The sequence below is a fragment of the Rhinolophus sinicus genome, chromosome 4, assembly GCF_057876585.1.
Source record: "Rhinolophus sinicus isolate RSI-liver-muscle chromosome 4, RSI-T2T, whole genome shotgun sequence".
In the NCBI taxonomy this organism is placed as follows: Eukaryota; Metazoa; Chordata; class Mammalia; order Chiroptera; family Rhinolophidae; genus Rhinolophus; species Rhinolophus sinicus.
In genome coordinates, this window is record NC_142504.1 from 803,782 (window position 1) to 939,422 (window position 135,641).

General features: G+C 58.3%; 5 protein-coding genes, 3 long non-coding RNA genes and 3 other non-coding genes across 20 annotated transcripts in view; 4 read left to right on the forward strand and 7 right to left on the reverse strand.

Moving 5' to 3' along the window:
- Positions 1–525: 525 nt before the first annotated feature.
- On the reverse strand, positions 526–13,612 carry MYO1G (myosin IG). 2 transcript variants are annotated; one of them, XM_019731627.3, is made up of 22 exons: positions 13,424–13,612; positions 11,997–12,205; positions 11,772–11,865; positions 10,899–11,064; positions 10,627–10,680; positions 10,021–10,116; positions 9,699–9,818; positions 8,709–8,918; positions 8,465–8,610; positions 7,969–8,083; positions 7,686–7,856; positions 7,415–7,485; positions 6,541–6,615; positions 6,263–6,395; positions 5,425–5,591; positions 4,920–5,127; positions 3,086–3,309; positions 2,402–2,546; positions 1,798–1,902; positions 1,528–1,641; positions 880–1,034; positions 526–791 (listed from the first exon to the last, which is right to left on the reverse strand). In XM_019731627.3, exons 1-22 carry the CDS (start codon positions 13,516–13,518, stop codon positions 635–637), a joined length of 3,030 nt encoding a protein of 1,009 aa, XP_019587186.1. In that variant the 5' UTR covers positions 13,519–13,612; the 3' UTR covers positions 526–634. The 2 variants fall into 2 exon arrangements, with proteins under 2 accessions (XP_019587186.1, XP_074197188.1); XM_074341087.2 differs by lacking the exons at positions 10,627–10,680; positions 10,899–11,064; positions 11,772–11,865; positions 11,997–12,205; positions 13,424–13,612 and adding an exon at positions 10,341–10,455 and having other exon boundaries at positions 10,021–10,226.
- A 2,312-nt stretch (positions 13,613–15,924) lies between these two features.
- Positions 15,925–19,554, reverse strand: LOC109447337 (uncharacterized). The gene is made up of 6 exons (XR_002137348.2): positions 19,399–19,554; positions 19,003–19,086; positions 17,206–17,270; positions 16,720–16,814; positions 16,150–16,274; positions 15,925–16,031 (listed from the first exon to the last, which is right to left on the reverse strand). It is a non-coding gene; the product is annotated as an uncharacterized LOC109447337 (long non-coding RNA).
- Positions 18,642–18,773, reverse strand: LOC141567018 (small nucleolar RNA SNORA9). Its single transcript, XR_012489418.1, has one exon. It is a non-coding gene; the product is annotated as a small nucleolar RNA SNORA9 (small nucleolar RNA).
- Positions 19,555–21,676: 2,122 nt separating the features above from the next.
- CCM2 (CCM2 scaffold protein) lies at positions 21,677–42,807 on the forward strand. 2 transcript variants are annotated; one of them, XM_074341089.2, is made up of 10 exons: positions 21,677–21,853; positions 30,865–31,038; positions 35,658–35,741; positions 36,142–36,325; positions 36,864–37,000; positions 38,704–38,839; positions 40,889–40,946; positions 41,161–41,356; positions 41,484–41,622; positions 42,296–42,807. In XM_074341089.2, exons 1-10 carry the CDS (start codon positions 21,824–21,826, stop codon positions 42,568–42,570), a joined length of 1,413 nt encoding a protein of 470 aa, XP_074197190.1. In that variant the 5' UTR covers positions 21,677–21,823; the 3' UTR covers positions 42,571–42,807. The 2 variants fall into 2 exon arrangements, with proteins under 2 accessions (XP_074197190.1, XP_074197192.1); XM_074341091.2 differs by having other exon boundaries at positions 21,679–21,853; positions 41,218–41,356.
- On the reverse strand, positions 42,771–50,880 carry NACAD (NAC alpha domain containing). Of its 4 annotated transcripts, none has more exons than XM_074341085.2 (9): positions 50,622–50,880; positions 50,097–50,222; positions 45,307–48,648; positions 45,103–45,215; positions 44,962–45,033; positions 44,531–44,677; positions 44,305–44,448; positions 44,105–44,227; positions 42,771–44,018 (listed from the first exon to the last, which is right to left on the reverse strand). In XM_074341085.2, exons 2-9 carry the CDS (start codon positions 50,161–50,163, stop codon positions 44,004–44,006), a joined length of 4,023 nt encoding a protein of 1,340 aa, XP_074197186.2. In that variant the 5' UTR covers positions 50,164–50,222; positions 50,622–50,880; the 3' UTR covers positions 42,771–44,003. The 4 variants fall into 4 exon arrangements, with proteins under 4 accessions (XP_074197186.2, XP_074197185.2, XP_019587178.3 ...); XM_074341084.2 differs by having other exon boundaries at positions 50,461–50,880; XM_019731619.3 differs by lacking the exon at positions 50,622–50,880 and having other exon boundaries at positions 45,307–46,233; positions 46,855–48,648; positions 50,097–50,413.
- A 4,633-nt stretch (positions 50,881–55,513) lies between these two features.
- Positions 55,514–63,365, reverse strand: FASTKD4 (FASTK mitochondrial RNA regulator 4). 3 transcript variants are annotated; one of them, XM_019731621.3, is made up of 11 exons: positions 63,229–63,365; positions 61,186–61,650; positions 59,200–59,523; positions 58,604–58,775; positions 58,203–58,360; positions 57,723–57,833; positions 57,005–57,149; positions 56,573–56,815; positions 56,326–56,437; positions 56,110–56,224; positions 55,514–55,748 (listed from the first exon to the last, which is right to left on the reverse strand). In XM_019731621.3, the coding sequence occupies exons 2-11, from the start codon at positions 61,597–61,599 to the stop codon at positions 55,647–55,649; spliced, it is 1,896 nt and encodes a 631-aa protein (XP_019587180.2). In that variant the 5' UTR covers positions 61,600–61,650; positions 63,229–63,365; the 3' UTR covers positions 55,514–55,646. The 3 variants fall into 3 exon arrangements, with proteins under 3 accessions (XP_019587180.2, XP_019587179.2, XP_074197189.2); XM_019731620.3 differs by having other exon boundaries at positions 63,199–63,344; XM_074341088.2 differs by lacking the exon at positions 63,229–63,365 and adding an exon at positions 62,132–62,909.
- On the reverse strand, positions 58,435–58,566 carry LOC141567017 (small nucleolar RNA SNORA5). Its single transcript, XR_012489417.2, has one exon. It is a non-coding gene; the product is annotated as a small nucleolar RNA SNORA5 (small nucleolar RNA).
- On the reverse strand, positions 58,907–59,043 carry LOC141567016 (small nucleolar RNA SNORA5). The gene has a single exon (XR_012489416.1). It is a non-coding gene; the product is annotated as a small nucleolar RNA SNORA5 (small nucleolar RNA).
- LOC148758313 (uncharacterized) lies at positions 63,323–75,107 on the forward strand. The gene is made up of 2 exons (XR_016021002.1): positions 63,323–63,407; positions 72,011–75,107. It is a non-coding gene; the product is annotated as an uncharacterized LOC148758313 (long non-coding RNA).
- Positions 75,108–86,377: 11,270 nt separating this feature from the next.
- The window catches only part of ADCY1 (adenylate cyclase 1), a 54,920-nt gene continuing 5,656 nt past the window's right edge, over positions 86,378–135,641 (forward strand). Inside the window, exons 1-19 of one of the 3 annotated variants that reach the window (XR_016021003.1) lie at positions 86,378–87,128; positions 93,960–94,109; positions 96,985–97,103; positions 99,630–99,741; positions 106,329–106,456; positions 110,893–111,051; positions 112,204–112,345; positions 113,518–113,673; positions 117,598–117,792; positions 117,972–118,069; positions 118,799–118,883; positions 120,092–120,181; positions 121,907–122,163; positions 122,412–122,538; positions 127,898–128,014; positions 128,667–128,813; positions 129,418–129,535; positions 134,455–134,569; positions 135,413–135,437. Coding sequence is in view for 2 of the 3 variants with exons in the window: in XM_088797629.1 (XP_088653755.1) it covers positions 86,496–87,128; positions 93,960–94,109; positions 96,985–97,103; positions 99,630–99,741; positions 106,329–106,456; positions 110,893–111,051; positions 112,204–112,345; positions 113,518–113,673; positions 117,598–117,792; positions 117,972–118,069; positions 118,799–118,883; positions 120,092–120,181; positions 121,907–122,163; positions 122,412–122,538; positions 127,898–128,014; positions 128,667–128,813; positions 129,437–129,535; positions 134,455–134,569; positions 135,413–135,537 (3,054 nt within the window). In the remaining variant the exon portion in view is untranslated. Of the gene's footprint in view, positions 87,129–93,959; positions 94,110–96,984; positions 97,104–99,629; positions 99,742–106,328; positions 106,457–110,892; positions 111,052–112,203; positions 112,346–113,517; positions 113,674–117,597; positions 117,793–117,971; positions 118,070–118,798; positions 118,884–120,091; positions 120,182–121,906; positions 122,164–122,411; positions 122,539–127,897; positions 128,015–128,666; positions 128,814–129,417; positions 129,536–134,454; positions 134,570–135,412; positions 135,538–135,641 lie in introns of those variants that run through there. The other 2 variants (XM_088797630.1, XM_088797629.1) reach the window with 2 other exon arrangements.
- LOC148758314 (uncharacterized) lies at positions 122,545–125,945 on the forward strand. Its single transcript, XR_016021004.1, has 2 exons — positions 122,545–124,296; positions 125,248–125,945. It is a non-coding gene; the product is annotated as an uncharacterized LOC148758314 (long non-coding RNA).

Below are 135,641 nucleotides of genomic sequence, written 5' to 3' on the forward strand. Positions count from 1 at the left end.
ACAATGGGATCTGCCATCCTTGGGACTGGTGGGGCAGGTGTCCCCCATGCACCCTCACAGCACTCTGGGAGGCCCTGGCTGCTCCCCCCTAGAGGTGGGGTTTCCAGGGCCTGGAATGCCCACACCCAGCACCGACAGGCAGTAGCCAGGGCAGCGTGGACCCCCCAGTCAGCTGGCGGAGACTGCTCGATGCCCCCAGTGTGCACTGGGACCCCTGGCCTCCCCAGTGGCCTAGTAAGAACAAGGACAGGAGTCCTATGGGAGGGAGAGAGGGAAACGGCCCATGCTGTGGGGACAGTCTGAAACCTGTGGGAAGGGGTGGCAACCTGGGGCCTAAAGGGCATCTTTCCTCTCAGACCAGGGCTCCATGTCCAGCTGGTCCCTAGGCTGAGGCCCCACCAGACTGGGCCCCCAGGCCTCCTCCTCCAGTTCAGGTGACCCCCCCAGGAGTCAGCAGAGGACACTGGGGTGACACTTGCCAAGTTGGCACAGCCCATGCACGTCCACCCTCAGACACGAGCCTCCTCAGCATGCACGCAGCGTCCTTTATTGCCCCGCGCTGCGGGGTGGGGCCTACGGGGCGGGCGGGGTGGGGCCTACGGGGCGGGCGGGGTGGACAGGCGGTCAGGCCGGCTCAGCTGCTGGGCCACAGGAGGGTGAAGGCGCCGCGGCTGCAGCGGAAATCTGGCTCCGGCTGTTCGGGCCTGGGCTCCACTGACACCAGGCGCCTCGAGCCGCGCTGGTTCAGGGGGATGCAGTCGGAGACACGGACCTCCAGGGCACGGCCCTGCCTGCAGCGCGGGAGAGAGGGAGGGAGGTCAGGCTCCGGCGGGCCGCGGCCGTTGCTCCCCCGGAACCCCAGCCGCCAGTCCTGCTCACCCCTGGCAGTGGGCGGCCAGCACGCCCACCAGCTCCCCGACGCGGTTGTCCAGCGGTGGCCGTGAGCGGTGCAGACACACCACCAGGTCGTCCAGGCCCCGCGCGTGCAGCACCACCAGCTGGTCCCGCCCGCTCGTCACGCTCAGCCCGGTCACCTGAGGGGCTCAGGGTCAGGGGGCAAGAGGCCCTCCTCCCGACCCTGTGCCCGCGCCCCACTGTCTGTCCCCCCAGCTCCTCTTCCTCCCCCTGCCACGGAATGCTCCCGAGCTCCAGCCTGTGGGTGTGGAACACCTGAACAGCGCCGTGGGACTGCAGAGCTGACCTTTGTTTCACACAAGTAGCCACAGGGGTCTTGGGTACGGGCCAGATGCCCCTCCCCCCTTGGAAAGCCATAGGACCTGGGCCTGGACCCCTGCCCCAGGGTGCTTTTTGCCCTTTGGGAACAGGATCTGCGGTTCCAGGCAAGTGTGTGGATGGGGAGACCTCCCGGGCGGAACAGGTGTGGGGAGAGGGCCCACTTGGCAGGTCAGAGAATAGAGCAGGAAGGGGCAAGGGACGGTGGGGGGGGGCAGCCAGCCGGAGCAGAGGCTGTTCTAGAAAGTTCCAGACATCCCGGGTAGGCAGGAGGGCAGGGGCACACAGGCTCACCGCATCCAGGGGCACGGCCCGCATCACCCGGTACTGCCGGCTGGGCTCCAGCTTGTACAGGTGCTGGTCAGTGAGCAGGAGGGCCCGGTCCCGTCTCTTGTTGAAGCGGTTCACCTGTGGGACAGGTGCCCTTAGGGATACCTGCCACCCAGCGCACCCTCCCTGGCCTGTTTTCTCCCTGCTGGGTTGGAGCTATTTCCCAAGTCCCAGGAGCAGACGTGAGACCTTTAGGCTGAGCTGAGGCCACCGTGCCCTCTGCCCACTCCTCACCTTTCGGACGTGGCTGGAGAAGAGCACGACCTTGAAGCCGTCTTTGTCCCGAAGTGTCTTCAGACGCTGAGCGAACATGCTGGAGGCGGTGGGGTTGTCGGTGGCCTGAGCACAGATGGGGGCAGCTTGGGACAGGGTCTTGGGACCACGCTCAAATAACAGCGACTCTCGGTGAATGGCACAGCTACCCTACACCTCAGGAAACCAAGTCAGGCTGTGCACCCGCCTCTGCTGGGTTCCCTGCAGGCCCCGTGCAGACTCCACAGCCTGAGGTTCCAGGCATCACGTCTGTGCCCTCCGGCCCTGCTCGTCAGGCCTGGACCGATGCTGAGCACGCAGGGGCCCGATGTGCCTGGCTCCTCCACACGACGGCCACCTGGGCCGACCCTGAGCCCCTGAGCCTCTCTATCTCCTGCAGACCTGGGCCAGGGGCATGCTGACAGCGCCCGCCCACGGGAGGGCCAAGGAGTCACAGGTGGGGTGCGGTGCCTGAGGTCAGGGGAAGGGGAGTGGGAGCAGGGTGGATGATGAGGTTCTCAGTAAAGTCCCGGACTCAGCCTTGAGCCCCTGTGTGGCGCCCAGTCCCCAGCAGCCCAGCACTCACGGAGGACAGGTAGTCTTGGGACCAGGCGCGCCGGCAGCCCCAGTCCTGCCGTAGCTCTTGCAGAGCCCCCATGGCGGCCACCTTGGCCTTGATCTGGGCCATGTCTGAAGGGGGGATGTTCTTTACCAGCTGCTGGGCCCGCCACCTGGAGATGGACAAGCGCTCAGATGGGCCCCTGTGCAGCCCTCATCCTTCCCCATCCCTGGTCCTGCCCCCCAGAACATACTTGAATGCCCTTTCATGCCCCTTCACCCACTGGAGGCCAAGCCTCTCAGTCTGGCACTGGCTGCCTTATGTGTCCCCGCCACCCCTTCCATTCTGAGCACGCTGGTTGCTATGTGCTGCTCTCCCTGAAGAACTCCCACTCAGCCTTTGAAGCCCAGCTCAGAAGCAGTTTCTCCCTCTCCCTACACCTGGCCCCCTACCGTCCCCGGCAGATTCCCCTCAGGAGACTGAGGCCTGTGTCCCCTTGGAATGACCAGCGGCGTGCTGGGGATGGCAGAGCTATGCCACCGACTGTGGGGCATGGGCAGCTGGCTCATGTGCTCAGCCCCTGCTTTGCCGATTACCAAATGGGGCTCATGTGTTTCTAGGCAGCTCCGAGGGGTTCCGACGACCAGGTCCAGGTGTTCAGTGGGTGCTAGCTGAGTGGTAAAGAGCGAGGGGATGACCCAGGGAGCATACCTGCAGAAGAGCGCGTGGCAGGTGTCCTGGAAAGGCTGTAGCACAGCAGGTGGCAGTGGCCAGACAAGGTCGCGGCCATAGAGTGGGGGCTGCCGTGCTGCCTGGAACTGTCGATGTAGTTCTGCCAGGTGAGCGCGCACCTTGTGCCTCCGGTACCAGCGCATGATGGTGTAGACAGCTCGCAGTCGGCGGCAGCGCCACCGTGCCAGCGTGCCCCGCCATGCCTTGGGGGGCCAGGTGGACACTGGGTCAGCCCCAACCAGGCCTTGCCTCACTCACCCCATCCCCACGGCCCCCACCCCCGCCTGCTCTCCTGTCTTTCCTAAAAACACCCTGCCGGTCGTTGGGAAACCCATCTGCCCCACACACTGGCAATGGGTGCTGGGTGGGGTGGACCTGCCCCCTGGCACCTGGGAGCTGCTTCCACCTGGCTGGAGGTTGGTTCCATGGGAGTGCCCTGCTCAACTCTTGGAAAAGAGCTTCTCTGTTGATCCAAGCCTTTTAAGCTGAGACCTTGAACAGCTGGGGACTCCCAGGTGCCCCCAGGGAGAAAGTATGTAACAAGAGGGGTGGGAGCAGATGCAGCCCCTTTCCTGCCTAGGAAGGGCAACTGCCAACTGTCCCCTTGGAATCCTGACCTGGTCAAGATATAACCAACCTCCCACTAAGAGACCCTGAGATGGAGGGGCACCCCAAGAGTGCAACCATCAAAACCCAGATCAGAAACCCTACAAGGCAGGCAGCCCAGCCAACCAACAGATTAAAACAGACTTAAGCAATGTCACATGGGCTGCAGTGTGACCCCGACTCAGACAGGAGACAATGGGAGAAGCGTGGGTGTCAATGGGGACGGCATGACAGCAACAAATCATCAGGAACTTTCTAAACCCCGTTTCTGTGATGACAGTGTCGTGTCTTGTTCTCACAAACAATCTCTGTATGTTAGAGGAGGTAACAGAGATACAACTGTGTGCCACTACTGATGGGGTTCTGGGTTTTAAAGATGCAACGGCTGACAGTGGGACACTTGTAGAAATTCGAATGCTGCCCACATGTTGGATACTGAGATGTGCAGATTATATTTCAGTGTCAGGTTTCCTGAGTGGCTCGCATCAGTCAGCCAGCAAGTGGACGTCCTTATTCAAGGATGGGCCTGCTGAAGTATTTAGGGCTGTCATTACTTTATGTGGGTCAGGAAATATAGAAACATATACATACAGGAGTACCTGTATGTGTGTGCGGAGAGAGTCAGAGACAGGGAGACAGAGACCAGGTGGGGAGCACACAGCTGTTGCAATCCAGGTGAACAGTGATCAGTGTATGAATCCTTCAGCTTTTCCGTAAGTGTGCAATGTTAAAAATAAAAAGCTACGGGGAGAGCGGAACAGCCCTTGTCCTCTGGAAAAACACACTGAAAATATAAGTGCAACGATTTGCTTCAAAATAACTGGGATAGAGGTGCAGGCATCTATGCCAAACCATACTGGTCACCGGGTGACAGGTGGAGCTGGGCAGGAGGAGCGTGGGGATTTAGTTCACCATTCTGCATACTTTTCTCTAGGTCTGAAATCTTTCAGAATCAATAAAGAAAAGAAGAAAAAAAGGATGGAAGGAAGCTAGATGCCTGAAAATCTTGTTTGAGCACCTGAGTCCCCCTGGGCCTGAAGCTGTGGCCACAGGACTGAAGTGACCTAAACCAAATCCACTTTTTGCTTAAGTCCGTTTCAATCGTGGTGTGTCTCCTGTTAGCCACTCGGGAAGTGTGCCCGTGGGCCTGTCAGCTCCCCTCCGGACGGCGGACGCCCCCCGCCCCCGCCATGGGGCCGCGGCGCACCTTCTGCAGCAGCAGCACGATGATGGGGATGAGACGCGCGCGGCTCTGCTCCAGCGTGACCAGCGTCCGGGGCGAGCGGATGAAGAGCTTGCTGTGGCCGAAGGCTACGTCCCCCTGCAGTCCGTGCTGCTCCAGGAGGGCACTCACGGCTGCCCGGTCAGAGCCCAGCAGGTGGTTGGGCCACGTGTATTCACAGGTCATCTTGTACCTGTCACCGCAGGATAGGGCAGTGGGCTCCAGGCCCTGGGGAGTGGGAGCGTGTGGAGCCACGCCATCTGCCCCGCCCACACATGCCACTCAAACCTTGACCCCGCCCACAACACCCAGACCACGCCCCCTCGCGTGTCACGGAGGGTCCGCGCTGACTGTCCTGCAGCGATCACAGAGCCGGCCTCCACTTGCGTCGATGTCTGAGAAGCTGCTTTCCCTTTCCGCCCCCTGCCGTCCCCTCACCCCTTGGATTCCACACGGGGACACGGCCCACGGGGACGGAAGTCTGGCTTACCTGAGCAGAAATCGGGGGTAAGGTTGGCGGGAGGCGAAACCGGCCCTGCGGACCCTTACGTTCTCCAGCAGCCCCAGGTACGCGACCTGGTGGCGACAGTGGCCCTCGTCCAGCCTCGCAGCCACCTTGTCTTCATTGGGCTTGATGCAGCGCACGTAAAAGGGCTCCTGGGGCAGAGAGGACGCTTGGGAGTCCAGTGTCCACCCCACAGCGACGGGGTAGGGGCGGCAGGTGAGCTCGGGTGTGCCGCCTCTATGCCTCCCCCGCTGCCATGGACTTGAGGAAGAGGCTCTTGTGGTGGGAAGGGGAGGCCCAGGGGCCAATGGTGGGTCAGGAGTAGACTGAGGGGTGGGGGTGGCGGCCAGACCTGGCGGAGCAGGAGGCTGCCGGCCCCAAGCAGCAGGGAGCCGGCTGAGCAGTCTCTGGACGGTCTACTCTTAGGCTGGTCCTGGCATGCCCGCCAGCCCCCTCTGACTTTGGGCTCCAAGCTCCACGAGAACCTAGTGTGTCTCTGCTATTGCTGTGGCCGCAGCTTCCAGAGGGTAATGCCAGCTGCTGGCAGAGCCTAGGCTGGGCCAACCAAGTTCCAAGCAGAGTCTCCCCAGGCCTGTCCCCACCCAATAGGCAATGGGCCAGGGGGAGCTGGCTCCAGACCTATGTTAACTTGAGCCTCCTGTGCACTGGTGGGTCCCTCCCCGCTGGAGTGGGGGCTCACAACAGACAGGAAGCAAACACCTCCTCCCCATGATGTGCAGAGGCAGTTGAGGGCCCGACTTGACACCCAGGCACAGATAGAAGGATCTGGAAGGATCCAGGGTGGGCTGGGGCTGGGGGGTACCTTGGAGGCCAGGTTTCCCACCAGGGCCACCATGGAGTTCTTGAAAAGCGTGCCGGCTGTCAGGGGGCGCTTGGTCACCTCTGTGATGTCTTGCTGCCCGTCTGGCCACATAGCCCGCAGGGTGGGGTCCATGCTGTGGACACAGGCTGCATGCCCAGCTGCCCTCAAGGAGGGCGGCCCCCACCCCAGCTCAGCCATTTGTAAGCTTCCTGGCCATCAGGCGGGGGTCAGAGCTGAGCGTCTGGGGGCCCTGCCAGCCCGAGCCCTGGGCCACTCACCTGCTGTACAGCAGCCGTTTGAAGTCCTGGAAGAGGGCGTCCCTGTTCTTGTCGATGAAGCCCTGCGCTGAGTACCTGGGGGCCAGGACGGCGTGAGGGCCACGGCGACTCCTCCACCCGCCTCTGTCCTCACAGGTCACTTCTCTCCCTTCCCTCTCACTCCTGAAGGTGACTGCAGTGGTTGTGCCCACTGAATCCTGCTCTAGTGCATACATGCTGCGTGACCTGGGACGAGTTACTAACCTCGCCGTGCCTCAGTGTACATCACACGCCCAGAACATTGCCTGTATATCAAGGATTGAAGTAACAAACAGAACCCCGGGGTCATTGGCCTGTTTTGATCCTGTGTCACTGAGATCCCTTGTCGTGTCCCTTGACTGCTAGAAAGCTCAGGGCCAGTCTTGGCCCACGTGCAGCTCTGCATAGGCTCAGGGTACAGGAGGGGACAGCCAGTTCTCCTGTGAGGGACACACATGTCACCTCACACCCTCTTTGGGATGAGCCACATGACAGGTTAATTAGTACCAATCATGCAATTTCTGAAGGACACCGGACCTGTGTGCTCTGTGTGTGGCCTGAGGACCAAGGGGCTTGTTAGAAATGCAGACTCTGGCCCGTCTGTCCTTGGTGCTGACTGGCACCTTAGGAGGACGCCTTGCTCAGAATGTGAAAGGACTAAGCCTGGGCTCAGGATACAGGCCCCTCATGGCTGCACCTGGGGTGGGGCCCAGATGTGGGCGTTTTTCTAAAGCTCTTTGGAAGATTCTATGCTGCGGCAGGGCTGAGAACTGCTATCTTAAGAGCCCTGTGGTGAAGGGCATGTTTTCAGTGTCTTCAGACTGATGGAGGACCCGGGGTGTGGTGGGGGCCTTACGTGACGTCCCCTGCATAGTGCTTGATCCGGAAGTCTCGGCCAAACTCCATGGTCTTGTCCGTGGGGCAGAGCTGGTGGGGGGAGGGGACAGGCCAAGGTCAAGGTACAGAAGGGGGGGTGTCTGCAGGAAGGAGGTAAACAGTCCTGCAGAGGAGGCCGGGCCACCACTAAGGCCCCACTGAGACAGGCAGTGTGGTGCTTGTGGGGCACGTGACAGCACCAGGGCAAGCTGGGGCTATGGGAATGGGGGAGACCGCAGGGGGCGGGGCACCTGGCGGCTGGTGTAGTGCGGGTGGTGGCGGTGGTGCGTGTCCAGGGTCTGCAGGAAGATCCGGTCGGTGATGGTGCCCGCAGTGCTGCAGGCCTCGTCCAGCACGGCGAGGATGCCCCGGTGGGGCCGCTCCACCAGGTCCACGATGGTGGCGTTGTTGAAGTACTCCACCTGGGGCGGAGCGAGCAGGGTGGCTCCTGAGCCCCACTGGTGGGCCTGTCCCCCAGTGGTCTGCTCCCCGCCTCTCCCACCAGGCCCGTGGCACAGGGGGCCCAGCACTCACGGTCTGCCAGGCGATGCCCTCCCGCTCGTACTCCTCCTGCTCCTGCTTCAGGATGAGCTGGATAAAGAGCTGCTGCAGCTTCTCGTTGCAGTAGTTGATGCAGAACTGCTCGAAGCTGGGGGTGGGAGCCAGTGAGTGTGCAGCCTCCACCCGCCGTGGGCGTTCACTCCGTGTGCAGTGAGGGCAGTGTGGCAGCCTCGCCCAGCAGCTCCCCTGAGGCTCCCCCGCAGGGTCCAACGCCAGGCCCCCAGTGGCCTCACTGTGGGGTGCCTCTCTGCACTGGGCCTCACCTTTACCCCCCAGACCCCACTTGTGGCACGCACGCTCATGGCGAGGGGAAACAAGCCAGTGATTTTGCCCACTGGACGGGTGGCACTGCTGAGGCAGGCTTAGGGCATGAGCCTGGGGTCAGGGACCAGCCAGGACAGACACCAGACACTTGCTCCCCGGGACTGAGGTTGGGGGACAGCGTGGGATACGGTGGCCGGCCACCCACCTGTTGACAGGGAACACTTCAAAGCCGTAGATGTCCAGCACACCAATGACTGTGTCCTTGCCATCCCTGCGTGGGTCCCGACCCCGTGCTTCCATGACACTGTTGATCCGGTTCACCACCCACTCAAAGAGCCGCTGGTACACTGCCTGGGGAGAGGCCAGGCTGCTTCTGGCTGCCTCTGGCCCTGCCTCCTCCAGGAAGACCTACTGACTGGACCCCCCCACATGGCCTGTCTCTGGAGTACCTTGGCACAGGCGTCCCGGGCGTAGCTGGCCTCAGCTGCAGTGTGGCCCTTCTGAATGACTTCCCTGCCTCCTGAGGCCACAGTGCGAGCCAGCAGGCAACGCAGCACCAGCTCCCGGGATGTGGCTGTCAACTCAGCCACGTGGTCCACCAGCCTGTCCTCAGCCACGGACAGGTGCCCCTCCTCTGTCTCTACAAACTCGATGTTTCCCTGGTGATGGGAGAACCAGGAAGATTCAGGCTCCACGTCCCCGGAGAGCCTGCATGCTTTTCCCCAGGGGACGAGGGAGGGAAGGGAGACATAGTGGGAGTGGCACCGAGCAGCCCAAGGCCTCCTGCCAAGATCATCACCTGAATGACCCCATAGTATCCTCTGGAAGCCGGCTGTGTGCCGCCTGCTCCCCATGCCGCCTGCTCCCTGTGCCACGTGGTCCCCATGCCGCCTGCTCCCCGTGCCACGTGGTCCCCATGCCGCCTGCTCCCCGTGCCACGTGGTCCCCATGCCGCCTGCTCCCCGTGCCACGTGGTCCCCATGCCGCCTGCTCCCCGTGCCACGTGGTCCCCATGCCGCCTGCTCCCCGTGCCACGTGGTCCCCATGCCGCCTGCTCCCCGTGCCACGTGGTCCCCATGCCGCCTGCTCCATGTGCTACCCAGGAGAGATCGGAGGCTCAGAGGAGCTGAGTAACCTGCCCACAGACACACAGCTCCTAAGTGACAGAGCACGATGCTCAGCTTACTGTAGCCTGGACTGCCCTTGCCTGGGCTCATCTACCAGACATGGACCTCGCAGCCTGACCAGCCACGTTCTGGACACACGGAGCCCATGGCTCAGGGTCTGGTCTCGAGGAAACCCACAGCTGAAGCAACTTGGCTTCAGCAGAGGGAGGAATGGGCCAGCTATGGCTGGGTTGTCAGGGGACAGTCTCCTCCAACAGGGGCGGCTGGGCGACAGCATGTGGGCGGTGTAGCAGCCCTCGCAGCCAGGCTCACCAGGTGCAGTATGGCGGCCAGGATCCGGTGCACGGAGCCCACCTCCTCAGCACTGAAGCCAATCACCTGCATGGCCTCCACCACCGCCTGGTGGTGGCTCCTCTCCTCGCTGTCTGAGGCCTGGGGAGAGGGGGGTCAGCGCCCAGTGAACCCCGTTTCCTCAGCACAGTGCACATGCTCACCCACTGCAGCCCATCCCCGCATCGCGCCCTATTCCCTTAACTGAATGCCTGCTGACTCAGGGCCACAGCAGTCCCGCCACCCTGGGTCCTGCTGACGCTGTGACCACCAGCACCCGGCCCCGCAGCCCTGCCCCACTCACACTGAGCCCAGCGCCCTGGCGCGTAAAGTTGTACAGGGCGGGGTTTCTCTGCAGGTGCAGCTCTCGCAGCTCCGAGTCCTCACAGCCCCGCAGTACCTGGAGGACACACCTGTCAGGCCCTCCCACACATGCCGGACAACACGGAGGACGCGTCCTTCCGTCGTCCTTGACGCAGCAAACCATGGAGCTCAGTGATGGTGTGGATCCTGCCCGAGGACAGGGAGAACCCACTTCAGGGCCAGACATGGTTATACACCTATGTTTAGGCAGGACTCAACTTGGTGGGTACGTAGACACCAGTGTGTCCAGAGTGAGCTCACCTCAGTGGGTTAGACATGGTATAGATGTGCCTGTGTCCCAGAAGAGCCCACCTCAGTGGGTCTTGCCCAGTGTAGACACCACTAATGTCCAGGTAGAAATTACTTCAGTGTCAGACAGGGGACACCACCCGTGTCCAGACAGAGTCCACCTCAGGGTCAGCTAAGGTGAAGACAGGGCTGTGTCCAGGGAAATCCCACCCCAGGGAGGACGGTGCAGAGAGGGAGCAGGGGATGGACTGCGGGCAGGTGACCAGAAGGGCTGCCCCACCTGGCTGCCTTGGCTCACCTGATAGAACGCATGGAAGTTCCTCTCGCCCACGTGCTGCTTGAGGACCCGAGACTGAGGAGAGAGGACAGTTGGACCCACGCGTGGGTAGCGGGGACTCCCAGGGGACCTGCCCCAGAGCCCCAGGGCAGTGCTGGCAGGGGGGTGCTGGGCCTGGCCACAGAGGGAGCCCCGCCCGGGGAACCTGGCACGGCAGAGAAGGTCTGCTCCCTTCCAGGGCCCCACGTCTCAGAGGCCAGCATGCCGGCACCCTGGCGGCCGGCGCAGCCCACCTTCTCCAGCAGGTAGCTGTGGATGTGCCCGCCCACGGGGTCTCCTTTGAAGTCAAAGTTGATGTCCATGTACTTTCCAAAGCGGCTGGAGTTGTGGTTGCGGTTGGTGCGAGCGTTCCCAAAGGCCTCCAGCACGCAGGTGGACTTGAGCAGCACATCCTTGACCCTGCACGGGCAAGGGAGGGCTACAGTGCACAGACCTCCCATGGGAGTTGTGCCCCGTCCAGCGTCCCTGCCTGAGGCCTCACCCCACACTGCCCCTTGCAGGCTGTGGAGTGGCCCGTCCCCCTGAGATGCTGGGAAACGTGCCTGCCAGGGGCCTGTGCTGGATGGGCATGGTCACCGCACCGCCTTCCTAGACCTGCAGTGAGGACCTGGGTCTGGCTCTGCCATTGACTTCCAGGTGCAGGTGGAGCAGCTGCTGGCCACATGTGCTTGGCAACTTCTGTCCCCCCGAACCCCACCTCACCCCATGTCGACAAAAAGAGCGGGTTCCCACACAGGAAGCTGTGAGCAGCTGGTAAGCAGCCAGATGGCACCGATTTCCGGGTTCCTAGCCTAAACCCCGACACCTGGCAGGACATCCACAGCCCTCCTGGCAGCCGGCCAAGTTCTCCACTCTGTCTGGTGCCCCCTGAGCAGCCCAGCACCCATCTGTCAGCCCTCCGTCCCTCATCATCTTCCCGTCCCTAGTGGCAGGGCGCCTGGCACTCGTCTTGCCTCTCCTCGGTTGAGGTCCTGGGTGGGGCCACCTGGAGTCTTCCTGACAGCTGAGCCCCGGAACTTGGCCCGAGCTGGCTCAGTCGTGTCTCCTGCTTCCCCAGCAGGCGTGAGGTCCAGGGCCACCCCTGCCCCAGCCCCACCTGCCCTCACCTCTCCACCTCGGCCCTCTGGCTCGGATTGGTGACGGCTGCGATATACTGCATGATGTGCTTGCTGGCTTCTGTCTTCCCTGCCCCACTCTCCCCTGCCGGACAGACGCAGTCAGCATTAGCAGCCATTCCCCCTTGACCAGTCCCCTGCATACCCCACCCTGGGTGCTCCGGTCACCTCCCATCTCTGACCAATGAAGACGGTGGGTCCCAGGCAGGGAGGTACCTGAGATAACAATGCAGGTGTCCCTGGACCTGCGTTTCATGGCCCTGTAGGCAGCATTGGCCACGGCGTACAGGTGGGGCGGCCGCTCATAGAGCTCTCGGCCCTGGTACCTGGCGATGGCCTCGGGCCCGTAGAGGGGCAGCTGCTGGTAGGGGTTCACGGACACCAGCACCTCGCCAATGTAGGTGTAGATGCGGCCCTTCTCGAATCTGGTTTGGGAAGGCGGGTCCTCAGCACGATAGGCCATTCGGAGCCTCAGGAGGCCCTAGCCCACCCCCAGGGCTGAGCACTGAGAGCGGGGGTGGGGGTGGATCTGAGTGCTCCCAGGGCCCCCCACTGCAGTGTAGTGTTGGGGTCAACACTGCTCTCCATGGGGGTCCTGATGTCACAGGAATCGTGACCCGCCCCCCCCCCCCCCATTTTATGAAGGGATGAACTTGCCCAAGGCCACACTTGGCAACAGAGCCAGTAGGTAGGGAGACAGGCTACACAGGGAGAAAGGGCCTGGGAGGCAGAGGGAGGGGCCTGGGTTGCTTCCTGTCTCAAGGCCTGGGCGGGGACCCAGAAGCAGAAGGGGACCCCGCCCAGCCCCACCCAGATGGCAGGTCTGGAAAGGGTACCGGGGCGCTGCCCTCCCCCAGCACATCCGGACTTCTCAACCCTGTCCCCGTCCCCGCGGGGGCGCCTGTGACGTCCCTCTCTCTTGACCTTTCTGCCTGCTCCCCGGCAGTGTCTGGGACCTTCCCTTCCCTTCCCTCCCGACCATCCGGGTTCCTCTTCCTGGCTGTGTCTGATGTGGGAGTTCCCTGGCAGCCGCTCTACACCCTCTTAACTGCCACCTGGGCCCAGCTCAGAGACACTCTCCCGTCTACAAGCTGCATGGCCCAGGGCTCAGTGTCCCACGTCAGAATGGAGGTGGTGATGCCTGCGGCAGGCTGGTTTGTAAGAGCGAGGTGGTCCCATTTAGCTCACACCCCAAACGAGAGCTCACTTCTGTCCTCTGACTCCAACAGTCTGTGTTCCAGAGGTGAAGCCAGGTCCTGGCAGCCACCCCATGTCACCCCGAGTCCCTGGTCCTTCCGCCCTCCACCAGCTGCCACAGAAAGTCAGGCCCCAGGCCACTTTCCCAGCTGCGCCCCCAACACCCCACGTGCCCGACACACAGCTCAGCTTCCCTCAGAGGCCCTAGGGCTCAGCAGGGTCCCACGAGGGTGACGGGCATCTGCCCAGTCTGAGTGCCAGAAGGCACCCGTTGCGTGGGAGACGGGGGTCCAGGAGTACATTCCAGCACGGACCAGCCACCCTGGCCCTGAGGGGACAGTCCTGTCTGCCCCAGGACCCTGCGTTCACTGACTGTGGCCAGTGGCAGAATATGCAGCCCCTGGCCCCCTGGAGACCAGGGTGAAGGGCCAGGGCCCTGGGCCCACCTGAGCTTCAGGTTCTCCATGAAGTCCTCCATGGTCACTTGGTCCAAAAGCACAAAGTCCGGTTTACCGCACTGGGGGTCTTCCTCGTCCTCCATCCTGCCGCGGGGAGTGCCCAGTGCAGGTCCCCCACCGACAGATGACTTTCTGTGCAGAGGGCGGAGGGAGCAGGCCCGCCCACTGCCACAACCTCCCGCCACCTCCCCTGGGGGAACAGGAAGTGGGTTCCGGCCTGAACGGCTGCCCTCCCTACTTGCCACTCCCTCCAGAGGGGCTCTGACCCGCTTCCTGGTCCCCAGCCTAACAGATGCTCTGGAGGGTTCTTGCTGGGCCCTTAAGGAAGTCCACTCCTCACCCCCAGCCGTGGACATGGTCCCTAGATTTCCCAACTGGACTGGTCGCAGACTTCAGCGCTAGGTGGATTCTAGGGTAGGTGCCTTGTACCTTCACAAAAAGTGAGAAGAGCCCCCTCTGGAGCAGGGCCTAGGCTGCAGCAGTCCTTAGGGGTGGACACCAGGCCAGGATGTCACAGGGCCAGTATCTGAACTCATCCTGCCAATGGCAGCCATGGACCGGGCCCCGCCCTCTGGATGTTTCCCAGGAGGTTCCTGTAGGTGCTTGGGGCCCACCCACCTGTCCCACCAGGAAGCCTCCCTTCTCCTTGCTCTTGGACCAGGCGGCGCCTGTAGAAGAGGCTCAGGTCTGTCTCCAGACAGCATTCCTGAGCAGTGTCCTCCACACGGGCAATTCCCTCCCATTCAGCTTCCAACGGGCCAGAGGCTTCCTCAGATTTGAATCACCCACCTGTGCCTTTGGGACTCTGCGCTCAAAAAGCTAACTTATTTAAAAATTGTCTTTCAATCAACTTACTTTTTAAGCTTTGAAGTAATTGCTAGATATGTAAGTTAAGGGATTTTCCCCTCAAACAGCTCGTAACCAATACGGAACGAAGCTGGAAAGGGCTTATTCAGGTGAGCACTGTGCAGCCCAGGCCAGAGCCTCTCGAGGACGGCGCATTGGGGCTCCTCTGGGAAAACGGGGGTTGTTTCACCGTCACAGCTCCGTCCCCCCCAACCCCCCGCGGAGGGTGCTTTTGCAGGGCTTTCCAAACCTGAGAAGCTGGGGTTTCACTTCCCTAAACCTCCGGGGTGGCCATTCGGCTTAGTTAACGGTGAAAGGAGCGGGCCGTTCCAGGGAAACCTCAGGGACTGAGACCTGAACTTGGTGCCATTTACAGGAGTCACAAAGTGGTTCTTTGGGGTTTTTTACTATGTAAAAATGTCAAGACCATTCTTAGGTTGGGGACTGGTCCATGGGTGGAGTTTGGTCCTGGCTGTGGAGCTGTTGCTGTGTGACCTTGAGTGACCTTGTCCCCACCCACCACCTCACTTATCTCTAGACTGGGATTTCCCTTCCTGGGTGTGGCTGCACCTCTGGGCGGCCTCAACCTTGTCTCAGGCAGGACAAACGGGCAGAAGTGGGCAGAAGTGATGGTGGGCCAAAAGGAGGATGCGGGAGGCTGGGGCCGCCCAGGGCTGAGGGCAGTAGCATCTCTACCCATCTCATCCAGATCAGGTCCAAGGGGCCTCTGCAGCAGACCCCGGTCCCCTTGTTTCTTGGCTCCCCTACACAATGCACACATTTAGGGTTTGCACCCCATCTCAAGGCACGCTGTAGGCTTAGCTGCAGGGAAGGGCCCACCAAGGTACTCTGAAGGTGCTTGGAGGCCACTTCCTGCTCTCCCTGGCTGTTGGGAGGGGTCAGGAGGGCTCCCCGAGTGTCTCGGTTCTGATCAGAGATGAGCCTTGTGCCCGAGCCTCAGGGTGTGGCTGCTGTGACTCAAGACGCAGGTACCTTGGGGCACGCTGTCACTTGTCACTAAAAACTGAATGTGAAAGTGGCCCGGTAAGTTCTGGCCTGCTGACACTCCTGACGACACTGAAGTACTGTGTCTCCCCGAAAATAAGACCGGGTCTTATATTAATTTTGGCTCCAAAAGACACATTAGGGCGTATTTTCAGGGAATGTCTTATTTTTTTCATATACAACAATCTATATCTGTTCAAATACAGTTATGTCATCTTCTGGAACATCGTCATAATGACTAACTAAATGCGCCCATCTGGCTGACGATCTTAACTGGGGCTTATTTTCAGGGAAACACAGTAAGGGGGTTAACCTGTGGGTGCACACATCAGTGGGTTGTGACCAGGTACTTCTCAAATGAGATTACGTGAGTGCATCTCTTCAGAGGCCGCCCAGGTCTGAGGATGAGCCACAGGCCCAATCGGACCCCCACCGGTGAGGACAGCAGGCAGTGAATCCATCCGGGTGTCAAGGCAAAGCTCCTGACGGGCCGCTCTGCACCCCCGCCCCCAGTTTACAAAGGCTCGAGTAGGAGCGTGAGGTCACTAGGGCCCCCTCCAACTGGGCTCAAACTACCTCTGAGCAGGCCCTCCCCAATTTGTATCCAGTGTACAGAAAGGAGAAAAGCAGAGGCTGGATGGAAGCACACATTTCAAATCCCGTTTATTAAATGTCCCTTGTTTCTCATTCAGATATCAGAGGGGCTGGATCCTCGTTCGGGAAGCAGATGACACAGCATTCAAACCTGTGGTCAGAATGTCAGTCAGACATGCCCTCCCGGCCCCGAGCCACTCACAACCCAGCCAAGACCCAGGAGTTTCTGACTCCTCCTGGAAGGGGAGCGTGGGAGGCCAGGGACCCACCTGCTCAGGGAGGTGAGGTTCCAAGGCCTGGCTTCAGATCCTGCCGCACCCTCACTGGGTGTATCACAGGGATGGGTCCCCAACTCTCAGCACCCACTTTCCCATCTGGAAAACCTCGGAGGCCTCTGTGAAAATCAAGTGACATAAGCGTGTGGCCAGGGACTATTATATTATAAATGCCAACTGCCACGAGTGACAATAACAGAACTAAAGCGGGGCCCACTCCCGAGGGAGACTCCGTGGCAGGCAGCCTGCCCTTTGCAGGATGACACACGACCCACTTAGGAGATTCCGGGGGAAAGGCTGCACGTCGGATCCAACACCACAAAGGAAATCAAACCCCTGACAAAGAACCAGGGCCCATGAGCCCTGGTACCAGACAACGGTCTGTCCACAAGTGGTCTTGTGAGTTTGAAGTCAATCAGCCTTTCTGCAACTCAATCACCTGACTTACCACAGGGACAGTCAGAACAAGTGGATGCTTTTGAAGGTGGGTTGGGGGCACTCATGAAAAACTAACACAGAAAACAAGTGAAGTGACCTGCTAGGCCAGACCCCACCTGCACTTACCACTGCAGACCCTGGAACAGCCTGACAGCCACCCAATGGAGTACTTTTCAGGGGCCTTCCAGCTCTGACACGATGGGGTTTCTGGGGCTGAAATACTGAGGGAGGGACACACACACACACCAAGTGTCATGTGCTGGGCAGGGACACAGAACAGTCTGCTGGGGGTGGTGGTGTCGGAAACTGTAAAGGGTTTGCCCCCCTCCCTGCTGCTGATGAGGTCGCCCCGCCTAGTTCACGGAGGCTGACGCTGGCAGGAGGCTCCAGACTCGACAGAGGCGCAGGCAGCCGACGACTGATCAGCAGGAGTCAGAGCACCAGCCCCAGTTCCTACAGGGTGACACCAGGGGACCCAGAAGGTACCCGCCCATGCCTGCTCTCTGCCCTGGGCCACCCTGTTCAGACACCCCAAGGCTGTCTGTCACTTGAACAACATTGAGAAGGCCGCCAGTGCCAAAGGGCAGTCAGCGCCTTGCTCCCAAGACTCACAGAGAAAGAAGCATCTCTTGACGGCAGCCCCGCGGAGGCCGGTGTGTTCAGCATCTGCACCTGGACTGGAGAGAGATCTGAGTCTGCTGGAAGCCTCGACCTTCACGGGGAAGGTGTGGTGTGACTCCACCACCCAGAGAGGCACAGCGGTGCTGCCCCGCCGGGAGCACGTGGCCACTTTTTCCATCCTGGCCCACCGCTGACTGCACCCAACAGCCCTTACACCAAGGCAAGGACAAAGGCCATCCCTCCAACGCCAACCTCCTCCCACTTATAGATTCCACACCCCCCTCTGGCATCCTTGGAAAGAGCAGACCAAAGGGTTAGAGAAGCCTCGCATGCACTCCTAACCTGCCAGTTTCTGGCCGGGCAGCCCTGGACATGCAATTCTGATGGTGGGCCTCCCACCTCTAGTGGACCTAAGCCCACCTCATGGTGGTCCTCAAAGATTTAAACTCTTATAGATGATGTATTACAGAATTGTACACCTGAAATCTATGTAACTTTACTAACAATTGTCACTCCAATAAACTTTAATTAAAAAAAGAAATTTAAATTGGGTGAAGAATTAAGAAGTTTGGCACAGGGCCAGTCTGGTGCCTCAGGTGGTTGGAGTGCCAAGGTCGCCAGTTTGATTCCCACACGGGCCAGTAAGCTGTGCCCTCTACAGCTAAGATTGTGAACAACGGCTCTCCCTGGAGCTGGGCTGCCATGAGCAGACGTGAGCAGCCGGTCAGCGTGAGCTGCCGTGGGCTGCTGAGTGCTACTGTGTGTAGCCATGAGCAGCCAACCGATGACCAGAGACCAAGCAGCCGACCGATGACCAGCGACCGCAAGGCTCATAACATCAGCACGGGCCAGGGAGCTGTGTCCTACACAACTACACTGAGAAACAACCGCTTGAACTGGAGTGGGTGGGGGAAGTAAGAAAGGGGGGAGAAGTTTGGCACAAAACAGGAGTCCAGTAAACATTAGCGCTCTCCCCTTGCACAAGGTTTTCAGGTCAGCGCTCACCCGAGGACCATCAGCCACTGGTCCCGCTGCAGGATCTCACCTTTGGCTCTCTGGTTACCGTGCTAACTGTAACCATTCTGCCCCGCAGTCCCTGGGTCAGGGCTCAGCCCCTCCCTGCAGGGGCCCACTTCTACCCCTCCCGCCCTCCCAGAGCTTCATTTTCAGCTTGTTTTCAGGATACAGTAACATAAAACCTGCAACAAGCCTACAATGTAGCAAACACCCAAGTCCAAAACAACTCCTACGAAAACGTGGCTGTTTTATGACTCCAGTCTCATCGCCACTTGCCAACTGTGGCTACTGAGCACCCGAAATGTGGGTGCTATGAAGGAAAACCTGGATTTTAACATTTACGTCCGTTTAACCGCACATGGCAAGTGGTGTTACCATGTCAGGCCGTGCAAATGCCAAAGGGAGCAAACAACTGTCCGAAATTTCTATAACCTTGCTCTGGATGCAGCAGGGCAAGGCCTCAAACCATTTCGAAATGTTCTCGCAAGCACTGTAGGAATGCACAGGATCACCACAGACCCACGCACGCTGGAGGCTTGCAGCCTACACTCCCTCACGCCCTTAAGCCCTGGGCAGAGGGCTGCACTGTGCTCCCTGAAGCCAGGGCACAGGTGACAGATGGCAGGAAGGAATGCACTCCAGACACATCCTTTCTGGCTAAGGGGGTGGGGGACGAGCCTTGGGACAGGCAGCTTCATCAAGCGGAGACGACATCAGCTGACTGCACTCCCGGGGACCCTGCAATCCCACAGCAGAGCTTCCAAAACTTACCAGACCCCAGGAATATCGGTATCATCGTCTTACTGCATAAAAGAGCGTTTTCTTCCATGTTCTTCTACAGCGCAGAAACTACACCTGGGGACCACAGACAAGACACAGAAGCAGGTGCATTAAGCCCCGCGAAGCAGGGCGGAGCGTGCCGTCCTGGACGGCGGCTCACAGAGCAGCTCCCCGCAGACCTGCTGCGGAGGGGGGCACCCAGCACTGCAGAGGGCGTGCGCTCAGCTGCGGCCCGCCTCGCGGCGCCCCTGCTTCTTGTCACATGGGGAAGCCAGTCCCGCGCCCCCATCCCCCAGCGCTGCCCGTACCCCGCAGGCCGCAGGTGTCCTCCGAATCGGGCCCTCAGAGCCGGGCTGGAGACCCCTCCCGCGGGCCCACGACCCTCACCTGGTCTCAGCAGACGGCAGGACCCGCCTGGGACCCTCGATGGCCTCGGATGAAGCGAACACGCGGGAGCATCCTGCGGAAACACGGCCACGCCGAAGCCTCCAGTCATGGCTGCCGCCATACACGCTGCGCACGCCACACACGCTACGCACTTGCGTCATCACGCAACACGCCGGAAGCCGCGCGCCGCCACACGGGGCGCCGAGCGAGCCCTGGAGCGTGCTTGTTGAGCATCTCTGTTGCCCCGGGCGGGACTGGCGCGCAAGTGCAGTGCTCGGGTGGGGTCGGGCGCGCCGCGGGCCTGCCACCTGGGCGGGGACGGGGACGGGGACCCCGGAGGGCGAGGAAGCGGGCCTTGAAGCAACGGGGTCCGGGCGCGGCTCGGCAGCAGTCTCGCAAATGCAAGGGGACGCTGGGTCTCCGTGTTCAAAGGGGAGGGACCCCACCCCTTTGCTTTCAGAATTTCATTGTCTGCCCTTTTCAAGTGAACGCAAATCCCTCATCTCACAACCCAGAAATGTTTCCCAAGGACCCTCACTTTGACCGTATCCTGGTGTCCGGAGAGGTTAAGGACCGCCCTTGTCACGTGACTCCAGATTGCACACGCTACCTGGGGTAATGGGTTGTGTCCACTTAGCTTTATTTCCGTTTGGCGTCCTTTTAGCGCGTTGTCTGTGCCGTGCATCACATTAATGCTTAAGAACGGGGTCTCAGTCATTTCTGTTCACTAGGTGGGGCCACCAGGCAGTTAGGGAGGTTGTTGGTAAGAAAGCGACGCAGTGACCACGCAAAAGAAGGCTTTTGGAAGGAGGCTGTTAGGTACCTTCTCCCGCCGAGGTGTAACCTTGAGGGAAATGCTGTTTTTGTTGACCTTGCCAGCGGGTATCATTGGTGTGTCAGTGAGACCAGCGGGTCTCATTGGTGTCTGTCATGAGAGACTGAATATACAAACAGACAATGGCCAGACCATTAATAAAACTAGAACTCTGACCCACAACCTGCAGCAGCCAGCCCTGGCAGACAGCTTCTGTAAGTGACACTTGGGGGATACAGGCTGCTCTCCGTAGTGACAACACAGGAAGCCACACAACAACTGTTACAATGCAAACAAGCCAAATGGCTAGGACTTGGTCAATACCCGACAGCTTCCTTAATTTTTGTTCCCACTTCCAGCTTAGGACCAACCAGAGAAAGCCAGACACGCTCCCCTAACCAATCACTGGGATGCCCAATTGTGCTTAGCCCCCCAGCTCCCCGGGCGCACAGCCCCCATCAGGGCACCTGAGCCCCCTTTTTCCATCAGGGAGCGCTCCCCCTCCTCTCTCTGCCTTTGCATCTCGCCAAGTGCAAGTGCTGGGGGCCGGCTCCCTCACTTAGCACTTTCTGTACAAATAGCTTTTTTTCCTTCTTGTCTGGTTGGTCCTCATTTATTTCCATAATCATCACCTTGTGATCATTGCAGCAGGACCTCACCTGTGCGTGTGGGCTTGTGCATGCAGGAGCAGCCTGGGGGAGTCAGCCTCAGGTCGGGCTGCGAGAACAGAAAGCACATACGTGGGTCTCTGCCCCCGGTGCCCGGCACAGAGCTCCCACGTCCCTTGGAATTTCCTGAGTGAAAAGAGTGTGTTTTGTTCTAATGAGGGAACTCCGGTGGCCCCTGGATAGGGGCTGGTCACCAGAAAGGCCCAGCTATGGTTAGAAGCTTGGATCTTTCAGTCCTGCCCCCATCCCCCAACCTCCAGATAGGGGAGGGGGCTGTAAATGGAGTTAATAATTGATCATGCCTACGTGGTGATGGAACCGCCATGAAAATCTCAATAGTGAGGTTCGGAGAGCTTCCGGATTGGTGTTCACATGGAGGAGCGCGGAGTGGGCCCTTAGGAGAGGGTGACAGGCTTCCTTCTCCTTCCCACGTACCTTGGCCTAGGCATTTCTTCCATCTGGATGTTTATCTGTGTGCTTTTATCATATTCTTTTACAACAAACTGGTAAACAGTGAGTAAACTTTTCCTGAGTTCTCTGAGCCCTCTAGCAAATTAATGAAGCCGGGCTGGGGGCGGGGGCAGGCGCGCTCCCGCGCCCCCCACGGAGTGGGGCAGGATCGGGGCCGACAGGCGCGCTCCCGAGACCGTTGAAGGGCGGGGCAGGGCAGGCGCGTTGTCACCGCCCCTAAAGGTTGGGGGCGGGGTCGCGGGGCGGGGCCGCTCGCAGGGGGCGGGATCGCGCCGTCGGCCCGGAAGTGCGGGGTGCGGGGCACGGGGCGCTAACGGCCCCTGCCGGCCGCGGGTGGAGACGACGGCCGGGCGGCGGGCGGGCGGCGCAGGAACGCGGCTCCAGCGGCCGCGGGGCCAGGGCGAGCATGTAGCGGCGCGGGGGGCGCGGGGCTCCCGGGGCGGGCCGGGCCGCGGGGACCGCTCGCGGCGACATGGAGGAGGAGGGCAAGAAGGGCAAGAAGGTGCGTCCTCCGAGGGCTGGGCGGGGGGCGGGCTGGAGCCCGGGGCGCAGGGCGGAGGGGCCGGGGCTCGGGGGCGCTGGGAGGCTCCGTCCCGCAGCCCGTCGGTCTGCCGGCGCGGGGCGCGGGGCGGCCCGGGAAGGGAGGTGCGGGCGCACGCACGGGGTGAGCGTGGCGGGCGGGCCGGGCCGGGTGGGCGGCGCACGGTCAGGCCGGGTGGGCGGCGGGAGCGGGTCTCGCGGACGGGTAGGAGGCGCGGCCCGGGACAATGCGGTTAGGTGGTCCTCTGCCGGCCGGCCGGGCGGGGGAGGAAGGAGCCACGCCTTTCCGCCCCTTCCGGCCAGTAAGGCCCCCCAGGCCAGGCTCTCCGCTTGGCCTGCCCCGGGGGCAGTGGCCAGGGCCGCGGAGGAGCTGGCCCTGCTTAGGGGCGGAAGAGCCCTCCAGGTTGGAACCTTAGACACAATGGGTGCAAGCTTAATGTAGGAACGTTTGCTGCTTAGTGACTTCAGATTTTTGATAGGAAGTGAAAGCTGAGGCTGCCCGCGGTCCAGCCGTGCACAGCCTGTTCCCGGGTTGGGTTTTGGTCTCCCTAATGACATCCAAGTGATCTCAGTGACGTTACATTTGGCAATTGGATTTCGGACATAGTTCAAGGGGCTCCTTAGTTTATGTAGTTTTTAAAATATGGCTTTAATTATGGGCCAGAGTAGTTGATACAGAAGCTCAACATGTTGAGACTGAAATACCACGTGGGCTAAGTTACCATTAAAACGGAAAATGGGTTTCAAGAAATGTTTGTTTTTCAAATACAGGCTTTATGACCTGCATAAGTGTCTTACCTATCATTTTCTTTTTCTTTTCCTATCATTTTCATTTTAATAAACGTGTGTGTCTGCACTTGCATGTTTAAGTTTAAAACAGACTTTGATGAGTCCTGTGACCTTCCCACCCCCTGCTCCTCAGAGCCAGCTGTGCTCTTCGTGGGAGTTACTTCCTCATCGCCCTGTTTTACAAGGCACCCCACTTTACAGAGCTGCATACCATCCAGTGCTGTTCAGGGTGGTGCACGGTGCTGCTTCTCTCACTGTCTTCACTCCTTGTTCTAGGTTATGAACACACGTATCTAACTTGAGTGCAGTGGCTGTTGCAGATACCTACGTTAAAAGATGGTTTATGTTTGGAAAACAGCCCAAGGAAGTGATTCAGCCTCAAGCGTCAGTCCCCAGAGGGATGCTGCCCCCTGTAAAGGGGGAGAGCTGCGTTTAAGGTTTGTACCAAAGCTGGTAGAAGGCTCCAGAAGAAATTCAGTCAATTCCCTCCTTCCCTGTCTCAGACAGGTAGGCCAGGGCCCGTACATGGCGTGTCACCAGCACTCCTGGCCACCAGCCTTCTTCTGTAACAGTGAGCTCAGTGCCAGCACAGGAGCAGTCCTGGCCACACAGCATCTTGCACACTTAGGCCAAACTCTCTTCCTACCTGCTAAGGAGAGTCACTGACAGGTTAGCACCTACCCTTTCAAGTGGGTGCTAACCTGTCAGTGACAGGGAAGGATGGGGTAGACTGAATTTCTTCCAGAACCTTCTACCAGCTTTGGTAGAAACATTACAACATTCAGCAACGTTGAGAGACAGACAGAGGCAGTAAGACATTCCTGAGCTTGTGGAATAGAAGTGAAAAGCTAGTAAAACTCAAGAATTTTGGAGTTGGGGACAGTGGAAAGATTTCCTCATAGAGAGGGTTACTGAAGAATTTCATTGTCTCTATCAGAAGAGATTCATTGTTTCTACTAGAGGATACATAGTTGCTTAAGCCAGGAGTTTTCTGTTTTCTCTGTATTCTGCCACTGCCCTAGCTCATTTTCCCACAGGGCCCACCGCTCGCCCTGGGGACCGCACGCCCTGGGGCATGGAGTCCTACCCAGTCCACAACTTAGCACACTTGACCCACTGCTCTGCCAGCCCCAAGCTGGTGGGCCCTTCCTGCTCTGCTCCCCCATTCGGTGTGAGGTCAACTCCAGCTCATGAAATTTGGTGTTTAAGTTGTTCACATTGTGGTGGACTAACCAGAGACACCTATTTTAAACCGTATACACAAGTTCAAGCTAAAACAGCAGGAGTAAGGACTTAACAGTTTTATGGAAGTCCAGGCTGGACATTTAAGTGACCTTCCCAAAACGCAGTGTTAAACCTTTAAAACGTGGATGGGTGGCCTCTTCGGGTCTTCAGACATTTGTCTGGGTGGTCGTCAAACAGTTACTCAGGCTGGTTCTAACGTGGCCTAATTCTTCAGGACAGGAAACTGCGAGCTGCCAGACACCAGCAGGTCGGAGCGGTTTTCGTGTCCAGTGGCCCCAAGTATGATCCTGTGCTTGCTCAGGCTACCTTGGCACACAGAATGGGGGTGACTTGAGCCTATCATGCCCCGTGGAAGGAGCTGGGAGATGGCATGCGGGAGGAGCTGGCGGGAGGTGGGTAGGTGCTGGCGTGTCTGGGGGTGAGCGTGTGGACAGAGAAGTCTGCTGGATGCTAGAGGCATGGGCCTGCTGGGGGCCCCTCTCCCGCACGGGTGTCCCTGGAGCCACTGACTGGTACCTTTCAGACCACAAGTCCTGATTTGCGGTTTGGAGAATAAGGTTGCCTCCTTACCAACGGACCGAGTGCCACGTGTTTTGACACCAACAGGATGTAACTCCTTTTGTAAGAAACTGGTGTACACTTTCGTTGGATATGTAACGTTTTATAGAAACATTTGACTCAGATGAGCAGCCCATGGGAAGTGCTGTCAGGCTGTAGGTCGCATTGCTGGTGGCCGTGATTTCAGCCTAAACGAATTTAGTATTTTTATATTGATCTACTTTATTTATATTGTTCAACTAAAAAAGGGGCGATAAGCTACCCTGGAAATGTAGGATTGGATACTACATATAAGGAATTATTACTAATTTCATTCAGTTTAATATTTGTGCTATGTTTTGTCAAGTTTTATCTGATAGACACACATGCTGAGATTTCTGTAGGCAAAATTACGTGATTTCTGAGATTGGTGTTACTTAAACTAGAAAAAGAAAGAGGGGATAGCTGAATGTTTTTGCAGTGGGTATTCATTATTCATCATTCTGTCTACTTTTATGAATTTTTGAGTTTCCATATAAAAGGTGGGGAGAAAAGATCCCAGAGGTTATGTATGGGCCTGGCTTCTCAGCTCCTGTAACTAACAAATCATCCCTCAGCCAGTGTCCAAAGGGCTGGAAGCTTGAGCTCGACCAGCATCTTTTAAAAGTCTATAACTCCAGCCATCAGGCAGGCATGCTTTCTCCTTGGTGTGTACACGCATGTGTGTGTAAACATTTGCATAGCTGAAATGAAAGTGTAAAGAGATAGTACTTCCTACACGTAATGTGCTCCAATTTTTAAAAATTCTGTTTTGTTTCCGTTTTTTCATTAGAGAGTAGGTCATGACCTACTAAGTTGCTTTTATAATTAAATTGGCCCTATAGCCGGCATAGCCGTAACGTGGGTTACCAAAGTGAATTTGAGCCTCTACCTCGTTTTATCTTTGCTCTCGGATAGTTGGTACAGTGATTCTTGGGTGGTAGTGTGGAGCCCCAGGGCGAGGCGGCCAGAAGACCAGGCAGGAGGTACCAGGTGGAGACCGTAGGTCAGGTGGCCTGTGGACGGTGCAGACAGACTAGCAAATGTCACACTTGTCCCTGTGGTCGGGGAGTTACCATTTACATAGTGCTGTGTGTTCATTAATTGTCAACATCAGGAACTGTCTGGTCCCTCTCAGTCAGATCCTGTGACCCAGGGACCGTCTCAGTGGAGATTTAGAAAGCACATCGGGACCTCGCAATGCTTCTCTTACTGCTCGGAGCATCATTTGAGGGGAGGGTGGTGTGGAGAGCGCCACTCAGCACTCTGCCCTGTGAGCTCAGGGACAAGTGGCTTCGTAGCCAGCAGGTTTGGTCCCCTTGTCATTTCTGTCAGCAATGGCGCTCATCCACACCGCAGTGAGCCAGGAGTCAGCAGTAAGTGTTGTCACTTTCCCGACCAGCGTGGAATCATCCTGTTACTAGCTGAGTGCCGGTGACATGCTGAGAACAGCGAGAAGGTGGCTGAGGGCTGCATTTCGTTGGAGTGTGAGCTGCTTGCGTGGCGTTAGACTGAGGGCCAGTGCTAGTGTTTCAGAGATGGGGGCACCTGCCATTTCCACATGAGACGTGGTGTGACCTTCAGGAGCAGGGGAGGTCGGGTGAGACGAGTGCTTGGAGGGCTGCGGTGCAGTCTGGTTTGGGCCCTGCCTGCAGCTGGAGCTGCTAGGGGTTTTCATTTCTCCTGAGGATGGCTCATTGGCAGTGTGCCGGCACACATGCTGGGGACACAGTGAGCTCGGGGGCCACAGGGCCTGCAGCGGAGCCCAGAGGACAGGTGAGGGGGACCGTTAGGAAGCGTGCTATGATAAGAGCGCGTAAGGAACCTTTCTGTTGTGAAGAATTCAAGCCCAAGTGTAGAGAAAATCATGAGATGTCACTGGGCTCCAATGTCAGGCACAGTCGTGCCCCCCCCCCCCCCCCCCGCTCCCGGTGCTGTGCGCCAAGCAGCGTCCCCCCAGTTCTGGTGTGGAAGCCCTACCCCTGGCACCGGCACCACAGAGTGGGTCTGTGTGGAGATGGGGCTTGAACGAGGTGATTGAGGTTAAATGAGGTCACCAGGGCGGCTCCCGTCCCATATGACTGACATCCTCGTAAGAAGAGGAAACTTGGACAAAGGGACCCCAGGGGTGTGCAGGCAGAGGGATAAGCTTGTTGAGGACACAGGGAGAAGATGCCGGCTCCAGCCCAGGAGAGAGACCTGCACTGACCGAGCAGCTTCCAGCCCTAGGAGGGGAGGAGTGTGTGCTGCTTGAGCTGTGGTCTGTTATCTTCTGTCCCTGGACAAGGACAGCAGGTTACTCTGAAGCAAGCCCAGGCCGGCAGGCTACTGTGACAGGGTCTAACGTGGTAGTCCTGGGCTGGGACTGCACACGTGCTGCGACCTGACCTCCATCTGGCCTAGAGCTGAAGACCTGGGCTCCACCGTGGCCCCAGACGCGGGCGGACAGGTGACTCAGAGTGGCGGGTCACCTGCCCTTTGCTCTGTGCATGTCCAGAGCGCACTCCCTGTGGGCCTTTCGTGTGGCCCGGGCCGGCCCTGCCGGAGCACAGTGGTTCCTTCACTGGGCTCTCAGGGTCATCCCTCCCTCTGACCCACCATGGGGACAGCTGCTGTTCCTCAAGTGCGCTGCTCAGGTTTCACAGGCCGCAGAGTGAGGAAGGTGAGATGTGGATGTGTCAGTTTAGTAGAAATAAAAAGATTTTTCCCTTAGCTCTGTGCCAGTGCCAAAAATGTGACAGTTCTCCCCTAAGTGCGTCTGAGCGCAGTGGTTTGTGGGACTGTCTTAAGAACTAGGGCATTTGATCGCAGGTATTGGATGTGTGCGGTGAAAACAATCCTCTCTAATAAGTGGGAAGTTGGGATTTGGGCTTTTGTTCGCAGCTCAGGGTGGTGAACTGTGGTATCTCGTAACCCCGGGGGCGGGAAGAACAGGTGACTCCTGCAAGTGTGTGGGAACCAGCAGTGTGATCCGCTGCATTACTGGTCTTCAGGGAAACCCGGCGTGGGTGTCACTCCCTCGTGCTGGGAGGTGCTGTGTCACCTATGTTGTTACTTGTGAAGAAAAGAGAAATTTATTTATTTGACTCTTTATTACCCATTCCGTAGTTGAAAATTCCGTGCTAGTGTTTTCCAAAAATCTAGTATGTCCTGTGTGCCATGACCATTAACTCTGCAGTCGGGTCTGGTTTACAATGTTACAAACAAGCAAGAACGGCCAGAAAATGTCTGAAAAAGAAGAGTAGGAGGGAGCGACACAGACCGGGTCAGGCTGTCATGCCCAGTGAAGCTGTGGGTTGTCCTGGGAGCAGGAACAGGAGAAAATGCAGGCACAGCACTGCTTAGGGAGACCGAGGGGCAGGGAAGTGGCACCCTGCCACAGGGGGCATCTGATTAATGGCGGCCGTGGGCACCCGGGCAGGCATGTGGAAAGGAACACAGTAGGTCCACCCTTCCTATTGCACCCCAGGACACAGAACAGACGGTTCAGAGACTTAGATAAAAGCAAACCAGCCATAGAAGTACCGGGTAGAAAGGTGGGTGATTCTTCAGTGACCTGGAAGATGAGGACGCTTTCTTACCTATTCCTCAAACTCCAGAAGCAGTGAGTGCAGTGACCCAAGACCTGAGAACATCAGCACAAGCAAAGTGAAAGGACAACAGATCCAGAAAAATATTTGCAGCTTGTCACACAAAAGGTAAACGTCCCATTTATAAGGTTCTTCTAAAAATAGAATGAGGGAACGACAGGCAGGAGACGGGAACAGTTCTCAGGAGAAGACACACAGGTGGCTCTGGAAGGCGACGCTGGCCCTGGGACGAGGGGACACGCTGGCTCCCTTACCGGCTGTGGGTGCTGCCGCCTTGTCAGCTCTTCTTGGGACTCCAGTGAGCGGCTTGGGTGGGGTGGGGGCGGAAGCTGTGGTTTCTGTTCTTCCGGTTCCCTCACTGCTCTCTTCAGAGGGAGGCTCACATCTGACCATATTTTTCAACAAGATCAGAGCGAGCAGGCGAATGCACGGTGCCTGTTGGCAGAGGAGGGGAGGAGCCAGAATTCTTCCACAGAAATCCCTCCCCTGATAGCCTTCCCAAAGGGGCAGTCCATGGAGGACGAGGTGGGTGCAAGCTGGTGTGTGGAGAACTGTCTAAAATGATCATTTGGTTCCCCAGGGGCATCGTGAGCCCAGACGACCCGGCCCCGTGGCCCCCGGTTTGGGAAAATGGGGGTGTTCCGCTGGCTTCCGGGTCTGAGAACTGGGCTCGGGGCGGACGGTGGCGAGGTGCGCAGCTGTTTGTGGGTGGGATAAGAGGCAGCAGGTGTCAGCGCTGCTGGGAAAGAGAAGCCTGCATGTGGACTTGTGCTCAGGCCCAAGATCTGAGTCCCAGCATGAGTTGGGAAAAGGCCAGGAGAAACCGCGTCCACAGCCCAGGAGGAGCACGTGGCCCAGGGCAGTGTCTGTGGTGGGACTCGGATCAGTGGAAGGGCTGGGGGCTCTGAGTCCTGCGCGTTGTGGGGCCTGTGCAGCTCCTGAGGAAGGCCTCTCTTGGTTGGCCGGGCTCCATCGCGAAGCGTCGTGCTCCTTCTTGGGCGGAGCTGGTGCTTCTGTCTTTCAGGGTCAAAGACCCAAAGATCATTATGGTGATGATGCACCTGGGGACTCAGGAAATGTCTTGCTCAGTGACGGGTGAATGACTGTGTCAGGCGGGGTCCCAGCTTCTGCTCCCCACACAAGAACGCAGGACATGGTGAGGCCAAAAAGGAACACCCACGGAGCCAGGGATAGGGGAGTCATACCATTATGTTCTCGCTGGCGGCTGGGTTGGAGACAAAAAAGCAAACATCCGCCAGCACCCCAACGAGGGGTCTTCCTGCACCCCAGTCTCGCTGGTGGCCAGGCGAGACACAGGAAGTGGGATCATCGCGATCCGCAATCCACTTGCTCACCACGCTCGCTAACCGTGTCATCCGCAACCCGCCGTCCGCTTCTCTGCCAACCAACCTCCTAGCATAGCCACGGCAGTTATATTTGTGGCTAATGGCTAACTGGTGACAGCTGATGGCCATCTACTACCCGAGCCAGCACCCCTCTACGTGAGGCCGAGAGCCGGGAAACTGCTCTCTGGGACTCTGTCCCCACAGACTGCAAGCCTAACAGTGCCCTCAGAAGCTGTGATCGGGAGACCTCCGGCGGGTTAAGCCAGCCACTGTCAGTCACTGCAGCCCTGGTTCTGTGTCAGAATGTCCTTGATGGTTCCTGTTTCATTGTTCAGCCAGAACTTCCCTTTACATTTCATGTGCAAAAGTAACACCAGCCCCAAACCCTGAGGTGCCCTTTTGCTCATTGTTTCTGGAAAAGCTGAGTCCATGCTCAGCTGGGGTCGTGTGTGGCCGGTTGTAGGGGCAGCTCCCCGCGCCCCACACGCCTGCGGCAGCCGATTCCTCACCGTCGGCCTGGTCGCCCAGGCGGCACCTTTACAAACAGGTCACTTTGGGTGAAGCTCACCGTGGAGGCTCTGGGCCAGTGATTTCACTGTGGATGTAGTTCCTGTCCATCTGCTTTGGGCGTATGTCTCCTGTGTGACTGAGACTGCGAGGGTGGGGACTGCACCTCATGTACCTGCAGGGCCTTCCTGATGTCTGGCCTGCCCAGGCCCCAGACAAATGTTCATTAAGTGGTTTTTGCTTCTGCCCTGGCGGGGATACTGTGGGGCAAGGAGGCGGTACTTCAGGGCTTCTTGCTGTTACAGGGGAGACGGGCAGGCCTCCTGGCCTCACAGGCAGGCTTCACCCTATTCTCCCACCCCCAACTCTTGCTCTGACATTTACTTTGCTTATAGCATTAGCCCCCAGGGCCATCTAGACACTGACCAGGGTGTGAGGTCGCCCACACTGGTCCCTGAGCCCGGAGCCCCTGAGGGCCTGGCAGAGGGAGCTCATGCTGTGTTCCTACATGAGGAAAGGCAGGGGACTTCTGCTAATGGCTGCTGTCACCACCGTCCTGGCCACACCTGCCCCACCCTCTCAGATCCTGGGGCGAAGTGACCAGTGGAGCAGGAGGTCGGATGATGCTGTACTTTGTTGTCTGGGGCAGTCTTCCACTTTCTGCCCTCTTCCCCCTCACTGAGAATTGGCCCTTGACCTTCCAGGGGAACAGGTAAAGGCTCAGGCCCCCCGCTGGTTGTGAGCTGGCCCAGGGAACCCAGCCACCAGCCTGGGCGTCCAGTGCTGTCCTCCGCAGCGTGGCACGGCTAGCACCCATTTGCAGGGGACAGGCTGCTTGTGGCCACTTCTGCGTGTTAGCCACGGGCAGACGCGAAGCCTACGTGAGTAATCGCTGCATCCATTGCCGTTTCTCCCTGCAGCCTGGAATCGTGTCGCCTTTTAAACGAGTGTTCCTGAAAGGTGAGAAGAGCAGAGACAAGAAAGCCCAGGAGAAGGTGACTGAGCGGCGCCCGCTGCACACGGTGGTGCTGTCGGTGCCTGAGCGTGTGGAGCCCGACAGACTGCTGAGCGACTACATCGAGAAGGAGGTGAAGGTACGGGCCTGCTGCCTTTGGCGTCCTTGGCTAGGCGGAGAGCTGCGCTGTGCGTGTGGCTTTCCCGCATGCCGTCCAGCCTGTGCCAGGACTCTTGTGGATAGTCCCTCCCCCAAACTCATGACAGCCAATAAGTGAATACAAAGGTGCAGAGCCATGAGGTCAGAACAGAAAGGGGGCCCTGCGCAGAGTAGCAGTGCAGGCCTGATGAGCAGGCGGAGCCGGCTCGGTGCGCGGGGAACTTTGTGTCCTGGCGGGGGCCACTCTCACCTGGCCGGCATAAGGGGAGCTGGGAGGTGTCCTGGAGCAGACGTGGGGACACCTGGCACCGAGGATGATGGGGAGACCCAGAGCAAAGACCAGAAAATTGAGTGAAAGACTGTGGATGAGGATGGTGAGAACCAGGCCTCTCCTGCAAGACGGTCCTGGGGGTGCTTTTTCTGGGGGAGCTGAGCTGCTGTAGAGGTGCTGCCTCCGTACTGAGAACAGCCGATAGTCGGTGGCCTGTGCGCATGGCCGTGTCGCCGGCAGCCCGGGGCCTGTGTGCATTTGGGGAAAACATTTAACTTGATGGTAGAGCCCAAGACAATCTCAGGAGGTATATGCGAATGAAACAGCAACAATGTGGAAAATAGGGGGGAAATAAAAACATATATTCTCAGAAAGATAAGAGGAAACATTGTGAATGATGAAATAAAATCTCCTTTAACATGAAGAAAAGGTGGAGACAACAGCCTTTGGAATTACAAGTATCTTTTTTTTTTTTTTTTAAGATTTTATTGGGGGAGGGGAACAGGACTTTATTGGGGAACAGTGTGTACTTCCAGGACTTTTTTCCAAGTCAAGTTGTTGTCCTTTCAGTCTTAGTTGTGGAGGGCGCAGCTCAGCTCCAGGTCCAGTTGCCGTTGCTAGTTGCAGGGGGCGCAGCCCACCATCCCTTACGGGAGTCCAACCGGCAACCTTGTGGCTGAGAGGACGCACTCCAGCCAACTGAGCTATCTGGGAGGCAGCTCAGCTCAAGGTGCCGTGTTCAATCTTAGTTGCAGGGAGCAGAGCCCACCCTCCCCTGCAGGACTCGAGGAATTGAACCGGCAACCTTGTGGTTGAGAGCCCACTAGCCCATGTGGGAATCGAACCGGCAGCCTTCGGAGTTAGGAGCACGGATCTCTAACCGCCTGAGCCACCGGGCCGGCCCCGGGATTACAAGTATCTTAATTGTACATCTTAAAAGTTCATTACAGGGAGGACGAAGAGGCTAAATACATGGTGATGGAAGGAGGCTAGCCTGCACTGTGAGCACACAGTGCCGTACACAGATGACGTGTTGTAAATTGTACACCTGAAACTTACAGTGTTATTAACCAATGTCACCCCAATGCATTTAATTTAAAAATTCATTAGCGGACCGAAAGGTGAAGTCAAGAAAATCATCCAGAAAGACTAACCAAAAGACAAAGAGATAGAAAATTAGTAAAGAAAAGATGCAAGAGAGAAACAAAGAAGTTATCGGATCAGCCCAGGAGCAGAAAGAATGGGGAGGGGGGTGGGAGGAGCTCACGAGGCAGGAACGCGAGCCTCGCGGAACCCGCCGAGGGTCTTGGCTCAGACCAGGATCACGCACAGTGACCCGGAAGTCAGTCCCGGAGCTGCGAGCCCAGAGCGCCTCCTGAGGAAGCTGGAGGGCACTGCGAGAGTGGAGGACGCAGATCGAAGCCGGGCTCCGCCCAGAAAGGAACCAGCGAGGCATCCGGGAGGCATCCTGTCTCTGACCCTCAGCTGGGCCACTGCTGCAGGCCAGGCCATGGACAAGGCCGTGACAAGGGCACGCCCCACTGTGCCCTGCCCAGCAGGGCGCAGGCTCTGCCTGCGGACACTTGTCCCACAAGGGCAAAGCAGACGTTGCAGGGTGGCTGACCTGGGCTCACTGAACACAATGGCAGTTTTCTCTGGAAGCATTTTACGCTGCTTAAGCTGAAGTGGTGAGCTCACCGACACTGGCTGCTGTGTTGTCTTCACTGGTACCTGGGCTGACCGAGCTGATGTGACCGGCAGTCAGATGTCCCCTTGGTTTCTCACATCCATCACAGCCATCCCTCGGAGGCTGTGCCCTCCATTGTACAGCGCCCTGTGCCATCTCCCGCAGAGGGTGTGGCCTGCCCCCCACCCCACAGCACCGCGGGAGGCCCTGGGTGCGGTCAGGACTGAGAACTGTCTGCAGGTTGTCCCTCCTGGAGTTATGACGGGTGAGACCTGCTGTTTCCTTTATTGATAAAGGTTGTTTTATGATAAATATTTTACAGCGAAAAAAATCTCAGATGAGAGAGGACTCGCCTCTGTGAAGGAGGAGGCCTCGTTGGAGGTCTGTCGGCTGAGTTTGGAGCATGGTGGCTCGGTGAGGAAGAGGACCAGAGCTGACTTGTGTCCTCAACCCTGGGAGCCGGGCAGACCCAGCGCTGTCCTGCTGACACAGCCCCAGGGCACTTTCATTTCGGCAAAGCACTAGGCATATTATTGCCATTTGAAGGAAAATACAAAATTAATCATTTTGGATGAAAGAAAGCTAAGAGTGATAGCTAATATACAGTATAATCATGATTTAAAAGGTTTTAGCAAATGAAGTTATTAAGTAAAGCTAACAAGATAAAATTATTTTTATTGTGGTAAAATACACTTAACATAAAATTTACCATCTTTACCATGTTTAGGGGTACATGTCAGTGGCATTGGTGCAAGCATATAGTTCTGCAGCCATCTTCTCCAGAACTTTCTCATTGTCCCTGGCCCCTGGCACCACATCTACTGTCTGTCTCTGAACTGTACAAGGATGCACAGGATTTGTCGGTCTGTGACGGGCTTATGTCACTCAGCACACTGTCCCGCGGCCCGTGCTTGCGTAGCCTGGGTCAGAGTCTCCTTCCTTTCTAAGGCGGAATAATATTTGTGTATATAAATATACACACCACGTTTTGTTTGTCCGTCATCTGCCGATGCTCCCTTGTGTTGCTTCTGTGTTTTAGCCACTGTGAGTCGTGCGCTGTGAACCCTGCTTTCATTTCTAAGGGGTAAATACCCGGAAGTGGGATTGCTCCAGTTTTCATTTTCCTTTTTTAAAGAAAGCTTGGGGGGTTTTTGTTTGTTTTCTTTTTAAATTTTTTTATTGGGGAATATTAATATTGGGGGACAGTGTGTTTCTCCAGGGCCCATCAGCTCCAAGTCGTTGTCCTTCAATCTAGTTGCGGAGGGCGCAGCTCAGCTCCAAGTCCAGTAGCCGTTTTCAATCTTTAGTTGCAGGGGGTGCAGCCCACCATCCCATGGTGGGAATTGAACTGGCAACCCTGTTGTTCAGAGCTCGCACTCTAACCAACTGAGCCATCCTGCTGCCCTAGCTTTAATTTTTCTGAGGAACCTCCATACCATTTCCCACAGCGGCTGCCCCATTTTACATTCCCACCAACAGGGCATGAGGTCCCCATTTCTCCACGTCCTGTCCAACACATAGTACTTTCTGTTGGTTTTCTTTTATGATGACAGCCATCCTATTAGTGTGAGGTGGTATCTGACTGGTTTTGATCTGTGTTTCCCTGGCGATCAGTGATGCCGAGCACCTCTCCTGTGCTTGTTGGCCATTTATGTGCGCGTCTTCTTTGAAGAAATGTTTATTCAAGTCCTTTGCCCGTTTTGGAATCAGATTTTGTTGTTAACTTCTAGTTCTCTATACGTTTGGGGTACTATACTAACTCCTGATCAGACATGACTTTCAAATGTTTTCTGCCATTCTGTAGGTTGCTTTTTTACTGTATGGATAGTGTCTCGATGTACAAACTTTTTAGATTTTCATGAAGGTCAGTTGTCTGTTTCTTTGTTGCCCATGCGACTGGTCCCACAGTTGTTGCCTAATAGCCGTGGATGCCCCGTTCCAGCACTTGGCGCCCGGTCGCTCTCCTCAGTCTCTAGGGCAGCGTTCACCTTACTGTCTCGCTGTCCGATGGGTCGAAGAAGAGCTCTTCAGCTTTTTTCTTGTGCTCACGGGGTGATGGCGACTTCCAAGCTCTTCACATGTCGCGCTGCGGTCAGAAGCCCAGTGTCACCCCTCTGTAGCAGTGACCCTAAGTATGCGAGTTGGTGAAAGACTGGGGAGTGTTGTGTGCAGGAGGCCTGTTCTGGGAAGGAATCAGTAACCACTACAAACTCATGACAACCCGTGTCAGTCAGTGGTACAGGCATGGCGTGAGCACTAGTGACACTTGCCGTGTCCGCTTTCAGACCTCCCACATGCTGAAGGAAGACCTGGCTGAGCCAGGTGCTCGTGGCCACGTGTCACTTCACCTCTGTTGTCAGTCCTCACCCCGCCGCCTGCACTGTGCATCTAGTGCATGCGATCAAGTTAATGACCTTGCAGGACTCCTGACAGCGCCGATGCAGCGTGGCCGCAAGTGTGGCCTGCCCGCCCCCCCCCCGCCACCCGCCAGCACCGCCTACTCAGCACTCAGAGCCCTTCCTAGGGGCCTCGCTTCACGGCAGCGGGCTGGTGGCAGGAGTGAGGCTGGCAGTGCTCCTGTGGATCCAGCAGGGCTGGCTGTGCCCCTCCTCACAGACTTTGTCTCTTTTCTCTCTCTCAGTACTTAGGTCAGTTAACATCCATACCCGGATACCTGAACCCTTCCAGTAGGACCGAGATCCTGCATTTCATAGATAGTGCGAAGGTAACCTGCCGCTGACCCTGACCGCTGACCCTCAGCCTTCTCACTGCTGACCCTACCTCTGACTCTCGGCCTCCACCTCCCAACCCTGACCTCTGATCCTTGCCTTCCCCACCCCCAACCCCACTTTCTGACCTGGGCCCTCATGGTTGTGTGGGCTGACAGAGTACCTCAGACTGTGGGTGCCCTTGAACATAAAGTCAGTTCCTCGGTCTGAGCATGAGCTTTATTCCCCAGACGTGCTCCTCATGGTTTGGGGTTGTTTTCAGACTTCACGTTTTCAATCAGGCAAACCCTGCACCACAGGTCTGAAAGTGAATGTGGAGTAGGCCACGTGGTGACCACGGTCAGGCCCTGGGCCCAGGTGGGCTCCGCGTGTCTGACGCCCTGTGGTCCCTTCCAGAGAGCGCACCAGCTCCCCGGACACTTGACCCAGGAGCACGATGCGGTGATCAGCCTGTCTGCCTACAATGTCAAGCTGGCCTGGAGGGACGGGGAGGACACCATCCTCAGGGTCCCCATCCATGACATCGCTGCCGTGTCCTACGTGCGGGACGACGCCTCGCATCTGGTGGTGCTGAAGACAGGTGCGGACTTGGGGTAGGGGCGGGGCCTTGGCAGGAGCCACGCGCTCCCCGCTGAGGGGACTCAGGGTCTGCAGTCCTGGGTCAGCCGCTGCTGCCCACTGTGCCCACCGGATAGCCCTTCTGTCCCCAAGTCCCCAGGCACAGTGCTGAGTCCAGCCACTGTCACTTCGAGCCTCGCAGGCCTGGGCTCTGTCCCGCACTGCCCCCTGCAGGACACTGGGGTGTCGTCCTGGTCAAGGCAGCAGGACTCTGTGGTTAGGCCTCAGCCCAACCAGTGTTTGGAGGTGCAGGGACGGGCGAAGGTCACCCAGTTGGCAGATGGTGGGGCCAGCCTGCTGCCGGGTGTGTCTGAGCTGATGCTCCTGCAGAAGCGTTCCAGGCCGAGGGACCCAGCGGGGCTCTCACCTGTTCCTGCCCTGGTTTAGAGAAGGCCGTGGAGGGTGTGTGGCCTGACCTCACCTGAGCCAGGCAGGGGCAGCCCAGAGCCTGCTGTCAGTCTCCCCACCTGCCCTAACCTGCTGTGGTATTGGCTTCTCAGCCCAGGACCCCGGCATCTCCCCCAGCCAGAGTCTATGTGCGGAAAGTTCCAGAGGCCTCACCGCAGGCTCACTGTCAGAGAGTGGAGTGGGGCCTGTGGAGGCGTGCTGCCTGGTGATCCTGGCCACAGACAGCAAGGTGAGCAGGGCTGGGAACTGGGACCAGCCTCCCCCCACACACCTGGCCGAGGCCCCCCGGGCCCCCCACACACACCTGACCGAGGCCCCCAGGCCCCCACACACACACACACCTGGCCGAGGCCCCCAGGGCCCCCCCACACACACCTGACCGAGGCCCCCAGGCCCCCCCACACACACACACCTGGCCAAGGTCCCCAGGCCCCCACCACACACACCTGGCCGAGGCCCCCAGGCCCCCCCACACACACCTGGCCGAGGCCCCCAGGCCCCCCCACACACACCTGACCAAGGCCCCCAGGCCCCCCCTCCCACCTGACCGAGGCCCCCAGGCCCCCCCCCCCACACACACACACCTGGCCGAGGCCCCCAGGGCCCCCCCACACACACCTGGCCAAGGCCCCCAGGCCCCCCACACACACCTGGCTGAGGCCCCCAGGCCCCCACACACACACACCTGACTGAGGCCCCCAGGCCCCCCCTCCCACCTGACCGAGGCCCCCAGGCCCCCCCACACACACACCTGGCCGAGGCCCCCAGGGCCCCCCCACACACACCTGGCCGAGGCCCCCAGGCCCCCCCCACACACACCTGGCCGAGGCCCCCAGGCCCCCCCACACACACCTGACCGAGGCCCCCAGGCCCCCCCACACACACCTGGCCGAGGCCCCCAGGCCCCCCCACACACCTGGCTGAGGCCCCCAGGCCCCCACACACACACACCTGACTGAGGCCCCCAGGCCCCCCCTCCCACCTGACCGAGGCCCCCAGGCCCCCCCACACACACCTGGCCGAGGCCCCCAGGCCCCCCCACACACACCTGGCCGAGGCCCCCAGGCCCCCCCACACACACCTGGCCGAGGCCCCCAGGCCCCCCCACACACACCTGACCGAGGCCCCCAGGCCCCCCCACACACACCTGGCCGAGGCCCCCAGGCCCCCCCACACACACCTAGCCGAGGCCCCCAGGCCCCCCCACACACACCTGACCGAGGCCCCCAGGCCCCCCCTCCCACCTGACCGAGGCCCCCAGGCCCCCACACACACACACACCTGGCCGAGGCCCCCAGGGCCCCCCCACACACACCTGACCGAGGCCCCCAGGCCCCCCCACACACACACACCTGGCCGAGGCCCCCAGGCCCCCCCACACACACCTGGCTGAGGCCCCCAGGCCTCGCCCCTCTCTCCCCTGCTGATGGGGGTGGCTTCTCCTGCACCCCAAGCTGTGCCCTGTGGGGAGATTCCTGGGATTGGCAAGGTAAAGACTGAGGCCCATTAGTTACGTGAGGACCACCAGCCTTGGGGAGCATCTTGGTGCCCTTCTGTTTAGTTTCCACGTCTGTGAGACGATAACAGCTGTGCCCCACCTTAGGTGGCCTCTGATCAGCATCCTTCCTCGGCTGGGCCCACCTTCCAGCCAGGCATTTCCTCCTTGAGGGTCACCGCCCTGGCCTGTCCCCACCAGCAGCCCCTCCAGATAGTGCCCGGTGTCCCAGGGGCCCTGCTTCAGCGGCTCGAGTGTGAGGCGTGGCGTGGGGGATGCTCAGCCGCTCCCGAGGCTGGGCTGGGCGAGGGAGTTGGCCAGCCAGGGCACTGGGGGGCGCTGCAGCCAGCATCCTAGTGTGGGCTGGTCACCATGCGGCACCTGAGGGGCTGGGCCTGGGAGCCGCCCAGCGAGGTGCAGCCCTGTCCCCACGGCAGGTGGCCGCGGAGGAGCTGTGCTCCCTGCTTGGGCAGGTCTTCCAGATTGTGTACACGGAGTCCACCATCGACTTCCTGGACAGAGCCATATTTGACGGGGCCTCGACACCCACCCACCACCTGTCCCTCCACAGTGGTGAGTGCGGGCTGTGGGGCTGCTGCCACGTGGGAGCCAGGTCCCCCGAGATGCCGCCTGGGCAGCGTCCTTGTGCAGGGATGTTGCCACCGCCCTGGGGTCCTGGGGGTTGGAGTCACCACCTTGGTTCCAGACGCACTGTTCACGTGCACTGCAGGTTTGGTGACGGCCAGCCTGGGCGCTTCCTGCATAACGGGGCCGGAGCACTTTTTCTGGAACTGCCTGTGGCTGACTCACCTCCCTCAGAATGGGGGCCAGGAGGTGCTCCCAGCGCTGGGGCCGCGAGTGGCTGTGAGAACCCTGCTTTCAGACCACCCAGGCTCGTGGTCAGTGGGGGGCCCTCCCAGGACAAAGGCTGCTGGGGTGGGGGGCATGGAGGCCTGAAGGCAGCGCTCCCTCCACGTGCCGCTGCACATGGGCTGCGTGCACACAGCCCACTCCAGCCAAACCTTCTGCTTTTCAAGTCTGTGTTTCATGGAGGTTTCATGGCTGCTGTAAGTTAGATGCACAGAAGGGAAATGGGAGACCATGCAGCTGCAGCCCAGGGTCAGTGTCACCTTTCTGTGCAGGGACGTCCTGCCCTGCCCCCTCCGCAGGGCTCATGTGTCAGCCAGTAGCACGAAGCCTGCAGAGTCCCCCTTTGTGTGTTGGGGGCTCTTTGAGGGGACCTGTCCCAGAGCTGGCTCCCCTGCTGCCTCCCGGCACATGTCCCCAGAAATGCTGGCGAGGCAGGCAGTCTGTCCTCTTGTGTCTGGGGAGGTTGAGGCCCAGTGGCCAACAGCTGCCCCAGTGAGTAGCCTGTGGTTTATTGAGCCGTAAACATTCAATTTCAGTGTGATTGGTTTGGCCTTATGCGTTAAAATTTCTAATAGGGTCTTTTTTTAAATAAGATTTTTTTTTTTACTAAAATGTACACAGAGAGGAACGTTCATGAAGCAAACACACAATGTACGCAGCTAGGGCCGCGTCAGGCCCTTTGCGCACGCAGACCCGTCGCACACACTGCACACGCTTACGCTCGCATCCTCTGCTGGCTTCTTCCATGTCAGTTGTCCTGTATCACTGTCACAGGTCACCCAAATCTCATAGCTCAGACAGATTGGGGCTTAGAGTCTAGAGGGTCTTCCTGGCCAGGGTCAGGTGCTGCCAGGCTTGTCCCTCCGGCTCCTGCGTTTTCCAGCTTCTGGGGTTTCCTCTGTCTTTACAGCGGCAGGGTTGTGGGTATGACCTTGTGTCCCTGTTCTGTCTGCTCCTTTGCCCCTTCTCCACAGTGGAGAGCCCACCGGACAGCCCAGGACAGTCTCCCTGTTAGGTCAGCTTTGGAGCGACCTCCTTCCCCACTGCATGTCACCTAACGGTCTCAGGTCCCGGGTGTGGGCGTGGGTGCTCTTGGGGGCTGCTGCTCTGCCCGCCACACTTACTTTGCTCCCACTGCCAGCAGCATCTCTTCCTCCCTCGCACATTCCCGCAGTGTCACCCGCCTCTCTTAGCTCACTTGCATGTAACGGTGCTTCCGTGTCCCTCACGATTTGTGCCACACAGTCCTGAGCTCACTGCCCAGTGTTTCCTGAGGAGTGGCTGTGTACCAGGCCCTTTGCTGTTCTGAGGGTGTCTGTTCTCGGGGAGCAGCCGTCCACGCATGGAGCTGGGCTGGGTCCAGGCTGGGGGTCAGCTGGCAATTCCGACTGTGGCGTGTACCCTTGCCTGCCGTGTGACATGGGCAGGCACATGAGCAGTGATTCAGTTCTTCATCTGGAAGTGGGCCGTGGTGATCCTGGGGAGTGCAGCGAAGACCAAGTATTACAGGCCCTAGGAGCCTGCTAGTGGGGCCGCCACCTACAAACGGGCCTTTTCTTGTCCTTGGCCACTGGGGAGCCCTCCCTGCCCCTCGGCCCAGGCCATCAGGTGTGTGTCTCACAAGCCCCAGGAGGAGTTCCCTAAGGCCCACACTCTGCCTTGAAGGCCTGCCGGTGCCCCCCGCCTGCTGAGAGCCCGGCCCTGCACCGCCACCCGCCCCGACTAACCGCAGGTCGCTCTGCATTTCCATAGATGACTCTTCCACCAAGGTGGACCTGAAGGAACCCTACGAGACGGACGCCAGCACCTTGTGAGCACCTGGCCCACACCTCCTCTCCCCGTGGGGTCCCCAAGGTCACACTGGTGATGTCATTGCTCCTGTGAGACCCTGCTAGGCCCTGTCACCTTCCAGGTCCCTGTCTGCGTGGTTGTGTGGTCCTCTGTCCCCCCCACTGGGCCCCCCTTCTACAGCAGGCCCCTTCCTGTCACCCACCCAGACCCCCAGTGCCAGCTGTGTCTTGCAGGGTGTCACAGGGACGGGCAGGGCTGGAGCCGCACACCCACGGCTCGTGTCCCTGCAGCTCCTTCCCCGAGTGCGTGCACACAGGAGGTGTGTTGCCCTTGAATTTCTGTGTGCCCACGGTGCCCCACGCCAAGGCCGCCAGTGAGAGCGAGCTGAGCACCACGGCCGCGGAGCTGCTGCAAGACTACATGCTCACGGTAGGCCGTGCCACAGCGCCACCTGCTGTCAGGCCTGCGTGGGGCCCCCAGGCTCGGAGGACCCAGGCGGCGTGGGCGGAGGGCACAGCGTGGCTCTCCCGTCACCTCCGCCTGCCTGTCCCCGCAGCTGCGCACCAAGCTGTCGTCTCAGGAGATCCAACAGTTCGCCGCCTTGCTGCATGAGTACCGTGACGGGGCCTCGGTGCACGAGTTCTGTATCAGCCTGCGGCAACTCTACGGGGACAGCCGCAAGTTCCTGCTGCTGGGTGCGCCTGCGGGTGGGAGGGCTCTGCAGGGGGGGAGTGGAGTGTGCTGGGGGAGGGGCACCACTGCCAGCTGGGGGGCCAGCCCTTGCCAGGTTCCCAGCTGGTGGGGCGGACCCTGGATGCGGCTGTGCCTCCCCGCACTGACCCTAGAGAACAGGCTGCTTGACGGGCATCTTGGGCTCCGCCCCCAACAGTGTGAGGACGCCGGTTGTGCCCTCATCCGCTGCTGCCCGAGGTCTGAGGCCCCTAACCCCAGGTCAGAGGGTCCTCTCCATCTTGTTCTCACATGGGAGGCGCCTCTTGTCTGGAAGTGGGTGGTCCCCCCAGAGATGGGGACGCTTCACTTGAGGCCTCCATCAGCTTCCCATTGTCCCTCCTATCTCCTCCACCTGGAAACCTGCCCCCACAGGGCGACCACGGCACAGTGTCCCAGGGCTCCGGCAGCCCCACCCAGGGGCTGAGGGCAGGGGGCTTTTCTACAACAGGACTTTTTGAGAAGCACCCCTTCAGTTGGGGGCATCCGTGCCCTCCCGGGGTGGGTGGCGGCCTTTTGAGCTGACCAGGGCATAAGGACAGCTCTGGGCCTGAGCTCCCAGCTGTGCGTGGATGCCTGCCTGCCAGGACGACAGGGTGTCATGGCTGGCGCAGGGTCACGCATGCGCTGTATCCTTAGGTTTACGGCCCTTCATCCCTGAGAAGGACAGCCAGCACTTCGAGAACTTCCTGGAGACCATTGGCGTGAAGGACGGCCGTGGCATCATCACCGACAGCTTCGGACGCTGCCGGCGGGCCCTGAGCTCCACCTCCACCTCCAATGGGAATAGGACGGCAGGCAGCTGCGACGACCAGTCGGCCCCCTCCGAGGGGGACGAGTGGGATCGCATGATCTCGGACATCAGCAATGACATCGAGGCCCTGGGCTGCAGCATGGACCAGGACTCGGCCTGACAGTGCCGGGAGGGTCAGTGCCCGCCAGTCCGCCCTCCCCATGTGAGTGGTGCAGCTGGCCCTCTGCTGTGACGGCGACGCTGGTGCATGGACGGGGGCTGCCTTGAGCCGCCTGCACACGGCCTGCACCGGCGGGTCCTGTGGGCCAGACCCTGGACAGCTATCGCTTTTGCACATGACAACCCATTGAAACTCTCAGAGACTTTAAAAGAAGTTTACTGCAATGTGAATAATTTATCTCTGGCTGCCAGCGTGTTTCTGATCCTGGCAGGAGCTGGGTGTCCTCTCTGGCCTCTGCCCAGGACCCATATGCCCAGGGCTGCCCTTCCACTGATGCTGCCCAAGCCAGCCAATGGGAGGGTCAGGTTGGGGCTTTTCCCTCCTGGATGTGGGGCCTGGAGCAGGTGTCCTGGCCACCTGTGGGTGTGTCAGGCCTCACTGTCAGGATCCGGCACCGAGCTCTCTGAGGGGTGCTGGCTGGCCTCTGGCCCCACGCCCAAGACCCCAGTTCCTAGGTCTCAGTGGCCATCACCAGTGGTCTCCAAATCAAACCCTACCCCACTCCCTACCATCAGAAGCACTGCCCCCGCCCTAAGCTTGTCATCATGGAGACTGGGGTCCTGGTCTTCAGGGAAGCTGGTGGGCTCCTGGGGCTCGGCCCCTCCTGTGCCCTTGGGATGCGCAGAGGCAGTGGGAGTGGCTCCCGGGTGGAGCCTGGACTGTGGGCCTTGCCCCAGAAAGCGCCTCCACCCTGGGAGACCCTGGCGGTGACCGCAGGATGCTGAGGGGAAGGCGGGCAGAGCCCCCCTGCACAGAGGGACATGGTGTCCTGTGAGCCATCTATGTGGACTGTCAGGAACTGCTTCTTCCCCTCCAGGGGCCACAGCAACACGTGGTTCCCCCTTCCTGCCTGGGAAGCAGCCCCCATTCTGTGTGTCCTTGTATTTTTGAGAAGAGAAGATGGTGACAGAGCTGGGCCACAGTGGGGCCAAGACCCTTGGGGTTAACTGCCAACTCTGGGCGCGACTGCCTTCCCGCAGCTTCTCCAGCCCCAGTGCCCCTGTGGGGACGTCCTTACAGACCTCCAGTCCCCAGGCTACACCTTGGGCCACAGCCCAGTGACCGGACTGCCTACAATCTCTGGGCCAAGTCAGTGCCCCTGGAACAGCGGGGGTGAATCACCACCCTTGGACTAGGGGGAAGGTCCACCATCCTCTGGGGACACTGGGAAGACCACCACCCTCGGGTGACATGGGGGAGGACCACCACTGTCCTTGGGTGTTTCGTGGCTCCAGGAAGTGTCCTCGCCCCGTCACACCCGTTTAGCCAGAGGCTGTTGGGGAGCAGCTGGAGCAGGAACAGAGAGGCGGAGACACCCATTTATTGAGCAGCAGAGCTGGGGGCAGGGATCGAGCCGGGGAGCGGGTCAGTGGCTACATGGTCAGCTCCTGCAGGAGATGTGGACACAGGGTCAGGCTGGGGAGGGGGTCAGCAGAGCCAGCATCAGGGCGTATCAGGCAGGCCAGTCACTCACCATGATGGCGTTGACGATGTCACTCTGGTTGTCCCTGAGGGCCCTCACGGCTTTGGCCCTGGACACGTTGGCCTGTGCCATCACCAGCTCAATATCCCGAAGCTCCAGCCCAGCCTCGTCCACCTGGAGGGGCCAGCAGGAGGTGCTGGGGCTGCCCCTCCCCCGCCGGAGTCTGTCCCCCCTCCCATCTTGACCCTCACCTCCTCCTCGTCCTTGTCCTCCTCCTCGCACTCTGGCCTCACCCGCGGCCCAGGCGCTGACTCGGGGACCAGGATGGAGGGCTCCGCGGGCACCTTGAACTTCTCAGCAGCGGCTCTGTGCACTTGCTGGGACAGGTCCTCAATCTGCAGTACCGGGCGCAGCTGTCAGCCCCGCCCCCGCCACAAGCCCCGCCCCCGCCCCGCCCCGCCCCGCCCCGCAGCCCACCTTGGCCTCCCCGAAGACCACGTAGGTGTCCGAGGCGGGGCTCTTGAAAACGTCGGGCTTGGCGATGACAAACAGGATGTTCTTGGACTTCTGAATGGTGATCCTGGTGACGCCCTGGATCTGCCTCAAGCCCAGTTTGGACATGGCCTGGGGGCATGGCAGGCTCAGGCCTGAGTGCCACTTGGGTCCCCGCAGAATGGAGGGGCTAGCAGGCCAGGGGCGGCGGCACACGGCCGGGGAGGGGGACCCCGTGGACCCTGGAACCCCATGTGCAGAGCAGGGCGTTGGGCTCAGGCTGGCGTGTCCGATCACTGCATTCGCCTAAGGGCCCCCAGCGACGGGATTCGCCAGCCACGGGTGGGAAGGGTCCTGAGTGGGTGGGTCGTCTGGCCAGCCTGGCTCCTCCCCAAGGGAGCAGGGCCCCAGCACACCTTTCGGGCCTTCTTCTCACTGCGGCTCTGCTTGGCTTTGGCCACGGTGTCCTCGCTGCCACTGGCCGAGGCCTGGGGAAGGGCCAGTCTGAGCACCAAGGGCGTGTGGGGAGCCCTGGGCGCACCCTCCCCGGGCAGCACCTGGGCCAGGCACTGTGCGGCCTGTGGTCCTGACTGGTCCTGCTCCTCCAGCTCAGCTGACGACTCCCCATGGCTGTCCGAGTGCTGGCCTGAGCTGGGAGCCCGGGGTGACTCTGGGGACAGGAGGCGTGTGAGGATGGCCCGGCCCCACATCCCGCCACCTTCAGCCCCCAGGCAAGACAACGCCCCAGGCCGGACCCTCACCTTCCTCCAGGCTGTCCTGGTCATCCTGCTGCTCCGCGGCTGGGAGCCCTTGAGGACTGGCCGGGCTGTGAGACCCAGAGCCAGGAGGCACTTGGCAGGGGGGCGGGATCCGCAAGGCCGGGTCTTTGGCATGGGTATCCCCCACGGGGGCCACTTTGAGGTTGAGGAGGGGAGAGTGGGGCCGGAGGCTGACCTGCTGCCCGGCCCCAGGGGGGTTTGTGGTTCCTGAGAAGGCAGCCACTGCCCACTGGGCTCCTGCCTGGGGCGGGGGGAGGCTGAGAGTGCCCCGGAGCTCCATACCCTCCACAGAGTCTTCCTGGGGGCCCTGGCAAGGGCCGAGGACAGGGGACGCTGACCGGGGCGGAGCTGTCCCCACGAGGACTCCAGGAGCAGAGGGCTCAGGGCCTGGGAGCCTGTCCTGGGGCTGTGGTGAGGATGAGCCGAGAATTCCAGGTGCCGCCTGGGCCTGCTCTTCACCGCCTGGGCCTCGCACAGGCTCCGGCAGCGGTGGCAGCAGCGGGGAGGGTGGTGGAGATGTGGGGGCAGGCTCTTCAGGGCAGCCCCCACCTGGCCTGGGCACAGCCCTTGATGGAGACTCTGGGCAAGAACCCAGCTTGGCCTCTGAGGCCATGGTGGCAGGAAGCTGGGGTCCCAGGGTGGCTCGTTCCTCTTTTGCTGTGCTCGGCGGCCGCACCAGGCCAACCTTGGGGCAGCCACTTCCAGGAGTCTTCCCGGTGCTCTGGGGTGCTGGCTTGAGGCCTCCAGCCCTCTGCTTCTCAACTCCTGGGGCCTCCTTCAGGGGCAAGCAGGGCTCAGCTCTCCCTCCACAAGGCAGGTGGGCATAGGAATAGGCCACTCTGTTGGGTGCCAGCAGGCCCTCAGCTGCTTCCTCCCCACCAGAAGTAGGTCCAGGGGCATCCAGGGCTTCTGTGGGGGGATGCGGAGGGTCCAGGATCTCCAAGGCTGGCTTGGGGGGCCCCAAGACCTCATTGGGGAGGTCTGGAGGGTCCAGGGCCTCTGTGGGGGGATGTGGGCAGTCCTGGATCTTTGCAGTGGGCTTGGGGGTGTCCAGGGCCTCCAAGGCAGGTTTGGGGATGTCTTGGGCTTCCAAGGTGGGTTCAGGGGTGTCTGGGGTCTCCATGGTAGGATCTAGGGGGCCTGGGGTCTCCAAGGTGGGCTCAGGGGCATCTGGGGCCTCCATGGTGGGCTCTAGGGTTTCTGGGGTCTCCAAGGGGGGTTCAGGGGTGTCTGGGGCCTCCATGGTGGGCTCTAAGGGGTCTGGGGTCTCCGAGGCAGGTTCAGGGGGGTCTGGAGTCTCCATGGTGGGCTCTAGGGGTTCTGGGGCCTCCAAGGTGTGTTCAGGGGTGTCTGGGGCCTCCATGGTGGGTCCTAGGGGGTCTGGGGTCTCCGAGGTGGGTTCAGGAGTGTCTGGGGCCTCCATGGTGGGCTCTAAGGGGTCTGGGGTCTCCAAGGTGGGCTCAGAGGCATCTGGGTCCTGCACAATGGGCTCGGGGACATCTGGGATCTCTGAGGCGGGCTTGGGGGGACCTGTATCTCCATGCGAGGCCCAGGGTGTCCCGGTGTCTGCAGCTGGCTCTGGGCCACCCTGTTGAGTCTGGTCCAAGGCTGGAGGCTCCAGGTCTCCAGTGCCGCCTGAGTCCTCCTCAGGCAGTGGCTTCAGTCCCAAGGTCTGGCCTCCTTCCCACTGGGCTGTGGTGGCCATGGGCTCGGTCCCTGGGATGCATCCTGCGTCTGTCTGCAGGGCCCGAGGGCTGGCTGCAGTGGCAGGCCCCTGGCCCGAGGGCAGGCCTGCATCCTGCAGGGACAGATGTGTGGTCACCCCAGGGATAGGGTTCTCTCCACCCAGCGGGGGCACCTGGCTTGCATCTTCCTCCAGGTTCTGCTGAGCCTCTGGGCCGCTGTCAAGGCCCACCTCCCACTGCGTGGTCCAGGGAGGGGCTGGGGACTCCAGGCCTAAGGCAGAGCCAGCCCCCTCCTCCAGGGGCTCAGGTGTGGCTGTGGCAACAGGTGCTGTTCCTACGGAGGAGCCCACCCCTCCCTGCTGGGCCTGAGGGGTCACCCCTGTGAGGCCTGGGGCTTCCTGTAGGGCCGCAGCGGACACCCAGCCTGAGGTGGGGCCCGCCCCGGTGACCTCGGTGGCCCAGCTGGTCTCTCCCTGGGAGACCCCAGGAGAGGCCTCCTCCTCAGGGCCATCCTGGAGCCGGGTGGGGGGCTGCGCGTGGGGCTCCCCGCTGTATAGCCTCTCCTCATCCGCCCCTGCGTAGGAGGCTGAGTCTGGGTCGGAAGAGGCGGCTGAGCTGTCATCCCAGAAGGCGAAGGCCTCGTCCACGCCCTCGGTGATGGAGAGGTCAGACAGCGACTGCAGGGAGGAGGCGAATGTGCTGTCATTGTCGTCCTCGCCTGCCAGGTCCCCGCCAGGGGCCTCCTGCTGCCCACGCTCCCCTTCGGGGGCTAGTGGCGTCACATCCACAGCCTCCACCTGGAAGATCAGGCTGCCCCGGAAAGGCAGGAGGGCAGCCGGGATCATTGGGTCATTGGCCAGAAAGTCCAGCTCAAAGAAGTGGCCCTCCTGGTCCCAGGAAGAGCTGCTGTCCCCTGAAAGGCTGGACTCTGGGGATAGGGACCCCGGGGACCCCACATGGGGCAGCTCCTGCTCGTCAGCCTCAGACCCTGGTGGGGAGAAGCCCCAGGCTGAGGGCACGTCCAGCCCTTCATCCGGGGCCAGCAGGCTCAGGGAACAGGACAGGGATGAGCCCCAGCTGTCCCCATCCGCTGTGACGTAGGAGCCCGAAGGCGAGGCGGGTGTCGAGTCCCCGGGCTCAGCCTGGGCATCCCCAGGACCGGGGAGCAGTGGGGCAGCGGTCTCACTAGGGGTGGAGGGAGGCGTGAAGTAGGAATCGGGGTCCAAGGCAGGGAAAGGCACAGCAAGGTCACCCTGAGAACACAACGCAGGGGGTGGGCTCAGGCTGCCAGGCCCACCCTCCTGGTCCCTGAGCTCTGGCAGGGCTTCCCGGGACGGCAGGGGTGTCCCGCATGTCTCCTCGCCCATCACAATCCGGGGTTCCAGGGTGCCTGGGAGAGGCCTCTCAGTGGGCTGGACCTCAGGGGGCCCTGGGCTGGGGCCACCCTCCGTCGGGACTGCCCAGGCTGAGGGTGCCCGGTGGGGCCCTGCATCCCAGCTGGCTCCCTCGGGTGGGAGCCGGGCGCCGGGCTTGCTGGGCAGGAACGTGAGAGCCAGGGCGCTGGGCCCTGGGGTCAGGGCACAGGGCTCCAGCCTGTCCCTTCTCGGGGTGGTGGCCGCAGCCACGTCGCAGGACCGATCTGTGGAGAGAGAAGGGCATGTGGGGGCTGGTGCCTGCCCTGAGCCCAGGTGGGCCCACGGGAAGGGAAGGGGTGTGAGCAGGGAAGCAAACTGCTACCTCTGAGGACAAGTTCCAAGAGCTTGGACCATGGGGAGCACCCTGGGGTCAGGGTGTGGGGTGACACACACGGGACCCTGACTTCTGTCTGAGATGCTGGGCAGTGATGACACCGCCCCGTCTCCCAGCACAAAGTCTGCTGCCTCGCTAGGCTTGGCAGGACAGACTCTCCAGTGACCTCCAGGTCAGAGGGCCCCGGGGCCAGGGGTCTGCACTCTGCTCGACCCTGGAACATTCCAGCCCCAGGCACAGCGTGTCCCGTGCCTCAGCTTGCTGTCTGCCGAGTGGAGTATTGCATGGATTCAAGGTGAAGCTTCCAAAAGGGTGCCCCACCCCAGGCTGCCCACTTGCCCACAGCAGTGGCAGAGCCTGAAGCCCTTGGGCCACACTGCTTGGGTGCTGGGGTGGCCAGGGGGTGCTGAGAAGGGGGTCCTTTGGGTCCACTGGGATGTGATGAACACCCAAAGCCTGGAGGTGGGTGTGTCGGGCAGGCTGGGTGCCCAAGACTGGGCTCTGGGCCCTGAACCTGGCGAGGTACCCCTGCTCACCCGAAGTGAACCCGTGTCCAGGGCAGGGTAAAGGTGGAGCTGGGCCAAGGCTGGAGTGGAAAGTAACCTTAAAGGTCAAAGGTTTTAGTGACTCATTCAAGGGCATCAAGCAGCCTAAGGAGGGCCATCCCCACACTCTGCATCTGGGGACCCCCCGCACCTCCTTTACTGGACTGCAGAGGGAGGCCAGGTCCCTGGACCCAGCACTGGTCCATCCTCAGGTGACATCTCGTCCACAGCAAGATGCCCTTGACCCTCCCAGAGACACACATGGCTGACCTGCGGGGCCACCCTGGCTGGTCTTCCCAGGCCAAGCACACGCCCTTGGCTTCCACCATTGCTGACCTAGCCTCTCCAAGGACGTGGGCCTGCACACCCGGCCGCTGCTCCCCAGGGCCTCCAACCTCCCAAACCCACAGTGCTCCTCTGGCTGCCCCAGGCGCCAGCTCCTTTCCCACTTCTCCCTCCAGGACAAGTCGCCTTCCCCGAGCGGCCCTCAGGCATCTGGGGGCAGGGTAGGTGTCCCCAGGGGCCGGGGGTTGCAGCTGGGAAGCCGCCCAGGTCCGTCAGGTCCGCAGCTCCACGCAGACAATAGCGTGCACGGAGCCCAGGGCGGTTGCAGGCCCTTGCGTCCGACCTGCTTCACCCGCAGTCCTGACGGGGAGCCAGGGCAGGGGTCAGCATTCAGGTGCATGGAAGGTCAGGGCGCCGAACGGACCGGCGGGGGCGGGGGGTGGCAGACACAGGAGACAGGGACAGAGGGGCGGGGGAGACGCACGCGGCGCAAAGCGCGCGGCCTCACCTGTGCGGGACCCAGGCCCGCCCGCCTCTGCCAGCAGCAGCTCCGTGCGGGTCGCCTCCCCGGGCATGGCCTGGCCCTGCGCCCGTCCCTCAGTCCGGGTCAGTCCGTGCGTCTGTCCCGTGGAGCCTGTGCGGCCACCGCCCCTCGCCCGGGGGATGGGGGGGGTTCAGTGGATGACGTCAGCGCCGCCCCGCCCGCTCGGCGCCCCGAGTGAGCGTGCGCGGGCGCGCCAGGCACTGCGGAGCCGAGCGGAGCGGTGCGCAGGAGGTGGGGGCTGGGGGCGGCTCCCTCCCTCCACCCAGTGCACCCTCCTCCCGCCATGCGCGGCCCTGCCTTTCCCGCAGCATCCCTCCCACCCCCTTACGGGAAAAAGGTTCTCAGTCAGCTGGAAGCTGGGCCGACCCCAGGGTGGCATCGCCCTTTAGCTGGGTCGGGAAGAGGAGACAGGTTGCCAGACTTTGGGGTGCTGGGGAACTTTGGGGGAGGCGGCGGCGCAGGCCCCCTTCCTTGCCTCCCGGCCCCCACCTGTACGGGCCGGCGGTCCCCGCCCAGCCTGATGCCTCCATCCAAGAGGTGAGCTGGAGACGCAGCTCCGCACTGATTGGCTGCTCCTCGCACGTCAGTCTCCATGACAACCACCTCTTGACTCCATGGCAACCGGAGCCGGTGGGAAAGGACGGTCCCCGGAGCTCCGCGCAGCCCCACCCCTCGGCTTTCGCTCGGTGATGGAAGAGGAAGAAACACGCCTTCCTTCGTTCCCAGAATCGCCCCTGCCACGCCCCCAAGGACGCCAGCCCTCCCTCCGCGAGCCTCTGAGATGTGCGTGTGCCCGAGCACCCGCCCTGTGCCAGGCTCCGGGAGACAGACGGACATTGTTACCACCCGAGCTGGGTGGGGGCGGGGCAGGGGATCAGAGCTGCCGTTGTTGGCGGGCATTCTCCATCCTGTCTTCTGCTGGCTCCACCTGGAGCCCCTGGAGCCAAGGCCTGCCTGCTGGGCATCGCTCTGCTACCCCGTGGGGGACACCACGCCCCAGCCTACGCCCGCATCCTGCTCCTCCTCTTTGGAAATCTGTCCATCGACCCCCTGGCGCGCCTCCTGCTCCTCCCTGCCCAAGTGGTTCTAAGTTGCCTCCTCCTGGGGCCCTTCCCCATTGCCTTACTGGGTCCCCCTTAACCCCACTGCTCTGCCAGTCGTCTACCAGTTGGCCATCATATCTGGCCAGCACACCGACTTCCCAGAAACCTAAAGCCCTTCAGCGGGGCCTGGGGGAATGCAGAGGCATGGGCGTTTCCGCTCCTCCGAGTAATCCAACAGTAATTGCTGGAAACACGCGGCGCCCCAGGACTGAAGGAACAGCAGAGCAGCCCAACCCAACAGAGGAGGACCTAGGCATGGCATTTCCTGACCCCCAGCCTACTACCAGAAGGACCAGGTGGGTGTATGCCTCCCAAGAATTGCAGTCCTGCCGACAAATCTAGGGGAGCCTGGCAGAAGGATCAGGGGAGGCGGCCAAGGGAAGCACACTCCTTCTCCACTGGGCCCAAGCCACCCCACAAGACAGAGGACACAGGGGAAGGGGGGGGTACTGGCAAGGGGAACCCCAGGAAGCACTGTCCCTCCCCTGGGGGACCAGATAGCCCCCCCACCCGGTCCTGAGGCATAGGACAGCATCCAAGCAACAGAGTACTACACACGACAGCAGAATATACCCATTTTTAATGCTGAGAACATTTCCCAAGCCATAGGGCCATAAAACAAACATCAATATATTTAAAATAACTGAGATCAGACTCTGTGCTTAGACCACAATGGACTCCAAGTGGAAACCAGTGACAGAAAGACAATGGAAAAATCTCCAAACACCTGAAGTAACACACTTCTAAATAACCCACAGGTCAGAGAGGAAGCACCCCAAGAAAGATAGTAAAAACACAGAATTGAATGAAAATAAAAATACAAAGTATGTGGTCTGGAAGTCTGAAGAAAGAGGAAACCCCACATGAAGAATCAAGTAACTTGTGTGGAAGGATGTGGAAAACACTGGGTGGTTTTTCCGGAGGATACTTAAGGAGTGGTGCATTTAGATTCTCTGGTTTTTACAAATTTGAATTGCAACAAATCTTTTTTGATGTGCTATTTCTATGTTTAGCAGCAAATATATTTGCATAGGAATCATATTAAAATTGGTGGCATATTTCAGTACGTTTACAAAGTATGTGCTCTGCAGCCTAACTGGGGCTGAGGGGTATTTACAGGACATCAGAAAAGAAAGGTCTCTAATCCCTCAAAGTTATATAAAGTCAAGAACAGAAATCAATGACATTGAAAACAGAAAGAGGAAGTCAATGAAACAAGAAATGGTTCTTTGAAAAATCAATAAAATTTGATAAACCTCTAACAAGAGTGACAAATAGAAGATACAAATGACCAGTATCAGGAGTGCAACGGGGGCTGTGATGGTTGATTTTACATGTCAACGTGACAGGCTCAGGAGAGCCCATTATTTCTGGGTGTCTGGGAGGGCATCTCTGGAGAGGACAGCGTCTGACTTGGTGACTGAGCACACCTGCTGGGAGCCCAGAGGTACAGGAAGGTGAAGGAAGATGACTTCGCTCCCTCCCTCATCCCTTCCCATGTCCACCTCCTGCCCTCGGACATTGGAGCAGCCGGTTCTTCAGCCTTTGGACTTGGGGCTGAATTATCCCACCAGCACTGGCCCCCCTGGGTCTCCAGCTTCCTAACAGCAGGGGGTGGAGCCAATTCTTACATTTATCTGTATATGTGCTGTTCTTCTGTTTGCAGAACACTGACTAATAATCGGGGCCATTGCAAGGATACCAAGTGAATGCTACAAACAATGCTCATAAATTCAACAACTCTGAAGAAATGAATCAATTATTTGAAAATTAAAATCTGCCAAAATTTAAGCAAGATGAAATAGATAATCTGAATAGTCTTAGAACCATGGAAGAAATTGAATTTGTGATTTAAAAGCTTCTTAAAAGAAACCTTCAGGCCCAGATGGTCTCATGAGAATTCTACCAAGTACTTAAAGTAGAATTAACAATTGTAAACAACCTCTTCGGGAAAATAGAAGAGGGAACACTTCCAAACTCATTTTATGAGACAAGAAATACCCTGATATCAAAACCAGGCAAAGATAGTACCCCAAACAAACACTATAGACCAATCTCTCTTACGAATTTACACACAAAAATTCTCAATAAAACATTGGCAAATCAAACCCAACAATGTATAAAAAGAATTCTACACTGTGACAAACTGTAATTTATTCCAGGTGTGCAAGGGTGGTTCAACACTTGAAAATCAAAGTCACCCTCCATACCAACACGCTCAAGAAAAATTATCAATCAATACAGAAAAAGCATTTAACATAACCCAACAGCCACTCAGGTTTTCAAAATCTCAGCAAGTTAACATAAACTTTGACGAAGATGGTGTACAAAAGCCTCACAGCTAACACCATGCTTGACAGTGAGACGGAATGTCCTCTGCCTGGGAATGAGGCAGGGATGTGTGTGCTCTGCTCTGCTCTGCTCAGTGCCCGGGGTCCCCAGTCTGCGGTGCTGGCAGAGCCAGAAAATCATAGAGCTGCTGGAAACAAATGGTCTGAAGGGCGCACAAGTGGAGAAGTGCTACCCAAGAGAACCACGTAAATTTATGAAGAAAGCAGGATGTGGTACTAACATCAAGAAAGTGAAAATACAACACATCTAAAGAACATATTTGCAAATCATTTACCTGATAAGAGACTTGTTTCTAGAACATATAAAGAATTCTTAAAACTCAGTAGTAAGACAACCTAATGAAAAACTAGACAAAGGATCTAAGTAGGTATATCTGGCAAGATTATGGACACAAAGCACACGAAAATAACAAGGTGTCATATGTCATCATGGAAATAAAACCCCCCCCCCCCAGTCAGACATCACTTCAGACCCACTGAGACGATGAGAATGAAAGCGTGTGCCTCACACCAGCAGCCCTCAGGGAAACACCAGTGAGAAGCACCCACCACCTGTCAGAGCTCAGGCACAGCCAGGCCAGCCCTGCCGCTCCCTCAGCTGCTGGCAACGTGGGGTGATGGCAGTGACTCTGGAGAAGTTTGGCTAATTCTTAGCTCGACCCCTGAACTTCATATAAGCTGGCAGTTTACCTCAGACAAATGAAAACAGGTTCACAGTCAAAACGCAGTGACACGTGAGGGACCAGAGGTGCATGCAGCAACCTGGATGAGCCCCCAGAGAACTGTGGGTGGAGATCCAGCTCGTAAAGCTATGCGCTTTCTCCAGAGAACATTTTTAAAAATACGAAATAGAAATGGAGGAGGTTGGTGATTGCCAGTGGCAAAGGACAAGGGGCAAGTGAGGACAAAGGGCGGCACAGGTCCTTGTGGTCAGGTGAGATGTGTGTCCCACCAGCGTCCTGGGTGAACTCCCAGAGGAAGCTGCTGAGGGCACCGGCACCTGCGAGCACCAGGCCAGTTGGTGGGGACAGGATAGGCCGGTGCGTCTTTGGAGGCACTGGAGGCCCTTGCCCTCATAGGTCCTCCCTTCGGAATGCTCTCCCTGCTCCCTCACCTAGCCTGGGAGTGCTGTCGCCGGCTCCAGAAAGCCATTTCTAGCTGCCCTTGCCCCGCCAGCCTGTGCAAATGAGAGGGACTCGCGTCCAATGGTTTCCCCTCCACCCGTGGCTTTAATGGGAGGCACCACCTGGGAAGGGGTAGGGCACAGCTGGCACTGTGCTGGGGAGGTGGCCCTTCTCCTTGGCTGCACTCTGTCCCCTGGGCCTGTGGCAGCGCCCAACCTCCCCTCATCCAGTGCTGTCCTGCCAGCGGGAGTCTGGGGAGAAACGAGAAGGGGAAGCCTGCTTCCCTCCAGCACCAGGCAGCACTGCGCCTGGGTGGCTCCTGTAGTGGGGACAACACGATGACACTCCAGTCTGGGTGTGACGAGTGAAGTCTCCCCCAGCCCCACACTGACAGCCGGGTGAGCTCGTCTTCTGCTCCAGAGCCAGTGCCCTCATGCCAGCTGTCAGCACAGGCCATGAGGGTCCCCCCAGGAAAGCGATCACACCTCAATTAGAACCCCAAGCCAGGCACTGACACCCAACTGGCCTCACGATTCCAGGACTCGGTCTGTGCTGGCTGCAGGCCCTAAGCCACAGGCAGCTATGTGTGTACACGAGAAGGGTCCCCTGTGGAGGGCAGAGAGAAGTGGGGACAGCTGGGGCAACAGGGTGGTCAGGAACGGCAGCCCCCCTCCCCGCCGATGGAGGTGGAGGGCACACGGCAGAGCCCCAGGCAACTACCCGCCCGCCCGCCATAGCAGACAGGTGCACGAGCGCTGGGTGGCTGGCGCGGGGTTGGGACAAAGCATGGAGGCCGCCTGGTGTTGAAAACCAAAACTAAAGATTTATTACCCACAGGGCAACCTGCCACTCAGAGCTGCTGGCCCGCCCCTCCTGGCTGAGGCCTGCCCCGAGGGTGCCACCTCCTGCCGCCCAGGGCCCACGTTGGGGCACAGGTCACTTGGCCAGCTCCGCGGCCACTGCTTTCCGCACCTTGTCCTTGAGGTAGGCACCTTTCTGCCACTCAGACTTGAGCTCCAGCCACTCGTAGTAGGGTACCTGGGGGGTGGGTGATGGACCAGCGTGGGCGGGACCCCTGCTCAGCCAGTGGTAGCCACACCACAGCCCTGGCCCCTAAATCCCGAAGGAGGCACAGAGCTGGGGTGGGAAGGTCGCCACGCTGGAGAGGGCTCAGAACTGCATGGCGCCCAGAGTGGCTTTGATCTTAAAGGTGGCCCATAAAGCCAGTCACAGCGCTGCTGCTGCAAGGGGCAGGAGAGGTGACAAAGGCCCCCCCGGGACAGCACCCAGAGGGCACACCGGGGGGCTGCCTCACCTGAGGCCCTGCTCACACTTGGACAAGTGACCCTGGAAGCGCCCCTCCCTCACGTGTCAGGGAGAGCCCAGCAGCAGTACTTACATCCACCACCAGGAAGCCGGCGGCCAACACGTGCCGCCGGGCCAGCACGAAGCGGCCCAGCAGGTCTTTGCTTCGGCTATTGAAGTTGGGGAACTCCCAGCACAGGAAGGCCAGCCTGGGGGGAGAGGGGTGCTGGGTGCTGGCTGCTCCCTGCCCCGCGGGAAGGGCTGGGCCAGAGAAGAGCCGAGTCAGGGCCCGGAGTGGAGTGTTACCCACCTCTTGGCCCCGGGGGGCAGTGGCTGACTCCCAGAGGGTGGGGCAAGGTGGGGGGCCACAAACTCCCTCAGGGGCAGGAACTGGCCGTCGGCGTCCAGCAGCACCTCAGCGTCTGGGGGAGGGGGCACAGCATGGAAATGTTGGGGACGTGCCCCAGACTGCAGCCGCAGCCCCTGGCCCTGTGCTTAGCCCCTGGTGTGGAATGAGCCCCCACACCGACCAGGTCGGAGAGTGGGGGAGCCCTCACCCAGGACCCAGCCGTACTGGGTGACCACCATGAAGCTGCCCCTCTCGGGGGTCCCCAGCAGCCCCATCAGCGTGTCCTGCAGCTCCTTCTGCAAGGGCGTCACCTTCCTGTTGGCCGACGGCCTGGGGACCGAGGCTGAGGCGGGCAGCAGGGGGCCCGTGTACTCAGGGTGCTCCAGCCGCGCGGTGCTGTTGACGTGTAGCAGCTTCTGCAAGGTGCCCTGGTCCTTCGGGGACCCGCTGCCTATGGGAGGGGGGACACACAGTGAGCAGGGCGGGGCCACCTGAGGGAGAAGACAGAGCAGCAAACGTGGGGGTGCCCTGGCCAGCAGGTATTCCCCGTCTCTGCCAGGCAGCAGGGCCCCAGCGTGCTGGTTGTGCACTCCTGGGGGGATGGGCTCACCCCACGCAGGAGGGACGCTCCGCTGCTCACCTAGGAAGCGGGTGTGGAAGTCGGGGTGCAGCACGGCCTGCAGCTCGGCCTCCCGCGCCTGCTGCAGCACACACAGGGCCCACAGCACGTCCACCTGCAGGGCTGGGTCCAGGCTGGTCAGCTGTGACCCCAGCTTCTCGTGCACCTGGACGGGCGGGGGCAGGGGGAGTGCAGAGGGGCCTCTGAGACCAAGGTGGTGACGGCAGCAAGCCCGGCTGAGGCCCTCTGGTCAGGCTTGGCCCCCAGGAAGGTTACCAGAAAGCATCCCCATCCCCAGAACCAATCTGGACAGAGAACATCCGGCTGGGCTTTCCCAGTGTCTCCACACTGGCAGGGGCCTGTGTGTGGCACAAGCTTGTAACTTTGCGAGTAGGCCCAGGATGGGGGAAGGTGTTTCTGGCCCCAAGAGGAACAGGAGGGCCGGAAAGGGAAGCAGCTGCCGGCTGGGATGGTGCGCTGTGGGCCAGGGCCAACCCGGTCCACATGCGGGGCGCCCTGGGCTCTGCCAGTGGGCCTCTGAAGGGGACCACCAAGGTGACCGGGCCTCAGCAGGGCGTTAGGAGAGTTACAGGAAGCCGACCTCGAATGCCTGCTCTGGGCCACACAGCCAGCACGCTAGACTGCACATGATGCCGCAGACAATCCAGACACCCCACCCCCACCCCTGTGGGGAGAGGGAAGAGAGGGTGGGGGGGGGGGGAGGGTGCGAAGATCGTACCAGGCTGAAGAAGGGTTCCTCCTGCTCTGGACGGAAGTTCAGCCGGGCGAAGGCCAGGAGCACATTGCACAGGTGTGGCAGGCTGATGGTCTGGGCCCTGCTCAGGACGTGCTGGGCCACGGGCAGCAGCGTGAGTGCCCCACATCCCAGCCCCCCAGCAGCAGCCACCCGCGAAGGCCCGGGGCCCCAGGAAACCGTCCCCACATGGCTTCCCACACACACTAGCCAGGGAAGCAGCCAGCTCTGACGCCTAAGTGTGGGCCTCGCCTCTCTTCTATTCTGTTTCGGGGAGCTCAGTGGGTTCTCAGCCTCACTGTCTGCAGGGCTCCCCACTAGCCACCCCAAGATGGTGGGACTCAGTTCTTAGTTTTCTCTCACTGAGTGCCACTTGTCCAAATAAGGCAGAGTGGAAACCCCAAGGTGTCACCGGGGGAGTGTTTTTGGCTGGTGGGGCCGAGGCCCGGTGTGCACCCCGCTCACCTGGGCAAAGGCCTCGAACAGGGGCAGGTTGAGCCACTTGAGGAAGGCGAAAGACTTGGCGCAGTGGGCCACCTCGCCGGACGTGAGGCTGGGCATATAGGGCAGCAGGTCTGCAGCCAGGCGCTGGAACACCTGCGTCTGGTGGAAGCCGAGTTTGCCTTCGGACAGAGCAGACCCGGGGGGTTACCTGGTGCCTCCCCTCCACAGGCGCCGGCCTCTAGGTCTAGGAGCTCGGTGTCTGTAACCAATTTATCCCTGAAGCCCAGCAGAGGGTTCAGGGCCCATGAGCCACAGTGTTTCTGTGGCAGCCTTTTGGGCCAGTGTCTGCCATGGGTGGGCGGGCACCGAATTTGACACGGCTGCGGCCAGAGTGTCCCACCCCGCCCGGCGCAGGGGCTCACCGTAGGCATAGGCCAGGTCCAGGAGGACGCCTTTGGTCAGGGGGAAGGGCTTCTGGACCAGGTGGTACGAGACGGCCCGCAGCAAGGGCACCGACCGCCGCTTCTGAGCCGCCAGCACCACCAGCACCTTGCGCAGCTCTTCAGGGCCGAACTGCTCCACCAGCTCCAGGCACTGTCAACCACAGCCGGCAGGGTCAGCTCGGTGGCCTGGGGGCCAGGGGTCCCATGCAGTGCAGCCCCTGCGAGACAGCGACTGCGCCTGAGCTTACTAAACATGGGCGCATCTGCGCAGGGCCCAGGGCGGCATGTCCGCAGCCAAACTTATCCCCAGGCCCCAGTGCAGGGGACCCAGGGCCCATGAGCTGAGGAGTTTGCTGTGGCAGCCATCTGGGCCAGCCCCCGCCACGATGGGAGCGGGCGCTGAATTTGACTAGGCTGCGGGGCTGGGCTGGGGCCCCCTCTACGAAGCGCTAGCTACCCGCTGAGCCGTGGGGCAGGCCCAGGCCAGGCCTGCTCCGGGTTACTGCATGAGGTCACTTTGGAGGACAGTGAGGGGCGAGTCCAGGCTCTGCTCTCCCGCAGCCCGGCCCCAGTACCTTGTCCTCCAGGCGGTTCATCAGCGACTCCGAGAGGTGCCCGGTCTTCACCAGGATGGCCACCAGCGTGCGGCTGTCGTCGATTTCTGCCCAGCGCCGCTCCAGGTGCAGTAGCAGCTCAGCCAGCAGCTCCTGGGAGCCCCGCTCCTGCATGCAGACGGCGCTGGACTCGGCCAGGAAGGCCAGGTGCTTGTACTTGAGCCTGCGCATTCTCCAGCGGACCTCCTGCTCCACGGACCGCAGCTCCCTGGACGCCGCCGGGATCTCCAGCGCATACAGGCTCCGGAGCAGCTTCACGAGGGTCCCGTGCCACACTGCAGTTATCTGGGGGCGGGGGGGGCGGGAGGAGGTCGGGTCACAGGCAAGGTCACACGTGGGAGCCCACGGGGGTGGGGGTGGGGTGGGTGTAGGGACTGGGCTGAGTGCGGAGCCTGGCTCTCCAGCCTCTAGCAACTCCCGTCAGAGCTGCCTGCTGTCACCTGCAAGTAGGAACTGAGTAATGAGAGACACTGCCCGTCTCCCTAACACAAACCCAACTGATGTGGCTGGTTACACGGGCTGACCAACCGTGCCTGGGGCTGCAGGCACAGCTGCTGAGTCCAGAGCAAAGTCTGACTGAAGCCTGTGGGACTGCGACTTGGGGTCACGGGACCTGCAGGCCTTTAAGGGTGACGTTTGTCACCCAACCCAGGTTTTCACTTACGGCAATGACCATTTTTAGCCATTAAAAACACACTGACATTTCTTCAAGAAAATCACAAATGTTGAGTCAGACAAGCCCCAACCCCTAAACCCCTTCCTCCAACATGGCAGCTGTGACAGTTCCCTCAGCCTGGTGCCCTGGTGCCTGAAGCTGCACACAGCCCTTTGCCCTGAGATGTGTGGGTAAACAGACGCCTGCCTGCCCCAAACACCCCAGCTTTGGGTGATGAGCAGCTGGCAGGGCCGCCTGCTGCCACCACCACCAGCTCTTGGGCGATACAGCACGTCAAACTCTAGCTCACATGGCACCCCACCGTCTGTGGGAGTGGCAGAAGCAGAGCCTGCACCCAGCAGTCTGAAAGCAGCCTTGCCCTTTTGCACCCGTGCCTCCCTGCCCCTTGGTGTGCTCGGTTTCTGGGTGAGGTGACCCCGCTGTTCCCTGCAGGGTTTCCAGTCCTCAGAGCGTATCCTCATGGAAGGGGGTGCGGCTCTGCTGTTTGCTACGTCTCTTGGCTGCTGGGGGAACAAGTCTCCTGGCCCCTAGCCTCAGCCTCACCACCTGGGAAATGGGACTGTGCCACCAAGGGGGAAGTGAACCCCCACACACCAAGCACGTGGGAGACAGAAACACTGCTGTGTGAAGGGCTGGGAAAGAGACAAACTCTGAATTGAACCTGAGTATCACACGAGACCCAGGCACCTGCATCTCTCTCTGGACAGAAGAATTTTTCAAAGAAAGCTTGGTCACCCTTTACATTGTAAATACTTTGTTCCCAGTTTGCTACTATCTTAAACTTCTGTTACAATTTTGGTCTCCTAAAACTCGCTCCAATTATGTGTATTCAATAACAACCAGAACCACAGCCTTGGAACAAGAGGGGACCCAGTTAAGGTAACAGGAGCTTATCTGCCCTCGTCTCCAAGCTCCTCCTTTGAGGATCTGACTGGGCAGACAATGCCCAACCCAGCTCAAGTTGCTGGGACATTCCGTCAGTCACCCCTGCACCCCCCCCCCCCCCCGGCTTTAAGGGTGTCCCCACAGTCAGCCAGACACTGCCAGGGGGAGGGAACACCTCACGAACGGAGAAGAACCAAGGTCATTCCCTGCGCTTCTGATCACCGAGTCCCAGCTGCCGGCCCAAGGACGAGGACAGCACCATGCACGTCGCAGGCGGCGCGAGGGTTAACACAGAAAGCCTGCGGACGTTCTTGGAGATCTAGACCGCTGCTTGGACCCTAGGACACCTGGGGTCCAAGCCTGCTTCTCGACTAGTTGGGACCCACCTGACTGTTGACAAGATGGAGCAGCTGCTGAAAGCGGGCCTCCTGCAGGAGCCAGGCTTTGTCTGCTGGCTTCTCAGACAGCAGGCGGGACAGCTGGATGATCGCGAGGGCTGCATGGTTGTGGTGCAGACAGTGACCATCCCCAACCAGCTCCAGGAGCTGCTCCGGCAGTGTGGCCTTCTCGATGAGCGAGTCCACCTCCTGGTGCTCGGGGTAGGGAGTAAACACACGTGGCTTCTCCACATGCTGCGACAAAGGGCCTGGGAGGTGGGAAGTTGGTGAGGTAGCTGAGGAAGTCAGAGTCTTATGGGCCACCCTGGCAAGTCTCAGTCGGCCAACTGGAGACGCAGCAGGGGCCAGACAAGTGGCCTCTCTCAGGAGGCACGAGCATCGCTTCACCAGGCGAGCCGCCATGATGGCCTGGGTGGCAGGGAGGTGGGACTCCTAGCAAGTGATTCCAGGGCCCTGAGGAGAAAGAGAGAGAAGGAACTTCCTTGAGGCCCAAACACGAGAGAAGAACGTGACAAATGAAACGGCGTCACAGCTGCAGTCTCCATAAACCAGCCCAAACCTTTCTGTTTACGTGCACATGACAGCATTTTCTGAAGCAAAGCTGTCAGAGGGTGTTTTTCAGGATGTGATGTAACCAAACATCAAAACTCAGACGCATGACAGCCGGGTTCCCAGTCCCGGCATTGCTGACGTCACCCAAGAGCACCACTCAGACTCGAGGCTCCGCTCTCTTGAATGGAGTCTCCCAAACAAGGCGCGGGCAGCTGCATTTCTAAATGTTAGCGTCCGCAGGATTAAGGATTAAGAGCGACAACGGGACAGGATATTTTCTATCAGACTGCTTCTGGAAAACCCTGGACATAGGCTCTGTATCCCACAGCTTCCATGGGTATTTTAATACACAGTGAGCGTCCCCAGACAATCACCAACTTACTGAAAACACGCACACACGCAGGCACTTCACAACACGGCCCAGAATCACCTCCTCCTGCGCCTGCAACACACCCCCTCATTCTGGGCAGGCCTTGCCCTTCATCGCCCCGGGCCGGGCGGGGGTCTGCTGCCTGGTTTCCTCACCTCCCACCACAGGGCCTAGAAAACCATCCTTCATCTTGCCAAGCCCAGAGAAAACCTTTCCTCCTCCAAGAAGTTGTTACATATCCCAACGATGCTGCTTTGAACAATTCTGTCTGCCAGACTTGCTCGCCAGGCGATGCAGTGACCTAGGTCAGGCACGTGACCAGGGCATGACAAGATGTTGCCCCGGCCTCCCTCCTGCCAACGCAGAGGTGTCTGATCTTCCATTTCTGGGAACGTGGTACAGGGGCGGCACCTTTAACTTCCACACGAGCGAACTACCGCCGCTGTGAAAAGCGCAGTCGAACTTCCCGAGGCTCAGGAAGAGGCAGAACCGGCCCAAGGCCCACCCGCCCGCCCACGGGGCCCGGCGGCGGGAAGCACTGGGAACGCTCCGGGCCGAGACGACCAACGAGCGACCTGAAACCCGGAAGTCGAGCCCTCGGACGCAGAGAGCGACCGGCCCCGAAGCACGACGGCCACCAGCCCGAGACCGGCCGGTCCGAGAGGGGCCTGCAGGCCGCCACGCGGGACCGCGGCAGAGGGGTGCGTGGCACCAGCGGGCGCGGCTCCGAAGCAGGCCAAGCCTGGGTCCCCGGCCCGGTGCCCTCCGATCCCTGGGTCCCGCTCCCCCGGCCGCGCTCCCCCGGCCCCGCTCCCCCGGCCCCCATCCCTGGGTCCCGGTCCCCCGGCCGCGCTCCCCCGGCCCCGATCCCTGGGTCCCGGTCCCCCGGCCCCGATCCCTGGGTCCCGGTCCCCCGGCCCCGATCCCCGGGTCCCGGTCCCCCAGCGCGCGGCCGCCCCGCTCCCCCGGCCCCGCTCCCCCGGCCCCCATCCCTGGGTCCCGGCCCCCGGCCGCGCTCCCCCGGCCCCGCTGCCCCGGCCCCACGCCCAGCAGCCCCTTCCGCCTGCCCGGAGACGTACGCCGCCGCCACCGCGAGCGCCACCGCTGACCTCCATGCGTCCCGCACGGTCCCCGGCACTCGCGGCACGGCGCGCCCGCCTGCGTCACTCGGAGCGCCGCCGGAAGCGAGGCGCAGGCCTGTCGCCGGCCGGAGGTGACCCCGGTGGCCCTTTCCGGCCGGGCGCCATCTTTGTCGAGGGCGCGGACTGCGGAGTGGGAAGGGAGACAGGTAGGGGATGGGCGTGTGGGGGAAGCGGGAGGGGAAGAGAGGGAGAGGCCGGGACGGGCGGATGGGAGGCGTGCGCGCCCTCCGGTCGGCACCCGTCCTCCCACGGAGCGGCGGAGGCGGCCCTTTGCGGTCAGTGGGCGCGCCGCCCCCCACTGGCCTCCCAGTCTCTACAGCCGCTGGGTGTGGACTTGCCCAGGAGTGGGCAGGGGGCACCTGCTGGGAAGGTGGCACCTGCTGGGAAGGTGGCCACTGCAGACCCTGGAGCCCAGGTGTGGGCCCCAGGTGGAGGTCTTCGTGTGGAAATGTAGGCACACGTTGCCTAGATCTTGCAATTAAAAAAGAAAAAAAGGGGCCAGCCTGGTGGCCCAGGTGGTTCCCCTGCTCCTAACCCCTGGCGCTGGTTCGGTTCCCACGTGGGCCAGTGAGCTGCGCCCTCTACAGCTAAGATTGTGAACAACAGTTCTCCCTGAGCTGGGCTGCGGTGCGCAACCGGAGGTCATGGCTGCCATGAGGGGTCCGCAGCCACCGTGAGTGGCGGGCAGCCCCCCAGAGCTGCTGTGAGTGCAGACCGACCGCCTGGCATGGGGTGCGGGGGAAGCGCAAGGCTCATAACACCAGCACGGGCCAGGGAGCTGTGTCCTACACAGCTACACTGAGAAACAACGGCTTGAACCGGTGTGTGTGTGTGTGGGGGCGGGGTGGAAGAAGGGAGGAAGAAAGGATTCTTGGGTTTCCGTGTGCAACCTTTGATCTTTAAATAGACAGTCATGAAATAACTGATAAAGAGGAACTGGAACTTGAAGTGAACATAGTTATTGGGAAGGTCTGTGGGAGGAGCTGCGGCTTGACGTTCTCACTCCAATCCTGTGAGCCCTACAGGAAGGACTCTATAATAAAGCTCTGCGGGTCTAATGTTCCCTTCCAATAGCTGCCTTTCCCCTCTATAAATAGTGCTCCGTCTCTGCACGCAGGCCAGCGTGTTCCCGGGGCTTGTCATGTCTGTGTGCACTGGGCTGCAACCCTTTCTTTTTCCCCGAATAAATCATTTCTCCTGATGAAACCCCTGGCTGATACTGTTTTTCAGTCAACATGATTAAGGTGCAGGGTAAGCCAAGCAAAACATACCGACGGTTTATACGTGGTTTGACAATTAAGTTCACGAACTTGCCATGCGCTTACGTTGGCAGCACTGTACAAACAACTCGGTAAGGTTTCGTAACCTTGGGATATCAGTGTCTCACAGTTGTGTTTGTGTCGATGTGTGACGGTGTCTTGCTGAGTGGTGTTCATTGTGTGTTTTTGTGTGCTGTCGCGAGAATGTCTGAGTTTGAATTAGAGCAACAAACAAACATTAAATTTCTTGGCAAGAGTGGAAGTGAAATCATGGACGTGTTAGTCCAAGTTTATGGGGAATAATGCCATGAATAAAACGGCAGTGTACAAATGGATTAAACGTTTTTCTGCGGAGAGAGAATGCATCACTGATGAAGAGAGGTCAGGGCAGCCAAGAAGTAGCAGAACTGGTGAAAACATTGCAAAAATTCATCGAATCATGCGTGAAAATCGTCAGCTGACTATGAGAAGCATAGCAGACCAAGTAAACATCAATAAACAGGAAAGTCTTAACTGAAAATCTTGGCATGGGAAAAGTGTGTGCAAAAATGGTCCCGAAGGTTTCGTAACCTTGGGATATCAGTGTCTCAAGCAAAGGAGAGTTGAAGTTTGCCAAGACCTTTTGGAGAGGCAAGATGATGTTTTGGGCTATGTTATCACTGGTGATGAAACATGGGTGTACCAATATGACGCTGAAATAAAGCATCAAAGTGCACAATAGAAATCAGCCAATTCTCCACAACCAAAAAAGTTCCGTCAGGCCAAATCAAGAGTCCAAACGACGTAGCTAAACCTTTTTTGATATCAGAGGTATTATTCATTATGAATTTGTACCAACTGGACAAACAGTTAACCAAGTTTACTATTTGAAAGTGCTGAAAAGGCTGCATGAAAAAGTTAGACGACCTGAACTGTTTACCAACAATTCATGACTCTTGCATCACTACAATACACCAGCTCACACGGCGCTGTCTGTGAGGGAATTTTTAGCCAGTAAACAAATAACTGTATTGGAACACCCTCCCTACTCATCTCATTTGGCCCCAATAACTTCTTTCTTTACCCGAAGACAAAGGAAATATTGAAAAGACATTTTGATGACATTCAGGACACCAAGGGTAATACAACGACAGCTCTGATAGCCATTCCAGAAAAAGAGTTCCAAAATGGCTTTGAAGGGTTGACTAGGCACGGATGTTGGTTCATAGCTTCCCAAGGGGAGTACTTCGAAGGTGACCGTAGTAATATTCAGTAATGACATATGTAGCACTTTTTCTAGGATGAGTTCGTGATCTTAATTGTCAAAGTCACTGAGTTTATGGTAGTTTTGTTATAGCAGCTGAACAGACTACGATACCATACGATCCAGCAACAGTGCTCCTTGGTATTTACCCAAAGGAGCTGAAAACTTACGTCTACTCAAAAACCTGTTCATGAATGTCTGTGGCAGCTCCATTCATCTTTGCCAAAACTTGGAGCAACCAAGATGCTCTTCAGTAGGTGGATGGGTAAATAAATATGCTCACGTCCCTGAAGGGTGACCGTCTCCCTGGCTGTGCTGCTGGCTGGCACAGAGCAGCGGAGCCTGTCTGCGGCCAGGTCCCACAGACTGCTGGAGCTGGCACCAAGCCCCTGACCTGTGGAGCCTTCTCAGGAAGAAACGGAATCCACGCTGCTCCTGACCTCCTCCTGCTGGGATCTCCTAGGGCTTGAGGTGAAGCCTGACACCCAGGTGAGGTGGCAGGCTTGCTGCGGGGTGAGGATACATGGCTGCCCTTCTACCGGTTGGCCTGGGTGTAGGTATTTAAAGCCCCTCAGGTAACTTTAATGTAGATGAACCTCGGAAAACCAGAAAAACCAGGACACAGATGGTGGTGCCGTAAAGAAAGCTACCTGGTCTTTTTCCCTTGTTCCTGGCACAGAGCTTCAAAATCGGCAACTTCCTGAGTGATTGAAGTGTCTTTTGTTATTCATAAGGAGCCCCTTTCTCATACCTGAGGTTATGTTAATGAGGTGACTCTTGGGTGGCCCCTGGAGGGCTCAGGGTGTGTGGCTGGTGGCCAGAGGAGCCCACAGTGGTGAGAGGGCTGGGGACTGATGTCACCAGCAGGGGACAGCCTTCCATCACATGCCTGTTCGTGAAGCCTCGAGAAAATGTCTGGACACCGAAGCCCAGAACCCAGGTGACACGTGCTGGGAGGGTGGGTCATCCACCCCCACTGGAACGAGGCTCCTGTGTCTCCCTGCTCCACCTTGTGGGTGTGTTCCTCTCTTTGTTGGTTGTTCCTGCTCCATATCCTTAAAAACAACTGTAATCCTAAGTATTGTGCTTTCAGAATTCTGTGGGTTCTAGCAAGTTATTGAATCTGGGGGGTTTGTGGGAACCCCAAATTCATGGCCAAGTGAGTCACAAGTGCAGGCAGCCCCCCGGGCTTTGAGGCTGCATCTGCCGGGGGGTTCCTGGGGACTGAGCCCTTGTGGGCCTGACTGGAACTTGGATGGTCGGTGTCAGAACTGAGCTGAGTTGTAAGACACCGTGGGGTGTCTGCTGGGCAGGCACACGTGACTGGAGGTCCCCAACAAGCTACCGGGAGTGGGGTGTGCACCATAATGCTCGGTAACTGCCTTCGCTCCCTGCGCAGCCCCAACGTGGTCGAGGCTAATGAGGTGTGGACAGGCTATAACCGCTTTGAGCCCCAGCCCCCCGCAGGCTCCACTTTGCCCTGTCCCCCACCCCCACCCCCACCCAGCCACGCCCTGAAAGGGGTCAGATCCTGAGGGCCAGCGCCTGAGAGTGTGGACAAGCCTTCCTGGCCCAGCTGCCGCCCTACCTGTTTCCCAGAGGCGGGGTCTGCATGCTCATCCCTGCCATCACGTGCCCAGGACAGATGGACAGAGACGTGCAGCGGGTGGGGTTTTATTAGCAGCAAGTAGCAGGCATGGTCTGGATCCCAGAGAGGAGGCTGAGCAGCCCTGCTGGTCACTCCTGGCAGCAGGGCTCCCGGTAAACCCCTCACTGAAGGTGGCCCTCTGCAGGGAACAGAGTTCTCAGAGGTGGCACCGCCACAGTGGGGGCAGGGGCCCTGGGAGTGGGTGCCCCCCAGAGCCCTCCCCCCCCCGCCCTCACTATGGTTCCCGGGCAGCAGGTGGCAGGGACCTTAGCTGGGAACCGCAGCTCCAGGCTCCTGACCCAGAGCTCCTCCCACAGTTGGGAGCACCGCTGCTCCCCACCGTTCAGGTTGAAGGCTCAGGACTTGCAGGAGGGCAGGTGAGACGAGTCCCACCTGGCAAGTCTCGGCTTCTCCGAGCGACCTTTGTTCACCTCACACCCACTCTGTACCCCAGAGGCCACAGCAAGTGCTTGCAGAGGCCTGCAGGGGGTACAGCCCCCTCAGACCGCCTCCCTCCCGGACCCTGCAGGGCTGCCCTGGCTGGGTGGGGTGAGAGGGAGAAGTGTGTCCCATCCCTAGGCTGTGTCCTGGGGGTGGGGCTTCTGGGATGCTTACCTGCTGTGGGGTCCAGACACCTCATGGCACACAGGCTGAGGCAGCACTTCTTGTTGCTGTCACACTGGTCGTCCCCAGAACACTCGCTGCTCTCCATGCAGGGCCCGGGGGTCCACAGGGCCAGCTTCCTGGACACAGACTAGGGAGAGACAGGCCAGCCCGTCATGGCCCTCCAGCCTGGCTGAGGCCTGGAGCCCCCGGGCAGGGCTGGGAGGGAGGCTGCCGTGCCTCCTTCACTGAGCCTGGGAAGAGTTGGGGACAAAGGCTGGGCTCATACAGTAGCTTATGGGGCTGCTGGGGGGTGAGTAAGAGAGGGGTGTGGAGTGCCAATTCAAGGCGTACGCCTCCCCTCAGGACTGGGCTGGGGCACAGGGCTGGGGTGTTACCGATGAGGGGGGCCTTGCAGGACTGGCCTTGGTGCCTTGGTGACAGTTCTGGTCGGTAACACAGGTGTTTATGCAGGACTCCTCAGAGGAGGAGGGAGAGGAGGAGCGGAGCTCACTGCCGGCCCTGCACACAGGACAGGCAGGTGGGCAGGGGGCCGGCCAGCGCCAGCCTCCCCAGGGCTCCTCAGGGACAGTCAAGGTGAGGGAGGACAGGAACCATGGGGCGTCTGGCCCCCAGCAGCCCAACAATCCATTTGTGGGAAGGAGAAGCGTCTGCCAGCAAGGGGACAGGGCTGACAACAGGGGTGCAGTTCAGCCCTTGCTCCGAGGACAGGCTGCCCACACCCAGTTCACGTCTCATCCCGGGACAGTGGCCTTGGCCCTGCACGTGGGTGTGTCTGGGCAGTGTCCTGATCTTCTGCTATCACTGACTACCCCCAGGAGTGCATCTCCCCCACCTTCTGTCCCTGTCACCAAACCTGCAGGCTAGTGGCGGTTCAGGGCTGCACCCCGAGCAGAGGGACGTGGGGAGGACTCCTGGCATGTCCGGGGGAGGAGGGGACGGCCTACCTGGCAAGGTGACGGCTGGGGCCAGTGTGAGGGTGGCCTCCAGGGCCAGCAGGGCCAGGCTGGCAAGGCGGCACATGGTGGCAGGCAGGGGGCAGGTGGTGCCTGTAGAGGAGGTGACACGAGGGGGAGGGGGGGGCCTGGTGCTGCCACAGCTGGGCCTAGAGGCTTCCACCTTGGACAGGCCCCAGGCTGGTGGCCGCTGTCTTGGGTCATGTTTTAAGAATTTAAGCAGTTCCCGATAAGGTGGCTGTTCTTCCCACTTGGAAAGGAATGCACATTTATTCTGAGCTAGGAAATGAAGTGTGGGAGTGGGGAGAAATGGGCTCCCTGAGGACAGCCACGTGTTCTCCACGGTGACGGTGGCAGAGTGGGACCGGCTGGGATGGTGACGTCCTTTGATCTCGGTGCCCGTGTTTTTGCTTCAACCTTCTCTTGTGCATTTTAACTCGGTGGCTCTGTCTTAAAGAGCTTGAATTCCTCATCATTTCTATTTTGCTAAAAGCTTTGATAATCGGGGGGTCAGGAGTGAGTCTCCCCATCATGTTCCCTCCTGACGTGCAGATTATTTCAAGCTGAAAACAGTTAAAGTGCAACAAGCTCAGGGAATGTTTTGTACCTCCTTCCCTGCCTAGAAGGACTCCATGCAAAGGCCTGCTTCAGGAAGTGCCCCTCAGCAGGTCACCTTCGCACAGGCGATGGAGTGTGGCCCACAGGCAGACCCCGCGACAGCCTGTCCCCTGGGCTCCCCTCTATGTCCCCGTTTCCAAGTGGCCTTTCTCATCTCCTGTGAATGGCCTACCTTCCCCTTCGCAGTCCAAAATGACATACACACCTCCTTTTGCCTCACTGTCTTTGGAATTTTCATGCTTGTGTGAATTCCCTGAGCGCATGTACTGAAATTTAAATTTCTCCTGTTAATCTGCTGTGTGTCACTTGAGTAGTTCGAACAGCCAGAAGAACTAAAGGGCTGAGGGGACAGTTGCCCATGTGCTTTCCTTTTATCTTCAGGGTTTTTCTCGAATGCTTCATTCACTCCCAAATCCTTTTAAGATGTTTAAAGACTTGGATTTGCATTAAGCGCACAGATGAACTGAGGAGCAATGATGTATTCTGCCTGCTGGGCTGGGGACCTGTCGCCTGCCTGCTGTGGCTTCCTCAGCCTCTGACCGCCCAGAGGCCTGTGGAGCTCAGACAGCCCTCGTGCATCTCATCCACACGCGCTGTGTGTTTCTGTTCGTTCCCATTGGGCTCTGACAGAGACTCCTGGGGAGGTGAATGCTGTTTATTTAGCGTACTTGCTGGGAAGCTGTTCTTTTCACTCAAGTCCTTTAAAGAGTCTCACTGTTTTGTAGAAACTGTGCGGACACTTGCCCATCGACCACCTGCCATCAAGTGCCCTCTGACCAGTGCCAGCGCTCCCAGGACACCGACAGGTGTGTGGGTTGCTCTGGTGACTCTGGTCCCGGCCACGCCAGCATGAGGTGTGGCTGAGGCCTGATGGTGTGCAGCAGGGGAAACACCCCAGGCCTGGCTTTGCAGCCTCCGTCCCCTGCCCTGCCTTCAGCAGGTTCCTGGGGGTCCTACTCTCTGCTTGGTGACAGAGTCATGCCGTCACATCTGACAAGAGGTCATGGGTGTGAAGTGGAGCCTGCCTCATTGCTAAACCTCATTTATCTTTAAAAAGTGAGGGGGGGGGGAGAAAGCTATGACCCACTTTCACTACAGAGAACCCGAAATGAGGGTAGCCAGGCACCCCGTATATACAGATGTCCTGTGTTTCATGGCTGTGCCCTACATCCTATATGGCCTTTGTTGTGATGCCCTCAATGTTCTGTACTCAGCGATTTTCAATAAATTACAAAAACTCAGCAGTTGGAGCTAATTTGCCACCCGATAAGGGAAACCTGAGTCACTGGCTCCGCGAGCAGAAAGCCAGACCTGCAGAGACAAAGGCCTGAGATCCCACAGGTGGAACTGGTGGGGGAGGGAGGGCGCTGAGAATTGAAAACCCTCATTTCTCATATTGCAAAACGGAAGACTGCTGTTTAGTCAGAGAGCCATCTCATGACTCAGGCCTCCCTGCTAACTGGAGCTAACTGCCGAGGAGGCCACGTCTCGACACCACCAGCTGGCGCCACCATGCTGATTCCAGGCTACGGAAGCAAGCCAGTGACACCGAGCCTCAGGGATACAGCCCAGGAGGAACGGCAGCCTGAGAGGCAGCCCATCCGTTAGCGACAGCCCCGTCCTGGGGGCCAGTCCTGAGCCACAGCCCAGATCGGGGCTCGCACACCCGCCAACGCGCCGGAGCGAGCTCAGGGCCCGCGGGGTGGCGCGCCACCGGCAGGGGGCAGCAGAGGCCAGGCCACCAGGCGGGGCCCGCGCCCCAGGGCGCTGGGTCCAGGGTGCCCTGTGGGGTAGCTGGGGCGGGGACACTGAACCCTGGGAGTTTGCAGCAAAGCCACAGCCCTCGCTCCCAGCCTGGGCTGACTGACTGCACCAGCGTGCCCCTCCCCAGCGGCGTGGCTCTGCTCTCCGCTCACTGCACAGCCACAAGCAGCGGCTGGGAGGCTGGGGGACCCGCGCCCAGGAATCAGCGCAACAGCTTCAAGGTTGAGAGGAGGTGCTCCAACCAACTGGGCCATCCGGGAGCTCAGCTCAAGGTGCCATGTTCAATCTTAGTTGCAGGGGGCGCTGCCCACCATCCCTTGCGGGACTCGAGGAATTGAACTGGCAACCTTGTGGTTGAGAGCCCACTGGCCCATGTGGGAATTGAACTGGCAGTCTTCGGAGTTAGGAGCTTGGAGCTCCAACTGCCTGAGCCACCGGGCCGGCCGCAGGAAGAATTAGATTTTAACAAAAATGTTAAATTATGATACCATAGAAAAATCTGAAGTCAAAGGGACAGAGCTGGTTGCTGAGTAGCTGCCGGGCGTGGAGAGTCCTGCAGCAGTGGGGCCGGGAAGTGGGGCAAGGCTGGTTGGCAGCCTCTCCAGGGCATTTTCTGACCTGAGTGTCTTCACACCAGGTCAGAGGATGATCCTGCTTTCTTCGAATCGGGAGGAAGTGACCACTGACAGTGGACATAGAACACTGGCATCCAGCTGCTAAGATGCTGACTCTCGCTGTTCCTGCCACATATCACACGCAGGGTCTGTGAGACTTAGAGTCTCATCGACATTTGCGTGAGAAAAACTACAGATGGAGATCCCATAGACAGAGCTGTCCTTTCCTTGTTTGCTTCCACCTAAGTTCTCCTTCATCCAGAAGAGAAGCATGAGCAGTGGACAGTCGTCTGATAAATCGATTGGCTCCCTTAGATTTCGTAACCTAGATGGAAGCACCTCTGATTCTCGCCAGCCAACTCGAGGTGCTAAAGAAGTACCAGGAACAAAACACGCAACCCCTCAATGCTCCTATGAAAGCAGGTGAGCATCTGCCGTGTCCCCTGTCCCTTCACACGAGCCGTCAGAAGCAGAGCAGCGTCAGCGGCCTGACTCAGTTCCAGAAAGGCCCAGGGATAGGCCATGCTGTGTCATCCCAACCCTGGAGGGTGCTGTCTACTGGCACAGCAAGGGCAAGTACGAATTTAAAGAAGAGGCCCCAACCTTCCATAAATTAAGGGAGCCACGGCCCTCCCTTTCCTGGAGCATGTGCTTTAGGGAGAGTGCAGTTGGAAGTCCTCTGTGCCCAGGAAATGATAGAAATCAGCTTAAAAGAAAAGAAGGCTCTCTCCAGCTTGGCAACCCAGGAGTGTCTTTCCCAAGGACCTGGAGCCATCTTTTGGGAGCGCAGAATCCAAGAGAGACCGTTTCAGTTTCTAGTGTCTGTGGGAGGGAGAGTGCGGTGGGTGCCTGGCTCTAAAGCACAAAGCCCCCTCCCTGCTCCCCATCGCAAGGACAGGAGACGTTTCTTTTGTAAAGAACCGATTGGCTGGCCTGGGTGGTCACCCCAATGACCAGCCGTGTCTAGGATGGACCATTGTGGCAAATGGTGCTGTCCAGTGTCTTATGAGGATTAGTGACCATCTGTCTTGAGAGCATGTGTGCAGCGGGCTTAGCCCCCGGGGTGGGGCTCCTTTCTGACCCTGCAGGCTCTCAGCCTGGGACATGCGTCCCCTTCTCCTATTTTGCTTCTTCAGTGATAGAGCGGGTTTCATTGCTCCCTGTGAGGAGGTTTTCTGGGCCGGGAAGTGCTTTTGTTTTCAGTTACGTTTCCCCAGCAGTGAGCAGGGCTGTGGTCAGTGTCAGGGGTCAAGGTGACCAAACCCTGCTGGTTCTCAGCTTCCTCGTCAGCCAAAGGGGGGGGGACGACCCGCAACCTCAGGTTGTTGTGACATCAACTCTTGTGTGTAATGTCCAGAAGCTCAGTCTGTCCTCTGTGCTGCTGTCCCTCCACCCTTGTGCCTGGCCGAGTCCTGCAGGGGTCTAAGGAGGTGTCGCAACCTCAGCCTGCTGAGGGCCCTGAAGAACCAGTGTCCCCGGCCCCCACCCTGGGCTGGCCGACGACTGGACAGCACCCTCTGGCTGTTTTTCCGATGGCGTGAGGCTCTGTGTGTCCAGGTGCGCTGAAAAAGGGAATCTGAGGAGATATTTTGTGTTTTTTTTCTAAAGAAGCTAAAGGAATTGCTGACTTTACAAGGCTCTGAAGACATTCACGCTACTTCTGCACATTTAGAATTTCAAACAAAGTCCAGATTTCTGGGGTTCACTGAATCACAAACATCCGGGCCTCATGCAATGTGTGCAAGGCTGGTGGGACCAGCTTCCGGAACCCCCGAGCTCAGGCTCCTGCCCCCCAAACTCTTCCTCTTGGGACTGGAGCACAGAAAACGCAAGGGCAGGGCAGTGCTGGCAAGGGGTGTGGTGCCACCCAGGAGGGGACTTGAGCCTGGCTCCTGGGTCCCCAACCCTGAAGCCATATAAATGACTGAGGAAAACACAAATGGGAAAGCCTTTGCAGCCCCCAAACTAGAGAAGACTGCCACGTGCCACATGCTGCCCGGGCTGTGGGGCTGGGCCACCTTTGGCAGAGGACGCGGCTGCCCCACTGCTGAGGAGATAACCTGCGGTCTATGAAAAGGAGATTTTCAAGTAAGGGGTGGCGGCGGGTACAGCTTATCAGACACACAAGTGCAGTGTCTCCATGAGAAGGAGTCAGCAGCACGCGTTCAGTGGGGGAGGAAACCAGTGGGGGAGGAAACCAGGGCAACGAGATGAAGCCAGGATAACAAGCTAAGGCTTGAGGTGACAACAGAGACAAAGTAAAAGGACCCTGAGGAAACACAGTAAATAGTTTGCGTTGGCCTCTTCCTGTCCAGGCGCTCACCGCCCCCCACACCCACACACACCTGTGACAGGTGGTCCTGGGAGCACCCACTTTTCCCGGGTGGGATGCCCAGGCTTCTCCTCGCTGGTGGGGAATCCCTGGAAACCACGGCGAGCTGGACCTCGAGTACCCACACAGCGGTTTCTGTGGAGCCTGTGAGCCGCCCTGTGTGTGCATGTCTGCTCGTTCATCACACTTCCACCGCCCCCTGGCCAGCTCCTCTGTGCTCAGGGAGAGGCCAGCCGCCCACCTCAGGTGGAAGGCCTGGGGCTCCCCCCTCAAGGGGAAACCACCGGCAGCGCAACCCCAGATTATATTTCTAGTGTCCTTATGAGCAGTGGAGGAGACCCCAGGCTGCGATCATCTCTCTGTCTTTGTCCCTCTGCCACGGGAGGACAGAGGAGAGGCGACATCTGTGGGCAGGAAAGAGTCCTCACCAGGAACCCACTGGCTGGCACCTCGTCCTTGGACGTCCAGCCTGCAGACTGTGAGAAACAATGACGCAGTGTGGACGGAGGGACCGGGCTGCATGGACAGTGTGGACGGAGGGACTGGGCTGTACTGTGGACAGAGGGTCTGGGCTGCAGCAGGCACCTTTCCTCTCACCACAGATTTAAGTTCTCAAAGGCATTTTGTTCTTGTGTGATTTTTGTCTGAAATGTGCCTACATCATACCTGCTGTAACATTAGTTACCTTGTTAATGTCAATTATGCTAATATTGTTTATGACCTTTGGAAATTATATATGCAGGTCATGATATGTAGGTTAAGCCAGGTAATAAAAGGGAATAAAAGTTCCTGCTTTTTGGTCTCCTTTCTCAGTGCTGATAACTTTCTCTCTTCTGTTTTTCCTCTTCTTCTTTCTCTCTCCTAGTCTAGTGACTCCCGGAAGTGCTGCTATCCCCAAGTCCTCTCTCCACCGTTGGTGGGGGGGCTGGGAGGAGACAGGGTCCACAGGGGAGTTCTCAGCCTGGGGAGGGGCTGATGAGCCCAGGGTGGGGCTCCCAGCACAGCAGGGAGGGAGGGGCATCTGGGTGTGTGGGCCAGTGTGACTGGGCAGGAACTTGTGTTGGTGAGAGGGGGAGGGACATGGCAGGGTCAGCGGGGGAGGGGGGACGTTGTGCGAGGTAGCTGGAGGCGCTGGGGGTGGGGGGTCAGCGCTGGTGCCAGCCACACCCTCCACCCACGGGCCACTGTGTCAGCCCATAGTCTGTCTCCTGTGAGGTGATGGTGGCCCCCGTACTGTGCCCACCTGGGAGTGTAGGGACCAGCTCCCTCACCCAGGTGGTGCACCTGCAGGTCGGAGCTCCCGTTTCCCCTGCTCATTCCTGCTCCCTGACTCACAGGCATTCACGCGGAGAGCTCACCCTGCCAACTTCCTGCTCACAAGTCGCCGTGTCAGAGACCACGGCTGAGCTCCACCAGGCTGCAGCAGGGTCAGGCGAGATGGTTTGTATTCACCAGCTGTCACCTTCCATGCGGGGCTGCAGGAAAGGCTAAGGAGTGAGGGAGCCCCCTCATCAGCCGAGAGGGGGCGCTGTAGGCCAGCACGACGCCCCAGGTTGCACGGAAAACAGCCAGCGGCTGCCTTGTTCACCGCGGGTTTACAGGACAGCTGAGGGTCCTGCGGCCACAGCTAGACCGCAGGAGGTCAGCGATCAGGAGGAGACGGAGAGGCAGTACCGCCTGCGCTGTGGGGAGAGGCCCGGCCGGCACCTGCTTCCTCCAGAAAGCACTGCGAGCACCACCACTGGATCTGGAGTGAAACGGCCTGTTGTCAACACGTTACAGCCGACGCAGAGGGAGGCTTCCTGGGGGGCAGCCCGCTGGCTTCCCAGAGAGTATGAGTTTGATGCAATTTAATTTTTGCAAAAATACACTGTCTTTTAAAAGGCTGAGAACTATAAAAACAGCCACTTACGGTTGTTAGAACGGCATTTTTCTTTTCAAAATAATTTAGTCTCTAAAGAGTGGAAAGGAAACCGTGGCTTCTGGGGGATGAGGAGACGGTGCGGCTGGCGAGTTCCATGCTGCTCTTCAGTTTGCCCTTCACACCGAAACCCCCAGATGAAATGATTTTCCTTCTCCTTTCAAAACAAATCAGGCATCACACAGAGCCAGTGAAGAAAATTGATTCTATCATTTCTAATGAGGAGAAAAACCGCACTGAGGGCCATGGATTTTCAAGGCACATTTGCAAACACGTCTCTGGGAGGTTGCAGGAAATACGGGGTGACCTGCCCATTCCTATCCTCCAAGAATGGCCACCCTCAGAATGACTGATGTGGGTCTCTGGGACGAGGCCAGCTGCAAAGGCTGTGTCCTGTCAAGGACCTTGTGCCAGGCCCACGGCGAGGTGCCCCTGTGGCTCTCTGCCCTCGGCCCCAGAGCAGGGCCCTCGCAGCTCAACAAAGGGACAGTTGTGCACACGCGGCCTGGCCCACAGCTGCACTGAGGCTCGTTCTCACCCCTCACCGCCTCTTCCCTGTTTCCAGTGCAGGCGTGAGTGAGGACCCTGGAGCCGAACTGCTGCAGGGAGCCGTGCAGGACCTGCAGCGTGTGCCGCTGTGCCGTGTCCCCACATGTCCCCACCTCCAGCTCACGCAGGGCCTTGCCACCGGAGGGCTCTAAGTACCGGCCGCTGCCATTTGTACTCACCGTGGAAACGAGGGCTCCTGCACCTGAGCGTGGGCTCTTTAGGCACAAAGAAACGTTTATTGGTAACACTTTGTAATAAATACAGCAGGTCACCTGCGAAATGTTTAAAATGCACATTCTCAGCCCAGATGTACCAAACCAGAAACTGGGGGGCAGCCCTCCAGGGGTCCCGATGCTCGAATTTGCGAAGCCCTGATTTACAGCACATAATTTGGGGTAAGGCTTTGATCACATAATTCAGTGAAACACACGCACATGCACACACGAAAACGGTTTAAGGCTCTGTGCCGGCACAGAGCAAAGCAGTGGGCGGGTTCTGTCTGTGAGTGACAGACAGCTTGAACGTCTCTAGCTGACTTTTCCCCCAGATCTGGTAAAATAGGGTTTTTATCATGTGTGTGCGCACCCCTAAATGATGCACAGTTCGAATTTGCTTGCTTTCAAGTTTTATGGAAATAGTACCACCGTTTTTCCAGTCGTGCACATTCGCGCATGTACCTACGCTGCACTTATTTTTACCGTCTATAATATCCCGCCAGACCGCCGTGTCATTAGTCACTTTCCTTCTCCGGTGGCTGGAGGGTTGTTTTCTGTGTCCTGTCACTAGCGACAATGCAGGCTGCACCTTCCAGCGCTTGTGTTTGGCGCACAGGCCATGCCCTCTCCAGGCTTTTGAAACCCAGGACGGCCTGCTCTGGGTCACCGGCCTTGCAAATGTTTACATTTACCAGATGACGTCAAGTTGTTCTGCAGGAGAGATGGGCCGGTTTTCCCTCCTGCTTCTGAGCTGCGTGTCCTCACACTCGGGTCCGTGCCCTCTGGGGGGTGATAGGGGCTCCATCGTGGTCCCCCGTCAGCTCTAATGCTTATTTGCCAATTTCATTTCCTCTCCCTGAAAACATTTGTCCCTTCTTCCCATTTTCAGGACACGGGTCATTCATTTTGTTATTGATTTGCAATAATTTCTCATATAATTTGGGTGGTAACGGCTCTCCGCTTCAAGTGGGACATGACTTGCCAGTTTGTGGCTGACCCTTCGTTGTTCATGCTGTGCTTGGTGAACAGAAACTTTCAGTTGTAATGTCATCATATTTTTCCAGTGAGTGTCTTGCTTTGGCATCTTGTTGACGCAATCCTTTCCTGCCCCAGGGTCAGAACGGCCTCTCCTCTATTTTTCTGGAAGAGAGTTAAAACGTTGCCCTCATGTTTGTCTTTATTCCATGAAGACTGGAGTTCTGTGGGGGTGTAAAGTGAGGACCCAAATTCTGATTCCCAGCATGTTACTGAATGTCTCTCACTTTCCCCGTGGTCGGTAATGCAACCTTTGTCATGTATCAAACTTGCACTTACGTGTGGGTCCATTTCTAGGTTATTCTCTTCACTGGTTCCACTTGTCCCCCAGCTTATTCCGCAGCAGTGTCAGCTCTCCTTGGTCTCTGCCCTTACACAGAGTTTTAGAATCAGCTCCTCAATGTGTCTTAGAAAACTCTTGGGATTTGGGTGGCATAGCAATAGGTTTATAGGTCAACTTGGAGAGACTGGATATCGGATGTAGGGTTTTCTTACCCACGGACATAGTGTATCTGTCTGTTCATTTGGGTTCTCATCAGCAATTTCTGTCAAGTTTCGTATTTTTAATCCCTATATCACTCGCACTTCTTTTGTTAGAGTCATTCCTAGGTACCTATAATTTTTGCTATTTTTATAAATGGGGTCCTTTGGAAAATTCTGTCTCTGTTGCAGGGTATAAACATGTTGGTTAATTTTTGATGTTACTCTTATGGTTAAATGCATATCACTTCTAATAATTTAGGTATAGACTTTGATGAATTTTCTATGTCTAATATCATAATATTCAAATAATAACAGTCTGGCTCTTCATAATTTTACAATGTTTAAGCTTTTTGCGTTTTTAGATTTCTATACTATTATACTTGGCTCACGGGTGCTGGTGTGCTCAGGTGTGAGCAGGGGTGCTCAGGTGTGCTCGGGGACGTGGGCTGGTGTCGTGGGGCTGTGTACTTCCGCCCTTGGGGACTGGGGCCACAGCCTTTGCGCCCACAGCCCTGAGCCCTGTGTCCTCCACGCAGCACCCTGCCCATCCCCTTGGAGTTCTGATCTCTGCCACGATGACTCCTTAGAACTCTCTGTTTCTTCCTGGGACAGAAGAATTAATGAATGTACGAGACCTGAGCATTTGCTCCCTGCTTGCCCAAGCACCGGGAGGAAGGCTGCTGGGAGAAGCCTGTGTGGGGAGAAGAAGGCTTATCTGCAGTGTCCCGGCTTTCTCTCTTTTAAACAACCTCTGACCAAAGGAAGTGCCATCTGCTATGGTTTCTGGGGGCTCTGGAGGCAGGTCTACTGCCCCGAGAGCAGGGACTTAACTGAATGGAATGAATGTACACATGGGCTCGCTTCTCTCTGTCTATAATCTGTTTTGACCTGCAGAAGAAATATCATAGCAATTGCCTGTGCTTTGCAATGGCCAGAGCCATTCCCCACACATTCTGATTTATTCTTTGGTCTTCACAGGTCCTATAACCTGTTAGATTTCAATCAAACATCATTGTATTGAATTGCATTTTTCTGATGATAAAAATCTGTCGTAAAATTTTGTAAACCACAGAAACATGTACAGGAGAGGAAGACGTCGTCGGCATTCTCTGCACTGGACAGGCGGGCCCTGGCTTTGCGTGCTTCTGCCTGCTGGCAGCTTCACCTGCAGCGCACGTGGGTGGGGTGACACAGGAGTGCCAGGGACCGTGGGTGACTGAGCAGCTGGCCCTGACTCCGGCCTTGCTGCTCTGGGACTCTGGGCCCTCAGTGCTGAGACCCCGTATTTGCTGAGGACCAGCCTGGGCCCGGGGAGGGGACATGAAAATGAGTAAGAAGTGGCCATTGTGCCCCAGGAGTTCACAGGAAGGGGCGGAGGTGGCTGCGCAATTGTCATTCCGATTGGCGTGGTTTCTGGGTGCTGCAAATGGTGTTTGTCTCATGACAGAAACCCCTCCTTTCCCCACCTGGAGTCAGCAGGGCCATGGGCTCCGAAACCTGTGGGAGCAGGCTGTCTCCCCTCTGGGTCCTCTCCTCTCACAGGGACCCCCAGGTGCAGGACGGGCACCTCAGGTCCTTCAGTGCTGCCGTGAAGACCTGATCTCCAAATCAAGTCACTTTCTGAGGCTGCAGCTGGACATGAATGTGTGTGTGTGTGTGTGTGTGTGTGGTGTCCCAGCTACAAAGGCCAACATGGGGAGCAGAAAGGCAGAGGGAGTGTGGACGGGTGAGCTGGGACTCCTTTTCTGAAGAGGGAGACAGCTGGCCCATCCTCGGGGGCTGTGGTGACTGTGCTCCTGTCCCCAGGATCCCAACCTTTCCCTATTGACAGGGCTCCAAGGGGGGCCAAGCTACGTGTCTCCCCGACATCCCTGTGCCTCCAGGTGGGCAGGGGACCTGGGGCTCCCGGCGCAGCAGCTGTCCCAGGTGAGGGCACAGGGCCCCAGCAGGCAGGCAGGCTGGGGCTGCTGGGCTGTCTTTGAGGCACGTGGCCAGAGCTGACCAGGGAGTGACCCGAGGCACAGGGACACCTTGCCTGTGTTGTGTCCCTCCTGCTGGCATCTGGGAGATAAGGTGAGCACCTCAGGACCCATCACAGACACGTGTGAAGCAGCTCCCACCCCCACCCCTGCTCTGGGCTGCAGCTGGAAGGTTTCCAGCCAGTGCAGTGGGTCAGACTGCCCGGCAGAGGAGAGGATGGATAGGGTCCAGCCATGCAGGGGACGGCAGGGGACCTGAGTTGGGGCAATGGGCAGCCAGTGTGGAGTGGAGGGGTGCTGGTCAGCCAGCTCACAGTGCCACCAGGCCTTCTGCGGTCAGCTGGCTGAAAGGCTGAGTTAAGCCAAGGGGAAGGGTCTTGCGAGCCGTGTCCCTCGAAAGCACAAGCACTGGGCTGTCTTTAGGGTTTCCCTCAGGACGCGTGTGCTGTGAAAACATGCCTGGGGCATGCTGGCAGGCAAGGGAAGCTGTTTCTAGAGCAAGGAATGGGTAGGGCCCTCCCATTTAAGTGTGCTGGCGACTGAGTGATGGCAGGGTGGCCCCAGGGCTGCTGGCAGGAGGTGGGAAAGGCTGGATGGGGGTGGCTGCTGTGAGGGCGGAGGCTATTTTGGGGCGGATCTCCAGGACCTGGGGACAGATGGCACGTGGGCGAAGGAGGGAAGCAAAGACGGAGGCTGCCAGCTCCAGGCGGTGGGTGAGGCGCTGTCTGCAGCCCAGGCTGGTCTTGGTGGGGCCCTGCCAACATTTTGGGGGCGACCTGAGCCCTGTGAGCACACTGGGTGTGACACAGAGCTGCAGCCCTCAGCACAGGGAGGGGACGTTGGCTGAGCCACAGCACCGCCCTCAGCAGGAGCTCGCAGGTCTCAGGCGTTTCTCCAGCATCTAGTCCCTCCTTTCACAGGACACTCTCTTCTAAACGCTTCTGGACTATTGGTTTCCTTTTCATCCCACATGGACTTTCCAGCCGTAGCACCTATATTTAACCTATTTAATGAGATTTCTTTTCCAGTAATTCCTGAAACTGGTAATCTCTAATTGGGTCAAATTCTCTATCCACAAGCCGGCGATTCTATTTTTAGCACAAATCCTCGGGCTGAAACTCTGCCTCTCGGGCGCAGCTGTCAGAGCTGGCTCCACGTGGGGACCTTATTTTCCGTTCTCCCGGTGCGTGTGTGAGGGTGAGCCTGGCGCCCAGCCTTGGCGCCGCCCCCACCTTCAGCCCTGACCCTCGGGATGGTTTGCACACATCCATTTAATGCCCAGTCACCTTAGGTCCCTGTGTTGCTATAAACAACCAAGTCCATGGGGCGAGCCCGGTGCTCACCCATCCTGCTCTCTGTCCTGGTTGTGGACGTCCCCAAGGGACAATGAGCACTAAGGGTGTTGTTTCATGAGTGTCGCTGTCACTGGGGGCTCACAGACAATCCCGCCCTTGGCCCCATTCAGCAGGGGACCCCGCCTGCCTTAAGGTGCCGCTGGGGACCGCCTGCAGGGTACACGGCCCTGGTCCACACGGACCGATGGTTCTCGTCCTCTCCAGTGGCAGAGCTGGGTCCTGGACGCTTCTTGTGTCCTCATCTTTTTCCCTGCTGGACTGTGAGCTCCTGGTGGGCAGGGTGAAGCCTCTGTTACTGCCCGTCTCCTAAGTGGCTCTACCTTGGGGGGCCTGACCGGGGCCCCTGACTGAAATGCACGTGTCTCTGCTGCACAGGACCAGGCAGCCATATCTGGGGAGAGCCTCCGATGGTGCTGGGTGTTGGTGTCGTGTCTGTCCATCTGCTGGGTGGGTCATGGGGGACCCATGGCCACATGCAGCCCAGCCCCATGTCCCTAAAAGTTGGCAGAGGGAGACAGGCTCACAGGAAGAGGGAGCAAAGCGCCCGGCTTCTTACCCGGCCCCCTGATTCCCAGCCTCCATCTTTCAGCTTCTGTGCCAGGCAGGCGTCTCCCTCTAGGCCTCTTCTGGAAGCTTCTGCCCCTCCCACGCCCACCCCCCCACGGCCTTAGGTCTGGATGGGGTCCGTCCTAACCTCAGGCAATCTCCCGTTGGTAGAACTTCGCCTGGTTCTGGCCGCCATCTCTGGTTCCTTTTCGGCCTACCTCCGCCGTCCAGCTGGTTCCAAAACAGAGCACACGGGGTTCTTCCTGAGAAAGTCACATTGACGTGGCTATAGACAGCCGAGAGGTGTCCAGCATTGAGGTGGCAGCTGTGTCCCAAAGGTGCCCTAGGGTGATGCTCAGCCGGGTGCTGGGCCTGGACACCCGCCCATCCCCTCCCACGCTTCACCCATGCACCTTCCCGCATCATGGCTGCGGTGCTGACGACACATGGTGAGGAGTGTAGCACATGTGAAGCTGCTGTCACTTTGGGATAAACAGGGATAAGTGACAACCTGTCCGGGGAAACTGCTTGGTGGCTGACCTTGCTGGGGGAGAGCTGTGCTCTGCACAGCGTGGCACAGATGGGAACTGGCAAGTCCCACGGGAGAGTGCTGTCCGCATGCCCAGGTGACGACAGCCTGCTCCTGGGCAGGGCACAGGGCCTGCTTGGCAGCCGCTGGGCAGAAAGGTCCCCTCCCTCTCGGAAATACCCACCATACCTGCCCAGAATCTATTCATAACCTCTTTTTAATTTAGTAGAAAATTGCAATTGAGAGAAGAGAGGAAGGGAAGGCACTCGCGGTGGCTCACATGGCTGTGGTCACGTGGTCGACACGGCTCTTCCGTGAAGACCTGGTGTGTGTGGTGGGCTGCACCTGATAGCGCCATGGCTTCCCTCCCAGGGTCATCTGAACCTTTCTGCCTGCTCGTGGCTGGGACCCACTCCTCGTGAGGCCACGTGTCCCACCAGATGACACAGCCACCTCAGGGGTCCCAGGCTCCGTGCAGGATTCCTGTCAGGGCACCACAGCTGCCCTGGGCCTCAAGGGCTCGGCACACTCATGGGTCCTGGGCGTCAGCTGCGGAGCCCAGCGTGGCCTCACCACTGTCCCCACCCCAGGCTCGTCTGAGGCCATGCCTGAGGCTCCTTCCTTCGGAACCACCTGCCACAGTTGTGGTCACCTACTGTGCGGCTGCTGGCCTGGTGCCGGCCCGTCCCTCAGCCAGGAGTCCTAAGTGACAGGGCTATTGGTGGAAAGTGCCCGTCACACGAGCCTCCTTCTGCCAGCCATTCTCCCTGCAAAGCAGGTGTACAGTCAAATGACATATGATGCCTGTCAACTCGCGACTGGCCGATACCTGGTACAGGCGGACCCTGGTCACCCAGAGAGCAGAGGCAGAGCCCTCTGAAGCCCTGTCAACCTTTATCCCACCGCTCGGTGTGTCAGGGGTTGAATTAGACAGTCCTATCTGGCCGTCTCTGCCGAGGGGTTCAGGTGATTGGTCATCTGTGGGGCCTGAGCCAGCTGTCCAGGCTCCCAGCGTCTGTATTTAGGCAGGCAGGATCACTTCCGACTGGAGGAGTCCCAAATAGGTCCCTTGACAGTTTCTAATCGCCGTCCACAAATCGTGTTCATGGCCCCGCATTCCCCAAGCCACAAGTCCCCAGGAAACATCCCAGGCAGCTTGGGAAGTGGAGCACTGCGTCCAGCTGCATGGGGGATGCGGCCGGCTGAGCCCGCACCAATCGGCGCCAGGGTTTCTCCATCCTAATGGTTAATAGAGCCTGTTGTGTGGGTGGCTCGGTTACCCAGCACCAGCTTTGACCAAGTCGACTTTCCAAGAGTGGTCCCTTGGGGAGTGCCAGCTGCCCGTTTCCCCACTTGGCGGGGCAGTCCACCGGGCGGGATGCCTCCCCGCCCACACACAGGAAGCGTGTGCCAAAATGCAGAGTGGCTGCAGGGTAGAAACACGCGCTTCTCGAAGTCAAATCTGCAGCTGGAGTGCAAGGGGCTTGGCAAGGGGTGTACAGTGACTTCCCGGCAGCGACAGTCTGTGCCCAAACATCTGACAGTCACAGTGGCCTCACTCCTGTGAGCACAGAACCCGACTGCTTAGGGGCAAAGCTGGCTTTGCTCTGAGCTCACTGAGTGCATGTGTGTGTTTACTGGGCCTCTCTTCCCATGAGAACTCTGTGAGCCAATGCAAGGAGGAGACGAGGCACAGAGAGGTTGAGTAACCTGCCCAAAGTCACACAGCTGGGACACGTGACTCAGGGTCCCCTCTTAGCCATGACACCACACATGCCCCTGTGGTGGCCCACCCATGATCCAGAGCAATTTGTTTGGTTTCTCCAAAGGTGAGAGCCCTTGACAGTTGTGAGGCTCCAATACAAAGATACACATGAGGCTGTAGACGGTGAAAAGTCAGACGGATGCCGGGCGGTGTCACTGTAGCAAGAAGCACTATATTCGTGTCTCAAGGAGGCCCCACCCTCCTTAGTAACATGGGGAGGCCAATGGTCCCCGTGGACCGAGAGGGCCAAAGGTGGCATCCGTGCTTGTTCCGAGAAGAAGGCATATGTGTGGTTACGGGCAGGTGGCTGAATGCCCAGCCCCACAGGACCAAGGGGACCTATGCTGGTTCCCTCCTGCTGCTCGGCTCTGGGGGAGGTGGCCCCCAGAAGAGCAGAACTTCCTGTGTGACCCGGGGAAGCCCCTTGCTGATACTCACTTTCTGTGATGTGGACAGTCACGCAAGATGGACCATGTGCCAGCTGCGTAGTTTGCTGGGGCCACCATAACAAAGACGCAGACCGGGGGCTCAAAGGACAGACATTTACGCTGTCATGGATGTGCAGGCCGGACATTTGAGACCCAGGTGTGGGCAGGGCCGCTCCCTCCAGAGGCTCCAGGCAGGACTGCTCGGCCTCCCTCATGACTTCTGCTGGTGCCTTGGCTTGTGGCAGCATCACTCCCAGCTTCACGGTGTCCTCCCTGTGTGCGTGTCTGTCTCCAAATGTTCCCTTTGTAAAAGGACAGTCACATTGGATTGGACCCACCTATTGCAGTATTACCTTTTCTTAACTACATCTGTAGGAGCTTCTTTCCAAGCAAGCCCACTCTCTGAGATCCTGGGGGTTAGGACCTCAGCATATGAATTTTGGGGGATACAATTCAACTGATGACGCCCGTGGGGCGCTCCGGGTGTACCCCGTCACTCTTCTCAGTGATGTCCCCATGTCCCTGATGGTCACTGTCCATGTCAGGCCTTCTTCCAGCTCAGCAAACGGGAAGGGAAGAGGACATGTCAGCAGTACAAGTCGTCCCTCCCCCCCCCCACAGTGACAGCCCCTCTGGGTTTAACCATGTGGTTGGCATTGGGAGGCCGATATCCCACTGGGCTCTGGCTCGTCCTGCTCTGTGACTTGGCACGAATCTCTCCAGGTGTCTGCTTCTGTGGTCAAACTTCTGTCCAGGGAGCCACGAGGAGCCTGTGGCATGACCCACAGGGCGGTGCCGCAGACCCTGGGAGCCGTGTCAGGACAGTGTGGGCCCTGGGCACTGAGCCTGATGAAAGCGGGACAGGTTCCTTGGTCCGCAGTCAGGCACGGGCACCATCTCGAGCTCCTGTGGAATTGAGGGGCCTGGTGAAATTGGGGGAACCCATTTGTCAAGATTCCCCATGGGGAATAAAGCAGGATTTCGGCATTTTTAACGCCCCAAGAGACCGCCCAAAAGACGGCAAACGAGTGGGGAAACTGAGGCTCGAAGGGGCAAAGCGGGCACCCAAGGTCACCCGCCCGGTTGGGCAGCGGGGGGTACAGGGGGCGGTATGGGGGCGCGCGTGGGCCATGCGCGCCCAAGCGGGCGGCTCCAAGCTCGGCTGTCGCAACGCGGTTGCCCGAGGACCGCGGCGGGGGCGCGGGCAGCGCCAGTGCGCAGGCGCGGCGGGAGGGAGGGGACGCGCTTGGGGCGCGCGCGCGCGGGGCAGCCGGCGCCCCAACTTGGCCCGCCGGCCCCGGCGCCTCGCCGCCCGCCGGCCCTCCCCGGCGCCCGGGCCGGCGAGGGGCGCGCCCGCTGCATGGCGCTGAGATGGCGGGGGCGCCGCGCGGCCGAGGCGGAGGCGGCGCGGGCGAGCCTGGGGGCGCCGAGCGGGCTGCCGAGCCAGGCGGCTGGCGCGGGCTGCGGGCGTGCAACGAGGACTTCGCGTGCCCCGAGCTGGAGGCGCTGTTCCGCGGCTACACGCTGCGGTTGGAGCAGGCGGCCACGCTGAAGGCGCTGGCTGTGCTCAGCCTGCTGGCGGGCACGCTGGCGCTGGCCGAGTTGCTGGGCGCGCCGGGGCCCGCGCCCAGCCTGGCTAAGGGCTCCCACCCGGTGCACTGCGTGCTCTTCCTGGCGCTGCTGGTCGTCACCAACGTCCGCTCGCTGCAGGTGCCGCAGCTGCAGCACCTCGGCCAGCTCGCGCTACTCTTCTGCCTCACCTTCGCGCTGCTTTGCTGCCCCTTCGCGCTCGGCGGCCCCGCCGGGTTCCACGCCGGGGTAGCTGCGGGGTCTGCGACGGCCGACCAGGGCGTTTGGCAGCTCCTCCTGGTCACCTTCGTGTCCTACGCCCTGCTGCCAGTGCGCAGCCTGCTGGCCATCGGCTTCGGGCTCGTGGTGGCCGCCTCGCACTTGCTGGTCACGGCCACCTTGGTCCCTGCCAAGCGCCCACGTCTCTGGAGGACGGTAAGTACCGCCGCGCGCCCCCTATCTGGTCTGGGGCACACCTGCCCAGGAGGGACTGCAGACACAGGGAGCTGGGGCGCATCTACCTATTAGGGCAGGTGGGGAAACTGAGGCCCCGAATTGGGGGGGGCAGGTGCGTTCAAGGTCACTCAGCGAGTTGGAGACGCAGTGGGGGCTGGCCACCTGGGGTGAGGCTGTTTCCTAGTTACAGTCTACAAACGCCCCTGGGTGTGGAGAGTGGGGACAGGAGGCGCGAGTGGAGAGGACAAGGGTTGCTCCAAGGTCAGGCAGCTGGTGAGCCGCCACGCGGGGCTGGAGCTTGGGTCTGTCGCTCTGGATGCACCCATCCCCGAGGGAGGGACGGAAGGTGGGCGCGGAGAGCGGGTCCAGGCGGGCAGGGTTCCTCACCGGCTGTGCGCACGGCTCAGGGCTCTTTTCCCATGCGCCTGAGACGCGCGCACGGGGATCGCAGACTCTCCTCCCAGCCCCGAGTCCCCCCAGGGACATGGGGTGAAAAGGACTTTGACCCCCTTTAGTCTCTGGAGTCCCTAGGTGGACCCGCTTCCGTCAGGAGGACTGGGTTTGCTGATGTCGCACAGGGTGTTCTGATCCCTGCCGCCCCCGCTCCGCTGTGGCTGGGCACTGGCTCGCAGCACCCAAACTTTGTCACTGTCATCCGGGTGGGGCGGACTAGATGGTGCTAAGGATGAGGTCGCGGTCCTTTCCCACCGGCGAGGACCCTCCTCCCAGGCGAGGACCCTGCGACTGGAGCAGACGTCTTTGCCGCGTGGGGCTTTCTCAGCTTCTCCAGCTCCTCCGCCACGCAGCCCCTCCCACCCAGGCTGGGAGCGGGTCCCTGAGGGAAGCTCTGCTTCTGTCTCGGATGTATTTTGGCAGGAGGGTGCTGGGAACCAGAGGCGGAAGAGGGAGGGAGAGAAGGCGGCAGATGGAAGCCATGGGGTGAGAGTGAGGAGGGAAACTGGACAGACAGGAAACTGGGGTTTGGGCGGACCAAGGCGCCACCACACCAGGCCCGAGGGAGCCAGGTGCCCCCAGACAGTGATGCCTGGGTTGGACGTGGTCAGAGGGGCCACAGGACACAATGCTGGGTCTGCATTTCAGAACCCAGAGAGGGGGTGGGGCTGGGAGGGCTGGAGGGTGGAGCACCTGGAGGGGATCTGGAGGGAGGAGCCAAGAGAGAAAGAGAAGTAGGGATGAGGGCCAGAAATAGAGGAGGCAGAGGCAGGGGAAAAAGGCCAGGGGGCTGCTAGTCCCTGGGAGGGGGCGGGGAGGGCTTCCAGCAGGCCGGCCTCTTGCTTGCCTCCTGGGGGTGGCACCTGGCCTGCTTGACCTTCTCAGGGGTCACTCCTGCAGCTCTCTCCCTGCCACCCTCCCCTCTATTGTGTGTCCCCCAGCCAGGACAACCTCCCCACAAGGACCAGAAGAGAGGCAGAGAGGCCAGGTCAGTGGGGTGGGGGTGGGGCCTGAGCTGACCTGACAGGCTGGCAGGCCATGGTGGGTGCAGGACGCTGAGGGTTCAGCTGGTTCTGTGAAAGGCTGTGCTGTCAGCCTCTCCTTTTTACATAGAGAATGTTCTACACAGCTGCAGTCATCCCTGTTAGAGAATTAAAAGATTAAAAGAGAGAGGAGAGAGTCGGTAAAGAAACCTGAGGCCCAGGCAGCTCTGGCCCCTCCCCAGGAAGACGGGAGCCCATCTTAGGGAGCAGACATCTGGGGTTCACTGCTCCTGGCTGCGCCCTCCTGAGCAATACAAGCCCTTCCCTCGCTGAGCCTCAGTTTCCCCACCTGTATAAGGGGCATGACGGCTCTCCTGCAGGGCTGTGGTGAAGGTGAGACGTTCATGCTAGAAAAGCTTGTTTTCGAACATTCCTACCATTTCTAAATCATTTGGCTCCTTTAGGATGTATTCCAATTCTCGAGTGGATGGCAGGGGTGGCGATAGTGACAAATTGATGGGGGTGGGTACAGAGGAGCACATGGTGAGGGGAATCGATGATGCCCAGAGACTCCCCCCACCCCTGTTAGGAAGTCTGGGAGTCTGTGACTCTGTCTGGAGACGAGTGAAGAAGACAGCACCCACCTTTACAAAGCACGCGCCCCGCCTCTCCCTGCTCCACGTCTTCCCGCCAGCCTGTGGGGCAGGCACCTGCTGACAGTGGCTTCCTTGGCACCGTGAATTTGGCGGGCAGAAGGCCTCTGAGCAGAGGGATGCCCCAAGGAGGCTGAAGAAGGACGATGCACGAAGCCGTCTTTGCTGCACAGAAGCAGCATGTCACACGCACGCTGGACATAGGGTGCTCGGGGACAGACAGGGTCGGGGAGCTTCGAGCACTGCTGGTCCGTGCAGGGTGGATCTTGGGGTTTCCTTCAGCCTCGTGCTGCCCTGCTGTGTGGCGTCTGGGGTGCTGGCCCTGTGCTTTGGGGCTCTGTAGAGCCCAGGCCAGCCTTCATGCTGGGGAGCTGAGAGCATGCGGAAAGTGGGATCCCCATGCAGGGTAGGACCCCCTGTGGCTGGGGGTCCCTCCTGTGGGCACCCTACAGGGGAGAGGGTCCCTATCTCTGGCATAGTCCCCATCTGGAAAGAGCTTGCTTTATTTTTGAGAATTTTTGTGGGAGTTTATTTGAGCCAAGCTGATGACATGCTGGGACGCAGGCTCTCAGACACTCCTGGGGGCTTTTTGCTTTGATTCTAAGTCTGCAGCATCTCCTTGGGCCTCAGAAGTGGCTCGGCTCAGTCTGAGAAGCCTCTGATGTCCTAACAGCATTCAGTCCCAGCTCCTCCCGGGGGCAGGATTTAGAGCGAACAGAAATGGCAGGGGCGTTGCTGGGAGGGAGTGAGGACAGCTGCCTCCCTCTGCTGGGGCCGGGGGGCCCTGGCCAAGGACAACGACAGGGGACTCAGTAGTAGTTGTCTTGACAAACTGATACACTGGCTGTTTATGGCCCCATCAACTGCTCGTGCGTGTTTGTAATCTAACCTCAAAGATGGCAGAAGGGAAGCTAAGATGATGAGAAAATCTCAAAAGGGACCTTACTGGTTTTCTTAATTATAGTGTTTATTTTGAGGGCTGGGGTCCACTTTTCACTTTTTCTAAAAGGTGGCGTTGGCCTCCGTGCGGGTGGCATCTCCCAGGGCCTCCTCATGTGGCTCTCGTGGCTCCAGCGGCCCTTGCAGACTGACGGTCCCGGCTCCCGCCTTCAGCCCTGACCCTTTCCAGACCTGCCTCCGCCAGTGGCCATGGCCAGGGGTCTCTGCCACCTGGACATTGCATTAGAGTTCATCTCTCTGGGCAGTCTGGTCACATTCTTCTTGGAGGCCATGTCACGGCCACTCCCTGCCTCCCCAGCACTTGTGACAGGTCCTCGTCCTGCGTCCCTGTGGTCCCTCCTCCCCCAGCCCCTCCAGGCACTCGGCCACCTCACACTTGGCCCCGCTGGGCATGTGACCTCCCCTGCTCTGGTCCTTCCTGCTCTCAGCCTCTACTCTTGCCCTGTGTGGGGGACAAGGGGAGGCGGAGCCATGGCCACCCCGTCCCCCCCACTGGGGCCACCAGTCCAGCAGACCTGAGCCCACCAGAACCTATGTAGGGTCCATGGGACCCCCAAAGCCCATCCTCCCAGCCCTGGAACCAGAGATGGCACCTGGGGTGGGGCAGGCACTGCAGTTATGTGCCTGCTCGTCTGGTGACCTCAGGGAGGCTGGACCTCTTTAAATCTGTGTCTTCCCCCCAAATATGGACAGTGGCAGCCTCGCCCCAGGGCGTGCCTGGCTCCTGTGTCCTCCGCCCTGGTGAGATGTGCACCCCTGTCTGGCATCTCTAAGTGGCCTGCAAACTGCCCTCACCACTGCCTACTGGGGACTGCATGGGGGGGGCCCTCTGCTGCTGCTGTTGCCTGGTCCTTGTTTGGTCCCCAGGCTCTGCCTCCAGGTGTGGCCCATGTCCTCCCACAGCGACAATGGTGGGGACAGTGAGGACAGGTCACTGCCCAGGAACATGGGCCCACTGTGGTCATGGGGCTGTGTGCTGTGGGCTCCGGAAGGGTTGTCAGGGACAGTGGCCCAGAAAGAGGCCAGGGTGCCGGCCAGCGCTCACTGAGAGCCCACCCGCAGAGCCCAGCCGGAGGAGGGCTGGGGAAGCCGGCCCGCTTGCAGAGGGTGGGGGCTGGGGAGGGGCGTGGGCACTCCTGCGGGCAGCATCCCGGGGCAGGGCCTGCTGTTGCTCATCAGATTGGGGGTCAGGAGGCATCAAAGGTGGCAGCCCCAAAGTAACTGTGGGACAGTGAGGAGGGGCCAGGCCCCAAGACCGGGTAGCTGGCACTGTGGGGGGAGGGACTGGGTTCCCTCAGCTCAAGAGGGGAAAGGGCTGGTACGGGGGCTCGGAGAGCGCTGACCCCAGGCTGTACCGCCACAGGCTGGCCTTCTCAGCCGCACCGGAGCCCAGAGACCAGCCGTGGGGTGGCTACCCCTCACTGGCCAGCCCCGCCGTCCTCGCCGCTGTGCAGCCCTGCCACCTCCTGCAGTCCCAACACGTGCTCTTCCCCGAGCTTGGTCCCTCTCAGCCTGTTTTGCTGCCAGTGACCCAACCCCCCCTCTAGGCCATGCCGCTGGGTGCTCAGTGACGGTTTCCCTGGGGGGTTATCATGGCTGGAGTAGAGTGGGTGTGGAGGGGTGACCGCCCCTACTCCACTAGTGCTTTCCTCCTTGACCAAACTGTCCTGCCCCTCAGCCCTCGGCCCTCCCTGACCTCGGTGGGATCACCTGCCTTCCCCTGTCCCCTCCCCGGGCCAGCTGAGGCCTTGCTTCCTGGAAAAGCTGCGTTTGTCTGGCCCATGAGTGTGACCTGCAGTGTCCTGAGGAGATGACAGCTGAGAGCTCTGCTGCAGGGGCCCTCAGAGGCGGGGGTGCCAAGCGTTTTTGGAGGGGCTGCTGCCGCCTGGCAGGGTGTCCTATGTGTCATATGTTCTGCATGTTCAAGACGTTAAAATAAAGCCGGGAGCGACATGTGGGAGCCAGAAGGATCGTGTCTCCTGGAAGGAGAAGTGTGGCTTGTGCCGCGGTTGTGCCCATTGCTGTGTCTGTGGGCACTTTAATACGCTCAGCATGATTTAAATATTGACTGTACGAAGATGCACTTTATTGTTTCATATTTGCTGGTCTTCCAACTCCCACCAGTCAAGTGCCTTTGTAAACAGACTGGCATGAGCATATGCCCAAACACAGCAGACGGTCTGTTAGAGGACAGGAAAGCCGCCTTGATCACCGGGACCGCACACGGCCCCTGCGCACGGCCAGAGCTGGCCACCCAACCTGGTGAGAAGCTGGTGCCGGCACCACAGCCACAAGCCTGGAGTGCTACATAGGGGAGAGCACCCAGGCTAAGAGAACAAGAGACGTCCAAGGTCACGTGCAGACGACCAGGGTCAGAGTGGGCACTGTTTGCAGAGGACCTTCAGCCAATCCCCTAGACCCCTCACGGTGGGTGGCTGTCCCGCCCTCTGGCTGGCAAAGGGTTTTCATGAGGAAAACCTTATGAAATGTCCCTCCAGGAGGAATGTTTTTTCCCTCATGTCTGCCTGAGATGTTAAGGTGTGCGCAACCACTCTGTCAGGTGTTTGTGGCACTGAATTGGCTTTGTCCCCTTGCTGACGAGTGTTATCCTAAAAAATGAAGGGCCTTTCAGAGTGACAGGCGACAAGCATGTATTGAGAACAATAATAGCTATTTGGGCAGCACTGATTGAGGCAGAAGCCTGGATGGTGTTCGGATGAGGAGACAAAGGTGATGGGTGTTTATGAGAAAGGAAAGGGGACCATGACATCCACAGAAGGAAGACACTGCTGTTGGTGCAGATAATGTAACACAGTGTCGCTGATTCTAAACAATGTTTTCAATTTTCAGTCCGGTAATCATAAGTGCTTTCTGTTATGTCTGCAAACTGCTCTTTGGGATACAGTGTTGCTTTAGGCCTGGTCCGAGGGTTATTTTATACTGTTGTAATATCCAAGCGTTTGAGGCATGACAGGCAGGGCAGTCATGCCTCGGGGGTGGCAGCCCGGCCACGTTGGGCTCCTTTCACATTGTTGAAACGAGTTCACGCTTTTGTTTTCTGGAGATGTTGGCTGAGTGCTGGGGTTTATGGATTCATGGGCCTCGTCTCTCTCTGTCACCTCCTGTGAACAGCTCTCATGTTTGTAGGTGGAAGTCATTGCTGACTATAGCCCTTTATGTCCACCCCCCCGAGGGACATGTGTTTGAGGCTGTCCTATAACCTGGAGTAGGACACATGCAGCCCCGACCCCTCTGTGTTTCCTCATCTCTCCTCCTTGTGGCCTCCGCCCTCTCGAGGCTGGAGACCCCTGTGGCTGGTGTCTCCCCGGCCCTGCCTCCAGTCCAGCCCATGCCCAGGTGCTGCCAGGGGCCCATCCATGCGACCTCTTGGTCTCCTGTTTCTTTGTCCTGCAGCTCATCCCGGTCAGGCCATCCCACCCTCAATGCCTGGAGCCCCGTGACCATGACCTGTGGCTGGCCGGCAATTGTATTTATTTTGTTCTGTGTGATGTAAGCAGCAGACAGTCCTGGGTGAGGTGGATTTCTGGCCAGTTCACAAGGAGCAGGGGCCCTGGGAGCCTGCCGGCCGTGCCTGGCTCCATCAGACACGGAGACCCTCCCTGGTTGCGGCGATGGGCAGGTGTTTGGAACAGCTCATAAACCCCGTGGGGGCAGGTGCTGGGTGGTCCCTCTGGGGCTGTGAGCCGGAGGCTGTGAGGTCTGTGGAGCCTGCTAGTGCCTCGCTGTCCTCTCCCTTCCAGCTCAGCGCCAACGCCCTGCTCTTCGTGGGCGTGAACATGTATGGGGTCTTCGTGAGGGTCCTGGCTGAGCGCTCCCAGCGGAGGGCCTTCCTGCTGGCCCGGAACTGCATCGAGGACCGGCTGAAGCTGGAGGATGAGAATGAGAAGCAGGTCGGTGCGCGGTCCCCATTCGGGGACAGGGGCACGGAGGGTGGGGTGGGGATGGGCCCCAGCCTGGAGGGGGTGCTGGAGGGACACGCACTGGTTCTGGGAGGGGGTGCTGGGGACCCGTCCCATTCTGGGTGGGGATGCTGGGGCATGTGCCCTGGTTCTGGGAGGACGTACCCCGCTTTGGATGGTGTGCTGGGGGATGTACCCTGTCACGGGAGAGGCTGCTGGGGGCCCAGCTCTGCACTGACTACTGTGTGGGGCAGGGGTGCCCATCAGCTTCTGCAGGTGGCAGGACACACAGGGCTGGGGCTGGAGGGGCTGGGAACAGGGTCCTGGAGCGGGTGGAGTCTGGGAGGAGAAGGAGCAGCTGCCTGGGGCACATTCTTCGTGCCTGGCGGGGGGCCTTTAATTTGCTGTGGCCTCAGTGGAGGAGACTAGAGGAGCTGAGCGTGGCCGGCCGTGCACACGTGGAGGGACGTGTGTGTGACAGTGCGTCCTGCCGTGAAGTGTGCAGCAGGAGACCCGTGAGATGCGGGTGTGGGCTCAGCGCAGAGGTGAGGGCCTGCAGGTGGGTGGGCAGATGTACTGGGAGAATCGTCGTGTTCTGTCCTGTGCAGGGTGAGCAGAGGTGCGGCTGCTGCTTCAGTCTGTAAAGCGGGACGGACTTGCACAGTGTGGCAGCCACTTTCGGGAGGGCAGAGCGGGGACTGGTTCTGAAATGCACGCTCCAGTGTTAGATTCTGTCTGTCTCAGCTGCCAGCTGTTTGTTTGGGGACAGGAACCAGCAGATGGAAGCCTGAGAAGCATGGCGCCTGCTCCGCTCTGGTCCTGGGCTCTCGGCCCCTCTCACTGATCACAAACTCGGCGCCAAGATTGTTCTGGCTCAGGCTGACCAGTTACTTTTTGACAGGTCATAGGGTGCCTCACCCCAGGCCTGGGGACAATCTCTGACTGTCCCAGGGAACGGTGAGCTGTGAGCGGCACTGCTCAGCCTGCGCGCCGGGATTGTCCCTGCACGGCCTGTGCCGGGAGTGACTGAGTTTGCGGCAACGCCGTGACGAAAGTTATATTTGCTGCAGCACGAGGGGTAGCCCTCCCCTTCTTTGCGGTTTAGAACTAAGAGCCCTGTAGTCAAGGGACACAATTTTAAAAGAAAGTGTGACTTCTTTGGTGCAAAATCTGAGTTTTGATTGGTTTCCTGCCCTGCTCCCTACAGACACAGACACACGTGGCCTCCCCGGACTGGTCTCAGAGAGCCAGACCCCTTCACTGTTTCTATAAGTGCACATATTGGAGCAGCTGTCCGTCCCGCTCAGGGCAGCCCAAAGAACAAGAGGGGCCAGGGGATGGGGGGCAGGGCCGTGTCTGCCCGCTGCTTCCAGACGGTTCTCTGCTGCGCTTTGACAACGCTGCCCTGCTGATCAGTCCCTGAGGTGACCCATTGAGAGGGACTCGGGGAGGCTGCGGCGACGCCACCCCCTCTGTGTCAGAAGAAGCCTGGCCGCAGGAGAGGGTCTGGCAGCATAGAGATGTGTCTTTCCTTCCCGTCTGGGTTCTTGGTTCTTTAAAGCTAATTTCAGGCCTCTGCTTCATAGTTAAGCTAAAGAAACTGTGTTCTGTTTTATAAATTTGAGTACAGGGGCTGGCTCAGACAATGTAATTGACTGGGAAGGAGAATGAAGCAAGTGACAATGTGGCCGATGGCAGAGGGTGACGGCTGGAGCCCAGAGTGTCCTGCCACCATGTGTCAGGTTTCCTCGTGGTGCACAGGCTCACACGGAGGTCCTGGCTTATGGACACCCGGGGACACGTCCCAAAGGCCGCGGAGATCTTTAACAGGCCTTCAGTTTCAGAACAAAATGTCAAAATTGATTCTTTGAAATAGAAAAGCCTTGGAGACCTGGATCGAGAAGAAAGAGCAGACAGAAAGGAGAGCATCAGGGACGGGAAAGCTCGGCCGCAGACAAAGGCAGGTTAAAAATAGATAATAGGGAAACACTCAGAATGATCTGATGCCAGAATATTTGAAAGCTTAGACAAAATCGTCAAATTCCCAGAACGGCATCAGTTACCAGAACTGGTTCTAGAAGAAAAAGAAAGCCCAAAGCACCCTATGACCAGTAAGACACTGACTCAGAAATGGAAAGCTTGCCGGAAAGAAGGCCTGGCCTGCTGGCTGCACAGACGAGGCTTCCAGGGGAACTGCTCCATTTCTATGAAGGTGTCATCTCAGGGGCATCCTAGAGGTAGAATCACAAAGTGTGTGGGCTTGGCACTTGTCATAGTCCTCTGGAGATGGATTCAGTCACAGCAACAGTCCATTCCCTTCTGCTGCCAAGCCATGTCCGTGGTGGGGCTGGGGGCATCCTTTGCCCAGGAGGGCAGCCGAGTCCCCAGGGGCACTCCTCTGGAAAAGCTCAGGTGTTTATTCTATGCTCTGTGGGAAAGAAGGACTGATCCCTGGAGACCAGGAGAAAATGCCATGTGGCCTCCAGACCTGCTTGTTTCTGTCTGTCCCGGGGTACAGGGGTTCCCCTGGCCCATCACTATGTCCCTCTCTTCATGCGGGGCAGTGGGGCAGGCAGGGGGCCTGGCTGCCTGGCTTCCTTCCTGTGACCTAGTGCCAGTGACACTGGGGCACATGGCCAGCAGCTCAGGGAACAGGTGGGGTACTGCTGGCAGCTGGCTGTTCTGGAGGTGATTCTGGCATCTGCCCAGCACTCCAGGAGCAAATTACCTGCGCAGGACCATCCAGGCCTGGGCTGGGCAGTGCCCGCAGGACCGGACCACGTGCTGGCCTCGCGTCCCAGGTAGGCACGTGGACAATGCACAGGGAGGGCCCTGCTGTCTCACGCTGCCCATTGCTCCCATCCAGGAGCGGCTGCTCATGAGCCTCCTGCCCCGGAACGTTGCCATGGAAATGAAGGAGGACTTCCTGAAGCCCCCTGAGAGGATTTTCCACAAGATTTACATCCAGCGGCACGACAATGTGAGGTAGGGCTACACTGACTGGGGCAGTGGGCCTGGGAGCTGAGCTGGAGGTGATGATGGAGGTGGGAGGTGATGGAGGTGGGAGGTGATGGAGGTGGGAGGTGGTAGGAGTGGAGGTGATGGAGGTGGGAGGTGATGGAGGTGGGAGGTGATGGAGGTGGGAGGTGATGGAGGTGGGAGGTGATGGAGGTGGGAGGTGGTAGGAGTGGAGGTGATGGAGGTGGGAGGTGATGGAGGTGGGAGGTGATGGAGGTGGGAGGTGATGGAGGTGGGAGGTGATGGAGGTGGGAGGTGATGGAGGTGGGAGGTGATGGAGGTGGGAGGTGATGGAGGTGGGAGGTGATGGAGGTGGGAGGTGATGGAGGTGGGAGGTGGTAGGAGTGGAGGTGATGGAGGTGGGAGGTGATGGAGATGGGAGGTGACGAAGGTGGGAGGTGATGGCTGAGGTGGGCAGAGGGCCCAGTTTGAGGGGAGGAGGGGGCAGGAGTGTGTCAGCAGATCCAGGTGAGCACCTGCCTGGCAGGGAAGCAGGTCCCACAGGGGTGGTGGAGTGGTGGCTTCTCAGGTGACACCTGTCACAGCTGCTGTTTTTGATTATTCAGCAACTCCTCTTTCCTGTGTTGGCCAGAGAGGTCGGAGCTCTGGCGCTAAGTGGTGTTGAGCAGTGAGTGGCATTTTGGGCTGGGAATTTCCTGCCTCAGGCTAACAGCTCAGCATTATTCTAGTTGGTGCTGGGTCTGAGGCGGGTGTCCTCCTCTTCCACAGTCTGTCCATCTCACGACAGCCCTGGGGTGGGGTTGTTGTTCCCACGTTACAGGTCAGGAAACAACCCGCTGGGAACAGCTTGCCCAGACTCTCTCAACTTCGCTTGTTTGTTTTTAAAGAGTCTGTATTTTGTCATGTTAAATCTTGTACTTCCGCCTAACGTTGCCAGTCTGGGTGGCACTGCACCTAAGTGTCACTCAGGCAGGAGATGGTTTGGACACCCCATCCTGCTCTCCCGTCCCCTGTTCTTTGCTGGTTCTTGGTGTTGGTGCTAGACCTCCCTGTCCACTGGGGCCGGTGACACAAATGGGTAAGAAAGCCTCATGGTCTCTGTCCAGTGCTGCAGACGGGGTCGCTTGAGCTGCTACTTGTTCATGCAGGGCCCGGGCTCTCCCCGTGTGCGAGCCCGCATGGCTGACTGCCGTCTGGCTGAGCTCCTTACCTGTGGGCACACTCACTCCCACAGTTGGGCCTCTTGGTAGGGACCAGTGTTGTCCTCCTGCAGAGGGGCACACTGAAGACCCCGCGTGGGGGCCAGCATTTGGACCCAGGAGGACGTACCTCTCCTCTAGACACTGGGTTCCGTGGAGTCATCACAGCCCCTTTGTGAGAGAACACTTATAGTTTGATTGGAAGTTCCCTGGGCGTCCTGCGAGCACGGGCTTGTCTTTTTGGGAGCTGATTCAAAGCTCAGTGTGAACAGCCTCTGTCCAGAGTGTTGGATGAAAACAATCAGTGGTAACTGCTTAGCACCGGAGCTGTCTTAGGCAGCACGACCAGTGAGGCAAGCGCTAGGGAATCAAGCACAACGGAGAAGCCGAGGAACGAGATGTCCATGGGCATTCTGAAGGGCTCTGGGAAGCAGAAGGCGAGCGTAGGCTGTGCACACGCTCAGGGAAGGCCTGAGAAGGCCCTGCTCTCATTAGTGCAGGGAATCTGCTTAAGAGCCTTACACTTGTTAATGCATTTAACCCTCACAGCCTCCGAGATGGACTCCAGTCTCGTCCTTATTTTCCAGAAGAAAGCACTGATGGGTGGGGTGCTAGACAGGTTGCCTGGGGTCCCGTTGCCGTGAATGGTGTAGGGTCCCAGCTTTCACCCTGCTCCCCTCCTGCCCTTCCTGGGTTGGCTCTGGCAGCCTTCATCCTGGAGACGTGCTGCACTGCTTACAGCTTGTACCCGGGTTCTGGCCCGTCTGCAGCTCTCGGCTTTTGACAAGTCATTGTATGGTTTCTCGCCCACCTTAGTTTTGCACATGCTGTTTGTACTTCTGAGTCCTCCCTCCCTCCCTCTCTCCCTCCTTCCCTCCATTCCTCCCTCCAAGGGAGGTGTGCCCTTGTCTTCTGCACAGCACAGTGATCCACTATCAGGCTCCAACAATGTCCAGGCCTCGTGTCACCTGTGTCAGCTGGCAGGAGATGAAAGAGGGTGCAGAGGGCCCCGTACTTCTTAAAAGCACGTCACTCCTGCTCTTGTGCCACTAGCGACAACTGTCATGGGGCCACCCTGGGAAGGGGGCAGTCCAGTGGACGTGGAGCAGCTCCCCCATGCCCTGGGAGGGGTCAACAGGCGCTCTGGATGGCTGCAGCGTCTCCTCCCTCCATGACCACGAGGAGTGTGGCTTGTCCCAGCCTGTAGATGGGGAGGACGGAGCCTTGGTTTGCAGCCTGGGTTGAGGAATAATGGGGAGGTCTGTTCTAAGGTGGCTCCAGGGGCGGGTGTGTGTCGTGCACGGCGGAGGTCGCAGCGCCCCCTCTCTTGCAGCATCCTCTTTGCGGACATCGTGGGCTTCACGGGCTTGGCGTCCCAGTGCACTGCCCAGGAGCTGGTGAAGCTGCTGAATGAGCTCTTCGGCAAGTTTGATGAGCTGGCCACGGTAAGCGCAGTCCTGTGTTCCAACGTCGTTGGAGCTGGGTCTGGGGTCCCACCTGCCTGAGAAGTGGGCTTGCCCAACATGGTCACCGCTGTGTCAGCTCACTGCTCAGTGACGTGATTCCTGGGACCGTGTGCTGGGTTTGCAGAGAGAAAGCCGTGCATCCGCCCAGCCAGCGCCTGCTGTAAAGGGCTCCAGGCCCATGCGGGCTGGCAGTGCGGTGAGGCTGTGGCCGCTCAGAGGGACGTGGTGGCCGTCACAGCCCCTTGCCCGCCGGCCTTGGCAGAGGCCCTGCAGCTGCCTGAGCTGCCTCCTTGTGCCTGATGGTAACAGGGAAAGCTCAGTCTTTCATCTCTCAGTGTGATGCTAGCCCTACGGTTTTGTGGATGCTTTTTATGAAGTTGTGGAATTTCCTTTTATTCTCATTTTGTTTCTCTCAGAAGTGGATGCCGAGTTTTGTCCAATGTTGGACTGCGTCTACAGCAATGTGCTATGGTTTTCTAGTTTTACTCTGCAAATATGATGAATAACGTCGATTTATGGTAGAACGTCAGAACAGCCTTGCCTTCCTGGCACCAGCTCGACGTGGACAGACTGTCTTACCCTTTTCATGTGTTGTGGGCTTTGATTTGCTAACATTTTATTTAGAATTTTCCATTTATGTTCCTGAAGGATGTTATTTGGTGGCTTTCTTTTCTTACGTTGTCTTTATGTGGTGTGAAGGTGGTGCGTATCTCACAGAAGAGCTCAGGGGTATTTCCTCCTGTTCAGTTTTCTGGGAGAGTTTGTGTGGAATTGGTATAATTTCTTTCTTAAATGTGTAAATCCATCTGGGCCTGCACTTTTGTTCATGGAAGTTTTTAGCTACAGATTCCGTTTCTTTAAACAAGGCTAGTCAGGTTGGCCTTTTTCTTCTTCCTCGAATGAGCTTGATCTGGTTTTCGTCTTCCAAGGAATCTGTTCATTTAATCTAAGTTGTAAAAATTACTAGAATAAAGTTATTCACTGTATCTCTTGTTACCCATTTACTATCTAGACTCTGTAGTGCTGTCACCGCTCCTGTTCCTGATTTTGGTAATTTGTGTCTTCCCGTTTCCCCTGGTCATCCTGGCTTGGGGTTTGTCAGTGTTATTGATTTTCTTGAAGAAGTTGCTTTTGGTTTCATTGATTCCTCCAGTCTTCTATTGTATGAATTTTCTGTCTGATTTGTATTATTATTATTATTATTTTTTTTGTATTTTGGTTTTATGTTGCTCTTTGTTTTGTAGTTTCTTAAGGTAGAAGCTGAGGCCATTGATTTGAGATCTTTTTTCTCTTCTAATAGAAATGTTTAGCTATGAATATCCTGTGACGTACTGTGTTAGCAGCGTCCCCAAATTTCTATGTTGTATTTTTATTTTTATTCAGTTCAAAATTTTTTCTAATTTCTCTTTTGATCTTTCTTAGACCCAATGGATTTTTTTTGGGGGGGATTTTCCAAAGATATTTCTAGTTTTTACTTCAAATTTAATTCCATTATTCCAGAAAACATACTTTTTAAATTTGAATCCTCTTCAATTTATTTCCCAGAAATAGTCTACTTTGGTGAATGACCCACATGTGCTGGAAAATACTGTGTCTCCTGCTTTTCTAGAAATCTTGTGTTCAGGAGTGTTTTGTGGACCGCAGTTAGGCCAGTTGGCTGGTGCGGTGCCCATGTGTGGGGATCTTTAGGGTTTCCTGGGACTTGCTCCTGGCGAGTGAGAGGGGAACCCGGAGTCTCCAATCTGGTTGGCGGGCACTTCTCCTCTCAGTCTGACCGGCTTTGGCTCATTGTTTTCCCAAGTTCTGCTATCAGATTTGTAAACATTTAGGATTGGTAGCTCCTCACGCTGAATTAAGTCTTTTCTCACGAAGAAATTACCCTCTTCCTCCCGATCCTCCTCTGCGCTCCGTGATCTGGTCTCCTGTTAATTAATACAGCATTCCGAGTACCCTGTGATTCTCGTCAGGAGGGAAGCTTCTCCCATCCTTTTGTCTTTAATCTCTTTCTATGTAAAATGTTGACTTTAAGTGTTGGGTTTTGCTTTTGTAAAATCTACTCTGGCACCTTGATCATTTTGTATTTGGACAAAAGCTCACCACCCTTTTCTAAATACCGTTTGTGCCCCCTCCCCGTCCCCTCGGGGACCCCAGGTGCCCCAGAGCTCAGATGCTCTTATTCTACGTTTTGGATTCTTTTTCCTTCTGTTTCCTTCTGCACAGTCTCCACTGCTGCCGTTGTCCGTGGAGCAGCAGCCATGCAGACACTCCCATCTCCACAGGTTCAGTGTGGACCTGTCCCCTTGTCGAGGTGACTGTGAGGGAGCCCCAAATTACATCAGCCCCATTCCGTCCATTTACTGCTTCCTTTTGGTTCCTTTGTGCATTGATGGAACTGTATATATTTAGAATATATTCTCTAGTCTTCTTGGGCCGTCTTGTCTGCGCACCTGGTGTGGGGGGCACGGGCCCATCAGGTGTGTGGGCGTGGAAGGTATACACAGCTGTGCTGCAAACACACCTTTCCTCAGGAGGTGCCTGCCGGCAGGTAGACAAACATGGAGCGTGTTTGCCTTGGGCTCCAGGGTGGCACATGGTTTGTTTGCCCCTTATCCACGGACAGGATGCAGAAGTCAACAGTGCTTTTGACCTTTCCCCCACTTACTGAATCCATTTTAGGTTTGCTTTTGCTCTGATGCCCTGTATACTTGGGAAGCTGGTCACGTCCGTCTGAGCTGATGGGGAGACACCTGTCTGGGGCTCAGTGTTGTGCCACACCTGTGGGGGGATGGGCCCTTCTCTGGATGTCAGGTCTCTTAGTGGGCAAGTGAGTGGCTATACGAAGCACATGTATGTTCAGCTGGTTCCAGGAGGCCACATGCCGGCTGCGGGACAAGTCTGTATCCTGGCGTGGCCTCGTGTCAGTGAGCCGTCTGCATGGGTCCTGGCCTCGCCCCTCAGCGTGACAGGTGATGGAAGCTCATCCTGGGCTCTGGTCATGAACCCGGAATACTTCAGGGGCTGTTTCTATACAGAGCCCATCACACTGCTAAAGCTTCTCAGCCTCCGTGGGGCTGTCCCTGCACACGGCAGGGGCGCGTGGGATTCAGGATGGTGCAGGTGGCCCACTGGTCACTCGTGTCACTGGGCAGTTGGGGCTGGACAAGTGCGGGAGGCACTTCCTCTCGGATCTGAGTGCCCACATCCCATGGGGCTTGTTGAGTTGCTGGTGGGCTCTCCTCAGGGACACCTGCCTGTGGGCCGGCCAGTCCATGCTGTCCCGAAACACTGACACCTGGGAGCCCTGGTGACGCCCGAGGACCAGCCCCCAGGAACAGTGGGACAGGAGTGTGAGGAGCGGGTGGGAGGCCCTGCTCGGCTGTGGGGCCGCCTCTGTATGGACAGGCAGATGGACGGACGGACAAGAGCACAAAGCATACCTCAGGGCGTGGTCGGCGTGTCGTTCAACCTGTGACTCCGGAAAGGTGACTGCTGTGACCTGTGTTAGTGAGTGCAGTGTTTTCAGTTCTCTGTACTGCTCGGATGTCTGCAGAAGGGACCCGTAGAAGCAGGTCCCGGGCCAGAGACCTGCCCGCTGAGCTCCGAGCTCACATGTGTATTAATGTCCACGCCTCCTCATGCCCCTGGCTCCGGACACTTCCTTGGGCCTGATTCAGGGGCCAGGTCTCAGCGGGCAGCTGTGAGGACGTCCCACCTTATCCTCACGTCCCCGGCAAATGGCAGCTAGTCCTGTGAGCTTTCAGCGCTGGCCACGCTCGGGCCTAACCCTGCTTGGTGGTGAGCTGTGGTCAGCGGCGACTCATGCTGGACCCTGCTCTTTTGGCAAACTAGCTCGTATGTGCTGTGGGGTACGGCACACGCCCGGGAGAGAGGCGGGGCAAGCAGGCCTCAGCCTGGGCACGTACAGTTTGGGGACGGGGGACACTGGGGCTGATAATTTTGGGACGGCAGGATTGGGCTGAGCAAGATGATTGGTGGAGTATGGTGAGCACATAAACCAGATCTGGGGACAGTCTGGGGGACATGGCAGCAGCTGTGCAGTCCACCCCCAGCTGAAAATCTGACCCAGGACCACGAGTTCATGGATGGAGTCGAATGTCAGGCAGCAGAGAGGGACACCCTGATTTTCTGGGTGTGTGCGTGTTTCCGTGTGTACATGTGTGTGCACGCGTGCATGCCTGCGTGTGTACGTGTGTGTGTTTGCACAATGTGGGGTGCCGCTGACAAGAGGCTGGGAGGGAACACCCCCAATCGGCACGGTTGTTGCTGAGGCATCAGGCATGATTTCTAATTTCCTGAACTCCCCAATGAACCTGGGTCTCTTTAACCTTCGTTAGCAGGAAATAGAGATTGTGTGCTGAGAGATGAGTAGGTATTTGGAGGACCAAGGTGCCTCATTTGCATGGAGGCCATCAGTAGAGACATAGAGATGGGGGAGAGTGTTTCCTCAGCAGCGGGGCCTGAAGGGCATCCCTTCCAGCCCCACACCCCCTGCCCCCAGGTCCTGGAGCCGCTGCCATCCCAGAATCCCATCCATGCGTCAGCCCCTGGCCTTGCTGGACCCCACCGTTTCAGAGGTGGCCTCAGGGGCTGGATTGCCTTCAGGTTCTGGAATCGCAGTTGTTCTCCCTTCCTCATGGGCCTGGGGTGGTGGCGGGCTGCAGGTCAGGGGCTGGAGCGGGAAGGTCTCTGCCTGCCTGCTCCCGGGCTGCCTGCTTAGGCCGGGCCAGGGGTCCAGAGTTGTCTGGAGGCTGCAGACCACACCGGGAGGCAGAGCATGAGACCCTCCCGCTGCTGCTCGAGGGGCTTCTGTCGTCATGTCTTGCCACTCGTAGCCCTTCCAAGCCAGTGCTCCAGCCACCTCCCCTGGTCTGTTTCCTTTGCTTTGGCTGGAAACAGCTGTTCAGGCATCACAAACGCTCCCTGGAGGGAGCTCCAGGTGCTGACTTCAATATTTACAGGAAGAGTTTAAACTCTAAAACACCGACCAGTGAAAAATGGCCTTTTTGGTCTCTCGGGCTTGCTAACAGAAGCCAGGACACTTGAGATGAATAAACCAGACGATGTGTTAGCATTTGCTTCCCCATTGTGTTCTGGGCCATGTCGGCTGCCTTGCGGTAGAACCTGGCCAGGAGGGACACAGCTCTGCATCTTGGGGAACCCCTTACACTAACGGGCTGTACCCACACTCCAGTCGTGTTGACCGTCCCGCTGAGGACGGCCGCTCCTTCCGACACCCCACCAGGAACATGGTCTCTACCCATGTTGCCTGTCGCACCACCGATCGTGGGCTTGCCTGTTGCCTCTAGATGTCCCTACTCGGAGTTCGGCCTCCCTGGGGAGTCACGGCACACGTCTTCCGCTGGCCCCCCAGACTCTGCTTACACCTCCTTCTAGCAGCGGCTCCTTCCCGTGGGGCTTGCCATTGCAGAGCCCACTGTGCCAACCCCCCAGCGGCTTCCCTTCTCTGTGGGGCCCACCCTGCGTCTTCGAGGCACAGGTGAGGCTGTTTGTGGCAGCCCCTAATTCTCCTTTGAATCTGACAGCACTGCCCCCCAAATCTGCCTGTCGGGTCTGAGACCATTCACTCACTGACACAAACCTACCCTTTCATCAGCCTCATGCTAAATACCTGTCGTCCCAGGGACAGGGTGTTGGGGACACGCACAGATGAAGGGAGGCCTCAGAGTCACGGGGCCTAGACACAGCTGGGAACTCCACAGAGCCAGCTGGGAGCACACGGACACCCATGGTCACCCACACACACTTCCACAGAGATGCCACCAGGCGGGGCAGGTCACCCGAGACCTCCAGAATTAGGTGACCCATCTGAAGTTGTAAGACTAGTGCCCGTGTGCCAGTATGCGCTGTTACTTCCATGCACCCTTGGGAGGGAGGGGTCTCGAACCCCAGACCGACGGCATTGAGGATGCTGCAGGAGTCAGCTCGTTTGTGTGGGCTTGGGGCTCAGAGTTAAGCGGAAGCTGTGGGTGTGTTCTCAGGGTGGGTCTGGAGCTTTGGGCTCTGCAGACCTCAGGCTTGGAGAGGCCGATCTCACGTGCACAGCATCGGACAGACGAGGCCACTCCTCGGAGAGAGCCACTCACACGTCCTGTGTGCCTGGACTCGGGGCTAAAAGCCACAGGGACACGCAGATGTGTGTGACCTGCCCTCCTGGGTGGGTGGGGTAATCCGGCATGTTCCAAGGGCCTGTCACATGCGCTCAGGAGGAGCCTGTGCCAGCCCCTCTTGGGGGCGAGAGCCCTGCCTCGGGAGAGGAGCTGGCTCCCCAGGTGGCTCCTCGACCTGGCAGGGTCTGTGGGGTTCCTGAGCGGAAGGACCAGTGGGTGGACCCCTGCCTGGAGCAGGCCTGCGCGCAGGTGTGGGGGACCCTGATCCCAGCCATGGGGCCCATGGGGGAGTCCCCTGGGTCGGGCCACGGGCCCTGGCATGGGTGGTGCCCTGTGCTCTGTGGTGACCGCATCTGGTGGTGGGGAAGGTGCCCGGTCCGGGTTGTAACTGACGTGCTGTTTGCCTCTCGCCCGAAGGAGAACCACTGCCGCCGTATCAAGATCCTGGGGGATTGCTACTACTGTGTGTCTGGCCTCACCCAGCCCAAGACTGACCATGCCCACTGCTGCGTGGAGATGGGCCTGGACATGATCGACACCATGACGTGAGTGCCGCAGGGCCCGTCGTGTCCCTCGTGGACGCTCACCCCCTTCTGCCCCAGGAGGCCCCCACGGGCTGGTGCCGTCCTGGCCTGTCTGTCCAGGTGGGTCACCTGTGCCAGGGCAGCAGAGGACCACTCCGCAGGGTGACTGCCTGGGTGAGGAAGTGCCACCCGGTCTGTGGAGCCCCCGTGACCCCCTCTGCACTTTGTTGGGACCGCATTCTTAGTCCGTGGTAACCCAGGTGTTGCCGGGTATGCATTAGTTACCCAGAAAAGTGGCCGTCAGAGCTTCACGGGGCAAGATGGTCAAGGAGTTGCCCGGGTAAAGACGTGGCCCAAAGCCAGCTGAGTTCCACTAGGAAAGGAACCGCGTGTGCTCGTCTTCCTGGGGCAGGCGACCAGGTCTCAGGTGCTCTCTGTGGGGTGAGGGTTGGATGGAGCAGGTGAGTGTTCCTGGAGCATCATGGGCCTGGCCTGCCACTCCTTACCCAGCCTCGCCTTGTCACGTCCTTGTAATCGACAAGCGTGAAGAGGCAAGGGGCCTTCCGTCCAGCCTGGAGGATGCAGTCTGAGGCTGTTTGTGCTCACCGGCGCCCCTTCCCACATGGGCTCGGGACCTCCTGCTCTGCGTCGTCCTCTAGTCCCGTTTCTGCCTTTCGATCTGACTTTTATATCAGAAAATGCTTCTGCGCGGGGGAGGGGTGTGTGTGTGGAGGGGGCATGTCCCTGGTCCTGTCCAGGAACCTTGTGACTGAGTTTCGGGTTTGCGCCTGGCACTGAGCTGAGTGGGGCTGGGCCCACCTGCCTGCCTCTCTGCTCCATGGAGCATTTGTTCCAGCAAACAGTGTCCCCTGGCTGTGTCTCCTGGCCTTTCAGTCAACGGCCCCAGGTCCCTGGGGTCCTGCCAGGCTGAGACCCTTGACTCTGGGTCTTGCTAGCTGAGGCAGTTTGCCGCACGCCAGCTGGGTGTCTTGCTCAGCCTCTTGACGCTGCCCTCTGCTTCTGCTCCTGAGGACCTGGGATGCTGAGTCTCTATCTGGACAAATTGGAGTCCCTGCAACCAGTGCCTGGCTCTGGAAAGAAGGTGTCAGAGAGACAGCCCCGCAGATGGCCTCCTGCCCCAACGAGCCCTTCTTCCTCCTCTGCCTGTCACAGAGCCAGGTACCGCGAGCGGAAGTCCTTGTGGCTGGCTGTCAGATGGGGACAGCCCTCTGGGGAAGGCCACGGTTGGCATGCTGGAGGCTCCTTGCTGGCCACACTGGCATGTGTCCACGTCCTACACACAGACACACATGCAGGACAAACAGATACATCCATCGAAGGGCGAGGTGGCCCATACCGGCGGATGTTCAGTGTGTGGCTTCCTTCTTGGAGCGGGGCTTTCGGCTCAGAAACTTAGAAGCACAGGCCATGTGGAGAAGGGCTGGAGCATGAGGACAGTGAGCAGAACTGGCGTCTGGGCCTTTAGCCAGCGGCGTTTGTGGCAATACGTTTGCTCCTCAAGGCACGGCGGCGAGGTCTGTGTTCTCAGCAGCATTTTCCTTCTGTCTGGAGCTCGTCTCTCTTCCAGGAGGCCCTTCCCACGCCCACGAGGCTGGATTCTGGTGGCCGTTGACAGACCTCTTTGGGAAGGCCCTGAGGTGGCCCCGGGTGACAAACAAGGACAAGGGGCTGCTGTCCAGGGGTGTCCCTGGCAGGGCCACAGAGAGGTCTGCTGCAGGCTTGGGGCACTGAGGACAGACGCGATCCAAAGGCAGAGGGATGGGAGGGGCCGGTTGTGACGTTCTCACAGCGTCTCCTGCAGACTGTGGCCCCGGCTGCTGCTCCTGCCCGGTCGGGAGAAACACCGCCTCAGCTCCCTCAGGCTGCTGCTTTGCTGGCAGCACGGCCACCAGGACCGCTTGCCTGTGCAGACATGATAGCCCATTGCCGCATGTGTGAGCACAGACGGGAGCTGAAGAGGGTCACCGTGGAAACCGAAGAGGAATGCCCACCAGGGCAGCAGCGTGTAGCCACACTGGGTCCTGACCTCCCCTGAGGCTGAGGCTGGGGCTCTGCTTGTCCAGCAGGTGAGGGCTGATCTTGCTTGCTTGTGGCAGGAAGCTCACGCCTGCGGGAAGGGAGCTGGAGGTATTCACAGGCTCCACGTGCAGACAAAGCACGAGTGCTGCCCTGGGGGAGGCGGGGGCTCTCCAGGGGGCCCAGCACCCTCGGTGTCCTGTCTGCCATGCCCCCATGCCCCCCGGTGGCCTCCACTTAAGTGCCTGCAACACTCATGGACATGGCTTCCAAATGGGCAGGGACAGCCCAGTCCTGTTGCCCCGCCGCTGTCCACACTCACTCTTCTCCCACTGATGACATTAGGGGGGTGACTGACTCGTGGGTTGTCAATAACCACCAGGAACCACTGGGAAGGTGTCGTGGGACAGTCTCAGAATCTGCGGGATTTGCTTCAGGCTGCTGGGCCTGGCCCTTCCCGGGGGTCCTGGCTCTGTCATCTCTTCTGCTGGACTGGACATAGGGACAGTGTCTTTTTGCCTGTCGGCCAGAGCCTCAGGACCTGCCTTGTCTCCTGCTCTCCTTGCCAGCCCCCTGCGATGTCCTCGTGTCCTGGTCACATCCATGGTGTCTGATGAAAGATTCCCGGCCTCTTTGTGCCACCCTCACTGGAAGCCTCTCGTCTTTCATCCTTTTCAGTGAGATTTTTCATTTGAGGGCCCAGTGTGTCCACCGACTGTGTCCCATAGTCTGGGAGGGACCTGGGGTGTCCACCAGGTCTTGAGTCAGTGTGGGTCATTCTGGCCACATGGCTGTGTGGACACAGTGGTGTCCCCTGACCTGAGCTGTCCTTCTGAAGCAGAGTGACAAGGGGCCGGGATGAGGGGGTGACTGCGGGGAGAAGTCTGAGGGGGCTTCTGGGAGGTGGCGTGTGGGCTGGGCCTCGAGGCTGCTTCCCGCACTGGCTCGCACACGACTCGGCCCCTGTCGGGAGCAGGGTGACATTTTGCTCAAACTCACATCTCAGGCTCAGAGCGCCTCCTGTGTTGGGGGAGCCTCGAGGTGGCTCAGCCACGGGGTGCCTGCTGGGCGGGGGCAGGTGGCTGGGGTGGCGGTGGTGTGGCCTGTGCACCCGCCTGCGGGCTCCTGCTCTTCCTTCCCTCACGGCTGCCATCCAGCCTTGGCTCCACCTCCCGGCCCTTCTAGACGGGCACTGAGTCTCATCCCTCCCCTTCCACGGCCTCCCTCACTGTCCCTCGGCGGACATCAGACAGGCCTGTGGCTTCCTCAGCCACGTACTTTAGACTTTCTGAAAATAAAATCACTCTGCCCTTTGGGGAAAAGTGGAAAATGCAGAAAAAAGGCGTCAGTGGCCTCCCTGTGGCCACGGTGTGTTCCCCTTGCTCTGGCTGTGCGACCGCAGGTACATGCCACGTAGAGTGAGCCGCAGGGTGGGGGCACCTGCACGTTCCCTCGTGTGCCGTGGGCATCTCTGCCTGCGTCCCCCATGGCCCCAGTCGCTCTCTCCGTCTAGAAGCTTTTAAACCACCTCTGATCACCTGGTACAACAAGCATGTCCTATGCCGGACGCTGCCCTCACCTCCCAGGCTGTCTGGGCCAGGCCTCAGGGCCTCACGCTGTCCCATGTCCCTCAGCTGGGGGCTGCAGTCCGAGGTTGGCCGGTCTGTCAGCAGTGGGGAGGTGGCCGGTCTGTCAGCAGGTGGGGAGGTGGCCTGTCTGTCAGCAGGTGGGGAGGTGGCCGGTCTGTCAGCAGGTGGGGAGGTGGCCGGTCTGTCAGCGGCTGGGGAGGTGGCCGGTCTGTCAGCAGGTGGGGAGGTGGCCGGTCTGTCAGCAGGTGGGGAGGTGGCCGGTCTGTCAGCGGCTGGGAAAGTGGCTAGCGCAGGTGGGTCTGTGGTCTGGTCTCAGTGTTCACATGTTTTCTCTAGTTTTCCCCACCAGTGGACAGGCCATAATTTCGTCCCTGAAGTCTGCCCGCCCACCGTTCAGGGCAGGCGTGCAGAGCTTTGGGCCTCCCCATGGGACAGTCTGTAGCCTCCACCTCAGTTATGGATCTCAGAGTCAAACCCTGACCGTTCCTAGGGCTTCTGGGCCTCAGAGACTGTCAGATGTGCCCCATGGTTGTCACACTGGCATCGGCCAGCAGGTGGGCCCCCTGACCAGGTCACTGGGACACATGGGAGGGTCATTTCCCTTCTGGGTGGGCTGGTATGATGCTGTGTGACATGGCCAGTGGCCGGGTAGCTGGGCACCTGCCTGGCGCAGCCCCTGCCTGACTGGGGCCACAGCTCAGGGTTGGGCTGATGAGGCAGGAGATGCTGGCACTTTTGTCCCCACGGCAGGGACAGTGCGGTCCGGCCCTGTGCTCATGCCTCGAGGGGCAGACGGTGGCCCCAGCCCACACCCTGTGCCTGTGTGTACAGGTCTGTGGCCGAGGCCACCGCGGTGGCCCTGAACATGCGTGTGGGGTTGCACACCGGCCGGGTCCTGTGTGGCGTCCTGGGCCTGCGCAAGTGGCAGTACGATGTGTGGTCCAACGACGTGACGCTGGCCAACGTCATGGAGGCCGCTGGCCTGCCTGGGTAAGTCGGGGCAGGCTATGGCCCCGCTCTGGGCCCTGAGGGTGAGTGACGGGATTTGAACCTGACCCCCCAGTAGGGACCAGGGAAACCATCCCCTGGGAGCCACCAGCACCCGCAGAAAGGACAGTGAGAGGTCCTGGGCGCTGTCCGAGGTGCTGTTGTCCTCGGTTTGCTCTTTCCTTCTGTGTGGGAAGTGCTGGGGTTAGAGCCCCACTGGGAACTGTGGACAGCATGGCCTGGGGGTGATGAATGGGGGCTGGGCCAGGCCTGGGGGTCCTGGGGCTGGGTGGGGACAGGTCCATTGCCACCTGTCAGCCTTCCCTGGCACTGAGGGGACAGGTCAGTGAGGGGCAGGGTGGGGGTCTCAGCCGGAGGTTGAATCTAGGAGTCGGGCTCACAGGGCCACTGCAATGCGGCCCCCAGGAGAAGGAGAGAAGATGACACAGGGCTCAGTCCTCTGAGAAGGGCAGCAGTAGGCAGAGAGGAGAACAGGGGCGGGGGTGCCAGGTGGGGAATGTGGGAGCCACGAGAAGAGGACAGGCATTGGGTCAGGGCGCGTGTGGCCATCGGTGGCCTCCGCAGACGGTTCAGGGCCCAGGGAGGCCCGGAGTGCTGCCTTGTCCCCCACCTTCCTGCTCAGGTGCTCCAACTGCGAGGCTCGCCCTCCCCTCCCAGAGGACACACGTGCCTGAGGGTGAACGCGCCCTCCCCACGGCACTGTCCCCACCCCCTTGCCTCATGTGTGGCAGCGGGACCAGCAGCAGCCCTGACCACCGCCTTTGCTGACCCATGAGGGATGCTGGGCTCGGTCCATCTACCATGGGGGTTTCAGGACACCTCTGCTTGTTTGTCACTTCACTGCCTCTCCCCCCCGGCCCCTCTCCCCTCTCCCCCCAGCCACCCCTGCTCTCACCCTCCCTGCCTGTCCTACCCTCCAGTCTTCCCTCCGTCTTCTTTCCCCCCAGTGCTCCCTGTGGAGCTTGCGATGCCCGATGGCCTGGGGAAGCCCCTGCCACCACCCACAGGGCCTGGGGCCTTGCACACTGGCCAGACTAGCTGGGGGCCCAGGCCCGTGGCGCTCAGGGGAGGCTGTGCCCTGACTCTGAGCTGCAGGGTCACGCTCGGTCCCCATCTCTGCTTCCTTTTCTGCAGGAAGGTCCACATCACGAAGGCGACGCTGGCGTGCTTGAATGGTGACTATGAGGTGGAGCCGGGCCACGGGCAGGAGAGGAACAGTTTTCTGCGAACTCACAACATCGAGACCTTTTTCATTGTGCCCTCGCACCGGCGAAAGGTGGGCGCCAGCACCCCTGCCTCGGTGGCTGTGTGCCCTTCTCAGAACCAGCGGCTCCTGCGTCTTCTGGGATCACGCTTCTCCAGGCCTGGGGCTCTGGGGCGGAACTGCCACCCGCCCTGGCCTGGCCCTTATCTTTGTGGGGGGAGTCAAGTCTGAGCTGGAGTTCTCAGGGGCAGGGCCTTCACTGCCTTTCCTGCAAAACGGGCTTGGAAACCCCTGCAGGGGTCAGGATGGGGGTGCTGTGCACACAGGAGGGCTGTGACCATCTTATGTGGGGCACTCGGGGTCCCCCTGCCCAGGGAAAGTCATCTGGATGGGATGGATGGAGGGTGACTGAGCTGCTGCCAGGGCTGAGGTGAGGGTCAGGGCTGAGGTGAGGGGTCAGGGCCGAGGTGAGGGTCAGGGCCAAGGTGAGGGTCAGGCCCGAGGTGAGGGGTCAGGGCCGAGGTGAGGGTCAGGGCCGAGGTGAGGGGTCAGGGCCGAGGTGAGGGTCAGGGCCGAGGTGAGGGGTCAGGGCCAAGGTGAGGGTCAGGCCCGAGGTGAGGGGTCAGGGCCGAGGTGAGGGGTCAGGGCCGAGATGAGGGTCAGGGCGAGGTGAGGGGTCAGGGCCGAGGTGAGGGGTCAGGGCCGAGGTGAGGGGTCAGGGCCGAGGTGAGGGGTCAGGGCCGAGGTGAGGGGTCAGGGCCGAGGTGAGGGGTCAGAGCCGAGGTTAGGGGTCAGGGCTGAGGTGAGGGGTCAGGGCTGAGGTGGCCCAGTACTGCTTCAGGTCACAGCAGGTTGGGCAGGATGGAGAGTTTCCTGGTTGCCTGTCCTGATGTGCCTGTGGGCCAGGGCTCTTCAGGCTCTGGGATGCAGTGGTCTCCATGTGACTTGGGGTACTGGAGTGGGAGTGGCACAGGCCGGGGAGGAGAAATGGGGCTCGGGGTGGGCTTGGCATGGTGAGTTGACTCCTGAAGAAGGGAAGTGTGTGAAGGAGCATAGGTGCTAGCGTGGCCTGGAGAAGGGCCAGGTGAGAGGTCAGGAGTGGACCCCGGGAGGGCTGGCATCCCCCGAGAACCTGGGGGTGGAAGGCAGGGGCTGAGGAGGGAGACCTGCGAGCCACAGGGACCCAGGAGGTTGTGAGTGGGGAGCGAGCCTCGGTGCCCCACGTGTGTGCCGTGTCCGCACAGGTGTTCCCCGGGCTGATCCTGTCAGACATAAAGCCCGCGAAGAGGCTGAGGTTCCGGACCGTGTGCTACCTGCTGGTGCAGCTCATGCACTGCCGGAAGATGTTCAAGGCGGAGATCCCCTTCTCCAACGTCATGACCTGCGAGGACGATGACAAGGTAGGAAGCTGCAGAGCTGGGCGGCCGTCGCTTCCCGCAGAACCTGCGTCTCATCCTGTGCGTTCTGCAGCGTGGCGCTCCACATGTCTGTGGATTCGCGCTGAGATCCCGCTCATCCACGCCTGCATGGCAGCCACGTGGTCCCAGGGTCACCAGCCCACCCCTCCCTCTGTGGGAAGTATCCCTGGCTGTCCCCTTCTTGGGCTCCTGTTTGGTGTCCCAAGGCCCGGTCTTGGCTGAACCTCTCTGCTCGACTGGACACTTGCAGGGTGGCCCCGCTGTACTGTTTTCAACTTGCTTCTTGGGTTGGTGACAGTCACCTTTGGGTCTTCTGGCCTCTGCTGGGCTGTGGGGGAGGGACTGTGGGGGTCCTGAACGTCCACTCAAACCACACGTGCCTCGTGTCTGTCACCCGGGCCAGAGACTCTGGTCCCCTCCAGGGAAGGCCATCCCCTGGGGCAGGAGGGCCATGTCCCAGGAGCCTGGGGTGGGGTCTGGCCACCACCACTTTGACGACAGCTTTGCGTGTCCTCCCCATGTCCCTGACCTCGCCCGGTGGGATATGCAGTGTCCAAGACCCACATCCTGCTGCCCCCGCTGTGCACCCCCCCCCCCACCGCCTGCCCATTTTCTCTGCTTCTGGGTTCTGTGCCTTTAAAAGGGAGGGCATCACCAGCTTTACAGGCTTTTTAGGAAAGTCTGCCACTGTCACTCGAGGTGGCTCATTGCCTCAGGGATTTTGTGGTTCTTTGAGCTCATGTTTGTGGGAACTTTATGTGGAAATCCCTTAGGAACTATGTGGGTGTGAATTCTGTCAGGAGGTGGGCCTCCCCTCTTCCAGGCACTGGGGGCTGTGCACTGAAAGCCTGGCTGTGGTTTCTAGACATCCCAGGCAGTACATGTGTGTGTGTGTGCGTGTGCATGTGTGTGTAGGCTTGTCCCAGGGGCCGTCTCGATGGCAACTTCACTTCCTCAAGGTCTCCCCGGGCGGTGTTTGCTGGTGGAGCCTCCGGGCCTGGGGTTCAGCAGGCTTGGCTCTCACGGCTGCCTTGCCCGGGCCTGGGCTCTGTGGAAGCTGGCTCTCAGACACAGGCACGTGTGGCACATCAGCCACCTTCCCACCCAGGCTCCCACCTCTGGGCCCCCATCCTTCCCTGACTTCCTGGTCAGCTCAGGTGTGCAGTTTCAATCGTGTCTACGTGTGTTAACAGAACTATCTGGAGTTTGTAGCAGGAGAGTTTTCAGGCCATCTCATGGCCACACGGCCAGAACAGAAACACTGGCCTGATCATGGCCTTCTCTCTTCTCCCAGATGCCACTTGACCCCCAGCACTGGGACTCGTGAGGGGAGTGAGGTGCCCCCTCAGACACATAATTTAAGTGCATGTGCCAAACTCAATTATTATCAAGATAATTAACGATTAATGCAATACTTCTCATCAAATTTAATCTGAAAGACTCCACAGTGAGCAAACCCCTCAGAATTTTCGGTGAACACAGGACAATGCAGAGCTCCCAGCGAGAGGGATGGGAGGGGGTGTCATTCCCCTTTGATGACTGACAGGCCATCTTTGTAAGACCTGGCAGCCCAGACACGGCTTGGCCGCTGTGCTTATCTGGGACAGGGCCTGGGGCCCCTGGGTTCAAAGTGGCTTGGTGAGCCCTCTCAGCATGGGTGTCCCCATCCCTCCTGGGTGGAGCGGCCCCTACTCGGACCTCAGGGCACCAGCAGTGTGTCCCACCCCACCCAGTGTCTCCTGAGGTTCAGGAGAAATGAGACGCCTGGGCTCTCTGGCAACCTTCTCCAGCTGTCTGACCCTGGTGCCCTGGGAGCGTGCAGGCGCCCTGCCAGCTCTGTCCCTCCCTGTCCTGTGTCACCTCTGTGCAGGCCCTTCCCTCTGTCCTCTCACACCAGCAGTAAATGGAGCTGTCAGGATTCCTCTCATCTGTCTCCCATGTGCTCAGGGTCCCTGAGTCCCCGAATGCCACTCCCACACCCCTGACATCTCTGGGTGCTGAGTATGTTGTTGGGTAGATGCCCATCTTCTGTTTCCTTCTCCTTCCGTTGAATTGTTTTTGCACTTTGTTAAAAAAAAAAATCCATTGACTGTACTTGTGTGAGGCTCTTTTGGGCGCTCCAGTCTGTTCCACAGATGTGTATGTCTGTCCCTCTGCTGACAGTACATTGTCATGATTGATTCGTTATATGATAAGTCTTAAAACTGGGTAGAGTGACTTTTCTCACTTTGTTATTTTTAAGAAAAATGAGCTATTCTAGTCCCCTTTCTTCTCCATTTAATATTAAGAATAAGCTTGTCTGTCTACAAAAAAAAGAAATTCCTGCTGAGACTTGACAGGAATTATGTTAAACCTGTGTATATCAATACAGGAGAATTACGGTGTTGCATCTTCTAATCCATGAGCATGGTATGTCTCTCCACATACTGAGATCTTTGATTTCGTTCATCAGCTTTGTATAGTTTTCAGCATATAAATTCTGTACATGTTTCGTTTGATTTACAGCTAGTGTTTCATTTTCTCAGTGATTGTAAGTGGTCCTATATTTTAATTTTGGTCTTCACGTGCTCAGTGCTAATATCAAGAAATACCACTGTTGTTCTTTTTATGCTTATCCTGTATTCTGTGGCCTTGTGGAATTCATTTCTTCTAAGAGTTTTTTGTTTGTGTTTGCTTTGGTATGTTTTGTGGGATTTTCTATGTAGAACATCGTATCATCTGCAAATAGGGACAGTCGCATTTCTTTCTTTCTGATCTGTTTGTCTTTTCTTTTTCTCACCTTATTGCATTGGCTGGGGGTTCTTGCACCATGTGAATTTGAGACTGAGAGAAGACATCCCTGCCTTACTCCAGGTCACAGAGGGGAAGCATTGACTCTTGGACCACTGAGTATGACATTAGCTGTTGGTAGTCTATAGATGTTCTTTTCCCAGTTGGGGGAGTTCCCCTCTGCTCCTGGCTTTCTCATAATTTCTATCACGAATGGGTATTGAATACTGTTAAAAGCTTTTTCTGTATCAATTGACACAACCGTGGGAGTTTTCTTCTTTAACCTCTCAATATGGTGGACTGCAGTGATGTTGAAATATTTAAACAGCCTTGCACCTCTAGACATGGTCATGGTGTATAATTATACGTTACTGAATTCTATATACCAATATTTTGTTACAGGTTTTTGTGTCTTCATTCATGAGTGATATAGCCTATAGCTGCCCATTTTTGTACTTTCTTTGGTTAATATTGATTTTGTAAAGTGAATTGGGAAGTATTGCCTCCTCTTCCATTTTCTGGAAGAGATTGTGTAGAATTGTTGTTAATTCTTAATTTGGTAAATTTCTCAGATGAAGCTATCTGGGCCTAGAGATTAGTTTTTTAAAATTGTGAATTCAATTTCTTTAGTAATTACAGGGCTATTCAAATTACCGTTCCTGTTGGGTGACTTGTGGTAGTTTGTGTGTTTGAGGAGTCACTCACGGATCTCAGTGGTCACAGTCACGCATGTGGTGCTGTTCGTACTGTCTCCTTATTATCCTCTTGATGTCTGGAGTAAAGTTACATTTCATTCCTGAATTTGTTAGTGTCTTTTTCTTTGTCACACTTGCTGGAGATCTGTTGATTTCATTGACGTTTTCAAAGAACCAGCTTTTTGTTTAATTGCTCTGTGCTGGGCACAGAGTGCACTGTCCCCACTGCACTCGTGGGGGGTCCTGTACCCCTCCACACGGGTCCGCTGTGTGGAGGTTGCAGACCAGGAGCTCCATCACTGATGATGAGCTAACCCACCTGGGTTCGCATGGCCAGCAGGTGGTGGAGCCCAGCCCCGCCCGGGCGGCAGTGCGTCCGGGTGCAAGCCGGGGGAGTAAGTGGTGATGTGACGACATTCCTTTTGTTCCTCGATGGCCGCAGCGCAGGGCGTTGAGAACAGCTTCGGAAAAACTCAGAAACCGCTCGTCTTTCTCCACAAATGTCGTCTACGCCACCCCAGGCACCCGCGTCAACAGGTACATCGGCCGCCTCCTAGAAGCCCGCCAGACTGACCTGGAGATGGCGGACTTGAATTTCTTCACCCTGAAGTACAAGCAGGCTGAGCGGGAGCGAAAGGTAGGTGCCTGTGGCCAGGAGTGGCCAGGAGTCCTCCATGCGGCGTCCTTCTCCTGGTCTGGCGGGCGCGGTGCCGTCCCTGTCGGTGCTGCAGGGGCTCTGGGCACTGGCGGTGCCCTCGGGAAGACAGGCGTGGCCCTGTGGACGGCAGCACCGCCTGCGCGTTTCTGTGTCTGCAGTACCACCAGCTCCAGGACGAGTACTTCACCAGTGCCGTCGTGCTCGCCCTCCTCCTCGCCGCCTTATTTGGCCTCATCTACCTGCTGATAATCCCGCAGTGAGTGTGGCTCCCCACCGGTCGGTCGGTCGGTCGGTCGGTCGGTCGGTCAGTTCGTGGTCGGTCGGGGGAGGGCCACCGAGTTCTGTCTGTGCACATCATGGCCCAGTGTTTGGGGACCGCATGAAACCACAGCAGCTCTGCACTGACTCCATAAGTGGTTTTTCCAGCCTTGGTGGCAGTGTGTGTGGCTGCTCTCGCTGAGGTTTTGATTTCCAGTTTTGCAACTCTGAGACACTGTGTTTTCAGTGTGTCTGTCACACAATGCACCATTGCCTTCCTGACAGCTTCTGAGGCAGAAAATCAAAACAGGGCACCAAATGGCACATTGGTTTCTAGGTGTGTTGTTTTCAGAAGCATAAAAAGGAGGAAAAGTGGCCTCTGAAAAGGAAGAAAAATACAGTGATTTTATTAATGTTTAATCATCATGAGTCAAAGTGAGTTTCCAGAAGGTGCATGGATGCCAAGCCCCGCCCACAATGTGAACACACTGTGCCACCTGGATGTTTCCACCTGGGGCTCAAACTTTTCCTGGAAAACACAGCTCAGGTTCCCAGCTGGAGCCCAGCAGGACTCAGGTCCTAGAGGGAGACACTGGGGAGTCTGCGCAAGTCCCCAGACACTGCTGCTTCTTCCTGGGGCCCAGGGGACCAGGTGGGGCGGGCGGGGGCAGAGCCTCAGGCTCATCTCTCAGCCCGGCTCACGGTGACCACGTGTCTTCTGTTCTAGGACTGTGGCCGTCCTGCTCCTGCTGGTGTTCTGTATCTGCTTCCTGGTGGCCTGTGTCCTGTATCTGCAAATTGCCCGCGTCCAGGTACGTGCGTGCATGTGTCCTGTACCTGACATCACCTGGACAGGTCCATTTGTGGCCTCCGCCTGCCCTCTTGGCAGGACAGGTGGGGCTGTGGAGGCATTTCTCCCCTCGCCTGTCCCCGATAGGTAGGTAGCAGGAGCTCATTAAGCCCCATAGTGTGCCACGCATTGTTCAGAGGTTGTGGCATGATGGGGGGGTGACAGATAGTGACTGAGTGAACACGAGATGGGGACAGGGGAGCGCTGGTTTGTCATGTGTTCATATGGTAGACCAGGGGTTCATTTATTCAGCAGAGATGGCATCAGTATTTTTCAACCTTCAAATTGCCACTCCCTGGGGGCTGTGAAATCATTTTTTTGTGAGGTGTGGACAAAAGGAGTGGAGTAGAAATGAATGGAAACCATCATCCTGCTTCTGATGTAGTCAGGGCTTCCCAGAATCTTGCTTTAGCCGTGTGTGTCTGTGGCCGTGATGGAGACATGCTTCTTAATTGAGTGCCTGCCTGGTCAGAGACTCCAGAGGCCCTGCCTTTGCTCCTTGGGCCGGAACGCATCACACAGTGGAGACGAGAGCCGGAGCTTGGGTTGCGTACTTGTCCCATTGCCCAAGTCGTTTAAACGCTGAAGTCAGGTCACCTGGCAGCTTCCGCCACATTACGACTGACCATCCACAGTGTGATCTTTAATTTCACTTTTATTTCTAGTTTCAAGAGTGTGAGTCTAAAAAGATCTCTGAGTTTTATCCACGAAATTGTTGAATGTTGCAAAATGTATTTAGAGCAAATAAATTTAAAATAAAGTATCTAATAACAAAAATTATACAAAACCTGTTTGAAGAAAAGGATAAAACTTAAACCATGTAAGACACCAATAAATGGGAATTCTTACCATTTATAAGATAGAAGGATTCAATATTATGAAAATACCAAGTTAATATATTTAGTTAATTTTAGTGCCAAAGTCACAATGCAGGAGGTGGGAAGTGTTGCTCTTTTTAGTTTAAAGGTGTCAGTGTCTCCCTTTTTTGGCAAGTTTTCCACCTGGGAGATCCTCTGTAAGAAAATGGCCAAGAGCTTGCTGCGGGAATGTATAGTGAGTGAGACTGCGGCAGCACCGAGCCACGCGGCACATCCGTTGTGAACTGTTTACTTTGGACATTAATCCCTTTGTATTAAGAGGCTATTTAAACAATAATACTTTATTGTTCAGTGTTTCCCAGGGTGCCTGACAATCCAGATTCGCACGGTCTTGTGTATTTTCATAGCGGTCTTGATCTACTCTGTGGCCCAAGGATGTGTGGTGAGCATCTCTGACTCACAGCAGGGCTGGGTGTGGCGAGCAGAGAGGTGTGTGGATGAAGGCACGCCTGTGGGAGCCACGTGGGGGCCGGCCTGGGGGTGGGAGAGAGCACGGGGGGATCAGACAGGCCTGGGGGTGCCCAGAAGTTGGGGGACTTCATCCAGGGGAAGCAGTGCAGTTTTATACGGTAAAGGGAGACCTGCTCCTTCATAATGTAGAGGACAGAAGTACCAGGGGCGGGAGGGCCAGGACGGAGCTGGGGCGGGAGGACCGGGACGGAGCTGGGGCGGGAGGACCAGGACGGAGCTGGGACGGGAGGACCGGGACGGAGGTGGGACGAGAGGACCGGGACGGAGCTGGGGCGGGAGGACCGGGACGGAGCTGGGGCGGGAGGACCGGGACGGAGCTGGGGCGGGAGGACCGGGACGGAGGTGGGACGGGAGGACCGGGACGGAGCTGGGACGGGAGGACCGGGACGGAGCTGGGCGGGAGGACCAGGACGGAGCTGGGACGGGAGGACCGGGACGGAGCTGGGACGGGAGGACCAGGACGGAGCTGGGCGGGAGGACCAGGACGGAGCTGGGGCGGGAGGACCGGGACGGAGCTGGGACGGGAGGACCAGGACGGAGGTGGGACAGGAGGACCGGGACGGAGCTGGGGCGGGAGGACCGGGACGGAGCTGGGGCGGGAGGACCGGGACGGAGGTGGGACGAGAGGACCGGGACGGAGGTGGGACGGGAGGACCGAGACGGGGCTGGGGCGGGAGGACCGGGACGGAGGTGGGACGGGAGGACCAGGACGGAGGTGGGACAGGAGGACCGGGACGGAGCTGGGGCGGGAGGACCGAGACGGAGGTGGGACGGGAGGACCGGGACGGAGGTGGGACGGGTGGACCGGGACGGAGCTGGGACAGGAGGACCGGGACGGAGCTGGGGCGGGAGGACCGGGACGGAGGTGGGATGGGAGGACCGGGACGGAGCTGGGACGGGAGGACCGGGACGGAGCTGGGCGGGAGGACCAGGACGGAGGTGGGACGGGAGGACCGGGACGGAGGTGGGACGGGAGGACCGGGACGGAGCTGGGACAGGAGGACCGGGACGGAGCTGGGGCGGGAGGACCGGGACGGAGGTGGGACGGGAGGACCGGGACGGAGCTGGGACGGGAGGACCGGGACGGAGCTGGGCGGGAGGACCGGGACGGAGCTGGGGCGGGAGGACCGGGACGGAGCTGGGACGGGAGGACCAGGACGGAGCTGGGCGGGAGGACCAGGACGGAGGTGGGACGGGAGGACCGGGACGGAGCTGGGACGGGAGGACCGGGACGGAGCTGGGGCGGGAGGACCGGGACGGAGCTGGGGCGGGAGGACGGGGACGGAGCTGGGGCGGGAGGACGGGGACGGAGCTGGGGCGGGAGGACGGGGACGGAGCTGGGGCGGGAGGACGGGGACGGAGCTGGGGCGGGAGGACGGGGACGGAGCTGGGACGGGAGGACCAGGATGGAGCTGGGGCGGGAGGACCAGGATGGAGCTGGGGGTTGGCAGCATTTTACTGGTCTTTGCTCACTGGTCCAGGTGCTGGGATCCTGCTCCTCCCTTTGGTTGTGACAGGCCTTAAAGGACTGTGAACAGGCAGGATGGTTGAGTCCCAGTGGTGGCGCCTGGGGGAGGGGGTGGGCTGCAGAGGCTTGGGGCAGAGGGACAGCGTCTTGTCCTCTGTTCCTCTTCAGGTGGGCTGCCTGCCCTGGGCCTGGAGCTCCGGTCCCAATGGATCCCTGGTGGTCCTGTCTTCTGGAGCCCAGGACCCAGTGCTGCCGGCCCCCCCCTGCGAGTCTGCACCCCACGCCCTGCTCTGCTGCCTTGTGGGCACCCTCCCGCTCTCCATCTTCCTGCGGGTGTCCTCCTTGCCCAAAATGATTCTGCTGTCCGTGCTCACGGCGTCCTACATCCTGGTCCTGGAGCTCAGCGGGTACGCCAAGGCTGTGGGGTAGGTGTGCCTCTCCCCCAGAATAGAGCAGAGCAGGTGTCGTCATATTTGTGCGAATTGCTACATGTTCTGGGAGCTGGTTGGGAAGCTCGTTGGTTGGTAGCCTCGGGTTCGGCCAGATGTAGCTCAGCCTGCGTCTGTCCCCAGTCTGGCTGCAGGTGTCGTGTCTCAGGGGCGCTCATCAGATGGGCTTGTGTTTGATGACAGAATCTTGGCACTGACTGGTTTCCTTCCTCGGCTTCCCCAAGGGGCGGCTCCGTCTCCGGGCGCAGCTTCGAGCCGATCGTGGCCATCCTGCTGTTCGCATGCACGCTGGCCCTGCACGCCCGGCAGGTGGACATCAGACTGCGGCTGGACTACCTCTGGGCTGCGCAGGCAAGATGAGCCCTTTCTGCTTCCTTGGGGGTGGCAAAGGAGCCCCTTGAGAGCAGGTGTCCAGTGGGGGTTCCAGCTGGACCCCAGCTGGGTGGGAGGGCAGGCATTGTCCAGGGCGAGGAGAGGGATGGGGGCCCGAGTGCAGGAAGGCTGGGGGGATGAACCGTGTCTCATGGCCAGAGTTTGTCCCCAGAGGCATTCCAGCAGAGGGGTGATGGTGCAGAGGGGCTCAGCCTCTCCCAGGCTGGATATGACGAGGGTGTCATCTGGATTGTGGGAAACTCCAGAAAATGCAATTTCACTCGGCCCATCCTGGGTTTAGTAGGTCTGCAGGTAGGGACTGGAATCTGTTTTAATGTGTCCCCTGGGAAGTTCTGACACAAGAGGCATGAAGGGGCTGAGAGGCAGTGGACGTGGGAGCTGCCCCTGGGCCCTCACCCCCGGGAGGCAGGTGATGGCCGCCGGGGGTTTGCCCTGCGCACCTGCTATAGCCCAGGTGCAGTTCTGGGTCCTGCCCCGGCTGCGTGGTGGCCTGGGAGCCCTGGCCTTAAGGGCTTGCAGCCCAATGTGTCTACCCACATCTGGATTCTGGATCCCAGGCCGGCCGGAGGCCTGAGCCCCTTGGCTCCTCCCCTTGGGGCGGGGACGCCCAGGCTGGGCTCTCTGGACAGCACAGGCCCTTCTTGCTGCAGACGGGGTGCCCTGGTGTGGGCTTGCACGTGGGACACAGCTGCTGCTGGCTCATCCCCTCCCCTTGAGGGACTCAGACCCATCACAGCCCCCTGAAGCCCCCCCAGGGTTCTGGGAAGAGCCCGTGCTTCCCAGACCCCCTGGATATATGAGGACCATGGGAGGATGAAGAGCTGCTGTTGAGGGGACAAGACAAATGGCAGCAGGAAGGGTCTTCGAAGAGACCCCAGGTGGGAAAGCTGCTGGGGACCACGGAAGGCTCAGAGCCAACACAGAGGCGTGGCCCCCAGGCCTCCCTCCTCCACGGGCAGGATGGCATGGTCTCATTGCCATGTCCAGAAGGCAGCCTGGCAGTGGCAGGTAGGGGACCATGGGGGGACCACCTGCAGGGCCACAGGGCCACCAAGAGGGCACCTTGGCAGTGGCTCTGTGGAGCCCAGGCAGGGCTGGCTATCGGGTGAGGGGCTGTGGTAGAGGGGGAGTGGCCTCAGAGATGAATCACTCAGTCTGGCAGAGGGCAGAGAGCAGACTCCAGGCAGGTGAGGTCGAGAGCTGATGGTGCTTGGACCATCTGAAAGATGGGGCAGGTGTGAGGCAACCCCAGAATGTTGGTGCCCTGGGCACCACAGTGGAGAGTCCCTACCCCAGGCCTCGAGGGCAGGGGCAGTGGGTCCCAGAGCCTGGGACAGGGAGGGCCACCAGACAGGATTCACGACCAAGGGACACAGCCAGCCCGAAGGGACCCTGCCAGGAGGGACCCAGCATACTATGCTCCCTCATTGCCCGCTGGCCAAGCCCAACAGGAAGCAGGCGGCCAGGGACCTCCCAGTGGGCTGGGTCAGAGCAGATGCCAGCACACACAGCAGGCCGGCTGCTGGGCCACGCCAAGCAATGGAGAGCGGTGTCTGTGGCAGGCTGTGCCCTGAACTTGGTCTTGTCTGGCTCTGGCTGGCTCCCCAGGGTGACTGGGCTGGCTGGTCCCTGAGATGCGTCTACCCGCCATCAGCTGGCCCTTCTGGTTTCCAGTCTTTCATTTATGAATAGCTACTCAGAGCCTGAGAAGAATGGGTAAGCAGGGAAGACCTGGACCGGCCGGAGGGCTGGGGGTGTGTGAGGCTCGGGTTTCAATGTGTGGGCTGGACATCTGCTCTGCTCTGGTCCTCACACTTACAGAGCAGCACTGAGGCCCTGGCTGATGGCCCTTCCAGCTGGGGATGCCCCAGGGCAGGCATTTTCTCTCATCTGTGTTGGCAAGAGCTTTTCTGATGTTGGTGTTCCTTTAAATGTCATTAAACACAATAGGTGACCAGCGCTGCCCTGGGGTTCCCCTCCAGTGACACCACAGGCCCCACCGGTCCCACTGCGAGGCTGTCAGGGGTTCAGTGCAGGAGAACGACTCTGTGTGTCCCAGGGGCGGGCTCCTACACGACATACGTGACATAATTTTCCAAGGGTATGTCACAAGAAGTGCTCCCTCACTTCCCAGTAAATCCAACAAAACAAGGACGTTTCTAGGCTTTGCGTTTTTGCCCTTGGATATTTAAGCATGTTGTGTAGCTATCAGAGTCCTCAAACCATTGCAAAATTGCCAGGCCAAAGACTTGTGGGTTAATTATTTATTGAGACCGGGCTGGTTGTCCAAGCCTACATAAACGGACAGGCTTTTCGCTCCAGATGACTTCCTCAGCCTCCTGGCCTTTAACCATCAGAACGCTTCTGTTCCAGTGCAGTTTTTCTCTCTGGACTCAGTAGGTAATCACGGCATCAGTTGTAATTTTGATGATAATAAAACCACTTATTTCTGTACCAGTGAATGCTCATTCCGAGGGTGGCTGTGCAGCCGCCGTTATCTGCATTCAGAGGGAGGGCTGGCACAGACATGGAGTTCTGGAGCTGCAGCCAAGCTAGCGGCCGGCGCCCCCTCCACTCACCTGTGACAGTAACACGGTCCCGGGGTGGGGGCGGTCACCACACAAGCCGCAGCGCCATTCTTCTACACACACACCTTGTCACTTACAGGAAGCACCTCAGGGCTTCTCGTTGGCGTCTCCGAAACTCCAGCATCACTGCTCTTGCACTTTGGGGCCATTATTCAGTAGAATAAGTTACTTGAACACAAGTACTGTGACACCGTGACAGTCGATCTGATCACTGAGACGGCTGCACATGACAAACAGTGAGGAGATGCTGGACAAAGTGATGATTCACGTTTCAGGCAGGACGGAGCAGGACAGGTCAAGGTGTCATCACACCATTCAGAACGACGCACAATTTAAAACTTGTGAGTTGTTTATTTCTAGAAGTTTCCATTTAATAGTTTTGGACTGTAGTTGACCATGGGTAGCTGAAACTGTGGAAAGCAAAACTGCGGACAAAGGTGACAATTATACAAGTTCCTCTGCTTGATTCATAAGAAGATGGACACTTACCAGTCAAATTTCAACAAAAACTTTTGCATCCGTGAATGGATTAAAAAATAGATGATGATTTAGGAAGACACCAATCTGATAGCCCACAAATCTGAGCAAATTGTAAATAAATTGAAATAAACTGAACTTGGAACCAAGGCTTCTCATCACAAAGCAACAGAGCAAGATCCTTTTTAAGAAGCTGAAGTATGCTCACCTACGCTGCTTTCATTAAAATATTAACGCTAACAGTGACTTTTTGTTAAGAGCAAAATATGCCACTAATAAAGTGTTCTTTTAAAAACGTTACTTACCTCCTCTTCATCTCATCTTTCAAAACCCTTTCTTTTGTGTGTCATGCACACGTGTTCGTAGGTGATTGGTCATGCCTGGCTTGGGGGCGGGGTTCCCAGTTCCGCTCGGAGCCTTTTCTTTCCCCTCTGGTTGTTCCGGTGGGTCAGCTGGCCCGGCTCAGACTTGCCCACGCCGAGGGCTCCTGTCTGCAGAGCCCACGCTCCTACCAGCGGGATGCGTAGCTCCTGGTTCCTTCTCTTGTCCTCACCTGCCGCCTGTCTACCTGCTTTCAGGAGCAGGAGGAAGCAGGTCATGTGGTCAGTCTCCTTGGTAACTGTGGCACAGGGCTGTTTTCCTTGGAAACGCCCAGAACGAGGCCTGGGGGCTGCAGGCCACCTCACCTGCTGGTTGTAGCCTCTCCTCACCGTCCCCTGTGCCAAGGGCGTACGTGTGCCGGGCTCCTGCGCCCACGGTGACCTCTGCAAATCCCTCGTCTTGCCTTTAACTGGCAGGATCGCCATGTGAAATCCAGCAGCACGTAACTGAGCAGCTCAGCTGTACGGCAGTGACATCACAGAGGCGACACTTCCTGGCCTGCCAGGCAGCGTGTGCACTTCTACCCCCTTCATAAACAGGAACGCTGTCTCTAAAAATGGGTACTTTACACCCATTTTATGAAGAGGAACTGGAGCACGTCACCTGGGCAGGTGACACCAACCAAGGAGTGGCCTTCAAGGCTCAGCTGCTGATGGCCCAGTTGCAGCCCGTCACTGAGGCTCCATGTACGACTGACGTTCAGGAGTGTGGTGCCCTGTCATGCTGCCACCCACCTGGAGATGCCCCCAAGCTGAGCTCCTGTCGCGGGTTGGGCTCTGTGCCAGGTGGGGAGCCCAGCTGTGTCCATGGGACCCAGAGGCTTCTGTCACTGAGGGCTGGCGCCTGACCACTGGCTGCTGTTGGCACTTTGCCAGTAGCGCCCCTGGCGCAGTCACAGTGGCCGATGGGCAGGGCCATGGAGTTCGGCTGCTTTCCTCTCTGCTGGCCCAGGGGCAAAGGTCCACAGCTGGGACTTGCTGTGCCCGCTGGCTGCTCTGCCGCGTCCCCCTGGTCGGACCTGGTCCTGGGAGCTGCTGCCTGGCTGAGCTCCTTGGGTGCTGGGTCTGCCCAGTCAGGTCCCCACAGCTTTCTGCTTGTGTCTGTGCCCAGGGAGGTGGGAGGTTCCAGAAGAAGTAGGAGCTTGGGCGGCTTTGGGCGTTCCCGTGAGCGGGGCAGGTGGCAGCACCCCAGTGCTCTGGGGCACATTGACGGTGACATGGGGGGCGGTGTGATCTGACAGTGGGCTCGTGCCTGGGAAATGGCTGCTGCAGACATCTGGTCCCCAGAAGGTGGCTGGGGGTAGACTCTGGAAGTGGCAGACTCATTGTCTGTCCTTTGAAAGTTCCATCATATCGGGTGGTGAATTATCCAGGAAGCTGTGGATCTTCTGGGCCCCTGTGCCTGGTGTGGGTGGGGACGAGCTTGGTGTAGACCATCGGCGCCTTATGGGGATGAGAAAGCATATGTCCATAACTTCAGTAAAGGTGTCAAGTGGACGTTGGGTTGTTACTTTTTAAAGGTGGTGAGGCTGATGTTGTTCAGGACAATTGGGGGCCAGTGCCCTTGGAGAGGGACGGGGCTCAGCCCCAAATATGCAGGATAAGTGGGGGTTTAGCCAAGGAGCAGGTGGGGGCCAGCAGATGGGGAGACGTCACAGGTATTGGGGGGTTTCTGGCCAAACCGACCTTATGGGATTCTTGCTGAGGGCAGGCCTGGTGGTCCCACGTCACCTAGAGGGGGGTCAGATGTCAGGGGCGGAGGGCTGGCTGCACTGGCTGAGCAGGGATGCCCCGAGTCAGGGTCTGGTTGGGAAGAGGGTTCAGAGTCCTGTGGGGGTATCAGTGAGTCTCACGGAGGCTGTACCCTCGCAGGCAGAGGAGGAGCGAGACGACATGGAGAAAGTGAAGCTGGACAACAGAAGGATTCTCTTCAACCTCCTGCCGGCTCACGTCGCCCAGCACTTCCTCATGTCCAACCCCCGGAACATGGTGAGCAGGCCGCGTGGCCGGGCGCTGGCAGGTGGGCTGCGGGGTGGGGTCCCAGGTCCCAGCTGCCGGTCCGAGGGGGGGCCCTCCTATCACTTCTCTGTTTAAAGTCACAAAGCATGGCCATCTCTGAGCCCTCAGTCACACTGAAGTTGAGGGGTCCCCTCTCCCACTCCCAGGGGCAGGGAGTGTCTGAGCCACGCTCCTGGGACACACGAGGCACCCCAGAGGGGTGTCCTCCATTTGCTCCCGCGAGAAAGCATAGTGCCATTGCCCCCAGGAGGAAGGCCGGCCGCGTCAGTAACCTGGGCGAGCGGGTTTGGGCGGGTCAGAGCCTCCTGTGGTTGCAGCTGCCCCGTACAGCTCGGGACCACCTGGGCCCACAGCACAGGGCTGGCCAGCACTGACTCACAAAGGAAGAGGCTGAGCTGGAGGGTCAGCTTGCCTGGCTTGGCCTGAAATAGCTCCCAGGACTCATTTCCCTCTGGCTGGGCCTTGGGCCAGGCAGGGCCCTCCCTCTGTGCCCCCTGGTCTCCGACACGGGGGTGGGAGGGAGCTGGCCGCAGGGCCCTGCACCCACTGTGCCGGCTGACCTCTGGTGGCCCCTAAGCCCCCTGAGCCCTGCATAGTTGCTGACCTGACCTTTGACCCCCAGGACCTCTACTACCAGTCGTACTCGCAGGTGGGCGTCATGTTCGCCTCCATCCCCAACTTCAACGACTTCTACATCGAGCTGGACGGCAACAACATGGGGGTGGAGTGCCTGCGCCTCCTCAACGAGATCATCGCCGACTTCGACGAGGTAAGGGCGCCTCGCCGTCCCCACCGTCCCCACCGTCCCCACCATCCCCGCCATGGGGCATGGGGTGGTGTCCTGCTGCTGGGCAGCACCACCTTCTCCCAACTGAGTCCTGAGCTGGGCCCAGCACCGGATCACGTGCCCTTGGGAGGGATGGGGAGAAAGCACATGCCCGCTGTCTGATTGGGGTGCAGACCAGTTGTGACATTTGAGGAGGGGTCTTAGCCATAAGACTGGGAGGAAGGCTGCCAGGGCGTGGCTGGGGGCACTGGGCTGCAGGCCAGGCGAGGACACCTATCCCCTGTCTTTTAAACACGGGCTCGGGCTGGGTGGCCTCACCTACAGGGTGGATGGTGGGTGGGTGGGTGGGTGGTGGGCTCCTTGTGCCCTCCAGCGCTGCGTCCCTCCCGTGGAGGCCCGTGCTCCTCCCGGGTGGCCGGGAGCTGGAGGACAGGGCATGTTCTGCACCTCTCAGTTCTGCCCAGACCTGGCCTGGCACCCACAGCGAAGAAGACGTTGCTTTCTCATGCGCTCGTCCGCTCTGCGGCGGCTTGAGGCGGCCTATCGCTGTCGTGACTTGTCTAAAATGTTATGTAACATTGAACAGTTTTGTGTTTTAAACGAAGCTCATGGAGAAAGACTTTTACAAGGACCTGGAGAAGATCAAGACCATAGGCAGCACCTACATGGCCGCGGTGGGGCTGGCGCCCACGACCGGGGCCACGGTGAGTGCCGTCCGGGGCCCTGCGGGGCCTGGGTCCCTGCGGGGCCTGGGTCCCAGCGCTGCCCCCCACTGCCCCGGGACCCTGGGCAGGCTCTGCTGAGGGCCTTGCTCTCCCCTCTGCATTGGATTAGCACAGCGGCCTGTGGGCCATCTTGTCAGTGCCCAGCTCTCTCCAGACACAACGTGCACACAGAGGCCAGTCACTGGGCCTTCCTCCATCCCTGCCAGCCCCGCCAGCCTGGCACCACTGAGTGTTCTGCTGTCCCAAAGCAGAAGTGAGAAGAAAGTACTCATATTGTCCCTAAGAAAAATAGGCAGAAAAAGAGAGGGAGATGGAAAACAGAAATACAACAAATGGAAAATGGTTATGAATGTGGTAGAGACTAATCTAGCTATATCTGTAACCACATTTTTGTTTGTTTTTTCTTGCTTCTAGAATTAAATGAATCCTTGTCATCTTTTTTTTCACATTTTAAAAGTTTTATTTTTTCAATTATAGCTGATATTCAATATTTTATCAGTTTCAGGTGTACAGCATAGTGGTTAAACATTTGTATAATTTACGAAGTGATCTCCCCATGAGTCTAGTGCCCGTGACACCACACCGTGATTACCATATTGTTGACCATGTTCCCTGTGCTGTACTTCACCTCCCAGGCTCTGTGTTGTGGCCGCCAGTTTGTACTTCCTAATCCCTTCACCTTTCTCACCCTGACCCCCACCCCTCCCGTCTGGCAACTATCAGTTTATTCTCAGTATTTGTGAATATTTCTGTTTTGTTCTTTTCATTTATATTGTTCTTTAGATTACACATATAAGTGAGGTCATATGGTATTTGTCTTTCTCTGTTTGAATTATTTCGCTGAGCCTAATACCCTCTAGGTCCATCCATGTTGTTGCAAATGGTAAATAATCGCTTTAAATGTGAATGGGAAATACACCACTTACAAGATGGAGACTGACACAATGGCTTAAAAAAAGATTCAAATAGGTTTCCCACAAAAAACACACTCTAAATATAAAGACACACAGAGATACCTTAAAAAATAAAAAGATGTAGGAAGAGATACCATGCTAGCACTAATAAAAGAAAATTCAAGTAGCTGTCTTAATTTCAGACAAGGCAAACATCAGATCAAGGAAAATTAGCAGACGGAGACAAAGGGTCATTGCCTAAAGATGAAGGAGTCACCTCTCCAAGACAACAGTCTTTAATGTGCATGCAGTTAATAGAACCTCAGACTATGTGGGCAAAAGCTGGTAGAAACACAAAGGAAAATTGATGAATCCAGTTAGAGTTGGAGACTCCACAGCCTCCGTCAGTGATGGACAGGTCCAGCTGAAAGTCAGTAAAGATAGTTGCACAGAACAGCATCATCAAGCACCAGATATCACCGACAACTATAGACGCCTTCATCCCACAACAGCAGAACGCACTTCTTCTGAAGCGCACATGGGATATTTACCAAGATAGACCAGCTCTGGGCCATAAAACACAACTTAGGTTTAAAAGAATTGAAATCATATAAAGTATATCCTCAGGCCCAAATGGAATTAAACCAGAAATCAATAACAGGAGATAAGTGGAAAATTACAAAATATTTGGAGATTAAGCAACATACTTCTAAGTGACATATGGATCAATGAAGAAGTCTCAAGAGAAATTTAAAAATATTTTGAACTAAATGAAAATAACGATACAATTTGTGTATTTTCAAAATCTGCGGGGTGCAGCAAAAGCAGTGTTTAGAAGGAAATTTGTATCATTGAATTCATATATTAGAAAAGAAGAGCAATCTAAAACAGATAATGTAAGCTTCCATCTTAGGAAACTAGAGAAAGCAGAGCAATATAAAACTAAAGCAAGCAGAAGAAAAGAAATAATAAAATTAGAGCACAAATCGATAAAATTGAAAACAGGTAAGCAGTAAAGACAACCAATGAAACCAAAAGCTGGCTCTTTGATAATCTCTAGCCATGGTAACAAAGAAAAAAAGAGAAAACACAAATTATTAATAAAAATGAAAGAGAGCGCATTTCTACTGAACCAATTGTCACTGAAAGGATAATAAAGTACATTATAAACTACGCCCACAAATTTGATAACTTAGAGGAAATGGACTAGTTCCTTGAAAGATACAATCTACCAAAACTCACACAAGGGGAAATAAATAATAGGTCCATATCTATTAAAGAAATTGAATCAATGATTAATAGTCTTCCAAAACAGAAAGCTCTGGGCCCAGATGGGTTCACTGGTGAATTCTACTGAACATTTAAAGAAGGAATTGTACCAATTCTCTAAAATCTCTTCCAGAATATGGAAGTAGAAGAAATAGTTCCTAACTCATTCTATGAGTCCAGCTTTACAATAATATAACAACTAGATAAATTATAAGAAAGGAAAATTACAGGCCAGTACTTCTCATGAATTTCGATACATAAGCCCTTAATAAATATGAGCCAATTGAATCCAGCAAGGTACGAAAAGAATTACACGTCACATACAAGAGAAATTACTCCAAATATGCAAAGTTGGCTCAATGTTTCAAAGTGAATTAATGAAATTCACCATGTCAACAGAATAAAGAGGAGAAATCATGATCATATCAATTTATGTAGAAAAATCATTTGGCAACATCCAATATATCTATTCCTGATTCACACACACACACACACCTCTCTCAGAAATCCCTAGGAATAGAGGGAAGCTTCCTCAACTTGATAAAGAACATCTACAAAAAACCTGTGGTTTAGCGTCATAGTTAATGGTGAGAAACAAATGCCTCCCCTTACTGAGATCGGGAACCAGGCGAGGACGGCCCTTCTCACCAGCCATTTTCAGCATTCGTGCTGCAGTCCTAATTAACACAATAAGACAAGGAAAAGAAATAAAAGGTATAGAGACTGGGAAGAAAGAAGGAAAACTATATAGACAATAAAAAGGAATCAACAATGATAGAAAACTTCTGGAACTAATAAGCAATTATAGCAAGTTTGTGGGATATAAGATTAATATGAGAAAGTCAATAGCTTTTCTATATACCAGGAATGAAGAAGTGGAATTTGAGATTAAAAACACAATACTATTTACATAAGCCCTCCTCCCCCAGTTAAACACCAGACATAAATCTAAAAATGTACACAAGATTTGTATGAGGAGAGCTATAAAATTTGGATGGAAAAGCTCTAGGTGAGGAGGGTCTATGTAGCTTCATAGGAAGACTCAATAGGGTCAAGACGTCAGTTTTTCCCAACTTATCTACAGATTCAATGTCATCTCAATCAAAATTCCAGGAGGTTACTGTGCGACTATCGACAAACTGATTCTAAACTTGATGTAGAGGCAAAAGACCCAGAAGAGCCAACAATATAGGAGAAGCACGAAGTCGGGGGACTGACACTGATGAAGAACGAAGTCGGGGGACTGACACTGCCCGACGTCAAGACTGACTATGAGGCTGTGGTAACCAAGACAGTGGTGCTGGTGACGAAACAGACAAACAGACAGTGGGACAGAACAGAGACCCAGGAACAGACCCCACAAGTACAGTCAACTGACCTTTGACAAAGGAGCAGAGAGAGAGGCAAGTCAATGGAACCAAGATGGTCTTTTCCACAAATGGTGCTGGAACAACTGGTTATCATCCATCTTTTGTCATCTCTTCTATCTGTTGCTGTCATCTGTCTGTCTGTCGATTAGGTTGGTGCAAAAGTGATTGTGATTTTTGCAATTTTTAACCTTTTAAAATGCAATTACTTTTGCACCAACCTAATATCTTTAAATATTTAATCTAAACAGAGTTTATTCTCTTCACAAAAATGAACTCAAAATGGATCGTTGACCTAAATGTAAAATGCAGGCCTATAAGCTCCTGCACCTGGAAGGTAACACCTGCGTCCTCTCAGGAGGACACCCGAGTGTCAGTGGGGAGGTACAGCACCAAATGCATGAGCCGTGGAAAAAAACATCCGTAAGTTGGACCTAATGAAAATTTCAAAATTCTGTCCTGTGGAAGATACTACAATGAGCAGGCAATCCACAGACTGAGAGAAAAATCTTTGCAAGCAATGATACTGCAGTCGTGGCCACATGAAATTCTCTATTTGTCGAAACCCACAGAATTTATAACACATAGAGTGAACCCTAAAGGAAACTGTGACTCTAGTTAATAAGAATCAGTGTAGGTAACAAATGTGTCATACCCTAAGTCAGGATGTTAACAATTGGGGCAGCTGTGTGGGGACGGGGCGTGGGGTGGGTGGGGGCTCTCCATACTGTCTGCTCAATTTGTCTGCAAACTCAAAACTGTCAGTTAATTTTTGAAAAAAGCATTCGCTCCCCAACTTTGAGGCCTAGTAAAATACCCCTTAAAAAAGGAAAATGAGAAACCTTGATATCATTAAAAAAAAAGAAAATGTATGGCTGTCGTTTCACGAAAGACACGGCCTTTCAGTGCCAGAGTGAGGACAGATGTGGTCTCAGCGTGGGAGGGAGGGCGAGCTTTGGCTGCTCCCTGACGGAACCCTCCACGGACCTCGTTTTACTTGCGTATGACGGCCCGTGACAACGTGAGCGCGAGCTGGGACCTCCGGTCCCCACTCACAGGCTGCCCCCCTGCCTGCAGCAGGTCGGCCTCGGGGTGGGTCCAGACCCTGGAGGCAGCGCTCGGCCTCTGTGTCAGTGTCCTCCTGTCCGAGGGGACGACCCGCATGCCCAGGGCAGCTGTAGGTCCCGCAGGTCCCTGAAGAAAACCAACGCACTCCACGCAGCTGGGCACGGTCCCCCAGGCTGCTGCCTTATGTGGGATGAAGTCCCCGACCCCACCAGGGGCACAGGCTGGTCCCCCTCCCCCCAGGCAGCACCCACTGAGTGTCCCTGCACCCCAAACACAATGACCTGTGTGTGCTCGTGCCCAGGCTAAGAAGAGCGTCTCCTCACACCTCAGCGCGCTGGCGGATTTTGCCATCGAGATGTTCGACGTCCTGGATGAGATCAACTACCAGTCGTACAATGACTTCGTGCTCCGTGTGGGTACGTGGTGCCAGCCTTCGCGGCGCTTGGGCTCACCCCCTAGGAGCAGGGCTCAGCAGGCCACCCCTGGTTTCCCAGAGGGAGGGTGACACCTCTTAGATTGACAGCTTGGGAACACAGGGACAGCTGTCTCTGAAAGCTGGGCAGCAGTACCTTAGGACCTGGAAGGGCTATTGTCCAGCTCAGGAAACACATGACAAATCTCGGTTGTCGTGGAGACGTTTAGATGCACCTGAGTCCACACTCAGCTGGAGGCAAGTGCTCGCTCGCATCAGCTGACCCCAAATTCTAGCGCCTAGGCCACGGTGTAGACGCCCAGGGAGAGGCTCACGGGAGCCCAGCTGTGCAAAGCAGGCAGGTCCTTGACCTCGGGGCTCCCTTCCCTTGGTGACCAGGCACCTCATGGCTGTCCTGGCCAGCCGGACCCGGAGCCCCGTAAAGATAAGGGGCCTTCCTTCCCCTTCAGCGTGCCCTGAAATGCTGTGAGCAGTTCTTGGCTCCCTCAAATAGCCTCAGGGTCCCATCCAGGGACAGGAGGAGCCACTGTTCTTACTTGAAAAGGGAGCTGCCATCAGGGCACTGGTGAGCCTGCAGACGGAGGGCTCAGCCTTCCTGCTGGCAGCTCAGCCCAGCGAGGTCCCCGGAGATGGGGCCCCTGGGGCTCAGGACAGTGCAGCCTGGTGGCCACGTCCACACACGGGCTGCGCCGCCGCTCTGTGAGGCAGTGGGTCCTGCTTTGGGAAGGGGCTCGCGCTAGGTGACCCTGGGAATCCGCGATCCTGCAAGGGACAGCGCCCTCCCCTGCAAGCATCCCACTGACGCCACATGGTGGTCACCTTCCAGGCATCAACGTTGGGCCTGTGGTGGCTGGGGTGATCGGGGCTCGCCGGCCGCAGTACGACATCTGGGGAAACACGGTCAATGTGGCCAGTCGGATGGACAGCACCGGGGTCCCAGGCAGAATCCAGGTCAGTTCAGTCCAAGTCCCCCAGCACAGGCACCCTCCTGCAGGTGGAGACTCAGGTGACGGGGCCAGGGGCCAGCAGGCAGCCAGGACCCCCTGACGAACGGC

Coding starts and splice junctions, on each gene's coding strand:
- MYO1G (XM_019731627.3), bottom strand. CDS start 13,518: ATGGAGGACGAGGAAGACCCCCAGTGCGGTAAACCGGACTTTGTGCTT. Junction 9,819..10,020: donor GCCAGGGCGCTGGGCTCAGT/GTGAGTGGGGCA, acceptor CCCTCTCCCCAG/GCCTCAGACAGCGAGGAGAG. Junction 2,547..3,085: donor TGCCACGCGCTCTTCTGCAG/GTATGCTCCCTG, acceptor GTCCATCTCCAG/GTGGCGGGCCCAGCAGCTGG.
- CCM2 (XM_074341089.2), top strand. CDS start 21,824: ATGGAGGAGGAGGGCAAGAAGGGCAAGAAG. Junction 36,326..36,863: donor TCTGGTGGTGCTGAAGACAG/GTGCGGACTTGG, acceptor TTGGCTTCTCAG/CCCAGGACCCCGGCATCTCC. Junction 41,623..42,295: donor CCGCAAGTTCCTGCTGCTGG/GTGCGCCTGCGG, acceptor CTGTATCCTTAG/GTTTACGGCCCTTCATCCCT.
- NACAD (XM_074341085.2), bottom strand. CDS start 50,163: ATGCCCGGGGAGGCGACCCGCACGGAGCTGCTGCTGGCAGAGGCGGGC. Junction 44,449..44,530: donor TGGTCTTCGGGGAGGCCAAG/GTGGGCTGCGGG, acceptor CCGGTACTGCAG/ATTGAGGACCTGTCCCAGCA. Junction 44,228..44,304: donor AGGACAAGGACGAGGAGGAG/GTGAGGGTCAAG, acceptor TGGCCCCTCCAG/GTGGACGAGGCTGGGCTGGA.
- FASTKD4 (XM_019731621.3), bottom strand. CDS start 61,599: ATGGCGGCTCGCCTGGTGAAGCGATGCTCGTGCCTCCTGAGAGAGGCC. Junction 59,524..61,185: donor TCCATCTTGTCAACAGTCAG/GTGGGTCCCAAC, acceptor CCCCGCCCCCAG/ATAACTGCAGTGTGGCACGG. Junction 57,834..58,202: donor TGTTCGAGGCCTTTGCCCAG/GTGAGCGGGGTG, acceptor CCCGTGGCCCAG/CACGTCCTGAGCAGGGCCCA.